The following is a 144179-nucleotide window of genomic DNA, read 5'->3' on the forward strand; positions in this document are numbered from 1 at the left end:
GCACCAAATGAAAATTGCAAAAGCACACAGATAAATCTAAACTGACTCAAATAGCTTTCAATTACATCGTCATGGGAAACGGGGTGGAGTGGGTGGAGACGTGTGTCCAGAGGGGATTTGTGACAGAAGGATAGCAGCAGGATTGAAAAGCAAGGTTTACAAGATGGTAGTGAGACCTGCTGTCATGTATGGTTTGGAGACGATTTGAAGATGGAGGTGGCAGAGCTGAAGATGCTGAGACCTTCAGTGGGAGTGACCAGGATGGATGGGATTATTAATGAATTCATCAGAGGGACAGCTCAGGTTTGACACGGTTTGGACATGTACAGAGGAGGGACAGCGAAGTGGGTTGAAAATAGAGCTGCCAGGCAGGAGTAAAAAAGGAAGATTCGTGGATATACGTAATGAAGGAGGACATGCAGAGAGCTGGTGTGACAGAGGAGGGTTACATTCAAGTTCATAATGTTTTGGACAATAATACAATTTTGTAATTTTGCCACTGTTTGTGTCTGTGCCCCTGGAAATTGTGCATATCACCAATTGTTTCCTCTTAGTTGAAGCTTGTTTATGGGTCTCTCTGCCTTCATATTAGAAATTAAGGCAACTTATAGCATTCTTTATAGTAACTGAGGAGCATGCGTCATTAGGTTCAAGATCACGTGACTAACTTGGCCATTCAAGATTGCCCAATTTCTTTATGTTGAGAAACTCTTGGTTTTCTTTTGCAGAGTGTTTTGGGTCGTTATTCATTTGTACTGTGAAGCACATTTTGACTACTTTTGCAGCATTTGGTTGATCTGAGCAGAGAATATAACCCTGTGCACCTCAGTCACATCAATAAATACTAGTGGCCCAGTTCCACCGGTAGCCACACATGCCTACATATAACATATTTCACAGACAGATCATGAGCTGTTCCTTTCTTTCACCATACTTTTATCTTGTCATCATTCTGATACAAGTTCATTTTAATCTTTGTTGTTCAAAACAATCTTTTTCACACCTGTATAAAAATGGCTGTACTTCCTAAAATACATCAGAAATTAAAGATTAAACTGTGCTCTTCAATCACATTTTGACGGTTTGATTTGAAATTTACTGTGCTGGTGTACTGTGACAAAATTACAAAAAAAAGTGCAACTGTCTAAAAATGTATGGACCTAACTGTATGTTTATTGGAATAACTGAGTGAGAGAAAGATATCAATTAATTATGACAAGGACAAGGATATTCACTTGCTTAAAAATTGAAATTTAACAGACAATCTAGAGCGTTGTTTACTTTCACTTCAACTGGGACATGATCAGGGTTCTTTTTGAGGCAATACGAAATATGAAAAGTGTTAGCTACAATTTTTAATTCAACATGAGAATTATGAATGCTGCAGGAACCTCGATGGAGTTCACAGAGATATCTGTTTATCTGTGTACTTTAAAGAGAATGTATATTTTAATAGGTCACAGCCACATCCTGTAGCGTTGACCAGACTTCCCACAACCCACAACTGCGTAAGCTCTATTTGTTTCTCAACAAGAGAATTAAAAACACAGCTCTGCTCTCAGGTCTGAGGCCTCTGACCTCTTCTGTGCCAACAGTCACACTCAACGGTCTTTTAACTGCAGTCATGCAGAAGTTTCCTGTTGGGCCGGTACCCACCACTAACTGAGTCAGTTCAGCAGCAAATTTTATAAGAAAGAATAACTCCTGAGCAAGTTAGTGCACAGCTGAACGAGACGATACGAGGCCACCCTATAACGGAGTGGGACCCTATAACCAGGATCCCACTCCGTCAGTCACAGGTAACAAAGCGCCTGGGAATAGCATACCTTATCATAGTATAGGATTAGGACTACATATATGTATTGATTTGTGTTATCTATTTAAATTGGGTCACTGCAGTGGGTAGGTCATCAGGCTCAACGCCCCTCAGCTTATGTTAGCTTTGCTGCACACAAGGTCTTGCATTGCATGAATGCAAGAGGTCATTTGTAATATGAAAATCTGAGTTCATAAAACTTGGATGAATCATTTGTAGTGTTGTGGAATTTTCTGTAAAAAAAAAAGTCTGCAACACTGTCAGCTGTGGTCAAGCTATTTTATTACTGCATGCATGCAGGAGAGCGAACACGCACATCAAAACATCACAGGTCTAAGTTACGAGCGCTCTGTCCTTGGGGTGTCTCAGCTCCTCTTTTATACCTTCACAAACAACTCTCTGTATCTTCCCAGTTACAACAGGTTTCTGTCCAATGGGCTGTTTCTGGGCAGAAAACAACTCCCACTATCTTTTCCCAGGAAGCTCTTGGCACTGGTCATCTTGGGAGTTTAGTCCTTCTACGCCCTAACAGTTAGCAGATAACATAGTGAAACATCGTTAAGCAAAGCTAAGCAGTTTTCACAAGGTCATGCTGACACATACACATACTCCATCTAAGCATATGCATAAGCACTTAAATACTTTAAATGAGAATAATAGATATGTTCTATTAAAATAGTGAATAAAAATGACACCTGCCACGCACATGCATGCAGATGCAGAAAATTCAAATTACTGGATGATAACCTGCACTTGGTGTCCCTTCCCCCAAAAAGTAAAATGAAACCCATACCCGTGATTGCAAGGAAGTCATTAATAATTCAGAAATCATGCACTGCTATTTCTGGTGTGGTGATGCCAGCATTAGTCGAAACAAATAAGGAGTTAAATGTATTTGTAATTTAAACAGCTTGTTAGATTCATAAAGCTGTAAAATAATACAAGTGAATTGAGCCTTTGCTCATGTAATGACGGAAACTGGGAAACCTGAGAAATGTTGTTGAAAACTGCCATTATTTCTCATCTGTTTTGTAAATCAGTGGTCTGTTAAAAGTCACATTTAAAAAATATATATATATTTGCTAAATGTACTACTAAAATAAAGGGAAAGATGTTGAGGCGTTGGGTTATTATAAAATGGCTTGAAAACTTGAAATCTTCAAACTTGGCGAGTCAAACAATCATGCGCTGTAGTCTGCAAAGAAAATAGTTCTGTCGACTACACGTCAACAATAACTTTTTCATCTGAAAAGGTATTTTTTCCTGTTTGGTTTCAGTGGTTCATTCCAAATATGCTCTGTGGGCATTTTTCACAGAAAACCATCTGCGGCTGGCACATCTTCAAAAAAAAAAAAAAAAGTGTTATGTGAGTGTACCAACTTCATCTGCGCACTGTGGTCCCGTAAAAAGTTAATAACTAAATAAATCTTAAATAACAGTAGCGATGAGAAGGACCACCAATTTAATGTGCCTGTTTTACCCAAACCCAATTCAATTCAATTCAATTCAATTTCTTTATTGTCCCACAAGGGGAAATTAGTTTAGCAGCAGGATAAAAATAAACAGAACAATACTATAAAATAATAATAACAATAATACTTATTGATCTATTTCACCATGGGTTTCATTTTAATATTTAAATTCTGTCAATTATGTGTTACTTTTATAGCATATTAAGTTTCTTTGTTAAGTAACTAATGTACAAAAATGGTACTTCCAGGAAAAAAAGGTTTAATTTGAATATGTTAACTGAGAGTACAGACTTTCTTTATATGTATTGAACTTATTGCTGAGCTGTGTGAAACTGCTTCTGTACTTTCCCCACTTCCCTTTGTGTGGGCATATGACAAACATTTTGCACCATTCAAGTTCATATTCATAACTTCAGTCACTTGTAGGCCAACAGGACACCGTAAATAATCAGGCCACTAGATAATCTGTAATTTTGTTCTTTTTCTCTGTGTGAGAAAAAAAGTTTCCATCCAACTTTCCAATTGTACACTATTACTACGTGTTGACACTGCTTGGCTTCTGCAGCCAGTCAAATATGGCGAGTAGTCCTTTCCACCCCCCATGTGTTTCTAGCGACCTACCCAGTCTCTGGGTGACCTACTTTCCGTACATAGCTGACTCTTGATTGGCACAGCCCCATTTCAGAGATTACTTTGCTTTGGGGAGTGTCCTGCCTTGCCATGGCCTTCAGCCTTCAGCAGCGTTGTGCAACTCTTTAAAAATCCAGGCGAGAAAAGAAGGGAAGGCCTCGATGACACAGAGCGATGACACTTAGCCCTGCCTGCGCTCATAAAACCTACTGGAAGACTTTGCCATGGAAGTCAAACCTCAAAGTCCTTTGAAAAGATTGGGAGGAAAAGTGAGACCAACATCAAAGGGACAAACTGAGGGTAATATATGTAATATAGCCCCCCAACCCTTATTAAGACCTCCACCCAATGAATTTAAATAAAACAAAACACTTTTGGGATGGACAACCGCTCATAGACATTGTTATTACAGCCTGTTGCTGCTGTGTCAAGTGGGCATAAAAGGGGTTAACCTGAAAAAGCAAGAAATGTGATACAACAAACCAAAACAGTTTCCTGTGGCAAGAAAATCTAAACACTGGACGTGTTTACAACCTAACCGAAGGGGTAGCGGACATGCTTGGTGTCTTGGTGTTACATAACACTTAACTGCCTCTATGCTCACTCTAAACCTTTATGTAATGTTTTACGTGTCATCTCGGGCATTTCCTATCTATTACGTTAACTTCCAGAGCCCGAAAGTGGTGTTTTTTCCTTCTTTATTTCACTTCTCTCGGGAAATACCCGAGCTCCAACAAAGGCAAGGAGAGGAGGGTCGGCAATTGACGTCACCAGTCTGGCAACAGGCAACTTGTCGACTGCCTCTTCGGTGATTGGTTGTTTATTTCGTAGTCGCTTTGTGATTGGTTAGATTTGCGTTGCAAGGGAGTACATACCGCTGCTGTAGAGTCCATTTTGTCGCAATTCTGAGTCGGGAGAGAGAGAAGTGAGATCTCTTCACCGACCTTTAACACCAAATAAGCTTCGAGAGTGACGGATTTGTAGGAGATATAGTTTGCTGTGCTTCCTACATAGTCCGTAGAGGGAGTTTAGAAGCTAACTGTAAATTCTTTTCTGACGAAAGGCTTTAACAACCAAGCCTGAAGAAGTCGGTAAGAAACAGTTTTGTACCTCGTCGCCATATTAAACCGAGTTTCTTTGTTTTGGTTCTGTGCCAAAGTAGAGCGTCCTAGATCATAAAAAACGTTAGAATTTGAACCACTGGATTTGCTAATTAATTCAATGATCCTATATGAAGGGTATACATACTATTTCGTTTTATTATTAATTTACTACACAAGAACAAGGGAAAAATTGGCCGCAGTTTAAGCCCAGCCTGAGCAAACAGAAGTGGGCTATGATGTCGCACTTTTCTTACATAACATTTTCGTGTGATAATCGCTATAGATTACAAGTTATATGCAGGGTTTTTATAAATGTAATGGCGAGGAAATGTCATTTTGTCGGTACTTCAATGTTATGTAACGGAATATTTGAAGAAAACGTCAATTCCCAGTCACACGTCACAACACTGTGAGCGCTATTGTTATGTTGAGTCCTATCTATTTAGCATATCTAATGGACGTTAAGTCCTGTCAAGTTAGCATATCTGATAAGCGTTTTTTGTTAATGCCCTGAAGGGTCGGCGACTTCTTGGAGTATCGTGCGCCGAGGTGAATTGATGTTCAGCTCGGCTTCACGAGAAAACAACGCTTATTGGCACATGAAAACCTCAGACCCTGCTGGACACAAATGTGCAGCGAGAGGTAGACAGAAGACTACTTCGAGGACCTGGGGCCCGATTGGAGGAGAAAGATTGAAGAGAGACGTCTACTCGGTTAACTTTCTGACAACAAAGAGGTGAGCTGGCGCTGTTTTCCTGGTGTCCGTGTGGGGGATGGGCGAGCCTCGCTGTCTGGTGTTTCCGCACGTAGTCTCTGTACTTGTTTTTATTGTGATGTGGTGCGCCTGTGCTCGCGGTTGGTAGTCAACAACTTGCGCTGTAATTGCATAGATTATTAGCGTGAATAGAAATGTATAACTAGAGTTAATTTTTAATAATACTATTCTCACAATTTAGGTGACACGTAGAGCAAAAGCAGTATGGGAGGTGGAGAGAGGTACAACATTCCAGTTACCCACCCTGAGCGCCCTTTGGCCAAGAAGAACCACCAGCTTGGCCGGGCAAAGCAGCGAAGCCGTGACCAGAACGGAGCAGCTGCATCCGTAGGGGGGCCAGGGGGCCTTCACCACCACGGCCACCGACGGAGTGAGAAAGGCGCTGCCTACCACAGGTCTCCAGAGACACGGCAGGCCGTGTCTGCAGAGAAGAATGCTTCTGTCCGTTTTTCCACCAACTATGATCAGAACTGGGAGGGTGCAGTGTCTCATCTCAACACACTCCTGGCAACCCAAGGCAGCCCAAGCTATGCAGGGCCGAAATTCAGTGAGCCACCTTCACCCAGTGTTTTGCCCAAACCCCCTAGTCACTGGGTGTCTTTCCCTATCGGCTCCTGTGACAACAGGGAAGTTATGACCTTCCAGCTCAAGAGCCTCCTGAAGGTGCAGGCCTGATGGGGGTGATACCAGTTCTTCATTTAAAGAAAAAAAACAAGCCAATGCATGGACCCACCCACCAGGAACGCCTCAGTTCTGTAGTATTTTTTAGCTCTTTTCTTTTTCTCTCCTTTTTTTGGCTGACCTTCAAAGTTGGTGGATGCTTGACAGGAGCAATGTTTTGCAATTCCTGTTTACCATCCATTTTAAAAAAACTGATCATTTAAAATTTACAGAATTGCAGCCTTGCTGGTCGGTGATGCCTTTAGTGGAGTTTCTGTGACTATGACAAACTGGATATTCTTTGTACTTATGTTTTGTTATTTTTAATCTTGGCTGCCAAGGCAGATTGAGTGTGCTTTTTTCCCCCAAACAAGGATGGTAACATTAGTCAGGTAAATTCCCATCACTTTTACGGTCCACTTCTTTGGACAGACATGGTGTTTCATTTATGTTTCTATGAAGAATGATCTTTGGAGTTATCTCCTTAAGCTTTAGGTGCTAAAGCAGGTTCATATTTGTAGCAATTTTATTTTTTTTAATCAAGGGCCCACTGTTGTTTATATATCACATTCATTGTTTGGCTAAAGAAGGCACTCAACTGCAGTTCTGCAGGGAAAAAAAGATATTTTACAGGAAATGAGCTGTAGTGTAACTACAGGTTAATGGTATAACCTCAAACGAAGGGTAGTAAGAGACCATGGCACACTGGCTTTGGACCACCAACTCACGTACCCTTTTTTACTGCGCTGTGCGCACATGCACTTGGAGTTGAGTGTGTCCAAGGTCTACAGCACTCTTATCATAGCATTATTTTGTATAAGTGCTTTCTGTTGTGGTTGTTGAAAGATGTATAATGTGCTGTGTATAACCAAAGCAATGTTTTGCTTTTCTTTTTTTGGACATTTGGGCAGATGGCAGTGTTGCCATTTCCACTTGCCAACTCGAGGTGAATGGTTTGACGTCTCCTTGATCACCTGTTCATCTGTTCTGATCAGTACCGTTACTGCTCCTCAGTCTCTGCCTCTTCAGGACAGTGCCTGCAGCTCCAACATGCGGAAGGGGGCCTTGCTTAAATGTGGGACTACTGAGTTTTGTTTTCTCAAAAAAACCCCACATTGCCTGGCCCTGTTGGCTGTATGCTTTTGTGCACAAGGCGAGACAGAGCTAAGGAATGTTTCTGAAGAGGCCCAAGCGCCTCAATGTGAGACAGGAGGCTGGTGTTTGCGTTTACAAATTAAGTCTCAATGGTTAACTACCCCATAATCAACAGACACTTGCTGCCCGTTGTCTCTTGCACTTCTGTCCCTTAACCTTCTGCACTGCAATCAGACTGTTTTCTTTTTTTCATAAGTTACAGGCCAGGATGCTGTTCAATTAACGGAGGCGTAATTGACTATCTTCTATGGATTCTCTTTCAGTTCTCTGTTGAGGCTCTTTGCTTTCCCTTTGCAGAATTGGAGCCATTCATGGCCAGCTTAAAGATGACAAAACAAAGTATGAAAGCTTGTGAGTTCAAGAGCCATGTAAATAATGAACTGTATAAAACACTTGTAGCATATGTACATTTGCAGGCCAAGTTTGTGGCCTGTTTGACAAAAGTATTTTTAGTAATAACACTGAATGTATGAGACATGCTAAGGTCATGTCTTGACTTCAATACTGAAGAATATTTTTGTTAAAAAAAAAAAGAAGCTGCCTATAGCATCTATCAGTACCCCTACACTCTGATCTTTCCAGAGTTATTGCACATTTTTTATTGTGTATTGTGCAGTGTAGGTTGAAAGATGCTGAATGGGAAAAACAAGTAAAATAGAAAAAAAAAACTCCCAATTGGACTCTAGGAGACTTGCATATGTATAGATTTGAGTTGTGAATGTGCTTACAATGGTGTGTAAGCATAGCACTTTTTTTTTTATTATTTTGTTTTATTTTTTTACAAAAAAGAAAAACTGTGTGCCTAAGTTAAAACTCATACTGAAACTGACCATAATCATTGGTGGAAACTCCCAAGTTGACCAAATATTTTCCAGACATTTTCGGTTCTTGGCTGTTCTTCCGCCTGCTGACAATTGAAAATGTCTATTATTTTAATTACTGCCTTTTCTTGGTTCATGTAAACTTTTTTTTTTCTTACCCAGACTAAATCATGCATGGCAGTCTCCATATTCAAAATTTAAATCAGTGAATTGGCTTTTTAATTTGTCCCTCGGATGAAATGTCACCAAGAACAATGAAATGTGCCCTGTTTACAATTGGTGTTAATTTGTTACAAAATGTAAAACAAGAAAGCACTCTTTGAATTGATGAAAAACTTGAACGAAAAAAAAACAAACAAAAAACCTAAAACAAAAAATTAAATCCCCTCCCCTACCCCCCTACTTTGTGTTTGAGTATTTTTGACTTGATATAGTAACACTTGTTTGACACTACCTTTACAACACAGCTTGTTCAACTAGAGCAGTGTAAGAATGTATTTATTGTCAAAAGATATCAGGTATAACAGTTTAAACAAGGGAGTTACTTAGGGACATGAAAGACAATTGATTCTTATCTTTAGTATATTATTACATAACAAAATGACTCTATTATTGGGTACCAGCTGTATCAGCATATCTTTCATTGTCACAGCAATTACAATAACTATAGTATACAAGTTGGCCTGCTGAAATTAAACCAGACATCTAAGACCAGGGCATGTTGTGAATACTGGCAAAGCAGGCCTTCAGTTTAATTTAACACATGTACCCCCCCCCCCAAAAAAAAAAAAAAAAGGCAGGAGCCAAATGTGCTTTTCTTACAAACATAACAAAATTGTTTATTTACCTTTGGCAAGAGATTCCTCCGTATTCAAATAAGAAATGAAAGCAGGAAGCACAAGACTCCTTTCACACATGCACACCTTTCTATAAATACAACCTTTTAACATGTCTACTTGCACCCTGGTCTCTTCATAAAGGTCACAACAGCAGTTCTTAACACAGTTGGACCTTGAAGCATTCAACTTTTGAGTGCATGCAGTTACATTGATAGATAGTGACGCACAAAATCATTGCTCTGCATGAGTTCCATAGCTCACTACAGTAGTAGCTTATATCCAATCATTTTTTTTAAAATTTACAATAACTTTAAGGTATTCTTCTGTTACGAACTTTCCCAATCCAGAAGGTAGCCTTCGCTCTCTGTGTGGGAGGGAATTGGTGCAGTTCTCAGCAGCAAGAGCAGGGAACCAAATGTTATACACGCTAGAGTCAATACTGATAATGCTTGTAGCTACAAAAGCAAAAATCTTGTGCACACATACTGTGGTTCTCCTGTCACTGCTGCTTGTACGTCTGGGGAAAAAAAAACAAACAAAAAAAAAAACCTGGGAGGAACGTAACAGAACATTATTAACCAGTTAATTAATCATTAACCAGATTAATGAAGCCAACAATGTGAAGTAATGCATGTCCAAAATGGCTAGAGGTGAACATTAAACAGAAACCTCTAGAGAAACATAAACAGGGCTTTGGAGAACAGTCTGTCAGTGGCCTCCAGACTTGCGTCCAGCCCAGGACCTGGAGCGAGAGCGCGACCGGGACATGGATCTAGAGTAGGAGCGTGATGGGGATCTCCTGACAGACTGTTTCTGGGATGGGTGGAAGTCTTCAGCAGGGCTGTGAGACCTGGACTGGCTCTTTTTACCTTTTGGTCTTGACCTGGACGCTGATGGGGAACGGGAGGTGGAGTGTGAGGCCGTTTCATGGTGCGTTCTGTGGTGGTCACTGGGAGGAGCTTTGTGCCTATTGGGATTATTATTACAGTTACTATCATTACAGAGTACAGTGCCATGTTTATATGATTACTGAAATACAAGAGGACAGAAATGAGCCCACTTGTTATTTTCATGGCTTCTGCTTCGTCTGTGTCGGCTGTAGGATCGAGAGCTGAAGAGGGAACAAGAAAACAAAATTGCTGAGTTACTGTACAGTTTGAGTGAATTACTTTATATCCTTACAGCATGGCTTGCCTACATACAAGCAGTATATGGCTTCCTCTTTATTACATAAATTGTTTCCTGCAGAAACTGCTACGATCGGACATCGACCAAAGTTTCTGTGTACAAACCTGCAAACATCATGCCCTCTCACAAGCTGCGCATGGCCCACACAATTACAGGAAACTACATTTATGGCACATGTCACAAGCAGATCATAACTAAAACATAGTCACAAATAAATATTTCACAAGAGGTGGTAGACTCACTCATGTCAGCACATAGAAATAAGTGCACAACAGCCACCAGGCACACAGCACATTCAACTCAGAACACTGCTGAGTGTACAAGCTCTCCTTTAAAGTTAAATGACAGAGGGGAGGAACCAAAGCAGGAACTGGTCTTATTGTGATTGGTCACTTTCAAAGCAATGACACTCCAAACTTGCTAAATGACGGCTTTAGTTAACTGTGTTGCACCAAGTTGCAACCAGCCAACAGCATGAGAGCCATTTCAGACTGTGTTCACTTACATTTTGGTAAATGAAGTTCACAGAATTGTTTTTTTAAATGTAATGACAACTGTCAATTAATTTAATATTTAAATGTAAAAAACAAACAAACATACAAAAAACAAAACAGAGAATTCCAAGGAATGTATGGCATATCAGTTTGTAATTATGAGGAAATTAATACTAAATATAGGCTCCACTTTAAAGTTCCACCAGAGAGACGAGTGATACACCCACCATGTTTCCTCAATCCATCATTCACCCATCAGTTTTCTTTACTGCTTATTCCACTCAGGGTTGCAGGGGCAGGATATGAAGCCTATCTCAGGGTTGAGAGGTGGGCTATAACCTGGATAGGTCCCCAGCTCATCATGAGAATAGCAAGTTGCTCATTTGCATAATCCAAAATTGTAAGATAGTCACCCGAGCAATTCTTTAAGGGGTGTTGAAAGGTTGGTTAAGCTCTCGTTTCAATACCCTTGACATATTAAACAGTTATAAACGTAAAAGACAGTGAACGACAGAAACCCAAACTCAAGTCAGTCACAAGCTAGTGCACTCCTAGACCAAAGTCTAGATAAAGAGCTCTGCTCTTCAGATCTAGTTCAACAAACCTCTGGATTCTCTGCTCGGTTCAGCTATTGTTCCCCTGACACTGCACAGCCAGTAACCTGTGTGGTTCTCCATTTGTCCATAATCCGGAGAATTAATGGAGAACCTGTGCGGTTCTCCATTTGTCCATAATGAGTTGTGACTCACTGTCCACAGGCTGCTACGTTACTGATGACAGGTGGCTAATGTTGCTATCATTTAGTTGCTAATAGTTAAATGGCAAATGTTAGCATGTTAACATTTATGATAACTCCAAATTCCTGAAGTGTTGTTCAATGCTCTCTTTGCAGCAAAGAAGGCAGCTCATTGGCCCTTCTATAGCTTGACCAGCCTGTGAAGAAAAACTTGTATTTTTATATTATTAAATATTTTAAATATTAATACAATTAATATAACACTGTGTATATTTTATGTTGTGGATTTGGATTGCATAACGTTGCTAAAGCTTTGATATAAATATGGGTTACTAAACCCTATGTCCCCGTTTCGTTGAGTCACCCCTGTTGCAGGTATTCCTCTGATATAAAGTAGGACAGCTGCTTGCAGCTTTTAGCTAGCTGCCTAATTTAAACATCTTATCAGACTAAGCTAACAGCCCATCTCCATATTTTAACTTCAATAGCTTTACTGTAGATTTTCCTTGTGGAAAAAACAAAGTAAACAAAAATGAGGATGGCTACAGAGTTTGCTTCTCTTCATGTTGAAGGTTTTTAAACAGGTGGTTTGATGGAGAACTCCCACCAGCTTTTTCCAAATAAAGGTTTTAATAATGCTTGCAGGAATAAGTGCTGCTGTTTTGCACACTAGAAAATGTTTGCTTTAACCCCAGCTGAGCTCAGCATCTCAGTAACTGCTCTGCCTCTGCACTGTCTACCCACACAGAGCAGAGGCAGAGTGCCAACTACCCACACGGCATCTCCCTGATAAACTATGACAGCATCTTCCCTGCTGCTGTTGTGTTATCTGTTGTTTTGTTGAAAAATTGGGGGATGCTTGGGTTTAATGTTGTAATATTTTTTTAATTTGCACATGTGCGCCAGATATATTTCTATTGCATATTTGTTTTTAATACAAAACGTGGGTGAAACGCTTGTACTTACATAATGACAACTGAGTACTACAGAGTTTAAACAAAGCACTGAAGCAAAAAATTTGCATTGAGAATTTTATTTATATTCATGTTACTCGAATTGTTGCAGCCCCAGTATGTACACACACGTTTTTTTTTCCCCTCCCACTCTATTGAGTCATAAATTGTCCCTCCATCTTTCCCCTTTCTTTTTTCCTCCTCCTTTGCAAGTGCCAGCTTTCAGAGCTGCAAACATCCATAGAGCACTCCTTCACACTCACTACATTTATATCATTATGTTTTAGGTGAACTTTAATGTCTTATATTCTTTAAAAGGTGTAAAAGTTGCCAAGAACTCACTCTCTAGGGCTCTCAGACCTCCGAGGGCGACGGTCAAAAGAAGGGCTCCGGGACCTGCGGCGATCATAACTGCGACTCCGTGATCGTCTTCTGCGGGTATCCCGATCATCCTCATAGCGAGAGAAACTGCGAGGGGAGTGGCGCTCCTTGGCCTTCATCTGATTAGGGGCTTTATTGACAAATCCACATCAAAAGGTTATGTAACAATACAATACATTTCCCAAACAGAGATGGTGCAGTTAAGCTCAAGTAGGAATGCCAATTGGTCATACTCTTGCGGTCTCCCTGTGCAAACTGGATCTCAATCTGGCGCCCGCAAACCCATTTACGATCCAAGTTGTGAAGAGCATCTTCTGCATCCCGGACATCTTCAAACATGCTGGATTGTTAAGGACTTTTAATTTGGAAAGGTGGAACTGAAAGCTGCACGCATGCAATACAAAAAACACAGCAAGCAGCTGCAACACAAGTAAAATAAAAAGCAAACAAAAAAAAAAAAAAAAAAAAACACCACACAGCTACTGGATCAGTGAGGCCAAAAATGTATAAGAGTAATTCATCATCTCAGCATATTTCTTTCATTTATAATTGACCGTCTTCCGTAATACCAACTCAAATTATGTAACATTAAAAATAGGCCCATTTGTGACTTCAAATTGTGAAGACAAGACAAATACTAATGGTGATCAGATTGGGTAGGATACAAAAAGTCTGGCTTGTTACCTTTAACATGCTTGACCTTCAGCTTGATCTTTATAGCCTTGGCAGAAGAACTTGAGGTTTCCTGCTTGTCTTTGCCCAATAAACACTTTTCTTTTCCTCCCTTTGGTAGACAAATGGAAGCCTGGAAGCTCTCTTTTTTGTCCTCTTTGTATCTTCATGCTTTTGCTCTGTCTTTATTTTCCAAATTCCACTACTGCTTGTCGCCTGGATGTCTTTGGCTTGAATCTACTCTACAACCGCCTTTCAACTTTCTTTGGTGTGGGGTCTCCATACCTGTATCTTTACCATTCTGAGGCAACAACAGAAGAAATATTGGTTAGGAGTATATTTAATGCTAGAAGCATTAAAAAACAAACAAAAAAAACAATTACATTACAAAAACCCCTCTTAAAAGGGAAATATTAAATCAGGTGTTACTCAATTCACTGCACCCAACAGATCAGAGTTGATGCTTTACAATCCATTAGTGAAAAAGTACGAACATAAACTGAAAGAATAAAGGATATTGAATGTAAGCAAATCCTCTTGGTCGTCGTGTATAGAAGTCAAGTGGAATGTAGACATCTACAATAGGCCCATAACGACCAAACTCACGCCGTAAATCCTCTGGCCTAAAGTGTCATGAAATAAGCACATTTATTCTGCTGGCTACCATATGAATTTGGCTCGAGTCCAGTGTGCAGCACATACACAAGAGTTGGCGCCAGCAAAGCATCGGACATTGCTTAACAGCAAATAAACCGAATTACTTTCTTACTCATAAGGAAGTTTCCTCATCAGGACATTTAAGGTGAATTAGTGCAATTTAACCAGAAACTGTCTTTTTCACATATTCATTGCGGCCATAAAACCCATATATGGCACTTTTCACAGAAGTGATTTTTTTTATTTTGTGAAATCAACCACACTTAAAAATCTACTTATTATCTTTAATAATAAGTACTTTAAGTCATACTATTCACATTTAGGCCTCTAGATTACCAAACAGAACTCATTACGCTAATTTTCAAATACATTTTTTATTTTAATCTTGGCAGCAGAAACAATGTAGCACAAAGGCAGTTACACCTTAGGGATACCAATGTCCCCAGTTAGGAAGCATAACCCATTGTGAATCCATTTGACCTGCTTTGGTGCCAATGTTGTAGCTGGCATCATGACATTCGTTATGGCATCTCCAGGCTCGCTCACACCTGGCACATGTACTCACTGTGGACTTGCATCCGTGAAGACAACGGGCTAGTTCTAAGTGTTGTCTGGTAATGCCAAACACAGTGTATGGCATGTGAGCACATGTCCTACTAAAGGATGCCCTACATAGTCTTTGGTCAGAAACACACACATGAGCAAGGCTCTGGCAGTGGTCCTCCTGTTCATCTTCACACAAAGGAGCAGATACTGGTCCTTTTACTGGGTCAATTCCCTTCTATGGCCCCGTGAAACTCCCCTCAAGGAATGGCCTGTCTTCTGGGATCACCTCAACAGTCTTGTGGAGTCAGTCAGCACTCCTGACTGTTATTCAGTCAGAATAATACCAATTCTATTTGAGGGACTCTTTGGAAAGGATACACATTGGCTAAAATTTCAAAACACTCAAAAGACATTCTGTTTAAAATAAAATTTAAAATGCCTTTACTCTCATAGCACAGTCAAGCAAGTGCCTGAACTTTTTGTTTAAGCTTAAACAGCCATGCCCTGAGGATAAAGGCATTTTGAACTTAATTTGAAAACAGAGCACCTTGAAGTGCATTGAGATCCCTTCCACCGTCTTAAGCCTGTGCTGGGAGACAAATCAAACCTCGTGACAGGGCTTAAAGATGTGCAATCCTGTAAGAGGTGGACTATCTCTGTAGCTCGAATGGACCACAGTCTTATGATGCCAGCAATGACATAGGCACCAGCAAAAAATAAAACAAGAAAATAAGTGAGAGGGGATATAGAGAGAGCAACGGTCTGTGGCCACCACCTTCAAAACCATTCTGTCGTATTGTTGCCTCTCCAGTCCACCTGTTATCACTTTCACGTGCACCAAAGCAGATAAAATGAATTCACTATTTATATGCCCGAAGTTTTAATTGGCTGTAATGTTCAAGTGTTGCCTTAATATTTTTAATTATGTTTTAATGATAGGAAGGACATAAAATTAAATTCTATAATTAAAAAGTGCATAGTGCAAAAGTGCGTAAACTACAGATACTGTAGTTTACTTGCAGGAACTGCTGCTGTCCAGCCTTTAGTTCAGTTTCAAAGACGTATTTCAGTCGTTTATTTTTGTCCCCCCAGACAGGTCAGGGTGTAGCGTTAACTTCAGTTACAACACGAATGTTTCAGCTTCTTATTTCTAAATATTACCAAATATTACACGGTTATGTTGTCCGTAGCCAGCTTCTCTGTTCGGAGTCGCTCTCTGACCGTTAACGTCAGTTTCCTAATTTTGATGATGACATCACGTTGACATGTTTGCTAACTAACTAGCGTCACATTTAGCCTGGCCATGCCTGCTTGCACGCCGGCGGGGTTGAAAGTAACAACGTACCTGGACTCGTCGGCGATGTTTCTGACAAAAAGAGATGTATTCGGAGGCCTCAGGTATCTCGCCATTTTTCAGCGGCCCGTTGCTACTGTAGAGAGGCCGTGAATTCGTGTATTGCAGCTATCTGTACCGCAGCTGAGACAGACTACGTGGTCAGTCAGAGCGCTCTCTCGGCACTGCGCATGCCTAGAAGTAAAGCACGACGGTCTCTCTCGCTCTCTCTCTCTCAGACCTCAGACAGGGATGTCAAACTGACAGTTTACATTGTGGACCACATATAGGCTACTTTGAGCATAATTGGATCAGTGAAACTCCCTCTTCCTGTGAATGTAAAGAGGTTTAATTGCATTACAATTAAGTAGCAAACGAAATAAGTTTGTCAGCACGACTGGAAGACTTAAATGTGCAAAATTAAAGAAAAATATTTAATAAATTACTGAGACTGTCATGTAGTTATAAAGTTTTTGTTAATTCAATGTCTTTTGAATCCACAGAAATTTCTATGGTATATAACTGCCATTTAATTGTTGATCTATTATTTCATTACGTTATTATTATGAATGGCCAAAAGTCTAAAATCTGACCTTATGTGTGACAAATCTGTTTCATACTGTCTGTGATTATAAGAGAAACATATGGCAATCACAGAGTCCTGAAATTAAATGTAATTCCCTAAAAGTTAATGTTTTAAAATATTTGCCAAAATTTCCCTAAAATAACCTTATAAGCTTAAAGCTTCCTTAAGTTTTCACTTTAACCTTTCCTGATTTAAAATTACTTTTTTCTTTCATCAAACAGAAGCCAAGTCCCCACCCTGACCATAGAAACTGATTTATGCCTGCTCCAGCCCCCAGAACTATCCAAACCAGTATCACGGCATAGCGTGCAATAGACCCGCTAGTCCACTAGAGGATGGTGTGGACGTCAAGCCACAAGCACATTTCTCAATATAGCCGACATGGCAAACACAACTTTTATCAAATGCTTCTTTGCATGGATATCTTTTGTTTACCTAGTTAATATTTTATAAAACACGTTAGACATAGAAAAAAGGCCTCACAAAGCAATGACCTCATGAAGACCATTGCAAATATAAGGGGACAGAAATCTGACACACGCTGCTCTTTTTAATCAACACTTTTATTTAAATAGACACTGGTTTCTTCGCTGCCAAGTTTATATCCGTTTGCTCTTTCTGATGAGAGTTGTCGAACCAATAGTCAAAGTCTGAAATTGGATAAAGAAAAGGAAACACTTTAAAATTACAGACAATATTAAGATTATAATCCAGCAAATAGTTTGTTTGGTTTTTCATACTGCTGCTTGTTTGAATTCTGGTAAGGTGGACTTTACCTCAACCATCTCTCCTCCTTTGAGCTCTTGGATGTGGCGGAGCCTGTCAGTTTTGCAGACCAGTTTGCCGCCCTCAATATTGACAGTGCACTGCAGATCAATGGAAGAGGCATTACACATAATGAATCCCTCAAAACAGACAAGAAAATGAATTTAAACCCTTCAGATCTTCAGGCCCATTAACATGTAATTTTCTTTTACTTTTCCAGTAGGGAGAGGAGTATTCTTAGACACAGATGACTGAACTTTAGTCAAACAGAAGCAGCAGATGCAGCAATCAGTGACCAATTTAACAGTGGTACTGTTGCCATAGCACACAATGGAGCAGTTTACTAAATATGAGTATCATTCATGAATAATGAGAATACAGTATTTTTGTAGTCTCTCAAAAGTTGCATCATCCTGAAGTAAATTAGTATTCAAGATAATATTTCTTATAAAAAAAAGAAGTTAAATAAAAATGAGTAACCTTGATCTTCTTGCCGTCCATGGTGGTGATATCAGCCTCCTTGCCGATGGTAAACGAGTTGGTCACGGACTTTCCAGGAGTCTTGGAGGTGATGACAAAGTCATTGCCACTCTGCTTGATCTCAGTGATTGGCTTGATGTCCTTGGCCACTTTGATGACATCTTCTGGGAGCTCTGTTAAGCAGAACACATGTATATTGTTAATTTATGCACAATAACCTACAACTTCAGCTACTGAAAATAATCAATTTTTTTCTTTACCGCCCAACTTTTTTCTCACCCAGGGCCCTGAGGAACTCCTCGTAGTTCTCCTGAGCATAGACCTGCCACGTTCCACTGAAGTCCATGTTGTTTAGAGGGTCTGGCTTCTCCTTCACTGAGGTGGCGGAAGGCTGAGGCAGCTGTGTGAAGCTCAACACAATGTGGAGATTGCTAGCGTATGCCCCACCTTCTTATACTTGATGGTATAAGGCTCCCAGTGCTATGTCTAATGAGTAACAACGTCCTCTGAAGTAATCACATGTTTGAATAACCTGGAGTTCATTTATACCTATGTGGCGACACAGCGTTCACCAAAGGTCAATTCATATTGGTAAATTTAGTAAATTCAGTAAATTTAGCGTTTAAGAGCTTCACTGGTGTGAAAGTTGTGCAGATCACACATGGACTTGGCAGTAAAAGGCATGCCAGCCTATTTCACAGCTTGACTATTTTGATCCTCATTAGTATTATAAGAGAACAGCTATTCTTCTTTGAGGCTCCACTTGCAATTTATGACAAAGGATCTGAATCAGCAAAAGAGCACACGAACAAAGAATCGAACCTTTTATCAGAAGGATATCAAATCGTAGAGGAGTTTAAGGATGAAAAGAAGAAAATGCTAAATGAAAGCATTTCACAAACATGACTAATATGCAGACCTTAACTGAACCTCATTCACGTCTCCAGCCTGCTAATGTAACTCTGAGGTAAAGTAGAAAGGTTAATGACACTGCGGACTGTTTGCTTCCAGAGTGGAAAAGAAATCATTCATTGCAAAATCTATTTTAGAAGTAATCCACTAGAGAAAAATTGCTGTAAATCCCTTTATTCACTACACACACACACACACACACACACAAAATACAAATCTGCTTCAACGGAAACTAAGATCAGAGTTTAGGGTTTTTCAAAAGCACTTAAAGTGAGACTTGTTGAAACTGGCAGCATGACCAAAAGCAGATAAATGATAAAATGCAGTGCAAATTCAGTGCTAGTGGAGCAAGTAAAAGCCAGCAAACTAGCTCCGTAATGTCAATTACATATCGTATCTATATGTATCTAATTGCTTACAGAAAATGCTACCATTGTTTACTGCAGAACACTGGCTACTATAGTGGTATTTTATAAGATAATCAGCCGAAAAGAGTTTCATTAAGCAAAATACTAGACACATCAAATAAAGTAGAAGCAAATCCTGGAGTAGAGGATACTGTGGTTTGTTTGCAGGAAATTCTCAAAAGTAACATGTGCGCAGATCTTGGTAAACCCTCACTCCCTGCAGAAATATCGATTTTTGACTCAGTTTGGAGTCCTAACTCAACTCCACTGCATTAGCTGGAGGTTTCTCCCCATGCTTGTAAACACTCACGGTCACGTCAACCGTTTCAGAGCCGTACTTGTTGCGTACAAAGATGCTGTACTTTCCAGAATCTTCCATGTTGACATTGTTTATAGTGATGCTGCTGCACTTGGGCGCCTTAGTGATTGTAAAGTGATCCTGGCTGAATATCTCCCTATCGTTACGAAGCCAGAAAATCTCTGGGGCTGGTTCGCCGTCAATGTAGCACGTCAGACACAGAGACTGAAGAGAAGGAGCAAACAAGACATGAAATGGCAGGTCACAGAGAGAAGCACATATGCAAGATTTAAACAGTTATTGTACCTTGCCCTCCATAATGGCTACCACATCAGGAAGGCCTTTTGTCACTTTAGCCCGATCTGAAACGAAAAGGCAAAAATAACTCTCTGCTGGCATATGATGTAGAATCTTTTAATCTTTGCCACGGAAAGAAATGTCCTGGGATTAACACATAACCTATCACTCACTTTTCTCTGCAATGGCCAGCTGCCTGAGGGAAGAAAACAAAGGGTTAGATCAAAATGACATTGCACAGTGTCAGGCAACGATAATCTGTTTTAAAGTAAAACCTCTGTCTTTTGGAAAACTGTTCTGTCAGTGTCAGTAAAAGCCTACATATCTCATCTAGTGCATTGGGTGTAGCACTTACTTTAACCTCTGGTGCTCCAACAGAGCGTCATCCAAAGCTGTTGGATGTTTGAAAAATAATCACATTAAAAAATCTGGGGAAAAAACGATCTCACAATCTAAAACCTTTAAACTAAAATGACATTTGCACTCACCTTTTCCCGACAGGTCAAGAAACCGTTTGTGTGTCTCTTTGCCATCAAACATCTCCAATGTGTATTTTCCTTTATCATTCTCTGTTGGGTTGAAGATTTCAATCCAAACCTTCTGCATGCTGCTGCCAGGCTTTGTTCTGGCTTCCTCGTCAATCCTCTTCTCTCTAAGCATGGAGAAGAGCATGTACACAGTTATGTACTGCCGTATATTAAAGTTACTATATAATACAGTTATGTTAGATCAGTGTGGCAGCCAGTGAGAAATGATTTCCTTTACATCACAGCTAAAGCATTTTTAGCACTGATTAGTGTAAAGAGACTAATGAAAAATGAAATGGCGTTAAGGAGCCTTTAAAATATTCTCATTTGCTGTTATCATTGAATGATCCAGCAGGGGGTGCTAGCAGTTTAAGAATTTGAAGGCTGTTTCCAGGCTATGTTCTTTGTAAAGCATATGAGGAGGATGAATAGGATATTTTAGTGTGCAGATTTGCATGTACACATCAAAGACATCAAGGCTCTTTTATTTTTAGGTCTTTAACATGTAGCTGTTGAACTTTATTAGACGTTTTACAGCCTGTTCATGTAAGGGAAGCAGCCTCAGACTTTCCCATAAAAACAAGTGTTGAGGTAAATTATCACGCAGTGGTAGATGAAGTAATCGGACAGTGGTACTAATATCACAATTCTCCATTACAGCTTACAACTATTACAATCCATTACATTGAAAATGTATTTATGGCATAAACAGAGGTTAATAGAGCAACTTGTTTCCTTTTACTGCTTTGCTATTAAATATCACAGCACTGCTATTTCGCATGCATTGATGTACAGGATAGATATATAGAGATGTATAGAGAAAGTATCAAATTCTGGGATTTAGGAAGAAGATTCAGCGTATTTTAGATTAAAAATTACTTCATTATAATATATATATATATATATATATATATATATATATATATATATATATATATATATATATATATATATATATACATATATACATATATATATATATGTATTTATTTAATTATTTATTTATTTTTATTTTTTAAAAGCTGGCTGCTCTGTTGCAGAGCTTGAATTAATTTAAAATAGTTATATGTCTGAAGCAGGTATTGGACGTTAGATCAGAGAAGTGTTCTCTTTGTGAACTCACTTGAAGTACCAGCTGGTCTTCAGGAAGCTTATGTAGTATTTAAGTGAGCAGTAGAGCTTGAAGCCTTCACCGGTGCTCTGAATCTTCAGTGAGCTGGCTGATAATGCTGTATGGGGGTGGGACTCTCGATTAATATAATAGCACATTTTGGATATATTTTAGCAATTCAAAACAAAGTGTTTGTTATCTGGGGTGCTCGGCACATTAATATTCTGGGCACGGAACAGCTAATCAACATGGCTTTCAGGTGTATTATCCCCATCCCGACACAGCTCACCTGATGTAGAAAACAAGCCATTGGCACATTTCACCAAGATTGTTCTTCTGAATACGTGTCACTTACCGCACTGTTTACTCAGGTGCTGGAGAAGCTTGTCATACTCTGCAAATTAAAAAAAACAATCATCCATATTCAAATAGATTTTTATATTTTATTTTAAATGACTAATTTCCATGATAAATCAAATAACACAAAAATTAGTAATATTTGTTTGGCTAGAAAATCAAGTATCACCTTCATCCAGCAAGTCCAAGGTGCTCACATCTTCTCCTCTCCCGTCTGACACCACAGCTCTGTATGAGCCTGCCTCTTTCTTTGTAACCTGAGGCGGAAAAAAATCATCTACTGTGTTAAAGTTAAACATATTCAGAACATTCACCATTTAGTATGTGATATCTGTGAGAACCAAATATTTGATTAAGAGGCATTTCCAGGGCAATGCTCACTTCAAGGTGAATCTTGATTCATCTCAAGGTTAAGACTCATGTAGACTAATCCTATAAATGTCAGCTGTCACTCTGTTTATCTCCTTTCGCTCTCTACATCAGCTACAGTGTGATGATTCATACTTGCCTTATCTGAAAATAGAACAGGACACAATCATTATGCATACCTGTGGGATAGTAAGCACGCTGACCCCTGATGATGGATCATACGCAACCTGAGTCACCTCCAAACCATCCTTAAACCACTTGAGAGATGTTTCTTTTTTTGCATTTGTCACCTGCGTCAGGAGAGATAAACAACACCTGTAAAAACAGCACAAAGCGTTCTCGAAAGCTGGTGCAAAATTGTGGGTCCTTTCATCTTGTTTGGGTTATGTTAGTATTTTAGCTTTGGGTTACAAGGAGGCTCATATGTTATTATACTGTCACATTTCTTTTCAGTCACTCTAGACTGCCAAAATCCATTCAAGTTAGAGTTATATGAAGATAATTATGTGCCTAAATAATTTCAGTTTTAATGTAAGAAATTGAATAAACTTTCAGGGACTGCAGAGGTTGAAATGTTCCTTCACTCTTTCTTCACAAGTGAATACAAAAGATGTAGACGATAACAAGTTTCACATTTGCATTGGGAAGCTGTGGCTATGAAGTCTGTAACATTTGGCTAAAATAGCTCTCAAGTAAAACAGGCTGTCCAAAAATGCAAAAATAAAACAAGTCTGCTACAGAGAAACAAGAACAACCAATGTGGCCAGACAAACAGTTCAGTTAGTTCTGATAAAAAAACAAAACAAAGAATGATCACCGGTGAATTCAGCCACATTAAAAGGCAGAGAGGTGGTTCATCACTGAATCCTTTAAATGATTAAAAATGACCTCATCCAAACAAACATCTATCCAAATGAAGAACACGATCCAGGAGGTAGGCACACAATTTATCAAGGTCTAGGCTACATCTGCACTAGAGCAAATACAGTGCTTAACAAATGTAGTAGAGTACTTATCATAAAAACAAGAAAACGCAAGTATTCAAAAAATCTGTCAAAAACTCATTTGAAACTAAAAATTGTTGTTTTTTTATTTGGCAAATAAACCATTTTTATGTTTAATTTTATGTTCATATCCACATTTGAAATTAGAAAGTAAAACATTCAACCACTAAAATGATTTTTTTCATTCAGAAATGCAAGTAAATAACTGTAATTTGGCATTTTAATAAAAAAATGTTTTTTTTTTTAGCTTTTTTTCTAAAACCAGTAATTCTGAAAATTCATGAATAACAACAAGAATTATATTATAGCATTAAAAATATCATTTTAGTTTGAGAGCTTCCACAGACTGGTAGATGGAGATCTACAGAAAAATGCTTTGGTGCAGCTGTGGCATAAAACTTATATTGGGTGATGATCTAATACATTTGCAATTTATGGACAAAAGTATTGAGCCACATCTTTGAAACACATGAATATAAAATTAAGCACCTAGCCATACATTTTGCCTTTGTGGAAGAAAAGACCTCACTTTTCTTCCATATAACACAATCAGCTGTAAGTGGTATTATTGTAACATGGAAGCTTAAAGGAACCAAAGAAACTAACTAATAAAGCACGTGGTGTCCTACTGACCCAACAACTGAGTTTCAAACCTCTTCTGGCATCAACATCAGCATAAAACTCTGTATTAGGAGCTTCATTGCATGTGTTTCCATGGCCTAGCAACTCCTGTGTATCCCAGTACTTTTGTCCACATTGTGCTTATTAATCACTACGAGGTGAAAACCATCAGCTAACTGATGAAACAGCCCTCTTTGGACAGATTAAAGTGGAATGACAGAAAGAAAAAGGCAAGAAGGCTTGGAACAGCTCAGACTTAAAATTGTTGATGTGACAAACATTAGTCAATAAGTGATAACAGAGTTAGCATAATACTACTAAAATGGTTATAGTAGCACTATTTTCTGGTGGTTAGTATAAATGAGATATGTCAGTATTCGGACATATAATATGTAAAAATAGAAAAGTACCTTGCACTTCAAAATTAATTCACAATCCTCATTTACACTCCAGGACAAGAATTCCTGGAAATAAGGACCTTGGAAAACAAAACAAATGATTATCCATCCATACTGATCATTTAATTTATTCAAAACACATCATTCATAACAGTATGTTCAGTACACGCACAGTGGTAGGTGTCTGAAATATGAATTATGGTATGATTTAATCAGGAAACATACTGCAGGAAAGATTTCCCCAGCTGGTTTTTCTTTTATAGCTTAGTATTCTGCTTGTAATAGACAGAATGAGTTCTGTGGACTTTGGGTCTAACGTGGACTTTGAATAGTGGATTTGATTTGAGATATTCTGTTTACACAAGCAGACACTGGGACATTGGCCTCTACACACAAAAGAGTTTTAGAGCAGAACCTCTCGTATCAGGTCTCAGAGCTCAGGTGATGAAAACAGAGAATTCAGCGGCACAGGAAGCTTCATGTCTCTCTCTATGCAACTCTCTAATTTTAATATGTTTCATCAATACAGCGATTATGAACGCCTGTTGCAACTATTAGCTTTCACCTTGGAATGAGATAAAAAAGTCTTTTAAAGCAACAAGGCATCACTGAATGAATAAGATCAGTTCACAAAGACATTTCTCAGCATTAAGTCAAACAGTCATCATAGAATATCTGCGCCACTGGCTGTCGTGATGGTCCTTGATTGTCGGCTCTGATTGCATTAGTTGTTTTTGATGTGTGGAGGATTTCTTACCAGTCTTCCTCTTGTTATCATGTCGGATTGCATCAGCCAAGGCCAGCGTCTCACGAAACTCTGACAGAGACACAGACAGCGTCAGACTGAGTGCAAGAATGAACCCAAACAAGATCGAAATGACATTTAATCAGATGAGAAGTGATTTCAACCTGTTGAAGTTGTATTTATACTGTAAGGCAGCGGTCCCCAACCCCCGGGCCTCGGACGTTTGTACTGGGCCGCAAGAGTTGAGGCTCAGGTGTGAAATGTATGGTTTTCAGGGTTTTTATCGGTTTTCAGCGTTATTTTGTTATTGTTTTTATCGTTAACTCGGTTTTCCTGGGTCTTTTCACGTGTGTTATGAATAAATCTTCTTTTTTCCGGTACCGGTACTAGTTTTATTTTGTTGTATTTATCCGCGACACCTTAAAGGCCGGTCCGTGAAAATATTGTCGGGCATAAACCGGTCCGTGGCGCAAAAAAGATTGGGGACCGCTGCTGTAAGGGATATAATATCTGTGTTTATATATCCTTTATCAATATAGACACACATGGCACACATCAGCAAATAAAATCCAATTTTTACATCTAAGCACTATTAAATAAATCACCTAAAGCTGCACGAAAAAATATCAGCAGACATGTTTTTGAATGCGCTTTTGCATCACCACCTTTTCAGATCATAGCACGTCAACTTCTCTCCACAACCAACATGTTCAACAAGTTTTCCATTTTCTGTTCCACTTCTCGATGACCTGCGCATGAGGGTAAAACTCACTGAGTGGGGGTGTGGTGTAAAAGTGAAGAGAAAATCTGGAATAAACAGTTCCCATTAGCTTTTTTGAGCTTTTTATTTTTGCATTGCAAATAATATAAGTTATCTGAGATGTTTGCATCATTATTTTTGTATTATTGTTGAATGGTTTTCACCCTTTTATGTGTGTTTCTGTGTTTCTAAATTATTAAGGGAGGGAGATGTATTTTAGTTAAGGCTGCATTTTGGTTTTTTTGCAGTAGCGTGTTTATTTATTCATTAAGTACCTTTTGTGACATGCCTGCTTTTCTGTGCAGCTCGTCCTTGTTTATCGGTCCTCAGATTTAGCACTACTCACTTAATATGAGAGAATGACTTACTTTTATCCACAAAGACCAAAGTGAACTGGTTCTTGGCGCGGCCGTCTCTCAGCTGTGCCGTGTACGAGCCCTCATCCTCCTGAGAGAGCTGATCAAACAGTATCTCCACCAAACCTTTGGCCTTGTCAAAGCTGATCTTGCGGTGCTGCAGAAAAGCAAACAAATGTTGCCACACATACAGCACACCCATCAGCTCAGATGATCCCAGATGGCAGGTGGACGTGCTGCTTGCAACTACCTTATAGATGGCTCCTCGTACAGAGAGAATACATCATGAAACAGTCACATAAAAGCATCTGAAATGCCATGTGCACACTGAAGATGAAATACTTCTTCTTTTTTTCTATAACACATGCAAACACGCAAACAAACAGTGACACAGAGAAAACAGCCTTTGAGCTCATTTTCATGGCTTTTATGCTCATCAAGATAAGTGTATGCCTTGCATGTTGATAGGCCTCAGTGGTGGATGTGATTTGTGATGTATGGCAACCCTAAGGGCCCTAATCAGCTAAATGGCTTTTGAATTCACAAACCTCAGCTGTGATCATTTAGAAATAACGCGTAATCAGTGCTGTTCAGATGGAACTCTGATATTGGGAAATAATGGAATAAATGAAAATGAAATACAAGCGATAAATGGAAGCTGCTGAATATAAAGCAGCGGCAAACAAACCAAGGCAAAGAAAATGTAGCCGACAGAGTTGTGAAAACGCAATAAATATGCTGCCTTGTATTTGTTTTTCTCCCTGTGCACACATCAATGCACGGTTCAATAACTACAATGGCAGCACTGATTATTCTGTGCTCAGTGTCACAACACATATAAGTTTGTTCACATTCAGTTTATGTTCCTTTATGATTATAATGTTTCTTTATTTTAGGCGATCTGACTTTGAATTGCACTTTTACATTTTCCATATTTGGTCTCTCATTACATTACATTAACATTACATCAGTTTATCAATAATAGGGTAAGGATCTTTTTGAAATAGCTTTTTTGCTTCCTTGTTTTTGTTGCAAATAGTTACTGAGACAGAAATTTTCTTTCTTTCTTTTTAAACCCTGACCCTTATGTGACATAAGGTCTAGGCCTCCATGACCCTGGATGGATAAATAGTTAAAAAATGGATGTGTGTGGATATACACTATCTGTGCACTTTATTAACTGGACCTTGCCAGTGTGTGGTTGGGCTCCTTTTCACCTTCAGAACTACCTTGATTCTTCATAGCATAGACTCAACAATATTTTGTAGACATTTCTCAGAGATTTTGGTCCATATTGCCATGATAGCATAACGCAGTTGCTGCAGATTTGTTGGCGACCCATCCATGATGTAAATGTCCCATTCCATCACATTCCAAAGGTGCTCTATTGGCTTGAGCTCTGGTGACTGGGGAGGTCATTTAAGTACAGAGAAGTCATGGTCATGTTTAAGAAACAGCTTGAGATAAAGAGAGAACTGCTGAAAAGAGCCATAAGAGGATACTGCTGTCATAAGGGAAGGACATGGCCAACAAGTGTTCTTAGGTAGGCTGTGGTGTACCAAGTGGTTGTTTTAGCTACTGTTGCCTTCCTATCAGCTCAAAGCAGTGTGGCCATTCTCCTCTGACCTCTGTTATCGACAAGTATTTAGTCCAGAGAATAGGCGCTCACTGATATTTCTCTTTTTTGGACTATTCTCTGTAAACCTTAGAGATGGTTGCAAAGAAAACTTCCAGTAAATCAGCAGTTTCTGAAATACTCAAATCAGCCTGCCTGGCACCAACAATCATGGCCACATTCTAAGTCACTTAATGTCCTCGGGATTCCCATACGCTTGTTTGCCATACACCTGGGGTCATTTTCGACCCGAGAACAACACAAGGGTTTTAAATCACCTTTCTTCATCAGTCTGATGCTCAGTTTGAACTTCTGCAGGTTTTCTTGACCATGTCTACAGGTCTAAAGCCAGTATGTTGCTGCCATGTGATTGGCTGATTAGATATTTGCATTAATGGACAGGTGAGTCTAATCAATTGTCGGGTGACTGTAATATATTTCAACTAGTTGTGTCATAGGAAGGAAAAAGGAACATTTTTCTTAATATACCAGATTTCAAAATTTCAAAGAGCTATTTCTTCTTGCACTAGAAGGTAACATTAGTTTATGTTAATGTTTTAACTATAGATTTACTACTCTAAATTATATTTTCCTGAAGAACATTGTCCAAATTTGTTTCATGTGCCTTGCCCAGATGTTGGCTCTTTACCCCACATTCACCTAAGCTGATCTTTCTCCTAGACTATGTAAAATAGTCTGTCTGTAGCCGCGCACACCTGCTCTTCATCTTTGCTGATAGCCTCACCATCCTGCATCTCAGGATGTTCGTTTAAACAGTAATTGCTGTTTTGAATTCACACTGACTTGTCATAAACACAGATGCTTGCGCCTACACCTGATTATTTTCACCCGGTAGGGTTTCATGACATCTGCAAATTTCCCACATCGTGAGCATGAAAGGGGGGAATTTTCAGCAAGCTTTGATGTCACTACCCGGGGATTCAAATGTATTCTATATTACATAGCAGAAACGGAAAGCTGTAAATCTGGTTTGTGGCCACTTGAAGAATTTGAAAGTGTGAACAAGCATGTCTGTACAGCATCACAGATCACCACAGATAACCCTTAATTTAAACCATGACCAAATTACTGTGTAATTAGTGACGTGTTGTAGCATTTCATATCTGGTAGTTTGTTTTACACGCCCAGAAATTTGGAACCAAATCATTCAAAAATCTCATGACAACACTGAGCTTTTAGTCAAAAATCCAAAAACCTCCTTCCTTTTCCCAATCACGTCTTGATCCTGATTGAAAATGTCATGAGGTGTGTCAACAAAGATGCAAAAAAAATTAAGGACTTCACAGAAGAGTCTTGAATGTGCAGAGATTCCAACTGCACTCATTTCTAATCTGGGTCTGCTGTGTTGAAATGACAACACCCAGAAGACGGACTACAAAAAAGCTCATCTTTGATACTTTGCCCCATATGTTCTTCTTACCATTTAATTTAAATGTTCACACACAGCAGCAACTTCATCACAAGCCCATTTTGATATAGAAGCTTAACCTTCATAGTTTGCCTGTAGTTTTAACAAATTGTAGAAAGTTCAGAACATATCAGCAGATTTGTTAGTTACATGTGTCTTCCTGCACTGCCAGACTGTGCATTCCTTTGGATTACGGGATACCGATATCTTTTCTTTCGTAAAGGATGAAGCACCTTATTTTAATGTGATGACCTCCTATTATGGCTTTCATGCAAATATTTCCAAGTCACTTCACTCAAATAAGATGTTTCCTAGACAAACAAGATCACAAGTGACCTCTACTCACTCATTTCGGCAGATTGTCAAACTGAATTCCTCAGATATTGATGTGGGCTGGCCCAAAACTAACCTGGCACAGGTGATATAAACTGCAGTTCAACACTAATAGAGTAACCTTCAGCAGCTTAAAAAGTGGCCCATTGGCAGATCATTACATTAACAATGCTTAACCATTTAAAGGTCAGCAATGGTAGTATTTCTCAGGGTTTGTGAACTCCTCAACTCTCAAATTGGCAAGGACACAGGATAACCAGATCAGTGGCTCTTACCGGCGTGCTGGAGATTTCCCGGTCATTGAAGATTAGACGGAGCTCAGCTGCATTACTCAGACTCTCAGTTTGAAGCCAAAGCCGTACACTGCCTTTCTCAGAAACCTCCACCTGCCAGGCCGACTTCAGTGCAATCACTGCCAAAGATAAATTAAAGGCAGATTAAGTGATCAATATGTCATGAATAAATACTAATAACACTAATTCCAGTGATTAAAATAAGCTGATAGCACAATGTGAGCTCTTCCTCATATATTATGTCTTAGCAGTACGTACACGGATTTCTGACTTGCCAACTGAGTTCTTTGAGCCGTTCAAGATCTGGAAAAAAAAAGTCCAACAGAAACTCAAGGTTAATTATAGTTTGATTTGAACACGGGTTACATAATGCGGTTGTATTGTCAAAGTACTAGTGAATAGTGCAATAGTTGAAGATCAAGATCGATTGAGAACATCTGCTTTGCAGGGCGAGTGACCTTGTGGAAGCGGCTGTGAGCAGAATAATTACTCGCTTGCGAGAAAAGCTTGATAAAGCTTAAAATTAAAGGCTCTGTATATTCCTGCTGCTGTCAGCTTCTTCAATAACGCAAGAGACAACTGAACATTTTATATTCTGATGAGTGTTACATTTAGAAAGGGGCAAGGGAAGCTAGCAAGTTTACCACTTTACCTTCAGCTGTGAAATCGTAGCTGGACGACTGCTGAGGGTTGTCGCTCATGTTCACCGTGTAGAGACCCAGATCCTCCTCAGAGGGGTCTGCGAAGGTGAGGACTGACCTGACAGACAATGAAAAACAAACAGATGCATGTACAGAGATGCTGAAGCTGTCTTATTCCACCACATCTCAAACATGCGCTATTGAACTGAGCTCTGGTGAATGAGATGATTTGAGCTTTGTGACATGGCGTGATGTCCTACTGAAAGCAGCTATCAGAAGATGGGTGGGCTTATGCTGTTCATGCCAAATTCTGACCCACCATCTGTATATCGCAGCAGTAATCCAGCCTCATCAGACCAACACTGTTTCATAATCTTCTGTCTTCCAATGTTGAGCCTGTGTGAGTCCTGACCTCAGTTTCCTATTCTCACGAGTGGCACCTGGTGTGGTCTTCTCCTACTTGAAGCCTATCTGGTTCAAGCCTCGTGGTGTTGTGTGTACAGCGATGCTCTTTTTTATACCTCGGTTGTATCAAGTGGTTATTTGAATATGAAACTGAAATGCACCGAGTCTTTTTTACCTTTTTTAACTTCAAACACACTTTCCCGTTCATAAATGCTGTTGAAAAAATAATGATTGCTCCACATTGCACATGAAAAACCTACCTATTTGTCTTGGTTTCTGCTCTCACTCTCCCAGCACCAATTGGGTCTGTGTAATTTTTGCTCCAGAGGAATTTGCTCTCATCATTCATCTCAGCAGCTTCGTATCCCAAAAATATGAAGCCATCATCATCCACACCAATCTCAATGTTTTTGGTGCCTGAGAAAAAGAAGCCTGCTTAGAAGGGGTCGTGTATTTCACTTTATTCTACAGTGCTTCTGGTGTTGTAGCAGCATACCACTATATAAGTAATAGTCCATTTAGTGGCACCAAATTGAACATAGTGCATATGCTGGATAGTGCATATTTTTCACTGCTTGGGTGTACAACACTATCCAAAAGTCTTGGTCCATTCCTCATTTATATTTTGCAAGGAAAATGAGAAATAAGGGCATGAATGTATTGAAATGTGTGAATATAAATGGAAACACATTAGATAAGGCAAAAGTTTGTGCTATTTCAAGAAGCCTGAAAAATCAATGTTTATTCTCTTTTAAGCAAGCTTTAGTGTGCTTTCTTTAAGTGGACTTCAGGAATACTTCTACAGTGACAAGCTCTTTTTTGGATGTTGGCTGCCTTTTGATGATCCCACACTGCTTCAATAATGTCCGGGTCGGGGCTGTGGGAGGGCTGATCCATGACTGATAGTGTTCCACTGTGTGTTTTGGCATTCTGTTCGGGATCATTGTCATGCTGAAAAAAATTAAGCTATTGCCAATCAGACACTCCATGCTGGCTCCAAAGTGCAGTGATTTACACATTAGCCTAACAAATGAAAAATCACAGTTGGAATTTGGGACGAGACATACATCCCTTGGGGGTTCCATAAGGAAGGATATCTGGCATAAAAATCTGTCAAACATAATATGTTTAGCTACTTGCTGTGGCAACCCCATGAGCATAAGAGAGCAGCTGAGAGTAGCTTACCACTAAAATCCATCAAAATCTATAATTTTAGTGGATCAAAATCTGGCGTGATGTGAATCAAATTTGACAAGCTCTTGGCACGTCTCAGTCTTTTCGCCCTGTTTTCTGTCTTTAAAAATGAGTTCTGACAGCCACTCTTTCATGGAGTAATTTCTGAAAGGATTTAAGGATCAAATGAAAGGGTGGATCCATCTCTCCGGCCGTGTCAGGTCTTTGCTGGACTTTTCAAATTTTTTAAGGACATAATTGTCATATACTGTCCTTCCACAAAGCCTTAGAGCTACAGCTCAAGTCTACTTAAACAAATTACAAGGAACTCTGACTCTGTGTAAAGTACTGCATGTTTTGCTGGATATAAAATGAAAATAAAATGTATTTTTATTGATTTATTTCTAGGAAATCCACTTGTTTGCTTTGTTGTATAGAGCTAAAGCTGTTCCTGTTCCCTGTGTTTATGCTAAGCTGGGTTAACCATCTCCTGACTCCTCCTTCATATCTGACAGACGAATTTGAGATCTTTGCTAAGATCTTCTTTAGTCTTCTCATTAAAATTTTTTTTTTTTTTTTGCCTGTATTTATATAGCGCTTTACAAGTCCCTAAGGACCCCAAAGCGCTTTACACATCCAGTCATCCACCCATTCACACACAGGTGATGGCAAGCTACATTGTAGCCACAGCCACCCTGGGGTGCACTGACAGAGGCGAGGCTGCCGGACACTGGCGCCACCGGGCTCTCTGACCACCACCAGTAGGCAACGGGTGAAGTGTCTTGCCCAAGGACACAACGCCCGAGACTGTCCAAGCCAGAGCTCGAACCGGCGACCTTGCGATTACAAGGCGAACTCCCAACTCTTGAGCCACGATCGCCGATTTAATGCATATAACCTTTTGTTCCTTTTTAAAAACTCAACAAAAACAACAAACAAGTGTGCAGTTTTCCTATTATTACATACACATAGGAATTTTAATTTGTATAGTTTGTGTAGAAGCTTACCTGGTTGTGTCTGAGCTATCACCGGCTCAGAGGGCAGAGAGGCATGACCCACGCCAGCCTCATTGATAGCCGACACACGGAAACGATAGGTCTCACCCACCTGAAGTCCCGACACCTGGATGCCATTAGAAACACATCAAATATTTAACAGGCACTGTCATAATTCATCACAATCATTTAAACATTTTTACCCCCAGACTCACAAAGTAATGAAATTCTGGTATGGAGGTCAGAGATCATTTTTACACTGATAACAATCCAGTCATAGGCTAAACCACACCGTCATCGCTTGCCCTGTCACCTGATTAAATTTTGAACATGCTTATACTTCGCTCACCTTGTAATGCGTGTCAGAAATAGTTTTTTCACTCAGAGCAGTCCAGTTCTCTGATTGGTCACCCTGGCTGATTTCGAGCAAATAGCCAGTGACGGGGCTTCGTCCTTCATACAGTGGAGCAGCCCATAAGAGCACCAGGGAGCCGTTTCTCACCTCCCTGATCTCCAGGTCGTAGGGGCAGCCTGAGAAAGAGGAGAACAGATCATGGACTTTGAACGCAGGGCAACAATGTGAGGCCAGAAAAGTTCGGTAAAAGTACATAGACACAAAAACAGCACGTCTTTGTCACAGTGGAAAGTCATTACAGAGCAAACTATAAATAACAATAAAGTCAAAATGAGTACAATGACTTTCCTTAATCTACCCCGACTGACTTCATTCCAGAATGTGGTAGTTAATTTGCTTAATGATTTTGGGTCACTTTTAAATCATTAATGGCACAGAGGAAAGCCCATTTGCCAAGATTAACGAGCTGCGCTTTAAAAGTGGCACATTTGAGAGAGCCTTTTTCCATTTTCAATATTAATGGCACACAAAGCTGATATGAGCAGAGTCAGAGTGGCTGGGGTATCTACTGAGCCTCGACTCTGGACTCTAGGTAACCTAAAGGGAATGCCTGGAGACACCGCACAGGGCTGAAAACGCATCTCTCCTGCATTAAGTGTAGCCAACAGGCTTCAGATTGCTCTAAAAATATTTTCTACTGTTGGAATTGTTTTATTGCATTGAGAATAATCATTTCAGGCCTGCACGCACCACAGCTGTTAAATGTCTAAGCATTTATTTGGAAGGGGCAGCCAATCACAAGACTGAAAGGAAGCTGAGTTGGCCTGTTTCAGATGGAGGATAAACTGAGAGGCGGCATCAAATACAAGATAAGTGTTATTTTGAATCATGCAAAGCTGATGGTAGAGTCTACCATCAGCTTTAAAGAGGCCTGTGGGTGACACATCAGTCTAACGTCAATCATAAGTAAGAAAACAACAAAATTATTATTTATTGTTACTCCATTAAGAATGAGTCAAAATATAAAGCTAAAACTTTAACTGGTTTCATTTAACAAAAATATAGATACTACATTATTTCCATCATTAGTCATTTATTGCTTCAGTGACTTTTTCATTTCAGAGTTATTTATTTCAGTAAGCTGGATCCTCTTTAAAATAAATAAAGAATATATTTTATTCATAACAAAGACAGGTCCAAAAAACAGTTTTCCAGCTTCTAATAGCTGCAGTTCCACTAATGGATTCAAAAGTGACTCAGTCCCCGTTGACTCCCATGTTGAGATGCCTGACTTCAGAGATAAAATCACCATGTTTACAGTTAGTGTTTTTACTGCTGAAAAAAACACGACATGGTTACAGTTAATTTCCACTTCAAATTAATTTATGGTCAACCTTTGCACTGTATCCCAATATAAATGGTATTATATGAAAAAGGGCCACTAACTATATGTGTTGTGATGGAAGAAGTGTTTAGGGTCTTTAATTAAGTTAGGGGTGTATTGTTCAATGTGCTAATTCATGCGTGAAAGGGTTGCTCACATAAGTAAACCAGCGATAAGCAAAACAAAATGCAGAATAGATGATTTAAACATTTAAGTACTTTAAAAGTAAAGCATGCATAACGGAAATTTAATTTCACCTGGCTCTGGCATCGTCCACTTCTCACATAGGAAAGCTTCACTGGGTTCAGACGGTTTCCCGATGCCCACCACGTTGGCAGCAAACACACGGAATTGGTAGAAATGTCCGCTTGTCAGGTTGCAAACCTGCAGAAACATTTACAGTACAGTTCACAATGCACCTGTGTCTTGGGGTAATAGAGTGATTAAATTCGTTTATGGCACCTTATTGTAATACTGAGTTGTAATATTACTCAGATCTTCCCAATTGTTAAAGCAAAGCTGTTCCCTGGTCATGAAACTGGTAAATACATAATTTATTATTGACATATTACTTGAGTATTGCCATTCTATAAGCTGTATTTGTTTTTGTTTTCCTTAAATTGATTTTCTAAATTATTTTAATACTGTTTCTAAGAACATCAGTGTAGTGTTATTTATCTGGCACAAACAGTGATTAAAGCTTTTATTCATATAAATCAAAACCAAGTACTTGAAAACATGGATACGATGTCCCATCAAGCAGGGACAAAAAGCTCCCTCATCGAACAGTTAAAGCCTCTTGACTCAGGAAGGCATTTTACGACATATTTTCTCTGGAGATGCTGCCACAGCATTTTTCTGCAGCCTGTCCCCAGACACTTCTGCTTTGGAAAGACAGGCGAACCAGCCTTATTGATTGCCTCATTGATCTTTCTATTCACAGCCACTTAGACTTTAAGGCCCTTATCGGCGCTGTGAACACTTGTGAACCTCTGCTTCTACTTTCAGCTCTCCACCAGCAACTAATTGACACAACCACGGAGAGCTTTCTTCACTGCATCTAAAATACGCCACCCGACACCTGCTGCCATGCTCGGATCATCAAGCTACAGAACCCTGGGCACGATGGTGCATGGGCCCTGTGCTCATTGCCAGAATGCTCTCTGGACAATCCAGCCTGCAACAGTCTGCAAGTCCCTTTATTAACTAACGATCCCCCTCTAACCACACTTAGGTGGAGCAACAATCATGGTATTAGACTGAGATAAAGCCCATCCCAAGTAATGACTGCAAATTTCATCCACTAGATGGCAAACAGGATGCATGTGATTATTAAAGAACTATTTTCCATCCTCCAGTGGGACACCTTTTTTTACAGAGAGTTTTATCAGCAAAGCATCTGCAAGGTTGGCTGATGAAAGGCTGAAAACATGACCTGTACTTCACCTAGATTTGAATTTATCCATATTTTTTCTTTTGCAGCTTCTCTACATTTTAGGAGTAAAATATCCTATTTTCTATTCCACTGTATTCATCTGAAGTTTTTTTTGTTGTTATTTTGCAGGTTAGGAAAGATTTTTCATTAAAAAAGGAAGAATAAAAAAAGAGCAGGTCATCTACTGATCAGAAGGTTGGTGGTTCGATTCCTGGCTTCCCCTAGTCCAGACTAGGGGAATATTAACCCCAAATTGCTCAATGCATCCATGTGTGTGAATGTTACTTAGATCAACGTGCTTGTGCGAATGGGTGAATGCACAAGTTGTGTAAAGCGCTTTGAGTGCTCAGAAGAGTAGAAAAGCGCTATATAAGAACCAGTCCATTTACCAGTAGTTGTACAGTATTTTATTGATACTTCTACTTAAGTGAGCAATCTGTGTACTTGTTTTAGTTAAGTGAGAGAAAAACAGGAGGTTAAAGTATGTTTTTGTCTTTTAAAATGGGCTCCTGATGGTCCTTTGTGACAGCTAAAGCAAATAAGCTTCCAAACCAAAATCATGAGTACAGCTCCAGACAGAAAAGCTCAAAATTGCAGCACAATCGATGTTCTAATGACTCTAATTTGCATCCAGGAAGCCAGCAACTTGATTCAAATGAAGGCTCATGCCGATTCTGTGCTTCTTGAAGATGTAATGTTGAAAAGGCTTGTTTAGTCCAAAAGGGGGCGCTGCATGTTCTCATCACAGGGTTTCTTCTTCAGCAAAAGGGGTCTCCAATCCTCAAAAGTCTGCACTTTGCAACACGCGGGGCTAATCTTGATTTATGGTGGCACAGTCATTTTCGTTCTAATTGGCTTTGTCTTTGTTTTTCCCAGGAGCCAAAACCAGCCACTCACACATAACACATTTGCACAATGTCTAATTACAGAGCACCTGTAATCTCTCTGAGACAGGTTAAAGATTTAACTTTCCTCTGGGTCTCCATGGACACTGCTTGTTGCCTAGTGACACAGCCAGTGCGAGGGAGCTTTGGCCGTTATTGCCATTATTTAGAGGCAACTGCAAAATCCAGAAATAACTTTTATTATTGTCATTATTATAAAAGTCCTTAATGCAAGGACTAGTAAGTGACTAGAAATCTCTCTGTGCACTTATTCTTTTTTTTTTTTATTATTTTCATCAAAAGTATAACAGCATGTTTTTTGTTTTTCTGCTGCTGTCAGTAAGTGGAAAACATGCAAACATGTTTTCTGCTGACATAAGGAAACACTGCATAACACTAGCACTTTTGTATTGTTTATACTGTCCATACTAACTGTACAATGTTTGATGACTGTATGAATATATCATAATAACAACAATGAAAACAATACCAGCCTGCTGTTGTTTTGCAGGTATAAGTTTTACCATGTTGGCATTCTACCTTAAAGCTCTAGGCTTACTGTCTTAGCTGCTAATTAGCACAGACAAGTCTGGAATCAGTGTTGAACCAATCTTGGTGCTAAATCGTGCCGCATGCTAAAGAGGACGCCGATGTCTTGACATTTTTAAAAGCAATCCATCCAAACAGTTTGACATTTTTCTAATTTAAAAAAATTACAGCTGTACACAGAAATTGACTATAAAAAGGGGATGAGCTCTATTTCCCAAGGAAGTTGAGATCCTTCAACATGTGCAGCAAAATATTGGAGATCAGTCAGCTGTGGAAAGTGCAGTCTGCTTAACTGTGATCTGCTGGAGAAGAAGCATCAAAGCTGGTGACAACAACAGACTGACTAAACTGATCAGGAAGACCGACTCTGTGACTGGCTGTAAACTGGACACTTTTAAGGCTGTGGTGGTGACGAGGTCACTGAACAAACTGCTCTCCATCATGGATAGTGCTGACCACCCTCCACAGCACTTGCTGGACAGGCAGCAGCCGCGCCCCTTACCTAACAGACTGATTCAGCTCAGCTGCCACGATGATAAGCAAATGCAATAACACTCTACAATCCAACATATCTGTCTGGCACGTAATCATGTTTCCTTTCATTTACAAAGAGTATTGACATTGCTGCTTTGTCAGGGTATCTGTAGCTCAACAGGTAGCGCAGGTCGTCTATGCATTGGAAGGTTGCTAGTTTGATCCCTGGCTGCTCCAGTCTGTATGCCAACTATCCTTGAGCAAGATACTAACACTAGAGTAGGAAAGCGCGATACAAGAACCAGTCCATATATTCTTTAAAAAAATATTTTACATTATTATCATTATTATTAATAATAATAATAATAATAATAATAATAATAATAATAATAATAATAATACTATATTCTCCTGTGACATAGGAATTTCCCAAAATGGGTTAAATAAAGAATTTCTAATGTTAACTTATCATTTTAAATGGAGAAAAATGGTCTCTTTAAAAACTGCATTGCAAAGTCTGCTCTGCTTTCTGTGCCAGTCTGGTTGACAGCAGACATTTCACTGAAATCCCAAAACTGTGCCTGTGTCTGTAACTGTAACCAGACCATCACCTAAGTCAGCACTTAAATTTCAGAGAAATGATCCAAAACTTTCAGTATTACCCACCTTGAACTGGCGCTCTTTGACAGGTTTGACGTTGACCTCTCTCCATATTTCCATGCCCTTTTCCTTCTGGTCCAGATAGTAGCCACATACAGGGCTTCCCCCGTCAGAGAACGGAGCCCTCCAGCCCAAAACCATCTCTGACCCAGTGCATAGCAGAAGGACGATGGCAGAGGGAGCAGAAGGAACATCTGGACAAGCAGAAGGAATTGGGGAAAAAAATACATATAGATGAGAAAGTCTCAGCAGGCACTCCTTCTTGCTAAATAGACCAAAAAATGCCAATAACTCTCTGGCCGACAACAGCTTCTGTCCAAATTTTCAATCTCACAACTCTAGGCCTACATTAGACTTTCTCCAATGATAACGAAATAAATATTCACCTCATATTCTATTTGACAAAAATGCATTCCTCACAAAGAATTGGATTCAAGCTATTATCCCACAGGTAATGGTAGAGTAGCAGAATAGATGTGAGATTATTCTGACAGTGAGTGCCAAGTGAAATGAGTCATAACTCTACTATACTGCAGGCTGCAGAAAGCATATTATCTGAGACTGCAAGAAGGGTCAGTGGCTTTTCATGTATAGTCAGTCTCTACCGGATTAGTCATTTGGTAGCGCTTACTTGACAAAACATATAGACTGTTATGTGACAGGATCACAATTTCCATTAGATATGATAACAAGAGCAGTGAACAGTGATGTGCTATATTAATGCAAGCTTTGATTTCTCTGCCTTCTTTGTTAAATATTTTCTAAAAATGATTTTGCGCTACCTAAAATGCTGCAACTATGTGGAGGACACCAAATAACAAATGTAGGGTGAATGTTGGAAGCTTTTCATTGTCCTGCTTTACAATGCATATGCATTAACGGGGAGGACTCGTGAGGCTGCAAATGAAAACTACCAGTGAAAAACAAAAACCCATTCTACCAAGACTGAGTGAAAGCTGAGAAAAAGCAAAAAAAATTATTAAACTGTGATGAGAAGTTTACAAACACACATTATGGACATGAATGTCATGATAATTTGGGGTTTTAATGATTGACCAGGTCAAAGAAATCCAGAGTGGAGTGTTTTCACAGCGTACATCTTTAATAACTGAGGGCAGAAGTTTGAATTTGTTTTGGGTTTTCTATAATCCACACATGGTCAAAATTATACATAGAGGCTGAAAAATATACATACATTCACTTAAATAATGTATAATAAGTGGTGCTGAAGGTTCTACAGTGTCTTTTTAAATGACAATACAAAGGCCGATTAACTTCTCGTTAGTGATCTTGATTGACTTCAGCTGGCAGTTTCTCTTTTCTAGCATTGAAAATGATTTATTAGACGGCACTTATTCGATTGACCGATCAGACCCATGGGAAAATCTGAGGATTTCAGTGAAGATCTAAGCAGAATTGCAGATTTAAACAAGTTGTGAAGGAGCCGTTTGTAAACAACTGCAACAGATTCTAAGATTATCAGTAAAAACAACTGTACATAAGTACAACTCATTTGGATGAATCATCACTTTGCTTGGAAGAAGACTCAAACGGTCACCTTCAGATGACAGGAAACTGATTGGGATGTTTAAGACAACCCAGGAACCACCGAGTCTCAAGCCACAGGAGCTGGCACTGCTGGAGGTCTACATCACCATGGAGAGGATGTTGACTAAGACAGAAACCCCTACTCTAAAATCAACACCTTGAAGATCAACTGAAATGTGTAGCTGCCCTTAGGCTAACTTTACACTTCACTAATGGGCTTCTCAAAGCCCTGGCCTCAACCTTATTAAAAATTTGTGAACTCCACTTAAAAGCCAAGAAGCCAACCAATTTAAACTCCACCAATTCTGCCAAGAAGAGTGGTCAAATATCCAGGTTGAAATATGTCAGATGTTAAAAGAAATCATTAAAATCTCAAATTATCATGACATTCATGCCTATGATTAGCATATGCATACCACAACTGTATACCAAAGAAACCCCTGAACATACTCAGCACTCACTGCCATTTAAAGATTATAATATAGTGTAAGTGCTCTGAGTTAGATGCTCAATAACAGAATTACAAAATATTTACAAAATATTTAGTATTTTATGTTTTTGTCTGACAGGCATGCTTACAAATGGCTGATTTGACCACGATGGGTTGAGACTCATCTGAATAGCTGCTGTTTCCTGCTCGGCTCACACACTTTACTCTAAACACGTAGTCCTTCTGAGTCTTGAGGCCATGGACTGTAAACCTGAGGAGAGATTATGTTCAAATCACATATATTGTAGTTCTGCCTTTTCTATGATATTCATTTCTATTTCTTTTTGACTTTATGTTTTTAATTCCGTTCATTTCCAGAGTTGATTTGCTGATTTCAGTTAGCTTTTGCAGTTTGAACATACTTAGTTGTAGTCTAATTTCAGTGTAGTTTTAGTCTTTTTAAGTATTAATGTCAGGTGGGCCAGAGGCAGGATTTAGAACAATTACTATAGATGTAAAATGAAAAGAAAGAACTTTTTGAAAGCAGTCTCTTAGGTGTCTAAAGCCTCAATAAATATTCCCATCAAAGGCTCACCAGACAAGCTGTCATAACAAATTATACCAATACTAAAAGCAAGACTAAAGAAATCTGAAAGTAATATTGATTTTATTTTCAGTTTTTCTGCTAAATTAAAGAAACATATCTGTTTACACTTAAAAAGTTTGTGTTTTATTTGAATTTAATTCAATTTCTTTTTATATCTACTGTGAGTTTTAATATTAGTTTTTGTTAACTATAGTAACCTTTATTTATCATGCATATCACTTACAATTATCTGTAAATGGCCTATGAAATTAGATCATTTTGACTGTCACTATAACTTAATTTTATTCATACTAACATTTTACCCACATACCTGTTTTTAGCAAAGGGCTTGTTGTTAACTGTCTTCCAGTTGTGTTTGCCAGCTTCACTGTAGTACAGATAATATCCCAGGATGCCGTTTTTGTCTTTGGGCTCTTGCCACTGCAGCAGCACAGAGGTGTCTGTGTCTCTAATTGCCATGACAGAGTGAGGTGGAGCTGGCACAGCTGGTGGGAATCAGATAATAAACAAAAAAAATATCAACTAAAACCACGAAACTTAAAATGGTAAAAGGAAAACTGAATACAAGATAGAAAACACCTATTTTTCTATCAATAATCTCCTCAGGAGTTGGCCCACAGTAGAGCTTGAAGATTGTAACTTTGTTGTTTTCTATACTGAAATAATCTAGAGTAGCATTATAATTCAAGGACTCTATCATTGCTTCCCTGTCTTGTTTGACTTGTGTATACACACATGCACTCACACACACCTACACTTGATCTACAGGTCCTAGAAATGCCTGTGTGGGCTCTCTCTGGGTGACTCTAACACTGGCCAAAGGCGTGATCATGAATGGTTGTCTCTCCTTATCTCTCTGATAACCAACCTGTCGAGAGCGTACCCTGCCTCTTGCCCCATGTCAGCTGGGATAAGCTACCACACAACCCTGAACTGGATAAGAGGTAGGAGATGGAAGGACTTATTATAATTTAACTACTGGTTTCATAATATAATACTGGCACCCCTGGTGTTTAGATTGGTTCTAAACCTTGCTTTCACCATGCAGCTTTCTGCCACTGGGTATGAAATCTTCTGGGAAAATGAAAAATCATTGTGCAACCAAAAAAGGAAGATGACTTTTGTTTTTCCCAGTAGCTACTGGCAGTTTTCTGCACATAAAACACTGGATTCTATAGGGTGCATAGCAATAACTGTAAAAAAATCTACCCTTAAAAGGAAAGAAAACACACTACCTGTATATAAGGCAGAGAAATATTATTTTACGTGGACTTACAATATCATTACTTTTTACTGCTACAGTTACATATCACATATTCTTGGATTTAACAAGTGATATCTGCCCAGCCAACCCTGGTTGGTGTTTCTGGGTCAAGTCTGCCAAAAAGTAAATGAATAGACTCATCATATATTCATATATAGGTACAATATAAAATTATACCTATTGTTGTGCATCGAGATATTCACATTCTGTTATTCAGACATGTGGAGGACCCCTTTTCTCTGTCACAGTCAATTTTGGGAGCGTACATTATTGAATCACATAAGTTCACGTGGAGCATCTCCTATTTCGCTTGGATATGTTTTGTACTTTTTTATTTATGGGTTGTTCCAAAACATCTGCCACTTTGCAATGAAATGTTTTTTTTATACAATAATCCATTTCATATGTGGGAAACCTTAGAGGTTATCAAAAACACCGCTTTGCTTTGTTCCACCTCCACTGGGGGTACCTCCAAATTTTGGGAACATTCAACTGAACTGTCTGTGAAGGTTCTCAGTCATCCAGGTCATCGTAGTCAAGGAGCCTTTTGTCCCTCTGTGGGGGGATACTCCCACTAGGTTTATATCTGGGACTCTCCACCATTTGACCTTAGAACCGAAGAAGCTTCTCGGATGAGAGGTGAAACGTCTTCAAGTAAACTTAAAGAAGTCCAGACGCTTTTCTTTGCAAGCTCCTTTGATTCCACTGAACTAAATATTTTAAGAGGAAGAAAATGCACTCAACACATTTGTTAGAGCACAAGGGTACATACAAAGTTGTTCAGAACCACTGAACAACTGAAAACTTTACTTTTATTTTGCAAGAAACTTTCACGAATTCTATGAATCAAGCACTGAAGGATTGTTTTTTGTTTTATAGAAAAGGAATGAAAATAAAAACCTTAGCACTAATTTTAGTTTTTTTCTGTTAAAATAAAAAAGTAGTGCATGGCTATGTTTCAGTATTGTTGTTTGGCTTGTTTGTGCTGTTTTGTTGAATTGATACATTTAATCACATTGAGAAAAGTAAAAATAAGGCGGGTAGGTATTGCTTATATGCTAAAAATAGGTCATTTTAGGTCATTGGTAGGCATGTATGTTTCAGATTTCGTGGCTATAAAGAAGGTATTATTGTCATAAAATTAAAACAATAGGTGCTATTGGTCCATAAACTGTAAAAACATGTGAATTTAGCCCATTGCTAAACCCCCCCCTTAATATAAATTAAATGTTATTGTGGTCAGATAAAAAAGGATCCAATGCTTTTATAATGAGTCTAAGTGCTAGAAACAGCCTCATTTTATCCTGATGCTAAGTGGTTGCTAGGCAACTTGACCACGCAACAACATCAGATACGGATAAGAACCAGCAGGGGCCCGAGAAGTATCTGTGTGCCAACATGCGAAGTCAGTGGCCAAAGAAACTAACAACAGACAAGGACTTGTGTATTATGGTAATGTTATTAGACCCATAACATACGTCTCATACTGTCATTTATTTAAAATGATAATTATATGGTTGATAAATTATTCCTATCGAGCCCTCAATATTGTACTGTGATCTGTTCTCAATATGAAATCCAGATAATCTATTAAACCACTGAAAACCGAGATAAATATAGCCACATCATTTCTCTTGTAAAATTACTGTATGAGTGAACATGTAGAGTAGGAGAAATACAGTTCAGTGTGGAAATGCTGAACAATGACGGCACTCTTTAAAATCTAAGTGACCTTTACAAGAGGCAGAGTAATAAATGGCTACCGGTACATAACATATTTAATCTCACCATGTGGCTTTCCGAGGGAGATCGGTGTGGTCGGCTCAGAGGGATCACTGACACCATACTTGTTGACTGAACGCACTCTGAAGTAGTACTGCTTGCCCTTCAACAGGTCAAATACTGGGAACCTGGGAGAGTTTACCACCATGTCCAGACTCACCATCTCCCAGCTGTTTTTTCCTGTCAGGGACTGAAACAGGTGGGGAATTAGATTAATTTCCAAAGTGCTGTCTATCTCAAGGACATCTTCATAATTCAGGACCCTTAAAATATGCAGGTGGATTCAATCTGCACAGTTTGGAGTGACAGACAGTGATACTTTGATTTAGAAAGGCAGAAATATGAAAAAAGGAACAATATGCCAGGATAAAGTAAAAAAAGAAGACAGATGGGTAGGTATGCAAATTGTAGACCGCCAGTTTGTCATCTTGAATTTTTTTCCTTTTCATCTTTGTCAATTAGCCATCATCATGCAGTGTCTACATTATAGGCTACGTTAACGTAGCTGTTGTCCTGCTCTGTATTGCCATCATTTCTTTCCCCAAGTCTCTGTTTAGAACCGGGTATGTTCCCAGAGATCAGTGAGTATAAAGTGCTTGCTCAAGGGCGAATATGATATTTGGATGTTCTCTTCATTATATAAGAGGAAGTGAAGCTGTAGACTTTTAGTAATTTCAGATGCCTTTGACAGATTTGACAGTTTTATTACCTCAGTAACTTATAAAGTTTCAATAAAGATCTATTTCCTGTAGCAGTTTTTTTGATTATTGGAGCTAGAAGCTGTTCAGTGCCTGGGCTGATATTAGAAAGCCTGTAGGCCTTCTATTATTGTAAAGGCCAGGGGCTGTCCACACACTCCAATATGTTGGAGAAAACTTTTTTGACATCACCGATAACGCCTCTGAAAAAAGATTTTTTTTAAAAGGTTGCTGAATTAGGTGCATGACTAATTTTAAACCAAACAAAGCCTTTTAAATAACACATTCAGCCAACAACCAATCACTAGAAAAAATCTCTGCATGCAAGCAAAAAAAAAAAAAAACAACTCCTGATGCCAGAATATGTGGCATGTAAGAGCAACATCAAGGTCTGCTTGTTTTTAATAAGATGGTAAAGTTTCAGTTAAACCGACAACACCGCCAGTATATGTGGGTGTGTATTTCTTCTCCTTCTGTCTGTTTAATTAGTGCTGTTGTCAGCAGCCTGCTGTTAATTTGACTCACGTTCCAGCTCCGGACTTCCCAAACAAAACAAGGGGGAAGTACTGATGCAAGAACACTGATTCTTGTGTTCACTGGATGTGAAGGTATTACTAATTACAACTGTGGTTAGTTGGATATGTGTAAATATTCATATATGAGAGAGAGCATTATATACACTTATAAGAAACTTGGATTGGAGCCCATTCGCCTTCAGAAGTGCCTCAGGTCTTTGTGACTCGTATTCAACCAGGTACTGGAAAGATTCCTCAGAGATTTTGTCACGTTCCTGGGTCTGTTGAACCAGCGCTTTAAGTTTTCGTTTATTTTGATGTTTATTTAGGTTAACTAAGTACACTTGTTTATTAGATTCTCTTTGTGTTTTTCAACCCCTGTGTTTAAGTTTCTCTCACCCTTTATGTGTTTCATGCTGTGTGTCTTATGTGTCAAGTTTGCATTGCTATGTCTGCGTCTCCTGTTTCCTGTTTTATTTTGAAGGTCTGTGTCCTATGTCAGTGTGCTTCCTTTGTCTCGTTATGTCAGATTAGTGTCAGCTGTTTCCCCGTGTGTTTCCACATCCCCTAATCGCCCTTGTGTGTATTTAGTCTGTGTGTTTCTGTTCATTGATTGTCAGGTCATGTGTTGTCTTTTGTGCCATGTTTCCATGTTCCACGGTCCAGGTATCTTTGTATCCAAGTCAGGTTTCATGTTTCGGTTGTTTTATGTTTATCTTTAGTTTCCCCAGTTTAGGTTATTGTTTAGTTTCACGTCTGCCTTTTGTTTTGTAATGTTTTACCAGCCTCAATAAACGGCTTGCTTTCTGTCAACATTAAAGGTTTGTTCCACGTTCCCTGGTGTCTGCATTTTGGGTCCTCTTTGTGAATTCATACAGTGTGCTGCTGCATACTGTAACAGATTTTGATCCATATTGACGTGATAGCATCACACAGATGCTGCAGTTTATCAGCAACACATCCATGATTCAAAGCACAGCCATTTAACTCACTGTAATATTAAAGAACCCAGTTTAGATGGCATGAGCATTGTGAAAATGTGTACACTGTGGTCATAGAGTGATAGACGTGCTGTTAAGAAGCACCACACCATGTGGTCTTCTGCTGATGTAGCCAATGTGCTTCAAGGTCTGACGTATTGATTGTTCAGAGAAGCTCTTCTGCATAACTTGGTTATAGGGAATGGTTATTTGAGTTTCTGTTGCCTTGCTGTGAGTTTCAGCCAATGTCTTCTGACCTCTGGCATCAACAGGATATTTCCACACAGAGAACTGCCACTTACTAGACATTTTCTTTTTTTTTAATTCAGACCATTCTGGTTTTGTGTGAAAATCCAAGTAGATTTGCACCTTCTATAGTAATTACACCAGCCCATCTTGTGACAACAACTATTCCATGTTTAAAGTCACTTAAATTCCCTTTCTTCCCAATTCTGTGATTGCGAGCATCTAAATGCATTTAGATGCTGCAATGTGATAAACGTAGATATATGAAGTTGAAAAGATTTACTTAACAGAGTAGCCAGGTGAGTTTATATCTAATTGTAATTTAAATGTAGATATTTTTTAATGTCTTTTACCGTAGTAGGTGCGTGTTTGTTCAGAAATCTTAAAAGTGTGGATGTTTTCTGGATCATCGCTTCCTTAAGATGGAACTATTAATCCAGCACCTACAGAGCAACATGAAACTTTTGTTGGAAACCTGAAGGTATAAAAATCACTGCTCTATCAGGTCTGTATTGCTCTCTGTCGTCTGCTGAGGTCTTAAGTTGCTGAATACTGTGGTTGCCAGCTAGATGCAATCATTGTATTCTGTTTGGTACAGAGAAGGTACAGTACATCAAGTCTATTGTTGCTAAAAACAGCTGTTTGCACGCTGCAGGCAGCAATGATGTGTGATGCTATGTGACTCGAGACTGAACCAAAACACTAAAGCTGCAGTAAAATGGAAGCAATTAGCTGAAACATGATATACCGCTTCGTAAAGTGCAGAAGCTGCAGACTCTGGTGAAAATTCTGCTGGGTTTTCAACTTACACAGGCCCATTACATTTTTTTTAATGTATAATTATGGAGTTAAGGAGCTTTGGCTCAAATGAATGTTTAACATTTTACTGCTGTCCATTTCCCACATATGCATATATTTTTAATTCAGAGGCAGGTCTTTTTTAAAATGAAATAAAAGCCAATTTGTAAAACTTCACAGAAGGTAATCAGTCTCATTTCTCAGATTTGTAAATTAAACTGTATAAGTTTATCTCAATTATCCAGCCATCTTAGAAATCTAAAATCTAATCATGATATCCTAATCTTTCAGTTTTTCTCCTCTTCTGGCATGAACAGTTATCATTGCGATTTTAGTTTGCAGTTCTTCAGACAACATATCACGTGACTTCAGATTAACCCTGACTCCCAGAGCAGGCCACTTTTTCAAATAGCGGATCAAAACAAATCAGCTTGATAATAAACCTCTGATATGTTATAGTGACCAGTTTCAAGTCGCTGTGAGGAGATTTTCTACTGGCTGCTACAAAGATTGGAGATTTTTCTCCAAGTTTAAATTATGCTCAGATGTGATTGATCTAAAAATGATTTTTAGTAGATGCACTAAAACTTCACTTATTAGCTCATAAGATGAAGGAAGTTTAACCAAGACCCTCGGGGAGGCCTGCAGCCAATCAGTCTTCTGAGTTGTTGTAATATGAATATTTATGTGCCGTGACTGACCCGCTCCACGTAGAAGGTGAGCGGCTCCCTGCCTCTGGGTTCAGGCTCGGTCCAGCTCAGCACCACGTAGGTGTCGCTCACCTCGCAGGCGTGGACATTTGTGGGAGGAAAAGGAGCTTTGATTCGACCTAGAGAGCAAAGACAGGAGGAGGAGGAGGAGGATGACGAATGCAAAAGTTAGAACAAGATCAATGAGAATGAAAATCCAAAAAAGTGTTGCTTGAGAAGCTGCGTTTGATTCTCTTTCTCTTAAAATGCTTTGCTGCTGAATGTGTGCACAGCACCTGGCTACCCCAGTTTCACCTCCTTTTCTAATACCTAAGTATAGCAGATAACATGTAGTCAATTAGCTTAAGTCAGCACAATTTCAGTGACACTCCAAATGATTCAAGGACAATAAAAGTGTTCAGGTTTAGCCAGAAGTGTCCCATCTGTGTCTGCACGTTTGTATTCCTTGTAGAGTTTGTAGAGCTGCAGTGTGGATCAGAGAAGAGCTCCACAGCTGAAAGAGTAGTGAAGAGAGAGGGATGGTAGAGGCAGCAAACCTTTGTTAGTACGCAGAGGAGTATCTGAGCAGCAGGACACACTGTGCTTTAAAAAAAAAATTCATGTAGTGCTGCAGCGGTTACGGAAAAAAACATAAAGCCATGTAGTAAAATCTGCTGATGACAAACAAAAGCAATGATAAGCTCCTTAAACCCATTTTCAGGGAGGGGACTATTTTTAATGAATGCTGTGAAACTGTGAAGACATACACATATTTGTGTGGTATATGTGAAGAGAAATGAAAGTTTACTGAGAACAGATATTATTAAGCAGGCTCATCGGCGGTTGTACAGGTTTTCTCAGCGGGGTAGACGAGAGAGTAATTATAACATATTTCACCTCCTCTATTTAATGCATGCTTGCATTTCTTTCATTTGTTGCTCCAGAAAGACAAGAACACGCTAAAAGAACAATTAACACCAGTTTTAAATTTATTATAAGAACCCAAAGATCCCTGATAGAGCTCTATAAAGAAAGAAAGAAACAAACAAGTACACAGTAAAAGCCAAGCCATCACTAATAACCCCACACATGTGCTTCATAATGAGCATAACAATGCCTCCAGGACTGAGTTTTAAAGCACAGGCTTGCACAACAAGCCAACAATACTTGGTAATCAAATGATCAAATATTGTCCATAAGAGGGATGTTAATCACAGTGAATATTTTTTGGTCTCTAAGTGGTTTATGTACTTTGCAGCTTTACTGTTTTTGCATTTACATTTCTTTTGAACATTTAACTGTTTATTCAATGCTGTATTGTTTGACTGTTGAATATGCTAATTTAAGGGAAAATGATTTGATTTTTGTGGCTCTTAAAGTGCTTAATCAAACTGTTTGAAGCCAAACAATATAGTCATTTTAATGCACTCTTTTTTTTTTTTAAACAACCAAGCAGAAGGAAAATTATGTTTAATGTGCAGCTAAAATGAGCATTTAGGGACAGTAAGTGGAATGCACCTGATTGGTGAAGTCAGTCACCTGACCTCAGTTCAAAAGAAGATGACTGCAGCACATCTTTAAATGTCAAACATAAAAGTGTTTAGCATTTTATTATTTACACATAATGATTCAACGTGGCAGACTGAAGTTTTCTCCCATACGGTGTGTATACTGTACACAAAAGGAAAGGAACAACAATACATGTCTGAAGATTTCTTCCTGTTAAAATGGAGTTTTTTCTTCCCACTGTCGCCAAGTGCATGCTCATTTGGGGGGGCGGGGGCGGTTCTCTGTAATATAAAGTTCTCTGAGGTAACCATTGTGACTTTGCGCTATTTAAATAAAACTGAAATGAATTTCATAAAACTTACAACCTGACATCTGTGTCTGCTAAGTGAAACCAATGCCAACTTTAACCTTGATTCTTTTTTCAGTGATCATCTGAGGTCATTAAAACCATGGGCTCCTATAGTCTTTGCCCAATGCTGATGAATATATGGCCTCAAACATAATGAATAAAACACCAAATCCACACTGTGGATTTGGTGTTTTATTCAAATGCAGCTGAGAATAGGTGAGTCTTCAACCTGGATTTAAATAAACTGAGTGTTTCAGCTGATCTGAGGCTTTCTGGGAGTTTGTTCCAGATATATGGAGCATAAAAGCTGAATGCAGCTTCTCCGTGTCTGGTTCTGACTCTGGGAACTGATAAAAAACCGGATCCCGCTGACCTGAGGGATCTGGAAGGTTCATACTGGGTCAGGAGGTCACTGATGTATTTTGGTCCTAAACCATTCAGAGCTTTATAGACCAGCATCAGAACTTTAAAGTCTATCCTCTGACGGACAGGCAGCCAATGTAAAGACCTCAGAGCTGGACTGATGCGGTCCACTTTTTTGGTCTTAGTGAGGACTCGAGCAGCAGAGTTCTGAATGAGCTGCAGTTGTCTGACTGATTTTTTTAGGTAGACCTGTAAAGATGCTGTTACAGTAGTCACGCCTACTAAAGATGAATGCATGGACTAGTTTTTCCAGGTCCTGTTGAGACATCAGATCTTTTATCCTTGAAATATTCTTGAGGTGATAGTAAGCTGATTTTGTTATTGTCTTAATGTGTTTTTCTAAGTTTAGGTCTGCATCCATCACTACAACCAAATTTCTCACCTGGTTGGTGGTTTTTAGGTGTATAGATTGAAGTTCTCTGGTGACCTGTAATCGTTTTTCTTTGGCACCAAAGACTATTACCTCAGTTTTGTTTTTGTTTAGCTGGAGAAAATTGTGGCACAACCAGTCATTAATTTCCTCAATGCATTTACCAAGAGCCTGTACAGGGCCTCGGTCTCCTGGTGACATTGTGATATATTTGTGTGTCATCTGCATAGCTATGATAGTTTGTTTTGTTGTTCTTTATAATCTGTGCCAGTGGGAGCATGTAAATGTTAAACAGAAGAGGTCCCAAGATGGAACTTTGGGGAACTCCACATGTGATACTTGTCTGCTCAGATGTGAAGTTACCTATTGATACAAAGTATTTCCTGTTTTCTAAGTATGTTGTGAACCAGTTTAGTACAGTTCCTGAAAGACCTGCCCAGTTCTCCAGTCATTTGAGTAATATGTTGTGGTCAACTAGAGCTTGAGACCATAAACTCAATAATAAGGAGGAGTTAGATGTCTTTTTTATTAACTACAAAAGTCACATCCTGTTTTGGTTGTGACTTTTTTTTTTAGGTCACTTTTCTAATCTGGAGGCTAGCCTCCCCTTTTCAGAAAGCCAAAATAAGGGAGAAAGTTTCCTCTTTCATTGAACTTAGAGACCATAATTTAGTGGCTCTCAAACTTTTCATGCCATGCACTCCACCTTCAAAAGTCAAACAAAGGTCAGACCTCCAAACGTCACAATTTTTTATAGATCATAAATAATAAAAAAGGGATCCAAGTTTAATTTTAGAGGAACAAAGGTCAGTGAGACAGCATTAGCAAACTACATACATCACATTCATTCGGCTTAGTTTCTCTCCAACCCTCCCACAGCTCTACAGCATATAACCTTTCAAATATTCTGATTCTTCATTCTACACACTAGTGATGGGATTTCCGGCTCTTTTTAGAGATCCGGCTCTTTCGGTTCGGCTCACTAAAAAGAGCCGGCTCTTTCGGCTCCGAACCGGCTCTTTGGGTTGTTTTGTTGCTTTAATTAATTTATTATTAACAATAATATAAAATTATGCACAAAAGGAATTACTAACGTAAAAAAAAGTGGTTTTATTTATATATGTTTATATATAAATATATGCGGTGGCCCCTAGAGACAAAACACGTACAAACTCCAAAACACATTTCTAGCATGAACTGAACTTCCAAAGCAGAGCTACTAGATCACTTAAATTGCACAATTGAAAGCATGTGTGTATTGTTTGTGTATTTATACACAGGCACTCATATATATTCAAATAATTTAAAAAAAAAAGTTCATTTACCTGTTGCTACCACACACCAAATCCAGTCGTTGGTACTTGCTGGCTTGTGTAGCCACTAGGTAACAAAAGCTCAACACTGTGCCTAGCATCCTGGAGCACTTCTGTTGTCTTTTGTACGTGTTTTGAGTTTTTATGTGCTCCTGAGTTTTTATGTGCTTCGGAGTTTGTACGTGTTTTTACGTGTTTTGGAGTTTGTACGTGTTTTTACGTGTTTTGGAGTTGGAACGTGCTTCAGGGTTTGTATGTGCTTCAGAGTTCGTACATGATTTGAAGTTTGTATGTGCTTTGTCTGTAGGGGCCACCGTAAATATACTTTTATTTATTCACTCCACATAAAATGTAATAAATAAATCATATAATACAAAAATCAACTATTCACATTTCAACTTTTAACTATTTAAATTTTCAGCATTTTCCTTTTACAAATTTAAAGTGAAACAACACAAAACACTGAAAACCACAACACAATTAAATATAAATTAAAATATGAAAACAAAAAGAAGATGCATATTCTCTGTCATATGGGACTTTCTGAATCCTTTATCATCTGCAACCGAAAATAGTTGTGGATAATTACTATACCTTTCTAATGTGACGTTGTTCTCTAAGAGCCATTTCGTTCGCGAACGACCCATCACTACTACACACAACATACAATCTGGACAAGGGAGGGTCTGAAGTTATGTGTACTGCAACAGAGTCAGTCTGGATGGAGACTGATCTTAGAAGTTCAGGATGTTGCAGTGCTATGTCATTTCACTTCTGTTAAAAGCTGCACACATGCACTTCTTTGTTATACATGTATACACTCCTTCTGCTCTAAACCTCCCCTGGAGAACAGAATAAAGAGAGTATAAATGGACTCCCTGTGCTACATGTTTTAGATGGCTCCAAAAACACAAATTCCACCTCCCGCTTTCCTTTTTATCTGTCCGTGGGTTACATTGCCAAGGTTATCAGCCCTCTTCACAGGCATTCACACTAGCTCGAACCATTATGTGCATTTACCAGGACACCGCCAGGGATTGTTCATTCTTTTCAGTTCTGTAAATGGAGCAAATGCTCATTGCTACAGTCATACAATTACTGCAGCTCATTGTTAAATATAATATGAAGATGCATTAAGCCACAAACCCCGAGGGATCCTGCAGGCATAAAGGAGGCACCATGCGTGCCGGTAAAACATGGATCCTGTTTTAAATCAAGGGGGAAAATGTTCAAGTGGCTTGTTTTTCTGACAAAATTATGCTCTGAAATAAGAATAAAGCTTCTCACCTTCCAGTTCATCTTTTGTGATAGTAATGGTCCTTCCCCTGTCCACTGTAACCACTGAGAAAGGAGAACAAAACAGACAGATACAGGTTGAAGATAGAGAGGATAGAAAGGAACGTGGTACCAGGGTAATGAAGTTATATATGAGCTTACAATAACAGTATTATTGTATTAATGTTAGAGGAGCAGCCACTGATAAGAAAGTCGGACTCAGAAAGACACAAAGAAGTGAGCCAGACCGACATGGGAGGATGGAGAGCAGGCTGGAGGTAAGTCAGCCTTCTGTCTGTCCTTCATCTGTGTTTAATGATCCACAGCATCTGACCAGAGTCCATCTGTCCTCCCAGTTACACACGCACACACTCCACAATCCACATCGCATCTTATTAATTGCTCCCATCATTCCAACATTACGCCGTTGACCAAACAGAAAAGCTTTAAAATACGTAATCTTTTAGGAAATAATGTGTTCTACCCCACAATGTAATTAAGAAGCTGTCAGAGAAACAACTGCAAAAGCCCGTGGCTCTACAAAGTGAGATCTAAATCTGCACACCTACATCTGTTCTCTCTGGTAGTGCTGATTTCCTTGCAGGTGTAACATGGCAACTGAGGCAGATGAGGTGAATAAACAGTAGGAACGAACTGATACCGCATTGTTGATGCTCTCTGTAGTCATTTGTAGATGCAGATGAATGACAAATTAAAGGAAAAGCCTGAATAAATAAGTGGGGATACATAATGCACGCAGATGCTTCCATGAAAAGGCGCAGGGGTCGCTCAATGGCTAGATGTGTTCGAAAATAATGTAAATCATATGCTGTGATCACAGTCAGCAACAACCCAACAGCTGCATAAGATTTTGAGCCCGATTTCAGACAGAATTGCCCAATGATTAAGCTGCATTTCTATCTTTTTTCTGCCATTAGGTCCACTCTAACTAACTACAAGCGAGAGGGAACATATTTTTTCTCTAATCATTCACTGGAGACCACCATATCCACCTGAATCCAAAGGCATTTTAAGTTGTTGTCCTTGGGGCAGGGTGCTAGCTATGTAAAGTACCCCTTGATAACAGTGGTAAACCCACCCATGGTGCTGATTTGGTAGGCATTTATCCTCCAATAGCACTTATGGAGCAACTGCATTTGCAAACCACAGTGCTTGATGATGTCTGCTATGTTTAGTGGAGGAATTCAAACTTTCTTTGACTCTGGCTCTCAAAAGACCATAAATTGAAATATGTAGAAAAGTGCTGAAACTTCAAGGATCTTTTCTAAGGAGCAGGAGTCTGTTCATGTGGAGCTATGGGTCAACAGCTCTTGTTTGAAATGTACTATATAAATAAAGGTGACCTAACATTAGTCTGAATGAAGGAAATAATGATACACTGGCACCATTTCACTCTGGCACACGCCATGTTTTCCTCTCATTACCCACAATGCAGCTTGAAAGCCAACAGTTTAGTCAGAGATTTAAGTCAGTAAAGTCCAGATGAGAATCTCAAGGTATGAGAAGAAATTCTTCTTCCTTCTGACTCTATAATCTTAAACTTTTGGTTTTCAAAGTAGACCAACTTTCTCTAGAGCCAGAAAAGCATCTTTATGCATCTTTTGTCAGACATCCAAAAGTTCTACCAAAGAAAAACACTTTGATGTGTCATGCAAGTTCCCCCATTTTTACAAACCACATGAAGTGCATGAACCTGACAGCTAACTGATAGGACAGTTTTGGTGCCTGTGATCTTACATCAACAAGGCTGCCCAAGAGAGTTTAAAACAATTAATTAATTATGATTAAGGAATAAATACAACTGCATCGCAAAGCCTGATTCAGTAATTTAAGGAATTTCAGGAGAGTGTTTTTTCCACTTGCTAATTGATCGGGGAAAGTTCCTCCACTAAAGCACTCATGCATATTTGTTGTGCATATTTTGGCATTGTTTATGATATCAGACGCCGACAAGACAAAGCTCTTGAGGTATTCTGCTGGTCAGGTTTAAATTTCACTCCACAAATAAATTAGACGATGCAGGAAAAATCAGCAACATTAACACATTTTACATCTTTTTAAATGTCAGTGTTGATGTTTAATGTGTTACCCATAGTCCTGGTGTGTTCCAGGGGGTCTGCAGTGAGGACGGGCTTCGTGGCTTTGGAGGGGCGCCCTGCACCGGCCTGGTTCACACTACGTACTCTGAACTGGTACAGAGTTCCTTCCTTCAGCCCGAACACTGGGTAATGGCAAATCTTTTGAATATCCACATTGCAGCGCACCCACTCACCCTGGCCGAGGTCACATCTGAAAAGGACACACGGTGCGAGGGAGAAGTCAGTCCTGAAAATACAGTAATAAAGAAAAAGAAATTGTACAAGAAAAACAAAGAACTAACCCATTGTGTTTGAACAACACTAGGTGCAGTCTGCGGGGTACAATATTATAACACCAATTCTGAAACACTTTATCCCACATAACAGCCAGTACGTACGCCACAAAAGAGTATAATTGTGACCAGAGAGCATCGCGAAAATAACAGGGCTCCAAAAACAGAACAAAAATGTTTTTTAAGTACAAGTCCAGGCTCAAATTGTACGACATCAATGACAAACTGTTGCCACTTTTCTAACCAGACGGGGGGGTTGCTAGGGAACTGGGAAGTATCCTACACTTTGTTTCGTTGTTCAGTAACCAGTAGCGTTTAGAGCTGTGTGTTGTGACTAAAGAAGAAAATCCATAAACGAACATGAAATGCAGAAATGCAAATATATGAGCACACATGTTCAGGTGATCCTGACTGATTGATTTTGGTGATAGCTCCAGTAGCTGTTCTCCTCAGAGAGCCTTTGAGTCTGCTGTTAACACACAGTTGAGGGTTGATAATTACCATGTATACCATCCATCTCATTAGGGCTCTGCCAACTAATATGTCCAATTCAAATTCCTCAGCAGCAGAAGCACACAGAAGGGTTAGCAGTGTAGGCTTACTGTTGGTCACATGTTGACTTGCAGTACAGGAAATCACTGTGAGTCCAATCTAAAATAAGCATTTTAATGAATGCCAAATCAACGTGAGCTCACTGTAGGAGATGCAATCTCTGTGCTGGATATTTCTGGCAATGAAAACCTGAAATCTTTTCGTCAATACTTTTCTTTCGTTGTTTTACTGAATTCAAACATGCACACAGTCTGAAAAGGTAGTGTAGTCAGACTAATTGTCTCACAGTTGATCTATTGATTGAGTGCCTGTTGAAATGACATAATCAGCTGTCATTTTAATTAATATTTAAATGACATGATAAATCACCAACCAAGCAATGACTTAATGAAGGAGCTTAATGTAAAAATCAATATGAACACAATGAAAAAAACAAAACAAAAACAGTTCTGACAATCGAAATTTCATCAGTCAATTTTCAAGGTTAAAAAAAGAAAGAAAAAGAAACCCTGACATTGCATTTGCAATATGTATAAAAACATGAAGGTGACTCGATGCCATGGTTTGCTGTGTGGCAGGCAAGATGTAGGACCCAAATGCAGGACTCACGGACAATGAAGGAGTGAACTAAAGAAGGCAGCTTTATTTTGGCTGTAAATGACTCTTCATACAAAAAACAAAGCCTTAAAGCGAGGAACTAGAAATACGAACTAAAATCAAAACACTAAGACACTGGGAAGCTAAGGAACTAAACTGGGAAACAGCTGAAAAAACTACAAGGAGCATGGAGGAAAAACACACAGAGTAGTGAAGGTACAATGTGACAGCACACTTGCTCAGTGTGTGTGAGGACTACAATACACAGGTTGAAAACCGAGAGGATGGAAACGGGTGGAAACACAGCTGGGACTAATCAGACGTAACGAGACAGGAGTAAAGCAAAACTCCAAACACTGAACACAGAACACAAGACTATCAAAATAAAACAGGAACCACACAACAGGCACAAGTGCACGGACTTGATACTGAACAGAGGGAACACGGAGCACAGGGACAGGAGTGACATGAGACACGACTGACTGGGGAACAAGAAAATAAACATGAAAACAGAACTAAACCTACACTGAACATAAAGGGCACAGGAACAAAACCCAAGAACTAGAAATCAAGAAATACTACAGAACTTAGAGCGCTAGAAATACAAAACAGAAACCAAAACACTAACAGTGAAAGTGAAAATCTAGAAATCCTAAAATACACAAAAAAGCACATTTCTATGTCAAGACCTGCTCAGTGGACTGTTGATTTGCCAACACTGTCAGCTAGTTTTCAAAGGTCTGAAATAAACTTTCAGTGTCAGCTTTCACTTTGTTTTACCTGATTCATTTGAACCCAACGGAATATTTGAAGTAAGCGGTACATCACGATTCTCACCGTTCCACATAATATCCCTGCACAGGTGAAGCTCCATCAGCGCTGGGCGGCTGCCAAGTCAGGAAAACGTAGTCCTTGTTCACGTCAGACACCTGCACTGCGAGAGGAGACGCGGGACCGCCCACCACTGCAGCTGATGCATCTATGGATGTCAGCAGAGAGTCAGTTAGCGAGAAGAAAAACAGCATAGAAATATTCAGCCCCCAGCTATGTACTAATAACTGAACTGAATTTGTGTAGCTCTAATGAAGGCTGAATGAACCAGTAAACAAGTCAAACAGGAGCAATTTGTCCCAGCTGACAGAGAAGTTTGTGATGTGCTGCTTTTTTCACATTATTTGGAATATATTTATTGGATTTCCAGTTTAGCACTCAACTAAATCTTTTACTGTGGAAACACAGGGTTTGTTTTTCCAACAAAGTAGGAGAAAGATAGTGAGCCAAAGGAGGAGGAGATGTGTAAAAACAAGGGAAAAAGGAACTGGAAAGTTTAATTATAGGAGCTATAGCAATCTAGTTCATGCAATTGATTCAAACATATAAGCCTGAAAGTAAAAAAAAAATGGCCACCAATCCTGGGTTTCTTAAGTTTTCATGTCTGCAAGATTTTCAGAAAACTTGACCTCTGACCTTGAGGTCAAGATCACTGAGATTTTTAGTAGATGCACCTATGGCATCAATTTGAAAATCCTACATTGTGTCAGTCTCAAATGATCATGTTCACAAAGTTGGGCATTCATGCCACCCGCCTGCCGGTGACGACAATTTCAAAAATGAGTTTTGCTTTGTTGACCTGCTATTGTGTGTTTCTCCTAATGACCAGGGATTATCAATGATTTTAAAGTAATCAATAGTTGCCACTCCACATGTTAAGTTACTCCAGGAGATATTCTATATAAAATAAATTCTGTGTGCTCAAATTGGAAAGATTTAAAAAAAAACAAACAAACAGCGTCTCAAGTACCTGATGTTCTTTGATCCAGTTTTTTATCCAAACCACTTAAAAGAACATGTGAACAAATGTAATTCTTCCATTTCAGAGCCATTAGTGACAGTTAAGTTATGGTTTATTAGAAAATTGTTTAGACAGAGATGGAATCATTGCTAAAAGACGGGGTGGTAGAGAACGTATAGGTACAAATAAGACCTTCCATGAGCTCTAACTTGTTTTGACCAGCCACCTATCCCACATGGTGATCTCCCTGGAAAGTTTACCTAAAATGCACCTTTTGAAGTCTTCTCCAGCAAATGATCAGAAAACAGATCAAAGTTCTCCGGTAGCAGTCGTTGTTTCTGATGATCTACATCACAGACCCTGCATTAGTGAAGTTTTGCTACTTTAAACTTGATATATCCCACGATACTGATGCTCAAAGCTGGTTATGGAAAAAGCTTTTCTGAACACAAACAAGACTTTGGCTTTAGATTTTGATATTATAACAGATCAAGTGTGTTTTAATCTCTGAAATTTCAAATCTCCTGCCGTCTCAAATTTGACACACACACACGCACACATACACACACACACACACACTCGTTTTCATATCTTAGTGAGGACATCTATCTGTCAGCATCTGACATAATGCTTTCCCTCGCCGCTTACCGCAACCCTAACCATGAAACCCTTACCCAGGGGTGTCGAACTCCAGGCCTTGAGGGCGGGTGTCCTGCAGGTTTTAGATCTCATCCTGGGTCAACACACCTGAATCAAATGATTAATTCATTGTCAGGCCTCTGAAGAACTTTAAGACATGTTGAGGAGGTCATTTAGCAATTTAAATCAGCTATATTGGATCAAGGACACATCTAAAAACTGCAGGACACCGGCCCTCGATGCCTGGAGTTTGACACCCGTAATTGTACGTAATTGTAACCTTGACACCAAAACCCTATTTTGACCCTCAAAAATGCCTTCAAACTCGTGGGGACGGGAATTTTGTCCCCATAAGTGACTGCTGGTCCCCGCAACTAATTTCTGTCCTCACAAAGATGCATAAACATGTACACACACACACACAGACATAGCGAAAAGGACAAAAAAGAAATGAAGAAATTATTCAAAGCAGACTTGAATAACATAGCGTGACATGTTTGCAAACCTTTTCTTGATGCTGAGAATAGATTGGTTTTTTTAACAAAAGGCTTAAGTCAACATTTAAATAGGAAACATATCTCGTTCCTTTTTAAATGTGCATCCACCAGCCACCCTCCCTCCCATCCTTCATTTCTTATTTGTTTTTTATTGCAAACCCCCCCATTTGTAATGCTAATATGACGGCTGAATGATGGAAAAAACACACATTCAGAGACCTTCCCTGATTCCAAAATTAGTACCTACAGCTCTGGTGAAAAAAACGAGCTCCCAAACAAAAGAGAGAGCGAGTGAGCCAAGTAGAGATTTTAAAAGACACTTACTTTGCATTAAGTGTCCGTATACGTGTGTTTATTTGGGCTCAGATGTGTTATCGATGTATGTGCACAGGAGCTCATGAATGATTCAGAGCACTTCATGCTGTCGGTGTGGGAGTTAAGGTTGAATACATACATGAACAAGCACTACAATTACTTTAAAACACATACTGCACATGTGTCAAACCTCCTCGTAGTGCTGCTTAGATTTCAAGTGTGAGCTACTCTCTGGTTTATTTGCATGTCGAAAGAAGAAAGCGGCATATGAAAAATATATACTTTCATCGAACAAAGTTAACAAGCCCTCGACGGAGAAATATTTTGATTGATGGTGCAATTTCCCCGTATGAATCAGTTTGCTGACAGGAAATGAAACTAGAACCAAAATCTGGTGAATACAAATAATGTTTGGAGGAATGTTTGCTCTGAACTCGAAAGTAAAAAAAGATGATTATATTTTCCAAAAGACAGATATTTTGTACACACAGGTGACAAGATCACACTTTGTCATTATTTGTCATTTTGCCGAGGACTGAAAACATCACATCAAACAAAGCGTATAATTTGAAAGACAGCTGGGCAAGTTCTTCAAAGAAGACACTAAGTATTTGAGGAGTTTCTGATGTGATCTGACACCCACTTACAAGCGTGGCACAATGCCTATGAGTGGCTTAAGGAAGTCATTGAAAACAAGCTACGTACTTCAAAAAAAGCAACGTGTCTGCAAAATGGATCATACATTTCATCATCTGCTTAGATAAGCATTAACTGTTACCACTATATATTTTATTATGTAAATAGAAGCAGGTAATGCCTAGGCAACCTAGGTACTCATGTTCCCAAGGCCTATTGTTGTGAGGTTTGACGATGATCCACAAAAAATTGTGGATAATATAAAGTTTTTACTGATTTTCAAATTTGGTGCAAATTTGACGTTTACACCCAATTTTCACCAAAATGAAATCAGTTGAATCTGTTATTAGCATCTACCACATAAAATTTGGAAATGATTTTTTTGAAAACTGTAGATGCTAGATGGCTAACAAACAGAGAGACAGACAAACAAATGCAACTGATTACATACTCCCTCCCTTTGGGGGGAGAATTACTCAATCACTTGGCAGAAACTCAATGCATCTAGGAAATCCAAAGTTCAAACCAAGCATTAGAACAGAGAAGAAAAGTGCTTTAGCTAACTTTGAATGTGCCATGGTTGTTTGTATCAGACGGGCTGGTCTGAGTATTTCAGAAAATGTTTTATCTACAGAGATTTGCCAACATCTATAGAATTTACAGAGAATGATTGAAAAAAAGAGAAAATATCCAGAGAGTTGCAGCTATCTAGGTGAAAAAGCCTCGCTGATTCCAGAGTTCAGAGGAGAACCACCAGATTGCTTCGAGCTGTCAGCTATGACAAGAAACTGAGGCAACAGTTCAAACAGGCTCCCCAAATCTGAACAACAGAAGACTGAGAAAAACGTTAGTTTAAATTTTCTGAAGCTTTTAGATGAGAGAGGTCAGAATTGGATGTAAACAACATGAGATCATGGATCTCTCCTGCATTATTGTTGCTGGCCATGTCCATCCCTTTATGACCACCCTGTATAATCTTATGATAGCTGCTTCCAGCAGGACATGATGGCCTCCACAGTGACCAGATTTCAATCCAATAGAGCACCATCAAGACTTATTGGAATGGGAGATTTACAGCACTTCCAGCACTTTGTTGAATCTATACCAATACAAATTGAAGCAGCTCTAAAAGTAAATTGGATCCAACCAAGCACAAGCAAGAGGTAATTAATACAATGACCATTGATGGTAAATATGCTTAAAATGAATTCACATACAGTTATTTTAAAAATGTTTGCAAAATTTGTAATATGACCAAGAGTGCTGGGCACTTAAAGGAACAAATTAAGAGCACTCTGTTTTCAGATGCATGTTCTGCTTAGGTGTGTTTGTAAAAACAGTGAACGGGTGAAAATGTGGGATATTACAAGGCTGTGACTGGTGGTTATAAAAGAGACGTCAGAAGGAAAGAAGCACATGGTCAAGAAATTTCTTATGTTATATTGAAATAATGTGAAGCTCTTGTGTTATTATTTAGTTAGAGTTTAGTTGGTTTTTATTCTAGTTTAGGTTCATCCATGTCTCTGAGTTTATGAGTCTTTTCCTGTCTTTGGTGTAAGTCTGTGTTGTCCTCTATATTGCACTTTTAGCTGTGCCAGTACTTTCGTCTCTCCTTGTGTTCTGCCTCTCCCCTGTCTGTCATGTGTTTCATGTATGCGTTTCCACGTTGTCAAGCTCGTGTTGTCATGTCTACATTCTATTATGTTTCCTGTTTTATTGTGAAGAGTCCGTTCCATGCTCAGTGTGTTTAGTTGTACTTCCCCTGTGGCATTCAGGTTCATTTGTGTCAGCTGTGTTTCCCCAGGTGTTTCCACTTCCCTCATTACCCTTCAGTGTATTTATGTCTTCTGTCTTCACCAGGTCAAGTCACATCTGGTCACAGAGTTTCCTTTCTCCTGTTCATGGTCCATTTATCTCTTGTCATAGTTTTTCATGAATCCTGTTCCGACCATGTTCAAGTCAGTTTTTATGTTTTAGTTTTTCGCCGTTTAGGTTTCAGGTTAGTTTTTCTCCAGTTTGCATTGCTTTGTTTTTGTTTCGACATCAGCCCAGATATAAATGGCTCGCTTTTTGTTATACCGCATTTTTCTTTTGTGTCTGCATTTTTGGTCCACACCTCAAACACACCGGCCCACCCCCCGTGACAGTTTTTAAGACTACATAAATGGTATGTTGTTTTTGTTTTTGTTTTTTATAATCATGATGATCCTTTTGAGAGCCAGCTGAGGGTTTCCTATTGTTTCTAAACTTTAAGCTAAACTAATGCATCTGGAGGTTTGCTATTTTTCATACTAAGCATTTGCACATGAAAAGTGGTCTTAATTTTCTCTCAGTGAGGCTGTGGAGGTATATTTTCACATTAGTGGATAATTTTGAAAGCACCAAAGCCAGCTTCAGTATTTATATTAGATCCATTAATCTTTGGACTCTAATGCATTGATAAATTGTGAGTGTAGGCTAACATTTTAGAGTATTTCACCTGTGAGATAGACAAAAGCGCTGTGCTCTTGGATTCCATCCGTGGTTCTCAGTCTTGCAGTATAAAGACCTTCATGCTCCTTGTGTGCAGCCCTTAAGGTGATGACGGCCTTGGTGTCAAATGTTTTAATCTCCACATTGCTGGATTGATGCAGTTGTACACCTGGAAAATAGAAAAAGCAAGATAAAAAGTCAAGAATAATGCTTTTATGACCTATTACTTTTATTTTACCAACTTCACTGTTGAAAAAGGTCTTTCACGCCACTAGACTCGAGGTAATTAATGCTTTAACTTTAACTTCTGGCTGTGTCCCTTCATATTTTAATGAGGCCATTATTCACCCTCTTTTAATTTTAGGAAAATTTCAAAACTGCCTTTATCTCCAAAACATTATAAAAAGTGTTGGCCAACCAACTACCAGAAGTTTGAACTGTTCACAATATTTTAGATAACTTTCAGCCAGATTCACTCTACTGAAATTCAAATGAAATTTTAGCACATAAAATGAGATGAAATGCAGGTAACTATTCAATCCTTATACTCTTGCGTCTGTCAGCTGCTTTGACACAGTTAATCGTAGTACCCTGATTAAGTGATTTAGAACGTGGGTGGGCATTTTGACTTATTTTCTTCCCATCCCTCTCACTGGAGTGTTACACTTGCTTTTGTTAATTTTGTGTCCTCTCCTGCTGCTTTATCCCGTGGTGTACCGCAAGGTATCCTGTTTGCTCCCACTTGGACACATCCTGAATAACTTTGAAGACATTTCATACTATTGTTATACGGCTGATATTTCATTGTACTTGTCTTTGAAACCCCAGAATGTGACCAAATTATCTGTTGTTCAAGACTGCATTCACATTATAAAGGACTAAATGGTATCCTATTATCTGTTTCTCAATACACAAAAACTGAAGTTATGATCTGTGGACCTGACATCTTTGTTCCCAAAGGTAATTAAAATCTTGGACCTTTGGGATGATTTGCTCTGAGTAAATCATCCCCAGATCGCTTGCAGATTATCCAAAATGCTGCTATGAGGTTTCTCACCAGGGCCTCTAAAAGGTCCTAAACTTTTGGTGATTAGAGCCCTCCATCGTCAGTTGCCTCCATACATCAGTGAGCTACTACAGCCATATATAACTTCTAGATCTCTGAGATCTGCTGATCCTTGCGTGATGGCTGTCCCTAGATCCATAGATCTGTGCTTTCTCTGGTCCTAAGATCTGTGTTAATACATTTTTAAAAGAAACTTAAGACCAGCTTGTGCAGGCTTGCCTTGATTTAGTTTTATACCATTTTAATTGTTGTGTATTATTCTCTTCTGCAAAGCACTTTGTGAACTTTGTTCTTTAAAAATGCAATATAAATAAATCTTACTTAATTACTTTGTATTTGCAACACTTACCATCTCTAAACCAGCTGACATCCTTCTGGAAGAGGAGCAGAGCTGAGGTGAATGTACACTCCAGGGTGAGGGTGTCACCCTCTTTCACCCAGGTCGGGGGAAAGGAGGTGCCAAACCGAGCTTCCTGTTGAAGCTGTAAGGCTAGAATAGATGGGAGGAATGGAGCAGGAGTAAGAACACACGGGTGATAGAGACAGAAATGCCTAAAAAGACCATCTAATACAGACTAGAAAAAGACCCACTGCTTTATCCAAGCACAGACACACACAGCAGCTATAAGAGAATTCCCCGGGGGAAACGTCACAGGACAGCAGAAAAGCTGCAGATGGCACTCTTTGTTTTTAAGTGAACAGTTCCTGACAAGTTATTCCTTTAGCTGCCTGTCATTCTCTGCCTTGTCAAAAACAGCAAAGCAATACAATAAGGACGTGTAAGATATCTGTGCCATGAGGTCTCGTCAAATCCCATTCTCAGGGATGAATCTGAAAGATTGTGACATGCTTCTCATAATGATCTTGTTCTGCTTAGAAGTCCGGGCTATCACAGCAGTGTGCGTAGAATTATTGAAACACACCGCAAAGATGTTTGCTTCCCATCATTCAAATCCTGCATTTCCCTCAGTGCACTGATGTTATGATAAATTTACCGCAGTCACGCTTTAGTTTGAGTGATTTGTTTTGGAAAATACAATCAGCTCCATATGAGATAATCAAGTATCAGTTTCAAAAAAATAGCAGCATGCAATTCTTTAGCACATTCTCCTAGCAAGCGGCCCCTGATGCCATTACAAGCTGATAAAGCTTCATTCAACATGATTGCCACTTAATATCTGTGTGTGTGTAGGGAAAATATTGGATTGTCTCGCACCTACATGGTCATTCCTCACAAGCAATAGTGTAATACATACATAAATTATATTGCTCCTGACTTTATTTTTCCAGTTTTGCCATGTCTTTAAAATCCCTTTAAGATAAAATAAAAATCAGCACACTTTCAATAGAAACCTTGCTTTCTTTAGAAACGCGCACATTTGCACAGTCAGTATATGAAATCTGTCAAACCTGACAAGAAACACGCAACATCTGTGCAAGATGATGACAATGGACAGAGTTGACTAGCAGTAAATTTTTAACAGTGCATACACAGGTCACAATATTAAAATAACTCTTATCAAAACAATCCAGCTTGTTGAGAAATGGTCACAGGCCTTTGCTGTCTGAGACTGGTATCCTTGGGTCCTGTGGGTTACAAGCAGGGTTTTCAAAGTGTGGCCTGCAGGCCAATGAGAGCCCTTGGTAACCGTTGGGAGGCCCGTGGGGGCAACAACAAAACACTCTAGGACACGATATTTCCCTCATTCACTTTATGTAACAGCTCAGAGCAAAACTAAGGGAGCTTTTGTCTTTATTTACAACACTTCAAACATTCTCACCACCCACCAACCACCAACCAACAACCACCACCACCACCACCGAAGCATATGTTTGAGCCTTCTTCTTTTGGGATTTTTCTTTTAGGCTTGGCAAGTGTATATATATTATATACATAACAAAATAAAATCCACATGAATACCAGGACCAAAATTTCCCAGCAGGGAACCAAGATGATCAATGTTATTCACATCTCTATTAAGCAATTTGAATGTTGTGGCACATCAGGGTAGCTAGACAGTAAAGCTTGATTGCTTGTGCCCTGCAGTCAAGCAATAAAACTGATGGGTAAAATAACCCACATTCACATCCCTAATATGAATCATAAAAGATATATACACAATACGACCCATTATGGTTGTTGCTTCATTAAAAATGTGTGAGACTACAAGTGGATATTATGTTTCTAAAATTTCTTTTGGCTGCTCTATCACCCTAGCCCCCTCATCATCCTTACACCAACCCCTCTGCAGGTCCTCCTCTACATCCATGAATCTTGTCTGTGGTCTTCCAAATTCAATGTCCATTGCCCAGCATGTTTCCAAACCACATCACCGTTGTCTCTTTATCCTGCTCACTCCCAATGAAAATTCTAACATGATAAACTCTGCTACCTCCAGCTCCACCTTCAGTCTCCAAACCATTATAGAAGTCTCATTCATGATGACCTGCTTGATTTGGCGAAAGTTCTGCCTATCCTGGTGCAACTGTCTCCATTTTTCTGGGCTTGGGACCAGCATTAGGGGTACACAGGGTTGTGGCCACCTGTGGCTGGGTTATGTTTGCAAAAGTCATTTATATAAGTGTTAAGTTAAATCTGGGCACTAAAGCTACTTGGAAAAGGTTGGATGAAGATGGTAATTTGTGAAAATACTAATAAAAAAAAATTAAAAAACAAGGGGAAGTTGAAGGGACATTAACTAGTTTAATATAAAACTCTAAAAGTGTATATATTTTTTCAGGATGTCATGTTTTATACAAAAACTAGAGGTCCTTCTAAGATAAACATGTCTATGTCAGGTAGCTGTTCCTGGCAAAACCGCTTCTTTGGCTTGATCAGATTGCGAGCATATATATGTATATAAATGATGTAGTTCTAGGTTAAAAAGTCCTGAACCCCACACATGGCAGAAGCTAATCTAGGCCACAGAGTGCCACAGCTAGTACGAGGTGCTCCGCAGCTTGAAGCGAAGTGGGATAAATCTCCCGCTGTCCCTGGAATGAAATATACATGACTGTCGTTTCTGCTCACTTGGAAGCAAGTCGTTTTATCCCTTCAGTAACTACCCCACAAATAGTCTTACATATGCCTGTACATCTATGAACACCCACACAGAAACATAAATTCCCGTGATATCCAAACAGCATCAGTGTGCAGCTCCCTTTCATTCCTCCCATGTCTTTCTTTAAGAGGTGCCACATGCACAGCAGAGCCAAACGTTGTGTCACAGTCTTCAAAGTCACTCAGCCTGCCCTCGTTTACCGGTGGAAGGAGGAACTTCAAAGGGTGGCAGAGAAAATGAAAGGGGACACTTTTCATTAGGCCCTGGTGTGAAACTTACCGGAGGTCTGCAAGCGCTCTGAACCAGCCACGGCTCCTTGATATGCTGAATCGCAGGGCGGCAGAACAGGACAGATTGGACAGTGGCAGGCAGGGTCAGAAACAGAGAGAAAAGCAGTGAATGATACTGTGAGACTGAAGAAGAAACATGTTTAAAAAAGAAAGAAAGAAAGAAAAGATAAAGCAGAAGGCAAATCAAACCTGGCAATGCCACATTTATGCAAGTCACATCTAATATTCCCTTTATCCTAAGGCTTTGTTAAAGCCTGAAGAATACCTGTGAAATGTAGAAGAAGCCTTGAAGTGTCTCATTAAAGTCATTAAAGTGAGCTCGAGCATTCAGGAAGTGAAGCCTTTTCATAAAAGGGCAGGTAGGTCAAGGTAATAAAAAATAAATAAAAAAATAAATAGTTTCTGTAACACTGCTGCGAGGCAGTATAGCTCACTGTAGATGTTATTAGTCACTGCTACACCCACTGTCTCATTTTAATTTATTATGCATGAGCACTGCAACGGGACCTGTTTTTCTGATCATTTCCGTTGATGCCGGTTCTCTTACAAACACCAAATTTACATAGAAACTCAGATAATGAGGATAGAAAACTGCACCGTGGAGACCCGAGGCATTAGGAGGCTGGAGATACAAACATTAGGTCAAATTTAGCCAGCATAGCATCTGCATCCTGGGGACCTTAATGATCATCTGTGCAACAACATAAAGCAAATAAATAAATGAAATGCTTTATTTGTCATAGCAGGATTTCAAAATATGCATTTACGTTAGCTGTAAATGGACTAATGAAGAAAAACATGCCTGTAAGGAAAAAGCGCTACATTCATGGTGCAATGTAAAAGGAGGTTTAAGTAAATATTCATGGAAGCTTGAGGTGCTGGTTAAATTTAACGTTTGAACTTTATTTTAGTTAAACACAATATCGTCTTCTTCTCTAGTTTCTCAGTGGCTAGCCAAACCACCTGGGATGTCAGGGGCGGAGCTTCTTTAATCTGAAAATAAAGTTAAAGTTAAACAAGGTAAAAAATTATTTAAAAAAATCAGTTTCACTTACTACTTTTATTCTACTTGTCAAACTAACAGGTGCATGGCTGACAGTTGGACAGGCTGCAGTTGAGACACTTGTTTCTACAGGCTGTTTGTGCAAACGATGGTTCACGGACTCCAACAGGCTGGGATACAACACCATCTTCAAGGCAGAAACCGCATCATATTTGTGCACAGGTGCTAAAAAGCCAGATGTCCTAACCTGCTGATTTTGTGAACTTGCCCATAAGAGCAAAAATGATTGAAGAATGACCTCCAACACTGACTGCAGATGATGGTGAGTAAATTTACTTAATATTGCTTACGATTAATTTACTTAAGATGTTCTTAAAGTGCTAGGATTTCCTTGCATGGCTGATGTCAGTGGTCTTGACTCGTGCATTGTGGTTTCATAATTAATCCTTTATAAGGATATTTCTTTCAGGTTATGGTTTTGTTTTTGTTTTTTTGCAGTAAATATTTTTTAAGATGTTTTAGGTGGTGTTCTTCTTTTGCTTTGACCACACTTCTCCAGTTTCCCCAATATTTTTAAGGGTATCCTGCATACCACGGTGAGACGTTTTCAGCTAATACCTCTTTCTGAATCACCTTGTAGGTGCCAAAATACTGTATCTAACTTGAGGAACTAGCTTAAAAATTGAATTTAAAATCGGTTCTTTGGTAACTTGTCTGTTATGTGTAGACAACATTCAGATGTTAGGGACAGAATTTGGCATAAAAGGTGAAGGCATGAATCCATCCTGCCTTACATCAGTGTTTCTAGCTGGGGATAGAGGTGTGATGCTGTGGGGGATATTTTCTTGGCACACTTAGTGTTGTTTAAACACCACAGCCTACCTGAGCATTGTGTCCAACTCAACATGACCACATGTATCCATCATCTGATGACTGCTTTCAGCAGATTAACACATAATGTCGCAAAACTCGGATCATCTCAAACTAGTTTCTTGAACATAACTGCGAGTTAACTGTTGGCCTCCACAGTCACTAAATCTCAATCCGGTAGAGATTGGGATGTGGTGGAAAGAGAGATTTGCATCGTTGATTTGCAGCTGACAAATCTGCAACAATTGCATATGCCATCAGGTCAATATGGACCATTTCTGGCATCTTGTTGAATCTGTGTTGAATAATTAAAGCAGAGAGGGTTAAACTTTTCCATTGAGTGTATGAAAAGTATGTTTATGGGGAAAATAAGGAAGTTTGAAAATGTTAGAAGTGTGAGATCTAAAGTTCATTTTCTCATGCTTCTGATGTATGATCTCGAAGGAATTGAACTCAGGAAGCCAGAACTCAGGTTTTATTTGAAAATGGGAAAAGATAAACTAACAACAAAAGAGGTAAAAGTTGTGTAAACCAGGTTTGAAAAATGTTCAAACTAAGTCAAATAATTTACTGTGTCAGTGTCTCATTGCCAGCCTGACTGAAACTAGACTCTTCAGTGTTTTGGGGGCAGTTGTACTGTATTCCATCTTTGCTACTGGTTTTTGAGCAAAGCTGACTCGAGATGAAACAACAAACCACTCACAGTTCACCACGAGCGTTCCAAAGGTCACAGCTTCACCCAGGAGATTCTTGGCTACCACTTTGTACTCGCCAGCATCATCAGGAGAGCACCTTTGTAGAAGATATAGAATGTCATCTGTTTGTGAGTGAGAGCTGAAAGTGGGTGAATTTCAAGCCACAAGAGATGTTGAAAAAGCTGTGACCTCTTTTCATGTGCTGGATTTGGGTAATAGAAAAAACCTGCAACGCAGCACGCACATGTACTTCTTAATTGAACAGGCACGTTTTATCTCATAACACCACCATTTAATTTCCTTATCTTACCTACAAGTAGCTTCAGTTTCTTATTCCATTCCTAATTTGTCAGTGGCAAGGTCAAGTAATCTGCTGCGTGCCCTATCTTGCACACTTCCATCACATTCATTCCAGTTTTCCAGACTTAATTAGAGATTTGAGCTAGTGACCCACCTTCTGATCTCCAGTGTGTTGAGACCAAATTTTTGTTGAAGATTGTAATTCCACGGTCGGTCAGATATGATCAGCAGCTCACCATCCTTGTACCTGCCAAAAAAGTACATAATTGTTGTTTTTTGAATATCAGAGTAAATGAACATCAGGCTGTACTTGGGTGGTTTATGCTCCTGCCTACTAATTACTCATGCACAGCTTTCATAATCAATTGTTAGTTTGGCTGAATGTCTGACGACTACAGGGGGTCTTTGATCTGTTATTCTGTCTTGTGCTGGGCATTGTTGAGGGCAGCTCATTGGGCTTGATGGGTCCCATATGGGGTAGTGAAACTCATGAGTCACAGGTTGTGTGGATCTCATAGCTCATGAATACTAAGCATACGCAGTCTTTTCATCAGCTAGTCTCACAGCAGCTCAGGTATCAAGGTCGACTGTTTGGCACATTGCCTGAATTAACACAGATTATTTCATATTAATACTGCGTGCAATATTCAGCTCAGGGTTCTGGACAGCAATGTCATGACTCTTGGTCTTTTTGGTTTTTTTGCAAGTAAGTTTTGGACTTTTAATGTAACCTTTTGTTTATTTTGGATCAATTACATATTAAATCATGATACAATGTAGTGCTGCCACTAAGGACTGTTTTATTCATAGAAGATTCATCTTTCTGTTTTTGCTCTGACTTCCCAATACCCAAGGATATTAAGTTAGCATGGATATAAAATATAGAAAGCAACAAATCATCAAACTCAAGAGACTAAAACCAGAATGCTTGCTAGCTTGATAAATGACTTAAGAAGTAATTTTCTAAACCTGGTTGTTTTTGTGTGTGTTGATAGACTGATTATGTCAACTCTGATTATATAACACGCAGTTTCTTCCCAAAAGGTACAACTCTGCAAACAGTTTATTCTGCTCTAACTCACTCTATCTGAGCGAGAAATGAAATTAAAGGGACACAATTATGCAGATGACCCCATGTCAGATTGAATAGAAACTTTTGGAGCTCATGTTTGGACAGTTAAAGAAGCAGTCACAGGGGGAATGGCATGGAGGAAAACAGCCATGGGTGGGCTGTAACAGGTGCCTGGTCTACAATATACAGTATTCTCAGTCTCATGTTTTCCTTTTTACATACCTATGATTCAATCAAACCCCAAAATACAAATGGTTTAACATACCAGAATAAAATTCCCCTTCCACTTAATGATGTTAGGTCAGCTGTGCATTAAACTTTCATTTTTATGAATTTTTTTTTTTTTTAAGTGCTCAAAAAAAGACAAACTGTCACTTAAATTATTATTATTTTTTTTAGTAGATTCCAAAGTCTGCTATGATGACAGTCTTTTTCCTGCTTTCCTGCAGAGCAAGATCTGAGGCAATCCAATTGTTCCTTAGGACACCAATCATCAATTTTGATGATTTCATTGAGAAAACTGCTATTACCTAAACAAAAAAATAAATGTATAAAAAGGATTCACAGCATGTGTCTGTGAAGGTTCTCAGTCATCCAGGTCATCGTAGTCTAAGGAGCTTGGAAAGAAAAGCGTCTGGACTTCTTTAAGTTGCTTGAAGATGTTTCACCTCTCATCCGAGAAGCTTCTTCAGTTCTGAGGGTCAAATGGTGGAGAGTCCCAGATTTAAACCCAGTGTACTTCAGACCCAGCAACACACTCAGACAAAAACTGGTTCACCCGAAAGACAAAACTCCTAAACACAAACTTAACAACATGGTGTATGCTGTACAGTGCAGCGAGGAATGCCCAGACTTCTACATTGGAGAGACCAAACAGCCACTTCACAAGCGCATGGCACAACATAGAAGAGCCACCTCCACGGGACAAGCCTCAGCAGTTCATCTACATCTAAAGGACAAAGGACACTCTTTCGAGGATGCCAATGTTCACATTCTGGACAGAGAAGACAGATGGTTTGAAAGAGGAGTGAAAGAAGCCATTTATGTCCACTGTGAGCGACCATCTTTGAACAGAGGCGGTGGTTTACGACACCAACTGTCTGCCATCTATAATACAGTCTTGAGATCCCTTCCCAGACGCCTTAACGCCCACTCACATCCTGGGCCATCTGACCTCAGGAAATCACATGATAGAGGTGGGGCCAGGTTTCACAATGAGCTCACCCGAAACCCTGGCTGATTGTGACCCACACCTGTTTTCACACCTTGGCTCATGTGATTAGGTAGAGAATCATCAGGGGGTCCTTTGTCCCTCTTTGGGGGGGAAACTCCCACTGGGTTTAAATCTGGGACTCTCCACCAGTTGACCTTAGAACTGAAGAAGCTTCTCGGATGAGAGGTGAAACGTCTTCAAGCAACTTAAAGAAGTCCAGACACTTCTTTCCAAGCTCCTTAGACTATGATTCACAGCATGAAAATTTGCTGTGAATAACATAAACACACGTGACACATAAACACCTAAAGCATAAACAGATTTCCTTATTCCTTATATTTATTATATGTAGTTATTTATGAGATAACATGACAATGCAGTTCAAAATATACACATTTTACAATAACAAATTGTGGATTCCTCTTTATGTCCACTAGCTGGTGTGCTGGAAGTTCCAGAGTGTTCAATGGTGAACCAGCTATGCTGACGAATGTTTCTCCTGTCTCTTCTTTACTTTTAAAATGTTCATTTATCAGCTGGAACAAATGCAGATATCGATATGTATGGCTAGACCAGAGGACAGGAACCCATTTCCCCAGGATATTGCACCTTGTGTTATAGACAGTGACCAGCTATGTATGTGATGTGTGTCTGTATATAAAAAGGGTGGATTTTCCAAGTTGAAGGATACTGCATGCTCACAGAGTAGTCAATTACAGGGTCGACCCACCGTAAAGCATACCCTGCTTTTTCCTCCTCAGTGACTGTAATGGGAACCGTAATTTATTAAATAAGCATCATGTTGCGTTCAGTGAAATTTGAAATCAGTGACAGTGTCTCTGAATTCAGCAGCAAAATGTCGAGTTCACACATCAAGAAAGCTAAAGGGCTGTTTTCCTTAGACTTTTAAACCATCTGGCTTCTTCTTCATTTAAACCCAAGTAGTCGCATCTTGCTGGCCATTAGAACAAATTTAGTTTTATGGCAATTAAACATCGACTTACTGTTCATTTATAATGTTGACAGTATAAAAAAAAGTAGTTTCTCAAGTAAAACACTTAGAACAGGTTTTGTGGTTTGTTATTTTTATATTGGTATTTATTTTGCTTAAGTTGGTCATGATTTTGTAGGAAGAGCGATGCTCCTGGATTTTTCAGTTGTAGTTTTTGGCCCTTACAGCTCCACAAGGCAAGGCACATCTGGTTGTATTATATTCAAGAGAGTGTAGACATTTCTACAGCATATCTACAAAACTAGACAAGTGACGTCATAGGTTAACACCACAGGATGCAACTTTGCCCATGGTCCTGTGATTTTTGTGGGGAAACTGCACATTTTTAGCATAAAGAATGCAGTAGTAGAAAGAGATGAGGGTACTCACCATGTCACCTTTGGGGTTGGACAGCCCTGGACAGTGCAGGAGAGTTTCACAGTCATGCCTTCCCAGACAGTGTGAGCCCTCAGAGGGATTGGAAAGTCTGGGGCCTTCTGACTCAGTTGCTCCAGGTACCTCATGTGGGCAGATGCCTTCATTTCTGCCTGAGGTACAGACAGAGTGGTGAATTTACCCATGGAAGGAAAACATGAATGTCTATAAATATTTATTGTAGATAAACACACTGTATTTTTTAAATATAGCAAGTCTCTGTGCTTTGGCTGTCATTAAAACAAGTGGGAGGACCAAGGAAGGATGGAAAATTACATATTAAAATTAGCAACAGTAATCAAGAGGGAACCTTTCTGAAAAATATTCTGGTTGTTATCTACCAATCAGAAAAGCTGTATTTATTTAAGGTGGTCAAACTGTGGCACTTTTTCTCCAGAAATGCTAATATCTAAACAGTTTTGTAGTCTTTTGATGAGTAAAGACAAATACTTGACTGTACCTGTTTGCGAAGAGCTATCTTGTTAACACGAGTGCGTAACAACTGCTGGTTCCTGATCACATCGATTTCCACCCTCTCCGCCTCATTCCCAAACATTGTCCACTGCTCTCTCTCATACTCTTCATCAGCAGCCATGGTTTCTTTTAGGATTTCCCTGTTGGTGTAAAGCATGAAGTAATTTAAATTTGTTTGGTGGTTATTTATTTGCTGTTTCATAATGTTGGATGATTTGTCCCGAGTATAGTATTGTGAATGTTGTTGAAAAGAAACAACACTACTACTACATTGCTCCATCCTGCAGTAGCTTCTTTGTAACCTCTGCAGCCTTTGGTGTGTTATATATGCCATGCCAGGTCCCAGATGTTTTTTTATTTTTATTTTTTATTTTTCTACTTTATTGCCTACATTAACTCTACTTGTGTCCTTATTTGGGCATTCAGTAGGACAGTAGTGAGCAATTAATTTTCTCAAAGGGTCACTGGGACTGGTTTGGAGTACCAGTTATGCTAAATGCTGTAGTTTCTGTAGGTGTTTCTCTCTCCAGGCTGGGGTAATTAATCCCAAGGCAAACTTTGACTGCAGTGGACAGAGTTTTCTGTCTGGGTTGTCCTTGCCAAGAATGATTTAGATCATTCTGCTTAAAAATGTGAATTTTCAAAAACAATTTTCTCTCATTACAGCTCCAAAGTTGTTAGCTACATACTTTTTTTACAGCTCTTTTGGATGCTGTTGAGGCTTGTGCACTGTGACTGATAGTTATGCTGACACAGGGAGATGTAGCTGGTGCCTGTCTGCTAAGCTTCACCTACATTAATTAGATTCACTGAACTGGACCTCCCAAAGGTGTTTGTGCTGTTGGTGTGAGTAGCATGTTAAAAAACACCTAGCATTCATCAGAGGTAACAGCAGAAACTTGAATTGCAGGTAAAATTTTAAACATGTTTTGCAACAGATGGCTTTACCTTTTGAGAGAATCCAAATAGCGTTTCTTTTTCACTTTAAGAGGGGCATAATACAATTTCAGTGTGTCCCACTTCATTTACAGTCAAATGCTAGTTTTATGATATTCGTCAGATTGTCTTCTCAAACGCTCCTTGATGAGGTCATTAGTTCGCTGCTCAATTTGTAGCTTTCTGTCATTTCATATAAGCACGGTTCTCGCACACGTTCAAAGGCTTTGAGGCGTCGGTATTTCTGAGTTGTACATCAAGCCCGGCTGCCACTGCTGATTCACATCACTGTAAAAACGATGCAACGCTTCTACCCTGACGAACACCTCTTCAGGAATCCTTCAGGTGTGGACAGTTCAAAGCGACACCGTGTCGTCGGCCGTGTCACATCCTTGACTTGCCTTTCATCAGGCTGGTTGTCATGGAGATGCAAGGCAGTTGTGATAGTATATTCAGTCAGAAGAAGCAAATTTAATGTTTTTTGTTTTTTGTTTTTTTTTTTTTCAGGGCAAAAAGGTGACACACTAAGTAGGAAAACTTGCGTTACTAGAGGAAGAGGATCAAGGCTTGCTTTTGATTAGTCTCTTCTTTTGTGTTAATCTAAGTGTTTGTGAAGTTACAAAGTTAATCCCCACCAGCTCTCAGCTCTTGAACCTGTGCTCTGATCTCCTTGTAAGCTGTTAAACAAACCAGACACCTCTTAAAAAATTAATGAAGCCTTACTGGTAGCCCATGCACGTTTGCATGACATATTGACGGTATGAATATGTATACATCTCCTCTGTACATCCAGTTAATCCATTTGAATAGATATATACATACTGAAACACGCCATCATGTAATTATAGTTATTATGAATACTCCTCTCTCATCATGGTAGAGTGCATGTGCATCTTGAAGCATTTTTTGACTGACAGACCCCAGGGCTTAATTATTTGCCACAGCAGAGAGAAAGAATCTTAAATATTCACACGAGCAGTTCTGAGTTTTTTTGCTAGAGCATGAATCGCTCGGTAAATGGCCGAGATCTTTCAGTTAAATGCGCAAACTTCTTGATTAAACGGGCAAATAAATATGTGCAAACACACACTAACAATCCCATGTGCCTAAAAACACAGTTTTTAGTATTTGTTGCCACCGGCTTGTTTAGAAAAGTGTGTTGGTGCTTTTAATCTCTGTGGGTTCAGATTTAAGCCTTGAGTGGAATGAACCACTGGATCACATCGAGTCAGTGGGCATGAAGAGGTTTATGGGTTTATTATTTCTCCAAAATCTTTCCTGTCTCTGCAAAGAAAAGGAAAAACCTTCTTGCCAAGACAAACCGGGCATGCATGAGTCAGCTGCATAATTTATTTCTTACCTCAGACTATGTGGGGAAGATACTGGAGAGACCATTACGTGAATCTGATAGGAACATGTAGTTGCCAGCACAGAATGATCTAGCACATTCGTTTCCACACAAATCAAATCGAATGTTATGCTCCCCCATCTTGCAAACGCTCAAGCAGAGGTCTAGAAATAGTGTGCCAGTTCTCAAGAGCTTTCAGCTTCATCCTTCCATCGTTTCGTTTTTGGCCCGTAGAGGTCAGTCATCTTCAGCTTTTTCCAGCCTCCATCCTAAACTATCCGTCTACACTGTGTTCATCTGAGCACATCTGAGGAGAAAGGAAGTTTGAAGATGCACTTCAGAGGGAGTCGACCTTGCAAATTTGCGCGGTAGGGTTTGGGTCTTAAAATCTGAAGGTGACACAAAACTGCGGCATTAGCTGAGCATGTTTGTGGATGGATAGTCACTGGTTGATGAGATAGGAGGGTTGTCGTGGTGATATGGAAGAGGGGACATAATGAGATGCTAAGTTGGCAGGACTACATCATTGCAGCTGAGGCTCATTACTTTCAGTTGTGTTTTGTCTTTCAAGAGGGTGTGATTTCACCCTCGATGACTTCCCCTCTTTTCACTCTTGCTACTTGGCAACTGTCTTCTACTATTTCTAATCTGCTACTTTAATACTCGTTGTGACCTCTGTTCATCTGTCTATTTACTTTTTTCGGCCACTTGCCAGCCAGAGCTTCCTTTCATGGCCTGAAGAAGGAAATATCTTTTATTTTTAGCACTTACGATGAAGTCTACACTAGCGATGTCAAATCCTTTTTGACACAAGAGTGTAATCAGGTTGTGGATAGACTGGAGAACAGGAAACTGGCTGCTGCTAAGCCTTTAAATTTGAAAGTGCTATTGACTTGCAACACAGACACTACGTGACCCAGACAGGACAAGGTGCCCCTAGAGCAGAAGAGGGATTTTGGTAAAGCAAATCAAGTCACTAGAGGCAACAATCCCTCAGTGTGTGTTCTCTGTGACCTAAACCTCTCTATTCTGGGATTATTTTTAGATATGACAGCCGAGCAGTAATCCTGTCCTGGCAACATGATCGTAAGACACTTAGAAAGAAAAAGAGTTCATACATGTCATCAGCAAAATCCTCTTATATTCTGATTCACTTACTAAGTTAAAGACCATGTGTGCTGGCAAAAAAAAAAAGTCCAGCTTGAGTACCAGAATATTTATTCTTTTGCTTCGTATATGAAGTCCAACACAATTAACCAACATGTCTTTCAAATCGACCCACAAACCAGTTTTGTAATTCCCTCTTGAGCACATGGAGGCCTTTTTTCTTTAAAATCTCATGCTCCTTTTGGCAGACTGCCTTCACTCTTCACTTGTTTGAAAACCAAACCGTCTGCTGCAAAGATGGGCTGTTATCAATGGACGTGACTGCACCAGACACGAGAGCACTGTGTAGGTGGTATATGTTCTATAAGTGGAAAAAAATACCTTTTTTATTTATTTATGTTTCTTTACTTTCACAGACTGTTTGCAAAGTCCTTATACTCAGAGTCATAAAGTGATAAAAAAAAAAAATTCAATATCTTTTAAATTAAACCAAACTAGTAGGTTTATTCTGCAGTAGTCTGTAGATGTTAACTACATAAGTAGTTAAGAGGTGAGTGAGTGAGTAACAGGGTAGGTCATCATTTTATTGGAGAGCTAGCGCGGAGAAACAGTCAGCCATTTGCCCTCACTTTCATACCTGTGGTCAACTTATAATCACTATTTAACTCAGCACCCATGTGTTTGGACTGTGAGAGGAAGTCAAGAGTCCCCAGTGAGGACTCGTGCAGGCACAGCAGAACATGTAAACTACACAGGCCATCACATTCAAGCCAAGGGCTTTCTTGCTATAAGGCTAACCACTGCCCCACTCTCTGTAAACGAACCAGAGTCAAAAATGAAGATGTTAGATAGCTTGAGTTTATCAGACAATCATTAGTATCGGCTGACTCCTATCTTAGATTAGCTGTCATTTGAGTGTGGCGGTAGTTGATGTTTATCAGTGGTGTCCCATCAGTCTCGATCCTGGTTACAGTTTAATGCATTTGTGTGATGAAGGGTTTCATGACCATTAAATAAATGGGGAAACAAATATTTATTATAATTAAATAACAAAAACAAAAGAGTTTTATGGACTAACAAATAAAACAGTGCTTTGTGCTCTACAACCTTCCACAGGATGTGAGACTCCCCTGCTTCTATCTATAACCACAAAAATACAAACATATCTAATATCCTTCTTCTGCATGACTGCAGTTGAATAGTTATTGCTTATTTGGTCCATGACATCAGCCAGCAAATGAAGGGACCCAGCTGGCCTTTTATAGACTGACGAGAACGAGGGAAAAAACCCTGATTTCCGTTGTTTACTGAGATTCTCTATTGACAGAAAAGCTCTTGTGCTGTATTAGCTCGCAGGGCAAAGCGTCAGTGGAAGTTGACCCACTCTTCTTCCTCAAATAAAGTGGAGAGAGAGCATGGATAGTGACGGAGAGGCAGGGGTTTTATGACATAAACAGATCATCCAGGAAGGAAGTCCTCAGGAAAAAAAAAAAGTGGAGCCTTGTTGACAGTGTGAAGAGACTCGTCCATGGTTGCTGCCCTTTTTTTCATACACTGAAGACTCATCCTGCGTTAGAAATCCCCGCATCAAGACTTGCAGATGCAGGCTTCTGGTTTTTGTGAGCCTCTGCTACTAGGACTATTTAAAGGATCATGTGGTTGCTCTCACTTTCTATGCTTTTGAGTCCCATTTTTGGACCTCAAGGATGTTATTGTTTTTTTTAAAGAGGATGATTTGACTGCATCGTCCTGCAAGGTGATATGCATTTGTTGATAGGTATCCATTGAAATTCCCAGGACACATTTCACTGAGCTTGACTCGGCTTATGGAAGTATTGAATATTTACGACACTAGAATTAACACGTTTCAATAAAGACATTCTTGTCTAGTAGTTCATCCACAATTAATAAAATGTAAATGCAAGGATTTCAAATTTAAATGAACATAATTTAAATGTAAAAGTATTTTTCAACAAATTACATCTGTATGAAGATGATCTGTGAGCTGTTTTGTGCCTCACCATGTCCTGTGCCGAGGGAAGTTGTCCATGTCGAGGACCTCTTTGACTGACATGACATCACCGGGTATGATAGGAAAGACACCTGAATAGGAGGCCTCCTCATCGCTGTGACATCCAAAGTGTTGTGGAGGACAAAAAAATAAAATAAAATAAAATAAAACAAAGCATGATTAACATGCATCTTGCAAATCATCAAACGACACACAAAGGTGACAGATTACAAAATAGATATCTTCCCTTGTCATCCTTCACAGTTATCTATTCTGCTGATAGAAGGATATTAGCACACCTATTAACTTTGTCACGGATTATGACACAATATCCAATCTGTTGTTCATCAGGTCATTATTCTCCTCTGCCACTAGAAAGCAGCACTGCCTCTAATATCCTCTATCTGAGAAGCACAGGAGGCCGTGCATCAGAGAGTGCTTCGGTTAATGTAGGCAAATACAAAGTACATGAGGGTTCATTTATTCAGGCGCTCCAGGGATTAACTTTAAAGCAGGCAACTCTTATCTCAGTTAAGAAAACAACTTTTATGCATCTTTTCTGGTTCCTGTTGTAAAGATGTAGCGAGGTAAACAATGGCAAACCAAAAATCAAACAAGACAAAGGAAACTGCAAAGAAAATAAATCCATCACAGGCAGAACTTCTTTGAAACACATCCTCTGTAATGGTTGTCACACTAATATACCCTCTGTCACTCTGCAGCTCTGGGGTAAACCCAAAGCGTGGTTCATAGGATGGTGTAGCATGTTTGTCACTATTCAGTTTATACTACTCCTGTGTTGTCAGTAGTATTACTGTGCAAGCTGCTAAATTGGATTCGCTACTATTTTAAATGGGAAATACAAAATACTGCTTTGTTAAAACATATTTTAATTGTAGCTATGATCCTGTGGCAACGGGATCAGAGCTAAAAACAGGATATTAAACACAGTGGTAGGGCTGAAACAGTCGTGTCTTCAGGTTCTTGTCTGTGGGCAGTAAAATGTGCAGTGTTTGCAGAATTGTAGCCTTGTGCTTTATGCGATTATTCAACTAGCTTCATCCCATGTGGGGTTTGAAAACCCTAATATAGCCATTCGAGCAGAGCAGCATACGACCTCTTTTCTCCTCGAGTGTGAGAAATGTCATAACTGCAATCAGCTGCTGCTTCTGCTCTGTCAGTGTTCCCCTTTTCCTCACTGGTGTACAAACACATGTTATTATTGTCTTTATGTCATCAAGAGGAACTGCGGTTGGTGTTAAGCTATTGGTGTCAAGAATGTCTTTATTGAAACGTGTTAATTCTAGTGTCGTAAATATTCAATACTTCCATAAGCCGAGTTAAGCTCATGCAAATGTATAGGCAAGTTTATTGGATTGTTTATGACACGGTCACAGCCATTTGAAAGTTTTACTGGCCACTATAGTGAACAGTAAAACTTCCAGGCTCTACAGTATGTTTGATTCAGGTGGTGGTTTGGCTGTTTGAGCTACATTTAGTGAGGTGGAATATACCAGATGAACTAAATATAAACTGCAGTCACTGGTCACATACAGGAGAGTGTAAATATTAATGCACTGCCAACACTTCTCCTAGTTACCGCCTAGTTATCGCTTCATCATATACTACTCCACCAACCCCCCCCCCCCCCCCCCCCATTTGTTTATATTTTGCTTCCAAGAATTATTTATATATATTTTTTTCTAACACGGTCTTTTACAATAAGTCCTTAGTCTTTCTTACATTTTTTCAAAAGCCTTCTTTAGACACTGGATGCTTTTTACTCATTTTTGTTTCACTCCTTTTAGCTGTCTCTATATAACAGACAACGTAGCAAATTTTAAGCCAATTTCAAATCGTGTCTATAGGCAAAACCGATCATCATTACCTAGTCTAACTTGTTTCCAAATTCTTTAGTTGACTCTATAAAATATCCCAAAGATAACCTAATTTTACAGATAAAATAGTATTTTTGTCTATTAGCTGATGACCTAACAGATCTCAGCAGCCTGTGCAGTATGTCTGTAAAAATTGAGGAACCTGAATATGTGGAGGACAAAAGAAAAAGCGGTAGGCCTGAAAAACCTATCTACGGTAGATGACCAGCATCTGAAGGTAGTGTCATTAAAAAATAAGAAAAATAAAAACCCCAATCAAAACAGGACCTGAGAAATTGGCCTTCCTGGACCTCAACATTATTGAAACAGGGTGGGGTCATCTTGCAAGAGACTGGAACAAAAGTTAGTCAAAATCCAAAATGTAGCGTTGAAACATCCACCAAGATCCATGGAAAACTACACCTACAGACTTGGAGAAAGAAGTTACAAGAAAGCATGGCTAGATTTCAGGCTGTGTTGAGGAAAGAAGGTGTTCATAACAAATAGTGATTTTCCTGCACATCACTGTAAAAACTCTGTTTTTGCCTTATATGTTTTGCATGTTTCAGTAAACCGCTGCACCTACTTCCCGTTTTTCTAGTAAAGAAAAGACTTTTGCCCAATTATGCAGATATGTACATTTCTGAGCCTACACTGCACCACAAACTCTACATCTGAATTTCCAACATAAAACTGAGTCGACGTTATCCACAGTATGTGCACCACCATGGAAGGAAAGAGGCTTTTGTTGTTGTTGCAGTTGTGAAACTGACTAGCACATTTGTAACACCAGAAGCACAAATTTGAGTTTTTTCCTTATCTGAAGATGAGGCTAACTCTTTTAGAATAATTGCAACATCAGTGAGAGGCTATTTTATAAGTGCGAAGGCTTCCCTTGTTTTTCTTATGTAATGAAAACCTTTTCTTTTTGTTTTTAGGAATATGGATTAGCTTTTTTGGATTCCTGTTAATTAAAAAGCTGCTGCTCTTATTCTTCCTGTGAAGTAGTGTACGTTACTTGACCACAGAGTCCCACTGTAATAAATGAAAATCTAAAAATCTCAAATGTGATGCCAGAACTGTATTTTTATCCACCTGCGTCACACAAACCCCGACCGTTGCTGTTAACATCTAGCCTCATTGCTTTCAACAAGTCATCTTACAAATGGCAATGCAAATTGACGTGACTTCTCTTTTTCTTTTGTTTGTAATCTGGGAAATTTCCCCATTTCACGGTGCTGAGAGAACAACTTCTGCTTTTGCTTTCCTATAATTGTATTTTCTTTCTATTGTTTGGGTTCCCGTTGAATGTGTGTACCACTGAATAATGTTGTGTGTGGTTGGGTAGTACATATATATATATATATATATGTGTGTGTGTGTGTGTATATAGATATATGTATACACGAGGGCACATATAAACAGGAACTTCCAAATGCATGCAGTAATCCGTGCAGGCCAAAAATGTCATGCCACTGCTGTTGGTTGAAAGAGAGTGGTTGTTCGTTTGTGTTTACAAACAGTTGGCTTCCTCAAAATATTAACTTGGTGTAACTGGAAGGAGGAAATAAAAAAGAGGGAAACTTGATGGAACTGGGCGTTCTGTTATCGCTGTTTCATGCATGTCAACATACTGTACAAAGACTGTTTTGTGCTATTCTACAAATACAAAAAAATGAAACCACTGTAGGGAAAACTGTTCCCTTCTCTGGTGTTGGCTAAACCTACCCAGAGGCCACTTTTCTCAATCTAACATGAAGATAAATTTGAGTGTGCTCCCACGAGCATGTTCTAAGTATAAATTTCACCAATGCACCTGCTCCCTCTCATGCTTCTTCTTTTAAACAAAAGGAGACATGACCTCTAAGTTCAGCTGAACTAAGCTAGATGGAATAATTGCTTATTTTCAACTTCCCCGAGGAGAAAAATTGGCCAGTTCCCTTTCTTCTGCAATGGAGATTGTAGACCCACAGGTTAGCCTAATTTAATAACTCACTACAGCAAGAGGGGTGCATGAAAATGAAGGCAAATTTGGCTTGAGAGTATGAGTATATGTTGACTTGTACCTGTGTGCCTGCTTTCATTTGTGTTCTGCCATAGTGTAAATGGATAGGCCTACTGCATGTGAGTGTGCGCAGCCAAATGAAAAGAACCAAAAAAAGTTATAAAAAAACCTTTTGAGAAAATTAAAATGAGGCAAATAACAATGAACCAGACTTGCAATCTAATCATTACACATGACATGTTTATAGTCGGTTAAAACTTTAACCTTTTAATTTAAATTTTTTGAAACTTTAGAGTTTAATAAACCACCTGACAATTTTATTTATAAAATGTTCATTTCCATATATAGCTTTCATTTGTATCATATTTGCTACGTCTTGAATTTGCTTTAAAATGTTTTTTAGGTTTTTCAGGAGAAAAAAATCACATAGTTGTAGACGTCTCAAAAATAAAACTATATTTATCAAATATGATGGACTAGGTGTTCATGGGTTAAACTGAAAGTCAGCCTTTGACCTTGAGATTGTTTTTGGATGTTTGTGTAGCAGGTTAACTGAGAGCTATTCATTTCCTGCTTCAGGTAATTTTCATGCTAACCACAAAGTAGCTTAACTGATGCATCTGTACACACAGGTGTCTTAATTTATCCGTTAGCTCACCCCGCTGTTGTCTGCTTATCATATGATCAAGAGTTTATGTTTAACTTTAGCCTTTAAAACCGGCTGTAGTACAATGTCAAAGGGACTTCTGGTGGAAAAGACTGAAATATAAAACTGTTTGCTTGTGTGCATGTGTTGAGGTCGTTTTTTGATTGAATGTGTCATTGAACCATGTAGTGAATCAGTACTAAAAATGAAATTTACATAAAGGATACATTTGTTTTATAACAAAGATGCATACAGATGTCCTCTGCTATCAGTAAAGCTGCAAGGAGTCCTCATCTTGACAAGTTGCTCAATCTGTTAATCCTATATCCTGCTTATTTCTTTTTAATACTATACAGAAAGCTGCTTATGGTGCGAGACAGTTCCACCTTTTTCAAATATTAATCAGTTTGCTTCATCAATTTTAAAGCCTCAAGCTGCACTTTCCTATTACAGTGCAGTGGATTTTCTATTGTAATTTTTGTTTAAATTGTCTCTTTCATTTAAAAATAAACGTGCAATAAACAATACTGCACATAAAGTAAAACAGAACTAGTTATTTCTGGAGTTTTGCTTATGAAATTTGAGTTTGAACAGAAGTCTTCATGATATGACAACACAAACATTATGCTTATCAGTTTTCTGTTTTTGTATTCCCTCGAGCTGTTACTGTGAGAGTGATTACGGAGCTTCTTTTAAGCCACAAGTCCCAGAGTTAAGAGGAATTTAACTTAGATCCTTAGAACAAGAAAAGTCCTGTATAGTAAACAAAAGTACTGTAAAGTAGCTAGTGCTGGCCTTCATTACTGCTTTCGGTCTTTGTGTCATAGAGTGAACAAGGTACTGGAAACATTCCTCTGAGATTTGGCTTGACATGATAGCGTCACACCAAAGCTGCTCTACTGGATTGAGATCTGGTGACTGCGGAGGCCATTTGAGCACAGTGAGCTCATTGTCATGATCAAGAAACTGGTTTGAGATGGTCTGGGCTTTGTGACGTGGCATCTTATCCTGCTCTAAGCAGCCATCCAAAAATGTACACTGTGGTTATAAAGACATGACTGTGGTAAACGCTAAGACATTGTTTAGTATTTAAACAATGTGTTCAAAAACACCTCTGCAAGGTATTTTCACCCAGAAACCCACCCCACCCTGAATATTTCCTCTTTTTTAAATCGTTCTCTGCAAACTGTAGAGATGGTTGTGTGGGAACATCCCAAGTAGATCAGCAGTTTCTAAAATCTAAAATGGGACGATCGTGGCTCAAGAGTTGGCAGTTCGTCTTGTAATCGGAAGGTTGCCGGTTCGAGCCCCGGCTCGGACAGTCCCAGTCATTATGTCCAAGACACTTCACTCGTTGCCTACTGGTGGTGGTCAGAGGGCCCGGTGGCGCCAGTGTCTGGCAGCCTCGCCTCTGTCAGTGCGCCCCAGGGCAGCTGTGGCTACAATGTAGCTTGCCATCACCAGTGTGATGTGTGAATGGGTGAATGACTGAATGTAGTGTAAAGCGCTTTGGGGTCCTTAGGGACTAAGTAAAGCGCTATACAATACTCAGATCAGCCTTTCTGGCATCAACAACCACGCCACATTCAGAGTTACTTACATCATCTTTCTTCCACACTATAATCTTTTGTTTGACTTTCACCAGGTCTTGACCATGTTTGCAGGCCTAAATGCAGCGAGTTGCTTCCATATGATATTTGCAATAATGATCAGTTGAACAGATGCATCTAATGAAGTGAATTTCATGTGTATGCAGTACTGCATACTTATTGATCACTGATGACAGTAAATCCATGTAAAGGCCACATGTTTGAGTGTGTTTAGTTCATTATATTGATAAGTAGTGGTTTTTAAATGAAAGGGTAAAGGATTATTCCTCCTTGTCTGTGCTGTTAGCAAACCCCATGAAAAGACAAAACCAACTCTTGATTATAATGTTTTGACCTCACTAAGCCTGTATTTTCTATTTAAGTAATAAAAATGGAAAATAAATCACATGAAATAATGCACAGAGCAATGCTAAAAGAAACAGTTACTGAACAGTCAAATAATCACCAGAAACAGACCTGTTTTGGTGAGAGCCATTGTTTTTGATTTTTTTTCCTTGGGGGGACGGTGTGTCGATGTTCCCTAAACACCTTAGGCAACTAGTTGTTTTAGAAGTGTAACAGAAAGCGATTTCTAGCAAAATTATCAGAAGTTCTGATCTGACAGACTTCAAGCTTAACACTGCATTTTTGTGAGCCCCCAGCAATACACCTGCCAAGTTTGAAGTAAATCGAAAGAATAGTTGCAGAGAAAAGCGGAGAACACATACCACACATAACACGATATAAAGAGGTTCCTGTGTTTATTAGTGAGATAAAGGAACACGCCACTTAGTGTAGCTTGTTGAGATTTTTTTAGGTTTTGGGCAACAAAGAAAGCCTTTGGCAGAAAAGAATAAATTGGATCTGATGTCAGAGATAATACCTTTAGGATTAGTTCCTCTTTGGTTGTGGCATTTCCCGAATTTTGTTAAAATGAAGACAAATATTATCAAATTAATTCATTATAAATGGCATGCAGTGATGTTGCTATCACTGTGTGTCTGTTTGCACCTTGACGTGAAGGTCTTCTTCTTGATCTGGGAGGACAGCTGCATGCTGTGAGACATCTGGGACGACTGCTCCTCCTGCTCTCGATGCATCACCATCCTGGTTTCCATGGTAACCCCCCCAACCGGCACCTGGGAGGGGAGGGGAAGCTACGAGTGAGCATGCAGAGGTGTGTAGGAGGCAATGTGATTGTCAATAGGAGTCAGTCGAGCACTAAAGGCACTGTAGCCTTAGCCATGAGGGTATCTGTATTAGTAATCAGCAACCTGAAGCTGGGTTTGAAATTGAGTTTAGATTATTTGCACGATTATGCATATCTTTACAGTGAACACCCTTTACCTGTGTGCTTTAAGCTTTTCAAAAGCAATAGATTTATAATGGGAATAATCAGCCCTAAGTTTTAATTGTATATAGAATATTTGTCGTAGTGCTTAAATCTCTTATGATATTATATTGAAGTGACTACAAACAACAAACAAGGTGATAATAATAATAATAATAATTAGATTTCTAAATCTACAGCAATCAAAAGAGGTTATCAAACACCCAATACTACTTCGATAAAGGGGTTTCAATCCAATATGTCAATGATACACTTCAGAGAGGAAAAGAAACTGTTCAGAATCCTTTTAATACATTAAAACTGATTAAGCATTTTAATATGTAGCTTTACAAAAACATTTGAAATACTGCTGAAACTACTTTTTTCCATTAAGCTGCTGATTATCATAGGCTCTTGTCGTACAGGTCTAGAGACTGAATGGCGACTGTCTAGCAACCTGTGGTTGCTACGGAGAAACATATATTCCCCAACCAGCTGGCAAGTGGTTGCTGGAGGTTTTTTTACTGTTGCTAGGCGACATTGCTTTCAAAGAGATAAACTGTGCTGGAGAAGTCGCTGACTTGTCTGCAGACATTCACCAGCTACTCACTCAGTGGTTGTTACCCTTTTAAGATTGTAATGCGAACTGGAAACGAAGACTGTTCGCCTTTTGAAATGTTTTGAAACTTTTACTTTGAAGGTGAACGTTCTCTATTTTCTTGTTTTTTGTCACACTTTTTTGTAATTTCACTACAGCTCTGAGGTTAGTTTGCAAGTTCTTGTGTCAGGGTTCCTGGGTCGATGACCCAGCGTTTTCAGTTTTGAATTTTGTCACTGTTTAGTTTTCACATCTTCTGTTTTCTGTTTGCCCCGGTCTGTGTCCATTATGTTCTGTTCCACTTCCTGTGTGTGATTAGTCAGATTCAGTTCAGCTGTGTTCTCACCTGTCTCTCATCATTATCACTCCTGTGCATTTAAGTCCTTACTTTCCTCCAGTTCATTGTCTTGTCATTGCTGCCAACAATTCTGCATGTGTGTTTTTCCAGTTCAGTTAGCCAGCCAGCCAGCCAGCCATTCAGTCAATCAGTCAGTTTCAGTCTGTTATATTCCGTTCATCCTGCCTTTGTAATAAACACTGTCCTTATCCTTCATAAATCCTACGTTTGGGTCCTCTCTTCCTTCTCTCCACACTGCGAAGCCCTGACATCTTGCAGACAAGTTAGTACCTTTTATGCAAACTGTAGTTGACCATGGAGATCTGCTAGCAACCAAATCAACTGCAAGAGGTTTTCTTGGTGCTCCACCCAATTTGGCAACGTCCAAAATCACTTGCAAACCGGCCAGGGAATGATCATTTTCCCCCAGCGACTGGGGTTTCTACTGGGCCTCTAACTGGAAATTGGAGCTTTAGTTATTGGGTTAACCTATAAATTGGTAAAATAGAAAAGAAAGCTAAAGAAAATTTTTTGTGCGTTGTTCACTGTCCAGCCTACTGTGTTGTGACATGTTGAAATGGTGTGTTATAGTGAATCACCCCCTTTTTTTCAGCAACTGAGCCTCTTACATTTTATCAGTTGAGCTTGGCCATGGTGTTGCACACACCCTGTCCATCATTAATCATGTGTTTGCTCTGGGGAGGTGAGTGCAGAACGCACCCAACAAACAGAATCAGGTCGTGCCTGAATGATAGCTTCATTCACCCATTCCCAATAGCATACACCTGTGTTAGCAATATAAACAAGCGCAATGTGTTATTTCTTCTCATCTCCTTCAATTGCATTGTGGAAGAGGTTTGGGAAACAGGCTAATACGCTTGCAGGTCAGCTGATTCCCTTGCTGCTTTACTTTATTTTATTTTATTTTAGTTTTTATGCGTCTCACTGCTGCCCAAGGGGAGAGGTTTGTTTGAACACAGAGGATAGTAGGTCAACCTCTGGCACATTGGAATTGATCAATCTCCATGGGGAAGCCTGGATCCCCAGGCCCCTGGAGGGAAAGCAGATAAAGCAAAGTGGTTCCATTTCTATGCACCGTGCAATTTTTTTTAAAGTCTCTGGAGTAATGTGAGAGCTCATTTTCTAGGTCTGATGTTAATAATAATAATAAAAATCTATCAACCTGAGACAAAACAAGGTAAATGATTCACTGTTTTAAACATTGAAGGGAAAGAAATTATACAAATACATCTGGAGCTTGACTTGTGGTCTCCCAGGAGAGTAATTAAAAAGCTACATCCACTAAGGCCATCAAAAGACAAGACAATTAAGAAGTTCAGCTAGCAGAAGAAGCAAGCAAACATTTGCAAGAGAAACAAGAAGAGAAGGGAAACCTTTTTGACAAAGCAAAAACACTAGCAATTAGCTGCATTATGCAAATATACTGTAGAGGTATAGTGCATGCATTTTACCCAGGCTTAGTGTTATTAGGTACTCTAATTCCTCAGCAACTGATGAACAGCAAAAGCTGTCTTGCTATTTGTGGTAGATCTAGCTAATGGCTGAGGAAATGGAAATCCCACTCACAGTTTCTCTTGTTGCCAAAGATCTGTAGGACGAATATATTCCACTTCCTTTTGTCTCCCTGTCTCACTCCTTGAAGATGCTTTTCAGTCTTAATGTCTCACCTCTCTTTATTGCCTTTGACTGTCTGTCTGTCTTCATCTACTGTACCTCACTCTCTCTATGTCTCTTGAGTAATCAGGGTGACCCTGAACTCGGTGTCCTTCACTGCCAAGTATGTCGACAACACAATGCTGTCTCATTCTTAAGTTGGTAAATATAGACCAATGACACCCCTGTGTATACTGAAACGTGTGTACACACACACACACACACACACTGCCAGATCGATTTAGAAAGATCTTTGTGTACAAGCAGCTAAAAGATGAGACAATAGCTCCCTGTACAATGAAACCCCAACAGCTGAAAGTAACAGCTGGAACGGCCTCAGGAGAACAACTGGCTGTGGTAGAACTACAAACTGCCACTAAAAGAAATATATATTTATTTCAGCACTGTTCCACCTGGGTACAAATGTTTTAAATCAGCTTTCCTCTGATTGGCTACCCAGTCAGTGTTCACAGAGATGACCATATTAGTGGTATCTTCTTGCAATGACATCAGACAGGGCCAAGAGTTGAAAAAAAAAAAGTTTGAAACTTAACCAAAGCAGTCCGAATCCTGAACTTTTGGCTCACAGGAATACTTGTACATATAGTCACCTTATCTGTGGGTGTATGTGTACTTTTAATCTCCTTTTAGTCTTTTGTTTTGCTACTTGGAGAATGATAACACATTCAAGGACGAAACTAATTTGAAACCTGTTACACCGGATTGTGTTTTTGTGGCTGGCTTTAGTAATTAGTTCAGTAAACACTGGATATCATAGTTTCAAACTTTCCAGAAGTTTCCTTTCATGATTTGACTTTGAGTTGATCCTCTGCAGCACGACTTTTTTTTCACATTCTTTCCTGCCTTTCGTTTGTTGTCTTGGCCATTGTTTCGTCTCATTAAATATGGCACTGTATTCCCAAGAGTTTATTGGAACTGTGTCTATTCATGTTGCTCTCAAAACTTTTTATCTCTGGAAACATAAACTTGACTGAAATCCACTTTTTGGACATTAAATCTGCAAACAATTTAAAGGAAATTTACATTTTACTATAAGTGGTACAAGATTTTCTTGTGTCTAGTGGTCATTTGACTCACAGAGACTCAAAGCATTCATCGTTTAAGGCCATAGCAGTGTATAAAAGGTTGAGGAGTTATTTATAAGCTTTTAGTTGCCACACCTGCCTCTGGAATATCAGTGCACAATACAAGCTCAGGTTGCCAGGCTTTCTTTTCTCATACATACACGAGCAGTGACCGTCTGACTAAGAATAACTGCTGAGACAAAGCAGCTGAGGGCCATCTTTATTAGTTCCTCTTTCTCTGAAAGAGTCCTCAGCTTTAAGGTTCACCAGGACCATCTAATGTCAGTGCTGTCTTATATTTTTACCATAACTGCAGAACAAAGAAGAGGCCTTTAACGTGTTTTCTTGGATCCTCAGAGAGGCATGAATGATTTAGCACATTTGTTACAAAATTGCTGAAGTGCTGTCATGCTCAAAAGCTCGATGGGAGCAGCTTCTGTCTGTTTAGTGCCTAATTTATTTAGGCCACTTATGCAGATCAGTTTGTTTGCATGTTCCCAGAGTAATAGCTCTGGGAACATACAGTACAGTCAATTACATTCAATTACTACACGTGCCAGGTTAAACATGTACGGGAAGCCAAGAGGAAATAAATATTTGCAGCACTTTCAGAATGACTTATGTGTTATTAATCATTAATGCTTATTCACAATTCATGCTTGGACTATACTTTTACTTCTTTGAAGTACGAATAAAAGCCCAAATTTGGGGGGGGGGGGCTCATGGAAATCATATCATTTCATCTGAAGCTCACAAAGCGAGAGGTTGCATTGACGAGAACTGGTATATCCAAGCTGTTTCTTCTGACTGGTCCAGAATATTTTATATGGATCAGTGGTGGCAAAAGGAAAATTAGGAGAAGCTGTATTAACTGATTTAAAGACAATAATTGATCAGAACCTACAATAAGAGCGAAAACTCAAACAACTTCTCAACAACTGACAACCTGAACACAACAATAGATTAAAATAACCCAAATTTCTTGACTTATCTGATCACAGTAGAAGACTTGGAAGAATAAGATACTAGGCACGACACTTGTGAAATGCCTTGAAACTGCAGACTCCTTGCTCTCTGCTGCTGCTAAAAAAGTTACTGCAAGCACCAACTAACAGAGAATACAACTAAGATCAGCTTCTTGTCACAGATACATGATCCGTCTTGAGTCCTCTAAGAAGGATGTGATACTCGGCTTGGTGGTGAGTCATTGGCCTTTGTCAACAGGTACCTCATCACAAGCAGACACTTTACAGGTGTGCAGTTGACATTAAAATAAAAGGTGGATGTGGTTTGTGTGACTGAACCACAATGTTGTCTCTAGTTATTATTAGGCAGTGTTTTCAGTTGGACTTGGGAACTTTTTTGAGTAAGACTCTAAAACCTCATATCAGAGAAAGTTCTAGCATACCCCAATCCTGGAGGCCAGGTATTTCTTTCCTTATTTTGCAGTTCATGCTTACAGTAAATCTGGCGTGACCTGAGCCAGAGGCGAGAATATGAAAGGATACGAGACATTTCCTGCATGGCATTACATTTTTTCATGTGGGGTTGTTCATGTTTTGATAAGCAACAATGTCATGTTATTATTTTCTGATAACATATGATGAATTACTCGGTTTTTAATGCATTTAATCTCATTTAACTGAATATCTCTCATCGTCATGTGATACCATCACTTTATGTGTCATCATATTTACCTTTTGCGCCCTTGAGCAAATAGCACAGTATGCCGGGCTTAGTAATGAGAAGTTTAGACACATTACACGCCATGCTGACAAGAGGCAATGTGCAAAAATGCACAACACTGTTAGGTTCAGACTGAATGTTCTTCCCAGTGCTCAAAATTAATTTGGTATCAGTTTCAAGACTTTAGTGAGTGTTGTTCCACTCACACTGGGAAACTAAATATTACTAAACTTTCTTTGCTATCTTCTCCCCCAGTGGTGATCGGGCCCAGAATAGAACTTAATGGACACCAAAGTCTGCAGGATGATCCATCATTTCCTGGCCTGCCTTGACAGCTGTTTCCATGCCTTTTTCTAATCAAGGGCCCATTAAGAGATCATTAGAATGCAAGAGAGGAAAGGAAGGGGGCGAAGTGATTGGTTCCAATTACATGCAGACTTCTATTTATTAAATGACATGGTCTTGACGAGACGTAGGTGCCCTCTACAAGGGGATGGCAGGAAAAAGGACGCCAGTTGTTGTCAGTCATGTTGTTGTTGGATGTGTCTTTACTTTTAAAAAGGCTTGTCACCACAGAGCCAAAAGATGATCGTCTCTCCTTTATATTTACTAGTTGGCATTAAGTAGGTAGTTTATTAATGCTAAATAAAGCTTGTTTAGCTTTTAGCTCTTCTGAATTGCCACCCAGATCTAATAAAGAGGTCTGCAGGTCTTGCTTTAGCTGATTGGTGAAGCAGTTTAGTGTATGAAAAGCTGAGAGAGAGATTAATGACGGGGTATCACCTTCCTTTACTGCCTCTCAACAGACTGACAACTTACAAGAGCTGACTGATGATCGGTGCTTTCAAGTTGGTGTTAAATGGTAAGTGGACTTTTGAAATTTTCAGGTATCTGTACTTTGCTCGAGTATTTCTTTGTTGTTGTTTTTTTTTCAACTTTTTACTTTTACTTCCTACATAAAAAAACCCAGTACTTTTTACTCCTTACATTTTCATACTTTAGGTTCGTCTATAGTGTTTATGTTCGGGAGTTAAAGTGGGCAGGAAGCTCCTGGTGACTGTAGGACGTGCTTGAAGTACTTTAGCATCTAGCTAGCTCCACAGAAGAGGAGTGAGCATGAAGCTAGTAACAATTTTAAGTAGCAGGTAATTTCAATTTCAACGTTTCTATCAGCTTAACAAACATCAGCAAACACACAAACTGTTTGTGTGCAGTTTGTCGCTGAGTGTGCTGCTAGCTGAAGGTCCAGCTGCTGTGAGACAGCTGTAGGAAGACAGACACACAGGGGAGGAAGTAGAGAGGTTATATTTAAAGGTAAGAGCTGCTTTATAAAATGCAAATGGTCAGAGTTGGGTTTACATCAAATGCAGAGATGAATTTGCATTGAAGCGGATGAGCCTTAGATTAATTTACTGAATTGCAGCTTCATACGGTCTAGTGTAAAGACAGTATAAACAGTATAGTGTCAGTATAGGGGATGGACATCAGACATCATAGCTTTTAAAACTGCTGACATCGTTTTGAATTCAGTTGTGTAAATCTAATATTAGTATAGCACAAGGTTCATTTACCTTTGTACAAAAATTATTAGTAGGATTCTCCTTCAAGGAGCTACTCTTACTTTCTTACTTTGATTACATTTCAGAGCCTGTACTTTTTCACTTTTACTTGAGTAAAAACATACGTCAACTTTTAATGGAGTATTTTTAACTCAGGTGTCTGTACTTTTGCTACCTCTGTTCTTTTCTACTCTACCTGAGCACTCAAAGCACTTTTTAAGCCTAATCTACGTATTAATATTCTTATGACTCACAAGAACTCATATTTTACAAGAATTAAGGTAGCAATTTACTCTGACACAGGGAAATGAATCAGTGTTGTATTCTTCTTGTATAATCTTTTCTTAAACATCAGATTTTGTCTTTGATGTTTAAGGAACATATCTGATTTAGCTAATAAACAAATGAGCTTTGTGTGAGTAGAGTTTAAAGTTATATTAATCAAAAATATTAATAGAAAAGTGTCTTTATCCTGTAACACAATCCTATCTATCTATCTATCTATCTATCTAGAAATAACAAATGGTATACAGTGTACATTATAAAAGTACAGGTCATCGAGAATCAATACATAATCGGCAACTGATCAATTCAGGCAAAAACAAAACATCCGGTCACTAGGGAACAAACTGTATTCCCTCACCAGTTGGTAAGTGCCTGCTTGAGTTCGATGGCGTTCCTTAGATGGTTCTACACCAGAAACCACCTTGTGATTACTTTGGTCACTAGCAAACTGATGTGGTTGTTCATAGTGTGCCTTTAAGATACCATACTGTCTGTAAACAGTTGCCCAATGGTTGGCAAGCTGTGGTGAAACTTGAAAAAGTGCAGCGCAAAAAGGTAAACGGGGAATGTTTGCCTTCAGAGTAAATGTTGTGCCTTACTGCTGCAACCGAGAAATGTTACCAAAAAAAAAGTACATCTTTTAGTTTGAGGGCAAAACTTTTCCATTTATGGTTTAAGTTGGCTTCTTCCATGCTAACTATTGGCGAGTGCAGCAATCTACTTGCATGCAAAGTTTTTTGGTGCAGCACAGTATACCTCTCTCACCTTCGCCACCAATTTCACCTAATAACTGCCACAACTCATAGTCATTTTCCCCTAACAATCTGTGGTTGCTTGGTACATCTGACAACCACTCGCTGGTATGCTTACTGGTCTCTAGGCCTGTGTAACTTAGGCCCAATGCAAAATGGCAAAGATCAATTTAATTCAGCTAAATGGACTTTTATTTGGGTTCAAAGAGCTTCACAGGCATAAAAAAAATCACTTATTAAAGTAGAAATTTATACAAACATAAAAACCATCAGAAATACATACCTACAGAAGCGCACACATAGACATGTAAATAATACATAGTCAAACATAAAATCATGTCAAGCACAGAAAAATATGAAAACAATCTTGGAAGTGACAAAAGCAGAAGGTCAATATGATATTGATGAAAAATATATCGATAAGCCCTGCATCTACCAGACTTTTGGCTGGCTGTGGCTGAACCCAGTTGCTATAGCTGTTGTTATTAATTGTATGGACTGTTTAAATGCCAGATTAAAAGTTTCTTGTTTCAGAGTTTGGGGCCATACTTTAGGAAGGCTGCATCCCCAATCCCCAAGAATATCAAGCTATTTATAGCATTATCTTTGTTAAACATCTTGTTTCCCCTCATTCATTTTCATACTATTAACACACATTGCTTTACGTCTTATATCTGTAAGTAACTGGCAAGTCATACACACTCTCGTGTAAAAAGACAAACTATTTTGCAGTCTTTTATTAGCTGAAAGTTTACTTTCTCTCTCTATTATCTCACGAGGATAATGAGAACCTTTAATGAAGGACCTTGAAGATCAGAGTGCAGAGTTATTAGCTATGAGGCATGGATGCATTTCAATAGACCCAGTTAACTCTCTGCACCTTATCAGAAAAGACATAATTAGAAAACAGATGGCTGCATCTGAGATTGGAGGGATGTTGTTGATAGCTGTTATGTTCTCTGAGCATCTTCAAATATCTTTTCTTCAAATAAGTTTTTCCTCTTTTTGTTGTATCTCTCCAAACTAGAATTTTGTATTGCTTGGTTATACAAAAGATAAATTAGCTGAACATGACCCAAAACAACACTCATAAAGACTGCTTTGCAAACAAAATATCACAGGAGCTATTAAATATTGAGATCTCTATTAAATACTTTAACAAGGAAGTTTAAGGTCATAAATTGAGTTTCAGCATTTTTTTTTAAAAAGTTTTAACGCTAAGCTGTAAAGGCTTGATGGGGCATTATCGTCACTGTGAAGGCGGGTGGGGCAGCATGAACACCAAGTTTGTGAATGCAATAACTAAGAGACAACACAGGATTTTGAAACAAATACCATAGATGAAACTACTAAAAATTTTGGGTGAGTTTGAATCCCAGTGACCTTGAGGTCAAGTTTTTTTTTAAATGTTATGAACATGATAGCTCAAGAACGAGGGGAAGTAGGACTTTCAAATTCATGCTATAGGTGCATTTACTACAAATCTCAGTCAAGTTGCAATCCCAGTAACCAGGACATCAAGGTCAGAGGTCAACGTTTCAGAAAATCCCTAGGATTTTCAAATATATACCATACAGTAGGTGCTTTTATTAGGAGGCTGAGGGGGCGCACTGGCATTTGTTAGAATTTTTAATATTGTAATTTATATGAAAAACCATAAGAAAAGAATTGTAATCAAGGTGTTTGTTTCTGTAAATACAATCAGCCTTTGAGTTTTCTGGCAATAATTGAAATGGGCAGTTATTTATGCAACTGTCTAACATGGTTGCCTGCGTGTTGTCTTAACTTAAGTGGCCCAGGTAGTCAGTCTGTCAGTATATTCATTGATCCAGGGGAGGCACACTCCCTCAACACTGTCTGACACTCAGTGGGTGCAGAAGCATTGGGTTCATCCAAACTGCTATTCCCCATTGTAGGTTCTTTTATAGCTGTAAGACTCGAGGGTTTGCCCTGAGATCAATCTTGTCAAGGCTTGAAAGTGGAGAAAGACTGCTTTCTGACAGACAAACTACTGCTTGTTACTGCTCCTAGTTTCTTTTGTACATCTGTCCAAGGAGGAGCCAGATGGGGAGATGCGGGGCACGAGCTTGAAAGCTTGACAATATGCTCTGACATGACTTTCTAAACACAACAGATAGAAAAACCCTAATTTCTCAAAGACTTTTGGAAACACCGCGGCTACAGTTTAAAATCCTCTTGTTTGCGTTCCTCACTTCCTCACTTCTCCACAACATGGTTTGTTCTCATGTAGGTTGTTGTCCTACTTTCCTTCCTTTTTCTTTTCTGGGTGTTACCCAGTTTCTTTGTCTCTCGACTACCCACTTACTCTTACACACAAGATCCTTTCACATACATTTCATTGTTGTCGGTCTACTTTAGTTTCTTTCTTTCTTTTTTTTTTTTTATTCTGTTACTCCACTTATTAATCAACCAAAGAACCAGATAGTTTTGAAATATTTGCAAGCCTTGCTCACCTTTGTACGCCCTAACTGGAAAACTGCAATTGTTTTTAATTATTTGTTCCCTATGTAACAACATCCCTAAGGAAATTATGTAAATTTGTAAACCTGAACCTTACTTAGAGAATTTAGATTGAAACTCTGACTTTTGATCTAATTTAGTGCTCAGTTCAGATAACATACTCATAGTACGTGATTTTAAGATCCATGTAAATGCTGAAAACACTCAACACTGCATTTAATCTATTATTAGACTCAGTTGGCTTCTCTCAAAATGTAAATGAGCCCACCCACCACTTTAAATAAGCCCTGGATTTTTTTCTGAAACTGAACATTTAGCAGTATTACCTGAAAACCCTCTTTTGTCTGATCATTTCTTAATAACACAGCAGTGGGGAATAAATCTCATTGCAGTAGACGTCTTACTGAAAGTGCTGTAACTAATGTATGTAATTCCTTCACTTTTATCTTCAATGCCGTGTGCCAGTAGAGTGCAGAGCAGCTACCTAAACTCTACTCGCACAGAGGTCAATTATCTTGTTAACAGTGTTAAATCATCACTTCATACAACTCTGGATACTGTGGTTTCTCTGAAAAAGAAAGCCTTAAATCAGAAGACCCTTAAAGCAGAGAACCTTTAGTCTGGAGAGGAAATGGCATCGCACTAATGTAAAAGATCTTTGTTTAGCCTGGAAAAAGAATGTGTTGGCCTATAAAAAGCCCTCTGTAAAGCTAGGACTTACTGTTCATTACTGTTTGGAAGGAAATTGGAACAACCTCAGGTTTTCAGCACTGTAGCCAGTCAGCAAGGCTGACAAAGAGTCAAAACTCTGTTGACCCAAGCATTCCTTTAAAAAGAACTAGTAATGACTTCATGAATCTCTTTTCCAAATAAAAATTAATCCAGAACATAAAATATTCATAATGATCTTACAGATGGATCATTATGTACAGCAACTTTGAATACTACAGATATTTATTAAGGCTCTCCGATTGATCTTTCTGAGTTAACTTTAGTAATTACTTTCAGCAGCTAGATTCTATTCTGAAAAGACTGCGCAGCGTAGCCCTACCATTAATTAACACTTTGATCTTGAATATCATCAATCTATCTCTAAACGCCATAAGTCTTTAAGGTTGTGGTAATGAAATCATTACTTAACAAGGCATTGCTTAACCTAGATTTCTTAGCTAATTCTTAGCTAATTTCAAAAGTTCTTGAAAGCATAGTTGTAAAATATTTATAGTAGTATAGTAGTCATATTTACGCCTCTGCAGATTTGAATAATATCTATCTAGTAGATTACAGTTTGTTCATGCAAATGGGGAGAATTCCTTACACATTAAGGTTAATTATGGATGCTTCCCTTAAGCTTCTCTTGCTTGGGTCTCTGTTAAATCCAGAATCAAATTAAAAATCCTTTCCCTCACATACTAGGTTTTGAAATCTAATCATCCATCTAATTTTAAAGACCTCGTGGTACCATATCACCCCAGTAGAGCACTTTGCTCTCAGACTGCTGGCTTGCTTGTGATTCCCAGGACGATTAATAGTAGAGGGGGGTATAGCGTTCAGCTTTCAGGTCTCTCTTCTGAGGAACCAGCTTCCAGTTTAGCTTCAGGAGAAAGACACTCTCTTTACTTTTAAGATTAGGCTATACCTTACATTTTTGATAAATCTTATAGTAAGGGCTTGATAAAGTGAGCCTGAACTCTCCCTTAGTTTTGCCTGGGTCAAAACTAAGGGGGCTGCTATGATGCATTGAGCATTTCTTTGTCGCTACCTCTTTTAACTCTTTGTGTTTATACACCACACTGCATTTAATCATTAGTAGTTATTAAACTCTGTTTCTCTTCCATAGCATGTTTTTGTCCTGTCTCCCTTCCCTAAACACCAACCAATCATGGCAGATGGCCGCCCCTGCTTGATGCTGTTTCTGCACTACACTGTCGCGAAGTGCTTGCACATAGAGGGTCATCTGATTGTTGGGGTTTTCTTTGTATTATTGTAGTGTCTTTATCTTACAATATAAATCACTTTGAGGGACTATTATTGTGATTGGTGCTATATAAACAAAACTGAATAAAATTGAATTGCTTTTTCAGCTCCAGCACTCCACTAATGTTAAACAATATCTACTTTTCCCTTTATGTATCAGACCTATTCTCTCTTCAAGAACTGATGAACCCATTCATTTATATGTAAAGGGCAGAGCAGGAGCCCCATGTTCATTCAGACGCTTGTATTTGGATGAAGAGAGTTGCAGAACACCCAAGGGCTGTGAACTCTATTGCAGAAAAACTTTGTGTCTACTTGTTTGCACAGAACAGCGAAGCAAAATTTAACCTTGGCTATCAGCATCATCCACTAATGCAGGAGTTATATTGTTCCTTTAAAAATAAAGTAAAACACAGTACTAGTTTTATAAAAGATACAAGATAAACAAAAAAGCCCTCATGGGGAAGCTGTCTGGACAACCTGGCATTATCTTTGACTTTTAAAACCAATAATCTGCTGCACAATCTGTCACATTAGACAGTATCACTTCTTTGTTTCCATGTAGCTGTCTAGGTGCTTTACTTCTGTGTCACACATTTCCAGGAGCTTTGGATTTCAAGTAATTTCTACCAGGCAGCATGGTCATAAATCTAAGCTTCTGACATGTTCATAATGTAAGTTCGTGTCGATATCGTGTCTCAGGATGTATTGATTTAATTGTGTGGTTATTTTTCATACTGTGTGTGTGTGTGTGTGTGTGTTTGTAAAAAATTTTGTCACTGTCCTACAAAGTGCACTCTGCAAATTGTGTTTCCGTGATATATGAAGCTGCTCCTTTTGTTATATTGAGGGCATTGTTTTTTTGTTACTGATGCAACTTTGAAATTAGATTTGCCACTCCTAATTTGGCTTTGAAACCTGTATATTACATTGAATGATTTATCATATCTTGACATTACCTGCAAAATATAATTAATTTTATTTTGTTTATTTTGTCCACTTAAGCTGCACCCCCCCCCCCCCCCCCCCCCCCCCGCTGCCCAAAAAAAAAAGAAAAAAAAAGGAAAAAGTCATAGTACAGCGGCATATAGTAGTTACAATGAATCTGTTATTCTGATTAGATATTTAAGACTTGTTTTGAGTGAAGCATTGCATATCACTTACTTTTTTCTTTGTTTCTTGTTTATAGGTCAGCCTTTCATTGGAAAATATCTTATTAGCATATCTGGTAACAGTTGTATAGCTAAACTAACAATGGGCATTAAATCTGAGATGTGCACAAAAGCTTATACTGTATCATGTCTTGAAGTTAGCTACACTTTTCCCCTTTTCAGTTTGAACAGTGAATGGAAGGATCATTTTCTCTCCTAGCTACTCAGAAAAAACCCCCAAAACAAAACAATGGGCTCTCATTTTAGGCTACAGATACAGTTGCCAACAATGCTGTGTATTTTTTGTATATAAACTCAAATCACAATCAATTGGGTCAGCCTTTCTTAGATTCTTTAGGCTCTGATTTAAACTATCCCCTCTGAGCGTGCCTTCTAACCATTTAACCATTTAATGACATTTCTATTCTCAGTGTGCAGTCTGTTGCTAAATCAGTGCCACTTGTGATTTTCAACATGAAGCTGTTTTTTTAAACGGTTAAGCACGAGACTTTTACAGCATGTTCACCCAGGCAGAAGTAGAAAAACAAAGCTACTTTATCATCATTAGTTGACTGAAAACATCCACTTAGCAACAAGCGGTTGAGTTGAACTTTGGATTCTTTGAACCGTCCACATCACCTCTTTATTACCTGACGAGGTCAATGTGTACGGCACATTGCAAGAACTTTCAGTATGTTACAAAACAGATGCAAATTTATTTCGTTGGCATGGTTTTCTCACATAAGCACTGTCTAACCAGAGTTTTGGTTAGTGAATGCCAATTAATCAAAACATTTCTTAGAAGTCGGAATTCAGAATATGTTCAGAGTTTTCCCAATCAAGCTTGCATACAGTACTGTGTCTCTGCTACACTCACACTGCAACGGTTTCTAAGGAAGTTCTCCAGTATATAGACATTTTAATAATTTCCAGTAATAACTCAAAACTGAAAATGACACTTTCACAAATTTGACTGTAGAACATGTTACTCAATGGTTGTTATTAAACTCGTATCTCTTAATGCTACTCAGACTTGCAAAGATGAACTTCCAACATAAACAGTAAGTGGAAATTTACAAAGTGTAAATAAAGAACACAGACAGGTTATAAAACAGACGTCTAAAATGTGCTGTACAAAGTTCACATGTGACTCACATCACATGGTTTCAACACACCTGACATTATTACTTTATAGGTGTATTTAAAAGTCTGCACTGACGCTATTAAAAGCCTCAGTGCTATCTACATGCCGTGGGTGGAAACCAACGCCACCTTCTAATATATGTGACACCGTCTGTTTCCTTCTGCTGGAAGAACAGCAAACATTGAGTTCGTAAACATTGCGATGAAAAAAACATTTCTTTTTATATACATAAATGTAGCCATTTCATGAATTGTACATCTGTTAACACTGAAACATGCTGATGAGAAAAGAAATTGAATATATTGTTGCCCTGCAGACATTCAGTCATTTTACTCCCATTTTAAACACCTCAATATGTGACAATAAGTGTCGGGCTCAGTCTGCTGCTGTGTTCAGCCACTATGCAATCGCATTTGTTTTCCCATCTAATCTTTAAGGCTGATCGCTCACATTGTAATTTAAAAATGACCAGACTGGATTTGTGTATTTAGGGTTTGTAATAAGTTGCAACATGTTGTCAAAGAGATAACACACAAACACGTATGCTTGTGATGTGTCATTAGAGTTTTGGGAGTTATTAATAGTGTGCAACTTTTTCTTTTTGTTGCCCATTACATAGAATGTGAAATATGCTATGAATTCCCTAAGAAATGCGATGTTTGTTGACACCTATTCACTTCACTTTAGACATTACACAATGACATATTCAGAACAGATGCTATTAGTTTGGAAGGAGGTAAACTTTGGCTGTTTAACCTCATATAAAATGCAAATTATGTTGTTGTTTTTTGTTTTTTGTTTTTTTTTAAGTGGGTTTTTTGGCTAAAAAGTGACAGTGACGAAGAATTTGCAGAATTTATAAACAGCAAATGCACCTAGGCTTTTAAATGTAAACCCAGTTAGTTTCTACCAATATTTTGCAATTGTCAGATAATAAATAAAAATATACAAAAATATACGATACAAACAGGAAAATATGCCACACATAGGAGTGAAATGTACTTAACAATTCAGAGGCAGTTCTTCATCTTGAACAACACAGTGTGTTGCTAACCCATCCATCTACTAGAGTTCTGCCTCCAAAGCACTGTCAGTCCTCCCGTCAAAAAACCAGAGAAATGTTCTCTATAGTTATTCAAAGACCGCGATGGGTGGGTGGGGGTTAGGGGTCAATCAAAGTCTATTATTCTTGAATTCTTATTGTCCAACTTCCCAGGAAAATTGGTCTTGATTTCTCTACTTCTCCCTGGTCTTCAACTTCCTCATTGTCGTTGTCTTCCATTTTGGAGCCATTGCAGGTCCACATGTAGTTTGTCCTTCTGCAACTGTCTATAATAGAAGGTCCGCTACATAATTCAGGTATCCAGTTTTGCTTGTATCCTGATGCAAATGAGACATCACTCGATAGTGTAGTCTCACATTCCTGGTCAGAATCTGGAATAAGTGGTTGAGATGGAGAAAAACGGGTGTTGCAGTATGAGTGGGTCGGTGTCGTTAAAGAGCTATCATCACATCCAGAATCGGACCACTCTGAGCTATTTAAGCTGAGCAAGGAAGCTAACGATAACTCATCCATAGAGGGTATGAGGTCTGATAGGAGAGGTTTTCTCTCTTTGTTTGACAGGCATGTTGCATCACTATTGCTGCTCTGTGACTGAAAATTGAGGAAGGGCAACATGAGTTTTCCATTGATATCCCGCACTGTGTGCAGCAGCAGCTTCCCATCTGGGTTGGTGTCACAAGAATCAGCATCAGGTAATGATCTTGCATCGCGTGCGATCACGTGGTGCATGACTTCACGTTCAGTGACAGCCTGCAGAATGTCATCATTCTCTTTAGGTAGAACAGCCACAGAACTGTAGATGTCAGAGGACTGGGCACTTGTGTCCTCAGAATTTGGAGTTCTGCGTGTTCCTGTGTCCACAGAGGAGCCAGTGTGGTCTTGCCAGGGAGGGAAAGGGATGTCCTGGGGGGAATAGCCTCCATTCCAAACTGAAGGCCCATTTTTATTCATCTGGATTTTGGCATAAACTATTTCATCCATGTGAGGGCATACCTCGACTTGAGAAATTACGAGATTTCTATCTGGATCCTGCAGTATCTTGGGGGTTTCAGAAGTGGTTGCCTCCTGTTTCCAAAACAATGAAGCGATATGGATCAGTCAAACACACAGGATTTGAACAATTGATAAAAATATTTTTAGGTCTACCAAGCTGTTTAGAAATCTGTAGTTAATGCTACTTTTTTTTTTAATTTTTATTGAGCGTCAAGATTATAGTACAGAGATATAGATGTAACAAAATCACAATGCTCCTTTTTATATATACCCCCACCCCACCAAAAAATGAATGAAGTACATCAAATTTCACCATATTTAAAGAAGTGCACCTAAAGGGCAATCGCTCGCACAAAATTAATCGCCATCTCAACAATAAGGGTATACGGTGACTGCCAGGCGAATGTCAGATGGGTATGGTTTTCATTTTCTCTAAATGTTTTAGCAATATATCCCAGTTAATGCTACGTTGATACAAAAAGCAAAGAGAGCATACACAGACTACAAAAAACACCAGTTACCAAACCACCATGACTCACTGCACATGCTCCTTTGACTTTACTAAAACAACACCCACAGTGTTTCATTGTTTGTATCTTAAGTTGATGCTACACTTTATCAAACTGAACCTGTGTTGAGTTAGTGATGTGCAATTGATATTGATTTTCCGGTAAGACAACATTTCCTTGTGTGACAGTAAGAAAGGACACAAGGACACAAAACAATGGCCTTACCAGTGCTTGCGTCATGCTCTTTGACTTTCCACCTTTCACATATTTGCACGTACACACAGCTGATACTATGACTAAGGCAACCACACCAGCCGCAATCAAGAGAAGCCATCGCAGAAGCATCCACGGATTTTCTGAAATAGAGGAAAGGTTGTTTGATAGACATGTTACAGGAAAATGCTTGAGCACTTAAAAGCAGGGAGCTATAAAACTTCCCAGGGTGACGTGCATGCTTAGGAATGTTCTCAGGGAGTATCCTGACTACACCTGTCACACAGAGCACATGAATACAGACATTCCTGAATTTCAGGTATGTAGAAGTATTTTCGAGATGAACTTGAATGATAGCTAACTGTAACTCCTCTAAAATAATACAGAAATGGATTTCCTGTGGAAACTCCTGTGCACTTGTGGCTTTTACTGTCATATATGGCACTAAGGAATGTACACTGGCAAGCACAGGTGAGAACATTATCTTTGCAAGTCCAATGTGTAATCTTATCTCTTGCCTAATCGAGTTCACAATAATAGGGGAGATTTTTTTGAGATTTAAAAAGATTACGTTTTTAATCCAGATTTACAGAATGAACAACGTGTTTATTGTGTAGCCTCATTTTCTGCTTCATTGCAGTGTCAGTGAGTGCCTCATCTGTGTGGTGCAGATGCAAAGACTTTAAGAAGCGCTGATTTATAACAAACTGTCTTGATTTATTATCAAACACTGCAGTCACTCGAAGAAATTTGTGCAGTCTGATTAAAGTCAAATGTAAAAAAAAAAGCAGCATTTTCAAGTATCTACATTTTTGCATTTTCTCTACAGCAGGTGGGCCCTTGAAAGCTTCCTATGGGGTTGTCAAGCAGCACACAATTTTCTCAAGTGAAACCTGATTTTTGTAAATATTATCAGGGTACAGGAGTTTTAAAAAAGGTACACAAGTATTAACATTCAAAACTGACATCAAGTTTTGTTGTTCAAAAACAGCCCATCATAGTTTGAATACCAACAAACAAACAACCAACATATTCATGTTTGAATAAAATGATATTTTTATATGCTGTTGCCATTATTGTGCTAACCTGGCAGTGTTACACAGAAGGAGGCGCTCTCACTGCTCGGGCGACCCCAGTCAGAAGATGGTTTGTAGATAACTGTGCCGCAGTATTTAGACTTCTTCTTTAAGTCGATGATGAACTGGCCAGTGTGACTCTCAACGTGCTAGAGGAAAAATACGTTCATATTAATGATAGTTGTGTAGTCACAGGTTAGAGCAATCAAACACATTTTGCTGTGTTCTGTTATAATGTACAGGAGAACTAAACATGAACTAATGGTAAATGCTTTTTTAAAATAATTTAGAATATGTTTCTCAGCTTGTTACGAAGTTTAAAATACATGTCAGGGGCCCACTTACAATATAGAGATCAGATTTTATCCAGATCAAGCTTCAGTTCAGTTTAAAATTCAGTTATTCAAAGCCAGTGTGGATTGGTTGTCGTAGCAAGATAACCAAAGCCACAAAGTCAAACACAATTCGAAAGCAGGTTTATTTAATGTAAACATATTGGAACAATAATGGATGTCATGGCATCACCCGACCGTGACTGTCTTGACATTAGCAAAGGCGTTCACATGGAAGAGAGCACTGCATAATTTGTCTCGATCCTTTTGTCAAGATCCATAGTAGAAAAATAACACTTAGGCAAGGAGAGAATAATTCAGTTATGTCATTTTCTAGCAGTCCATATTTGGAAAAAAGATGGGATTTCCTGCCACTGCAGGTAATCAGTTACAGAAGAAAATGGAATCAGCACTCCTTATTCACAACCCTTTAAAATGGCCTTTTAATGTAGCTCTTAGTTTTTTCCCTGATCCTTTGCTTTGGACTCTAATCAGATTTTTCCTATTTTGTGTTTGCATTGTCTCCTTGTTTGAAAATACTTAAAAGTCAACCCTATTCTTATGCATTTGTACGCTTCAAGCTAAAAAAAAGTTTGTAGTCAACAACATTAATTTCTCTATGCTCTTTAGTAGTAAAATAACATGCAACAACCCCCCCCCCCCCCCCCCCCCCAATAATCAGAGCCCACTTGACAAAAGGATATAGAAGATAAAAATACAGATATGGGGTTAAGCTCAATACTCATGTTGTATTTTTTTCTCCCTAACGTCTGCTAGTGTTTGTTAGTGCGTACTTATGAGTCATTAGTCCTTAGCAAAATATTGCAGTGCAGTGAAACATTATGTCATTGATCACTCATTTACACTATGCTTAACTTTCCTATGCTTAAGTTGTTGTGTTTGTAGCTTTCCAAAAACGTGTTACCAACAGGGAAGTTGAAGATGTGTCCTCTGGTGGTCATACTATTAAAAACATCCATAATGCACTTGAAGGCTGTTAATTTACTCTTATCAGGTGTTATAAATGCTATAAATACTATCAGTGAATGGCTAATATTAGCCAATATATATTGGTTGGGCTCAAATAATAAGAATTACCAGAGTTGAGCTTTTTTTAATGTGTGTAGACTGGTCCACTGTTCTTACTGATACATACAGTTGTTGTCATCAGCAAACAGTAGTAGATTAAATGTCTATATTTTTTAAATGTATTGTAATTTTGGTTTCACTTGTGCCGTATTTTACACAATACATAGATAATACATAGATATGCACAGCATGTTTTATATTGTAAATTCCCACTCACCGCTGTAGCCCAATCTGGGTAGTATAAATTCAAGGTATAGATAAATTTAGTCTCGAATGGCACTTTTCTGCCGTTAATGATGATGTCTGCAATGGAGACTCCATTTGGTCCCACAGGCAAGGTGGCATTAACAAACAGAAACGACTCTGTTGTGGATGTAGACAAGATGGGTGGACCAAAAATAGCTATGGAGAAAAGATGAAGATGGGGAAAAAAAAGATGAATCGATGAATATTGCGATATAATAGTTCTTACTATAAGATGCAAGGAAATGTATGATTGAGTATGGGTATTCTTACTGTGTTCTGAAGGTTTAAACCTTGTCTCAGTGGAACCGTGAGCTCTGCCATTAACCAACACCTTAGCGTGGTAAGAAACATCATAAACAAAGGGCGTTTCTGCCGTCAGGTCACAGTACAGGACGGTGATATTCTGACACTCGTCTTTTATCTTGTATGACTGATCACTATCATCACTGTAAAGAGAGTAGTACAATATAATCAGATTTTGATAGCAAAGTATATTAATAACGATTCATTATAATCCTTGTGTATTATAAAAAGTTGTGGAAACCAGCATTCAAGCACTGAAAATATTATGTGCCTCAAATGGCTGCACTGAATTCACAGAATTCTCCATAATCATTTTACCACACATAAGTTTTTTTTATTTGAGAGAGACAAATGAGCATTTTGTGTTAATAAGAAACCATTATCCTGCAGGCATGCTAGTCGTTCTCTGCAGCTAAAATGAAGCTGAAAATCACTCCAGAAATTCCAAGTGACAGTAGCTGGGAGAAAAGTCAACTGGATAGGAGGAGCACTTGACATTTGTCTAAGAAACTACATCATGATTAATTGGACAAGATGACATTTCCACTTTGTGGAGGCCGTTTGTAGAGACTGATTGAAAAGAGTAAAAAAGAAATCAGCTTGGAAGCTTCATATGAGTATTGCAGCTCTCTTTAGTGACGAAAGCAGCATAGAAACAAACACGTAGGCTGCTAATCACTTGTAACAGGCCTTATTTTTTGGAGATATTTCGATGTTCTTTAGAAGTTTTCTAAGCCACACAACAGCATGATAAACTTGACTAACTGTGGGATTTTTGAGGCACGTTGTGAGTCACTGTGTTTTTATAAACACACATGTAGGGGAGGAGAGAAAGGGGGAAAAGAGGTGGTGAGGGAAAGCAACAGAGGGGCCTCTACTCTTTGCAAAATAGATTTCTAGATCCTGACGGATAAGAATGGCAATTTTCTATATTTTTGTATGAAGAGATCCAATCTCAAATCTCCAAAAACCGTCATCAAAAATGTATGAATCTTTAGAAAAGGCCTGAAATCAGCTTAGATTTTATCAGGATTTACTCAAAGAGTAATTGAATATTTGTTTTTGTCTCTGCAGTAGCCTGTATGTGAGGTCAGAAACAGAACAGTATTTTTCCACTGCAGTGGGGTAGTTCATGGAAGGACCATTAACAGTGTGTGTCTGTGGCAATTTTAGTCTTTTTTAAATGTCTTTAGTAATCATACAGAAATGATAAAACAGACATTAAGATTATTTTACACAAGTCACGTGAGCAGAGGACATTTGTAAAAATAAGCAAGGTTTTGTTCAGCATGCCATACCTGCCATCGCAACACTACATCTATATACAACCCTAAATCATGTGGCGCCCAGCCCTGTGTTCTTAATTTGTTGTCAAGTTGCATTATAAATTTTCCACGACAGTTTGTAATGAGACACCAGCAACACTTGGCAAAAAAGTGTGTTTGCATTAGCCCCTTATTATCAGAGCAACAGTGCAGGGAAAGTACAGCTGTCACATAATCTTTCATCAATCATGCTGGACTTACTTCTTGTACTTGACACTATAGAGTAACCTTTGCCCTGGAAAATCACTCTTTGCAGGATCCCAGTGGAGTATGTTATTGAAATTCCTGGAGTTAAATTGCACTGTGACATTGCCAGTTGAGGATTCTGTAAAGACAAAGGGAAAAGTCTGTCAGTCTTTTGCTACAAATAATAATCCTGTGTTTGAATAAGTGATTTCTTTTGATAGTATTTTTAAAACCAATAAATTCAAAATGAGTAATTTCTGTTGCTTTTTCTTAATACAGTTGGTCTAAAAGCATTCGTGCCCTCAGCTAATACAGCTGCCTGAATTTTGAACTAAAGAGGATAGCAGTTACCCAGTACAACTGAACTGAGCACACACTGGATTGGGACTGCGGGGAGATCATTTAAGATGGGCTTTGGTTCGACAGGTGGCTGAAACTCAAGAAGCTCTTGGTTCTTTTTCCAGTCATATCTTTGATACATGGATATAAAACTCGGCCATTTCCCAGGCTGTGACTCAGGATGGGAAACCATATCCTTTACAAGCTACATTTTGGAGTCAAACCATACGCACAGATTTAGTGGTTCAACAGCACAGATTGTATTATTATATTTCAATTTTAAAGTGCATGAAGTTTATCGAAAGCTTGAAATTTGGACACAGTAAATTCAGAATTAGCTTTTTTTAAAATTAGCGGTTCAATGTCATCTATTAAAGACTCCATTTATTTATTTATTTTTTTTGTGGTCATTTACAATGGCCAAGGAGTTCTCGGTCACCGAAACTCTTTCATTTCAAATAAGAGGGAATAACTCTGCAATTCTGCAAGTGTTTCTTTTTTATTTCTGCTGTTGGAAAATAATGATCCATTTAGTGTAAGCCTGCCTCTAGTTGACACCTGTAAATAAGAGAAAAAGATCCAAATTAACTTGCTGTACTCACCAAAGCAGAAAAAGAGAAGCATCATAATGTTCATGAACCACATCTTCATCACTTATGTGGGCTCCAAAAGTTCCAGGCAGTTCTCTTTTAAGTAAAACCAAAAAAAGACAAAAAAAGGGGGGAAAGAAACACACATACACAAACACACCTGCATAAAAAAAGCTACCTGATGTCAGAAATCTTCCCAAACAAAACCTGAATGAATGTGAAAAACGCTGTTAAGTCTTGGAGCTGAATAAGGTTTCAAAGCATTTCCCTGCCTCTGCTTCTCAACCATCTCTGATGCGATCTAGGAAAGGAGTGGCTTTACTCAGGTGTGCAGGTGTACTGGACTTTGACTTGCCATAACTTTGTTCCTGTTTTTCTTCTTGGTATATGTCCCGCCCATTTTCTGTTTCCAGAATTACAACTTCCTTCTTTCTTCCCTCCCTCCTCACCTTGAGTCAGTCACTCTCTCTCTCTGGACTTGTCTTTCAGGTTTTCATGGTTTACTGGAAATGATCGAGATTTGAAACTGGAAAAAACAGAAAGTGAAAGAAAAAAAACTTTGCGTATATATGGGTCACAGACCACTGTTATATATGCTGAAACAGCCCAGTGTTGACACTTATAACACACAGTCCAGGCAATAAATACATAGATGTGTAAGTTATGTCACAGTTTCTGTAAGTGTAGTACTGTCTGATTCAGAAAGCTGTGGGATATGTTCTGTGGAATTCTACCTGTTTTGGAGTTTACAATGAAAAGATTAAGGAACAATGCCCAGTGCTTACGAGATACTGGCTCATTCACACAGATCATCTGCCAGTAGGCTTGGCTGGTACTAGAAACTCATTTTCTTTTGTTCTTTGCATGATTCACAGTTCCATATAAACCTTACTTATAGGCGTTGGACCCTCTTAGTTAATTCGATGTGATTTTAACGACTCTACCTTTGAGGCAGGCTTTGCTTGCTTTAAACCAGCTTTCTTGTGATTGGCTGCTCCTTCCATACAGAAGTCTGCCCTCACAGACATACATCACATACATATATAGACGCTTATGCCCCATCCATCCATCCAAAAATCTTTTTAATTAGATATTAGCTTCATATAGATTGGTTATAGTTATTATTTTTCATTTGTTTTTATTTGAAACATTGCATAAGATTATCTGAAATGATTTGCATCCTGAAAAATAAAATGGCATGTCATCTATAGCAAAAGTTTGCTGATGGTTGAAAATCTGTTAAGTTCTTTTCTTGATTTTCTGACAACAACAATTATAAACAGACTGTTAATTGTAAAAGTGTACTTGATATTAAACTCTTTATGCTGTACTGTTGACATAAAATGGTTGCGCACGAAAGTCAATGGCTCAAACACAGAAAAGAAAATAGAACGGGTGACTGATCACGTGAAAAAATGAATGCAACCCAAGTTCGTTGACACAGCTATCGCTTTCAAACAGTGGCCTAGTAGATTGCCTGGTTAATGTTTCTCATGGCAGAGAGTTTGATTTGTTTGAACAGGAAATACATGGTTATATGGCTTGAATATCCTTGTCTTACACTCATCAAAAAACAGTGTCAGTTTGTGCTTCCTCCGGGGCTGGCTCCTGAAAAGAAGTGCGTAAGCTAAGTTGAAAGTTTAATGGGCAATCCATGGGTTTCAGAGTTCAAATTTCTCAGCGTAATTTTAGATTTTCATCTAAATTTTTAAATACATATTAAAAAAAGTAACCAAGGTTACCAAAAGATTTTATGATTTTTCGCTCACTTAAATTAATGTGTAATCTCTTGGCGACAAGCAGCATACTAAACAATTAGGCACTTTATGACAATATATAATGAGGCAATTAAAATTTTGGACCAAAAAACTATAGGGGCACAACTTAAGAAATTAAACATGTTAAATTTTGATAATTTTTATCACATTCACTAATCCAAAGTTAACATATAAATATTTACATAATCAGGCTACCCTGGTACTCAGTGACCTTGTGGTTCCTGAGTTTAGAAACACTCAGAGCACTTACTGAAAATTATGAGATGTGTGTATTTTTTGTATATATAAATTGCTTATGTTATTGATTTTAAAGTCAGCTTAGGTTCTTAACGTTGTGGTGTTGTGATGTTCATGCGACATATTTATCCCCATTCATTATCTTTTTTTAAATACGTAGGCAGACATCCCAAAGCTGGGAGTGCCTATTGTATATAATAGGAATGCAGTTATTATGCAATAATGGATAAACGTGTTAGGCATCAGTAGCTCTCACAGTTGAAACAGACGCCCTGTTTGAAGAGAAATGTAGTTTTACGTGTTGATGCAGTCATGCTTAAGTGAACTTTGGACTTGTAAGTCTTCAAAAACATATTTATTTATATAAATGTTAGATACTCATACTTTTTTTTTTTTTATCCGACAGACACACTTCCGGCTCACAGGATACTTACTGTTAAGGTTGTTAAAAGTACAGCTAATCTTTAATTCAGAAACACTGCAGGTCTCACGGGGAAGCAAAGTGATCACATTAAAATATTGTATGCCACTCTGAGCTTTAGAGTCATAAGTTTCATCGTTAATTGCTCGCTTATGTGGCAAAGGGCAAATCATAATCAAATTTAACAAAACAACAACCTGACAAAGACTGACTTTGAGAGTTGGGAGTCTGAGCCTTGAGTTATGACCGTAAGTCACAATTTAAAATGCTCCCGCGATTTGAAAAGCAAAACTTATTTCTACTTGGCCTCTAACCCTCATTCTTTCCCTGTTTTAATGTGATTAGATTTTGTGATGGCGGCCTAGTTTTCTGATAAATTATGCATGCTCTTATAATCTGTGGGCTTGTTCAATTAAAACTAAGAAGTAAATGTCATTGTTTTGCTTTGCCTTCCCACTGTTTTTGGACAAAATTCATACATTAAAGCATTGAAACCTGCTCTTAGGAGAAAGTATATACATGAGGTGTATATGAGAATGATTTTGAAATCCAAAAATGCTCTTTTCTACTACATATTGACATATAGGTGATAGAATCATAAACACAGAAGCAATATCTGTAGGTCAGGCTGAAGTGTTTTATGGTGATTTAATGTTTGCCCCTGAAACTAATATAGACTATTTTGCTAGACTTCTTTACTTTGACAATAAGGTTTAAAGAAAAATACTAAAAGCGAGCAGTTTGCTGCTGAAATACAAGCCTGAGGTTCCCCCTCAACAGAAAAGTCTTAAGTCTTACGTAAACATCTTATAAAGATGTATTTTTTAAAAATCCTTTACAGAATGAAACAAAGCATATCAGGAGTTAACACAGATCGCATGCAGTCTAACAACCTCTCTTACTAATTTAGGTCTCTTTCTTCCTAATAACTGTATGTACACAATCTGCTTATCATTGCGTTGTTTTCAGTGGGTTATGGTCTATGACACCTTATTGTTGACAACAACATTTTGGCTTTAGTGCTTCAATGCTTGCCATGACAAGCATTGAAGAAGGTGTAATACACAATATACTAGCCTTGAAGTGGCTAAACAACAAAAACAGACTCTACTGGCCTGTCAAAGCTGATGTATGACTCTGCTTTCTGCATCTAGACACTATGCTAAAGACTAAGTAAAGGCAAAAAAAAGAAGAAAAAAACACTACTTTACAAATCAAAACTACTTTGAACAAACAAAACCACGATATAAAAGAAATCTGTGCTTGTACAGAGTTTCCAATGACTTTTTATTATAAAAAGCATTTGTTTTTATTTATTTTTTTTTTTTGGAGAACATTTTGTTTGCGAAAGAATCTTCGCTTTTCCTATTGTGGTCAAATTAAATTGCAACAGGAGAAACAAAAGCTGTGATTTTCTTAGACACAACCTGTGGAAGAGATGTGATGCACTTCTGTAGCCTCTTGCACTTCAAGAACATCATCAATGAACCATCCTGTGCACTGTCACAGCAAATCAGATGCATCTCGTGTGTCTTATCTCACCAGCCTGTTTGAGCCAGATCTTTGATCTGGTTCAATAAACGTGGGTTGAAAAGAACAGGTCCTGGTTCTGGATCAAGTCTCATGTTGAAGAGAAGCCATGTGATTATTATTCAATGCCATAGAAATATTGCAGAAGCAAAGGTAATCATTACAAATAAGGGTTTATTTAAGAACAGAATTTCTTTAAAATGACTAATATGTTTCATTCGTTTTCTTTGTTGTTGATGATCATGATCTATCTTTAATTTTCACTGAAAGTGAAAAAGAAGATTAAAAACCAGTGGAGTAAAAAATATATTGAGTTCAGGATCAGAAGCATCTTTGATCAGTCAGCAGTGTCATTCATTATTTGACAAAACTGAATACACAGAGAATTTTTTTCCCGCTTTCTACAACAATGCAGGTGTAAGGAAGCATTGCTTGTGCAAAAAAGCCTGATTATCCCAAAAAAGCATACCGTAACGAAATATAAGTAAGGGGAAGACAGCCCTATTCATACTCACACATTAACACAGTCGCAGGGAATGAAGGAAAATTAAAACACGGTGGGAAGAATAGGAACTGGAAACAGGACAGAACAGGAAATGAATAAACTAATATAAACAGTAACTGGATTTAAGAACTGAAAATTGCAAATCACAGGAAAATGACAGCCTTCCCCTGATTTGCAGCTCCACCCTGTATTCTATAGTAAGAATAGCTAATTATATATCAGAATCAGAATACTTTATTGATCCCCAGGGGAAATTATTTTGGTTACAGTGCTCCAGTACAAACAGTAACACAGACAGACAATACACTAAGTAAGGAATGGCACAATATATACATGTATGTATGTATGTATGTCTCAATAAGTGATGTGTGTGTGTGTGTGTGTGTATACGTGTCTGTGTGTATGTATATATATGTATATATATGTATGTATATATGTCACTTATTGATAAATAGCTGAATAGGAAAGAAGAGCATGTGCAAAAAATATAGGTTTTCTTTATATATAGTTTTAGAAAATGCTTGTTTTGTCTATAGTAAAATGTCTTAGTACTATTATTATTATTATTATTATTATTATTATATCCTAGTAAGTTTGAATACTACCAATATTTCTGGCCACAGTAAATGTAGCATGAAAGTTACGTGGCACATTGCTGCCCATCCACCTCCTTTATTTATCCAGGAAGTGTCTTGAGTTACACTGTTTTATGAGAGACTTGGCCAAAGTGGCAACTTAAGATGGGCGTTGCATAGTTACACAAAAACACATTGTGCATTTTCCACTAAAACTGCACACAGTACTGAAAACAGGGCCCGAGAGACATGACGGATACAATATTCAAACACTTTTATATAATGGGTGCTACTTCCTGCTTCACTAATTCTGCTAATTATATTTACCCCCTTTTTGCCACCTTCACCCTTTTATATTGTTCTCCCAACAGTCCCTTTTGAAAGACCTCAAGTGAAACTGATCAGCTCAAAAAGAAAGCTCACGCACTTGACAGATGAGCTGCACTTCTTCAATACAAAGAAAATATGTGTCTCACGCATGTTTAAGCGAATGAATTTGTGAGAGGCAGGTCAAAAAGTAACCTACACACAGTAACCTTATCCAGCACAAATTGGGTTAAAAAATACATTCTTTGACTTCTGCATTAATGCCATTTTAAATATATATAAAGCTCCTTTAGGCTCATCAAGAACATAGACAGAAGCTGAACAATTTAATTAACCACAACAAGGAGGAGAGGAGGTTATTATAATGAGGCTTGAATGTATACTCTCTGAAAAACTATAGCAGAAAATAGATTCTTCTAAACAACAAACTCGCTAATGGGCAAATAATGGTTTTGTGATGTGTGCCCTTTTCGTAAATTAATGAGAATTTTTTTTGTTGTTTTAAATGTAAAACTCATCTACCATGTGTCTTGAGGCGAAGACCCTTGGCTTGATTGGTAATGTGATTTGCATGGTGCATGCCTGGCCTATTGCCATGACATTATCCAAACCCATCAATTAACACTATATCATTATAACTTTAGCAGGAGGTGGAGGTGTTTGAGTGCAGCGAGTCAAAGGGGGAAAAAAACTGGAACAGCATTAATACTTAGATGAGATGGGAATCTATTGGTGAAATGCATGTAGGCCATGGCTGCTTTATATTGCAAGCACACAATGCATTCTGCCCTTCACAGAGTCTTATTCCAACACAGGATTGTTGATGTGGACCGGATTTCTTGATGCAGATATTATGTTGCTTGAATAATGCATTACAACCACAGATCCCTGATCATCAGCTGTCAGAAGAGTGAGGTTGTATCCTTTAAGAGATGAGTCTTTTTAAAGTGCCCATGTTATGCTCATTTGCAGATTCATATGCTTTTCCAAGAGGTTTTCTTTGTTTTGCTCCCACTGTTTTAAGATATGTAGATTTGTCTCTTAAACTAGTAAAAGCACACAAAACACAATGGAAGGAAAATGAAAAAAAAAAAAAACACAGCAGAGGTTTTTCTGGGGAAATAGTAATGAGACAGAACAGCTGAGCAGCTGCAGAAGTGACAGAGACAGGATTAAGACGTGGAAGATCTGTCAGCTTTGTGGGGGAGAGATGCAGGTATGTGTGTTTTAATCGCATCATTCATAAAAGACTGAGATACTAAGATACATATTTACTATTAGTTTGCTACGGCTGTCGAATTATGTTATTCTCCCCAAAATGGCTGTGTTTTTTGTTTATTTATTTATTTTTTTGAGCTTTTGCAATGTTTTATTCTACTTTCATTGTGTTTTGTGCTTTCGCAGCATTTTTCTGTTTGCTGGTGTTTTCTGAACTTGTAGTGGGTCACTGTAGACACCACCCCAGGTAAAGAAAATCAACAAATGAGTTGATGAATTATCAGAGTTTTAAATAATGTTAATGTTTATATCTTACTATACCACACCAATTTTTTTTATTGTCTGTAAACTCCTCTTGACACACAGGTACATCCCCCTTATCTACTGTATATCCGATACCTTCATGTCATTGCCTTATCTAGCAGCCACCTGAGCTAAAATGACCCCATCTGTGGCACCTTATAAAACCATTTTATCGTTTTATTTCATGATAATTGAATGTAATTCATATCCACAAAGCTTTGATCTATGATTGATATATTATGATGCCATCATGTTGCCTAGAAACAACCTCGGTGACTAAAATCATAGACCAAACATGAAATATTGCCATCCTAGTCCTGGTTCATTCACCCAGTAGTTTAAGTTTGGTTCTGGACTTGTTGTTTATTTCTTTGATAGAAGTTGTCTTGGTCTTTGTGTTTAGTATTCTCTTGTGCTTCTGAGTTTTTTGTAGTCCTTGGTTTTTGTCTTGTTATGTTTGTTGCCCTCTCCATCCCTCGGTCCTGTTTGTTCCTCTTCCTGGGTCTAGTCTGGGTGTCTTGAGTCCATGTATGAGTTTCGGTTTTGTAGAAGTTTCTAAAGTCCCTTTTGCTTTTTGTGTTGTTGCCGTAGTTTCATATATACAAAGCTAGTAAAGAGTATCAAAACCTTGTACAGTAACTAATACTAAAACTTACTTTAAACCAAGTTAAAAATAAAAAAATAGACTTAAAAAAACCAAGGGTATTTTTGTATTGACAAAGCTGAAACAACAGGAAGACACGTAGGAAATGTTTTTAGTTGCTGTCAAATTTTTCAGGGCAACCAGCACGAGGCAGGTTTAGTATTATGATTATTGAGGCTGGAATGTCACACAAACATCTCAGTGTTTGTATTAAAGTACTCATTCAAAACTTGCTCTTGCCCCTGGTAAATAACCTGTATAATTAAATTGCACTGAAAATGGAAAGAAAAACAACAAAAACTCAAAACTTTATTGAAAACATAAATAAATAAAATAGAAAACTAATGCAAAATACCAAACTAATAACCTTTTGGGGGGCAGCAGTAAAGTTTCAACACAATAACCGAATTCACTCAAAATTCAAAACACACAAAATGTTTGCAATAAATTGGATCAAATGTAAGAAATAAGTTCAGGTTCTGTCTTTATGTGTTTTGTGTGCTCACAGAGGTGGTGAGCACATGTGAAGTGGGAGCTTTGAGTTTCCTTATTTCAAACAGTAATGCCAACAGTGTCAGTGAAACAGCAATAATAAAACAATATTTAGATGCAACTGAAACTTTGTAGCTATGTGAAGCATAACTTACATAAAATTCATGATGTGATAGTCTAACCATAAAAAGTGATCACAACAACAGAACATCATGAACATCATGTTATGCAGTCCTGTGTTTAATCTGGATCTTCGTTGTGTGTTGTTATTTCCAGTTATGTGTGCGGTCTCTGAAGTCTTTCATAGTCTATCGTGCTCTGTTGACTGTTGGTTCCATTGGTTTGGTCTTTACTGAGCCGGGATGGAAATGTGTAGGAATGTTTTGATGTTTAATGCAGTCTATGCTTTTGTGCTTTGAGTTACCATAGCACAAGCAACTCAAGTGATAAAAAATGGTCTGCTAAGCAGCTTCCTATTTGTTTGGGGGGGGGGGTGTGGGACCAGCCTGTAGGGTTATGCAAATGTGTTACATGGTAAAGTAGATGAGTTACAGAAGAAAAGCCCGGACTACAAATGAGCTGTTACAAGGAGTTTGGAAGGCAGTGCTTTCTCAGGGAAGCAATAACTGCCTTCGGCAAGAACTTTGTAACTTTCAGACCTTTTTCTCACACTTAAAAGTTATATAACACAACGAAGAAAAGGGTGGTAGTGGTTTAATCTGCAGTTCAACATTGCACACAGATCTTTTTGAATGTGTGCAGATGCATGCTTCCATATAGACTCTGTCCATCTAGTCTAGTTCTCAACCCATGTCATAAAAAATTACTGTGCTGTTTGAGATTTTATACAAGCTAGTTGTTTCCAAACGTGTGTCTTTATCCTGCGGAAATCCTGGTGCCTTTCAGACACCAAATATTGCTTTAGCTTTAGTATCCCTACTTTAAACCATGTAGACTTAGGTTAGCACCAATTCATCAGTTCTGTTTTATCTTTTTTGAGCTATTCTAATTCTACTCAGTGAAAATTGTTGCTGTGTGGATCTCCCTGGTCTCTATCCTGAATGAGCTGGGCAACTCAAAGGGAAAAAATGTGAAAAGGAGCCAAGCAAAGGTTTTCCCCTAACATATTTTACAGCTTTGAGTTGATATCTGTCTAGTTATAATCTAAATTCTAATTATGGTGAGCTGAAGTCATAAATAAAACTCTCTCTCTTGCTAGCAGCAGAAGTGCTTTTTATTGGCCACATTTTTATGTACCATGAAAAATTGACACTTTAATTAGAGCATAGCATCAAGTCAGTTAAACTTTTGGGATATTGATCTGGTCAGTTAAGTAGTAGAGGGAGTTGTTAGTCAGTTTCAGCTGCCTTGTTGTAAATATAATTAACAACAAGTGCAGTAAAGGGGCAACAATTAGGGTCAGTGTCACTAATGGTAGAATCAGGCAGTGCCTGGATCCATACAGAGGTTGGACAGGTAGTCCAGGTCCTCCAGGATATCACATCAACATCACAAGAATGTTTCTGTGTCTCCCTCCCACAGTCTTGAGCACATGGATGAGAATCCAGGAGATGGGGCAGCTCTCCTGACATCCTTAACTCATCAGCAAGACCGGTATCTGCTCCTTTGTGCAAAGAGGAACAGGATGAACACTGCCAGAAATCTCTAACAGGTCTTTAACCAAACAGTCAGAGGGTGAGGGTGGCCCGAGGCCCCAACATCCTCTAGTGGGCCCTGTGCTCGCTGCCTGGCCCTGTAGAGCCCAACTGGCATGGACAATAGAATACCAGAACTGGCACCATTGGTCCACCACTGGGGCCCTGTGCTTTTCACAGAGGAGGTTCACCCTGAGTACATGTGGCAGATGTTATAATGGTCAGGAGAAGCCATGAAGAACATGCTGCCTGTAAAATCATTCAGCAAGACCACTCTGGTGGTGGGTCAGTAAAAAGGAAAGCAAAAAGAAAGATACTGTTGAACTTAATGGTAGATAAACCATTAAGTCATTTAATGTGTACTACTGTATGCTGTATGTATGTTACATGCTAATTTACTCTCTGCTTAATAACACTGTCTGTCCCATTCTGAGTAGGGAGAAAACAGGTCTGGGTCACTGAGCCAAAGCTTGTTTTCTCATTTAAATTGCTCCGGCTCAGCTAAATGGAAATGTGCTGCAGATCTGTGCCTCAGTCCATGTAGGAGCAAACATTAATCCATTAAGTAAATCAATGATTATTAGAGTAAAGACAGCCAATATGCAGCAAACCTGGCTGTGAGAGTTTTCAATGGCGGCCTTGTCATTTTTAACTCAACATTAGTGAGAGTTGTGAATCTGAAGCAGGCACCTTTGAGAACCGGGAAGATACAGGCCTAGTGGCAGAATTTACTTCAGGCCCCATGCGTCATCCTGGGTCGACAACTACTATCAATCTTTCTTCCCAGGAAAGCAAGTATATTGGACGTGGATAAAAGACAAAATGCATCACAACAGAATAATTCGTAAACGAATGCAAGCCCTTGCTGGGCTTCTCTGAGGATACACAAATCAAAATGTGACAATTCTAAGGCCCAAACCACCTCCTAGCCTGTAGCCAGTGCAATATTTTACTGATCTTCACTTCACCTTGGGTATTGAATTATTAGGGAGTCATAAATGCGTCCTCCGAAAGGAATAAGGTGTCCTCCATGTTACGAGTGCATTTGTCCTCATTATTGCATTTTCAGGGAGGAATTTAAGGGCTGCATTTTTTTCATTTCTCAAAAGTCAGGTGTCTCTTCTTATATCTCTGGCTGTTTGTCTGGATTTGCACTATAAAGAGATCTATTTCTCAAAACATCTGGCAAGGCTATAACTAATATCGTCACTGTCTTTTTATAAACCCTGACCCCAAAGAGCAAGTTTTTATTTAGTCCTTTTGGGTAAAGAAACTGGGAAATAATGCAGCCCTTTAGCTTGTACAGATGATGTATTGTCTTCAGAATCGTCATAATACAATCAGAACATCATTATGCTCTCTTTTAACAGTAATTTACTTTTTATTTTTTTTCTTATTAAACAAAAACAAAGTTAAATTCTACATTTCTATAAGCTCAACTGACATTTTATAAGGTACACCTTGCTAGCATTGGGTTTGACCCTTTTATCATTTATCATGAACTAGATTCAACAAGGTGCTGGAAATATTCTTCAGTGATTCTGGTTCATATTGACATGATAGCATCACACAGTTGCTGCAAATTTTCCATGATGCAAATCTTCTGTTTCACCACAACCCAAAGGTACTCTGTTAGATGGAGATCTGGTATACTGTGGACCCTTTGAGTACAGTGAACTTATGACCATGCTCAAAAAACCTATTTGATGTCAGCTACGGCTGTGTGGCAGGTAAGGCAGGACTCCGAAACAAAACTAAACTCTGTAAGGCACAAAACTAGGAGACATGGAAACTCGAGGCAGAACACACAGACCAAACGGACAACACAATGAGCAGAGGGAGACTGAGGACATGAATACACACACACAGATAACGAGAGGATGGGCTACAGGTGGGAACACAGCTGGAGCTAATTACTCACTAAAGAGACAAAGGAAGCAAAACAGCACATAGGACGAGAGACTATCAAAATAAAACAGGAAATAACAAACTCACAGGCTTGATACCAAGACTGGTGAGAAACAGACGAGAGATTGACAACAAGTGACTAATCACTAAACACGTGATGTTGAACACAAGCGAGGCATGATAACAGAAGCCTAAAGACTAAATAACAACACCAAGGATCATGACATTTGAGATTATTTGAGCTAATGACATTCAGTGTTATCTGACTCCTAGCAGTCTGTGGTCATAAAGGGATGGGTAGGTTGTGATGTTTAAATGATGCTCACTTTGTATCAAGTGGTTTAGAGGGTCGCAAGAAAATATCACCTACACACTATTACACTATTGGGTGGTGGAGGAGGTGATGGCAAGATGGACATACTTTCATGCTGTTTACACAAAAATCCAACCCTGCATCTGTTTTTTGCAGCAGAAATCGAGACTCATTTGACCACGAAAAAAGCAACTCGATGACTAGCTATGTAACACATGTAAAGTCTTAAATCCTTCATCCCATCAGCCATATGTATACATGTCTGTATATAGTTGTCTCCTTAAAGGGTGAGAGACTGAACAAAACTTTGCACAAACATTGTTTTTTGAAAAATATTAAAATCCCAAATCATCTGGATTATCATATTATATTAATTTCATCTCCAACAGCTGTTCTGACGTAGAACACAATCTGAAAAACGTGTCACATTGATTTATTGAATCAAGTATCAGCTCTGAAACAAAACTGAGACCTTTACACAGACTTATAGATGCTTGGAAGTGAAAAGATTCACCACTGTCAATGGTTGTTTTTTTTTTATAAACTTAATCTTGCATGGATCTTCTATGAGCAGCCACACCATAAATCTGAGAAAGCAAAACAAAAAACAAAGACAAAAGATGAAACTTGCTGACTCACTGCATCAAATATATTAGTGACATGCCTAACAAGTAACAACACCAACCGTGGCCTGGAGTAAATCTTTGATTGTCAGAGGATTTTGTGCAGCGTTCTCTCACTGCATTTCTTTATTTTTTTTAAACCAAGTCACTACAAAGCTAAGGTCCCTGCACAAAGAAAATTAACTGGTAGCACCTCCTTTTTCCATTTTCCACCTTAAAGCTAGGTTTACCACTGTGACCAAAACAAATTGTACAACAGTAAGGTTAGTCATCCTTTTTTCTCAATGTCAGCTTTACGGTAGCGGCTAGTTTTGTTAGAGTCGACAAAGCAACTTGCAAATCTACCGAGTTTTCACATCACGAGACAGACTTGGCAGGCTCTGGATTGTTTCCTTCCCTCAACAACAACCCGAGTCCACAACTTTTTTTGTAGTTTAGAAGAGAGTTTGCATGTCCTTGTTTGCAGAGCAACGTATATGCAATTAAACCACACTGACTAAGCCGTTCAGATCCAGGATTATTTTGCATGGTTGTGACGTTTTATGTGTGGCTAGACTCCCTTGGGTTTTTCTCACATTTAGAAAACTGATTACCCATTCTGACAGCACGGGCAATGTTAAGCCAAAGCACACAACGCCACTCTTCAAAATCAGTCAACGTTGAAATTAAATTAAACCGAAGATACAGAAGAGAACAAAAGGTTCCAACTGGCTGGTGAGAGAAGATGGTTAAATGAAACCATTCTATTTCTCAACCAGCAAGAAGTGTCTCTTCTAAACTTGGATTATTGAAGAGAGCCTGAGCTGTTTAGAGATACTGATAGAGAAGGATTCAGGATTCCCATGGACAGACATGATAACAAGTAGAGTTAATAAGCCACTAAATCAAATGCACATCTATACAGTGCCATGAAAAAATCCTGTCCCCTTCTTGATTGGTGTTTTTTGTGTGAGTTCCTTTCATATTTGTCACAATAAATATTTCTAATCATCAAAATGTATTTATTAAGGAAACAAGCCATTTAAGCCTACCTGTCCCTGTGTGAAAAAGCTTTTCCTCTTAAACCTAATAACTGGCTGAGCCACCCTTGGCAGCAACACCTGCAATCAAGCATTTGCGATAATTGGCAATAAGTCTTTGACATGGCTATGAAGGAGGAGTGGAGGCCAATGCTTCTTTGCAGAATTGTTTTAATTCAGCCACACTGGAACATTTTCAAGCATGAATGAACTCTGCAAAATGCTGTCAATTTAAAAAAAAGACAGCTTTAATAACAGACTTTTTCTGCTTTCCTGCAGAGCGTAATCTGCAGCACATTGTCCTCTTTTTCCCACATCTGTAAACATCTGGACAGGGAAAGAGGAAACTGATCATTTACAGAGATCATCAGCAGACCTTTGAGTCTGTGAGTCAATAAAAACATACCTCGATTGTAACTTGTGAGTGATGCAGTAAATAACGGTCAGATTAGGGCTGACCTTTCTACACAGGTGTGTCTACTCATCTCTGCCAGCCTCCCCTCTGTGGATTAACTTTATCTAGTCAGTCTATGATGGTTTTTTTGTTGCTAGTGTGCCAGAATTTGTGAAATCAAATAAAATTTAGATTTCAACAAGCTTAATAACATCTCAAAATTACCTGAAACGCAGCATAACCATTGCCCAAACTGCATACATATAAATACCTCACAGATTTATGATTTTGTTTTTCCCAACAGTGTTTCCCAACTGCTAAAATGTAACAAAACAAGTGCATACACCACAAACTATACATACTGCAATGGTACATGTAACACAATTTTTAAAAAAAAGTGTGTGTGTGGGGGGGGGATAACTGTGTCTCTCACCATACATTACCCACACTCGCAGGTATACGCTACATGTAAATTAGGAAGTAGTCGTTCAATGCCAAGCAATCAGGGGTAGGCAACTCCAGGCCTCGAGTGCCGGTGTCCTGCAGGTTTTAGATCGCACCCTGGGTTAACACACCTGTATCAAATGATTAGTTCATTACCAGGCCTCTGGAGAACTTCAAGAAATACTGAGGAGTCATTTAGCCCTTTAAATCAGCTGTGATGGATCATGGACACATCTAAAACCTCCAGGACACTGGCACTCGAGGCCTGGAGTTGCCTACCCCTGCAAGCAATAAACATATTCCCAAATGGACTGCCCTCCCCAAAAGTCTTTATTTGCACGAACGTTTTTGAAGGGGCCCCAGATGCTATCAAAGCTTTGTTGCCTACCCCATCAACTCTGCTCTTTTCTAAGGGCAGAGTTGATGTTAATTCTGAAATCCATTTACCTGTCCTTGGTCTATCCACCTCTTTTCAAGCAATCGCTGTCACTCTCTTAACCACCAGCAGCCTTATTTCTAAGGCCTCTCCCACTCGTCAATGGAGAGGCAGCCACCAGTTCATTATACATTTTAGAAATTAAGCCCCTTCCCTGACAATCTTTCACCATCATTTCTTCGAGTGTTGATTTTTTTTTTTATTTAACCTTTATTTAACCAGGAATGTTAAATATCAAAGACCTCTTTTTCAAGGGAGTCCTGGCCAAGAGGCAGCACATTTCCAAACAAATACATACGAACAAACAAAGTTAAAAAATTACACAAAACAATTACACATTATTGAGGCAGTCTGTAGGCCTTTGAGTTTAGTTTTAAAAACATTTAAAGACAACAGTTCAGTCAGTTTCCAGTCTTTCTGTAACAGGTTCCACGAAAAAGGCGCAGAGTGGACAAAGGCTTTCTTACCCAACTCTGTGCGGACAAGGGGAACAGACAGCAGCAGCTGATCATTTGAACGCAAGGAGTAAGAACCACTATTTGTCCTTGTGACCAAAGTACAAATATAAGGAGGCAGCAATCCAAGCATAGCTTTGTAAATAAAAGTGTACCAATGTCCCTGTCTTCTAATGGCCAAAGAAGGCCATTTTACTCTTAAGTACAAGTCACAGTGATGGGTCAGATATCTACAGTTGGTAATAAACCTCAAGGAAGCATGATACATCGTGTCCAACATTAGAAGACATGAAGAAGAAGCGTTCATATACAGAATGTCGCCATAATCTAACACAGATAAAAAGGTTGCAGTGACAAGACGTTTTTTTACTGCAAAAGAAAAGCACTGTTTATTACGGAAGAAAAAACGAAGTTTAAGTCTCAGTTTCTTTACAAGTCTCTCTATATGTGGTTTAAAGGTGAAGGAGTCATCAATCCAGACACCAAGGTATTTATATTCATGAACTATCTCTATGACATTTCCTTCAAGGGTAGACACCACTGGAATAGGCTCCGGGACCTTCTTTGACTTAGAAAACAACATTAGCTTAGTCTTGTCAGCATTGAGAACTAATTTTAGCTGGATAAGTGAATGCTGGAAAGCAACAAAGGCTTTCTGTAGGGTTTCAATGGCCTGAGCAAGAGATGATCCATAACAGTAAATAACTGTGTCGTCAGCATAAAAATGCAAATTTGTGTCTGAGACATTTTGACCCAAGTCATTGATATATAAAAGGAACAGAAGGGGACCCAAAACTGAGCCCTGTGGCACCCCCTTGTGGACAGCAACAAATTTAGAACAAAGACCTTCAAGTTTAATGCACTGGGTTCTATTATTCAGATAATTTGAGAACCACACTATTGCATGTTCTGACAATCCAAGGCTGAGCAGTCTGTTTTTTAGGACAGCATGATCAACAGTGTCAAAAGCTTTTGAGAGGTCAATAAAGAGTGACGCACAGTACAATTTCTTATCAAGTGCCACAATAATATCATTTATCACTTTCATAGTGGCAGTGTTAGTACTGTGTTTTTTCCTGAAGCCTGACTGAAATTTGGAGACAATATCATTAGAGTACAAAAACTCTTTCAGCTGGTCACAAACTAGAGATTCCAGGATTTTGGATAAAACACACAAATTTGATATTGGCCTATAATTAGTCAACACCGATGGATCACCTCCTTTCAATAAAGGCAAAACAAAAGCTGATTTCCAAACTGATGGAATTTCTTTGGTTTTAATTGAAAAATTAAATAGAATTGAGAGTGGTTCTGCAATAAAATCCGCTGCCAGCTTCAAAAAATAAGGTTCCATCAAGTCTGGACCAGGAGGTTTTCTGTGATCCAAAGCCTTTAAAGCTTTATGCACTTCATAAACACTAAAAGGTACAAAGTTAAAACGGTCTCCAGAAAACATAGAGAATTCTGGGCAAGAATTTGTTAAAAAAGTTTCTGCAGAATCAAACAGGGAACCCACTGATAAAAAGTGCTCATTAAAGCAATTCAAAATTTCAGTTTTATCATTAATTGAGACTGAGTCTTTTACAACAAATTAGGAAAGGTTTGAGTCATTTTATTGGCAGAAAAAGACTTGATTACTTTCCAAAATTTCTGTGGATCGTTAAGGTTCTCAGTGGTGACAGACAAAAAGTATTCAGATTTGGCCTTTTTAATAAGAGAAGTGCATTTATTTCTAAGCTGTTTGAAAACAGACCAATCAGTGGAAGTATCTGTTTGTCTCGCCTTGTCCCATGCTCTGTTACGCTTGTGTATGCTATCTGCGAGTGTCTGCGAAAACCAGGAATTTTCTCGACCTTTAATTCTAACTTTCCGTAAGGGGGCATGTTTATTAACAATTTCCATAAAACTTTCCTTAAAATATGTCCAAGCTAGCTCTACATCTGGTAATAGTCCGATTTTTTCCCAATCAACTACTGACAAATCATGATGAAAAGCCTGTTCATTAAATTGTTTAAGATTCCTTTTACACACTATGCGTGGCTTACATTTTGGAATTTTAGCATTTCTACAAACAGCAACAACACAGTGATCACTTAGGTCATTACAGAAGACACCAAGCGAAGAGAATTTATGAGGTACATTTGTTAAAACCAAATCAATTAATGTGGACTTTTCAGGGCATTTAAGATTTGGCCTGGTAGGAAGATAGACTAGCTGGGTAAGATTAATTGAATCGCAAAATTCTTTAAATTCACCAGAAGTTGATAAGCCAGGAATGGACAAGAACTGGTTTTGCTCTGTTCTAATAAAATCTCTGTTGTTAATATCTACAATAGAACTGGCTGCAGGCTATGTCATGCTTGGCAACAATTTCATCAACAAGTGTTTATTATCCGGATTGTAAAGATCTCCTATTTTTGTAGCCCCTGTTCAGCACATATTTTAAATCCCCCTTCACCCCCTCCTGGGGGAAAGTGATCATTTCCCCATATCGGACTGAATACTGAGAGTGAGTCAACTTCGTTGAGGCGGGTCTTAAGTTAATGCCACACCCCAATCATAAATATTTTTGACCATGGGATTCTTGGTGTTTCTTAAAATTAGCTGAGTACAGGTAAATAGGAAGAGGCAACTTCAGAGTATACCCTTCCATCTCTCTTCACAATGGCACATTCTCTTATAAATAGTAAAACATTAGTGTTCTCAGCCATGCCGCCCGGTAGTACCATAGTGGTTTTGGGCATTTAAGCCCTTCTCTGTCTTAAGGCAAATACAATGGTGATAGGTGCAGCCTGGAGTGTCTATTCTTCCATAAAAACTCAATGAAAAGTGTCGTCAGTTGAGAAAATAAATTGTTTGATGGTGGCAGAGGCAAATTTTGGAATAAGTGTATTTATATGATTTGATATAAATACTGAATAGGATGATCATATCTCAACCTGAATCTTATTTTAAGATGGCATTATTGAGACCTTGTAAACACTGTTTATTGAAACTTTCATGTAAATAAAATCTTTTTTGTGCCTGAAAAAGGCCCAAAATCACGTGTGATTTGAATCTACATTAACATGTACGACATGCAGTCAACTGTAAAATCTTTGTTTGTCCCCAAGACAGGAAAATGCGTGTCGCTGTGTATTTTGAATTCACGGCCATCTTGGTGCGAGGGGACTACATTATCGTTTTAACTATAGCTGTGAACAATATGACACTTATTAAATTATGTAAATAACTCACAACAAAGAAAAAATAAACTGCTCATTAATTACACCATTTTTTAAAAAAGATCTTTGTTGTTATGAATCATTAAGACAACATCTCTTGAGTCCTTAGAAACTCCTCAGATACTGATGCCTCAGCCATAAACATGCAGTAAATGTCAAAGTCTGTACCGCTGTATAATATGTTCCCAGTGTTTTCTCGTTGTTGTCAGCGTGACTAATGTGTTTTTGTACCTGCTGCTGTAGTCAAAATTACAGCTCACATCAGATTTTAGATGCGGTGTAGTACAGTGTATTAGGTTGTACTTTCTATAACAGGTTCTAAACACTTACTATTTTTAATCATTATTTTTAGTATCTGATTTGTTTTCAGACACATTTGTAAAATTTGTGTTTTAGGAAAAAGAACCTCTTCCTTTAATAGTGAAAGTTAATTCCCTCCAAATTGTAATCACAGGTCATTATTGAGTAACTGTCACATGATAAGGTCACTCCAGCAATCTCTGTGCAAACTCTGGTAATATGTTTTTTGCCAAATGGCAGATGTCACACTTGGTACCAAATATATCATGTGAGACTAGGGATGGGTACCGGTATCCGGTGCCATGATGGCACCGGTTCTGACATAAACGGTAGTAACCAGACCGAAAAGCAGCGCACATTTCGGTGCTTTATTTCGGTGCTTTTTTTTCCTGAGCTGTGATACACTTTAGATTCTAGCCAATCATTTTACGTTTCCGAGGATAGTAGGCGGGCCCAGGTACGTACGTTCTTTTAGAGCAGAGCTACAAATTAAAAATGCCCAAGGCGAAGGCGGTCAGAAGTCTGGCTGTACTTCACAGCAAAAGATGCAAACTCAGCAGCCTGCAACAAGTGCTTTAAGCTGATACTGTGATACTGTGCAAAGGAGGTAACACCTCAAATCTGATGAAACACCTGGCGACATATAGCGTTTTTAAAAAAAAAAAAAAAAAAAAAAAGCCGAGAAATGCGCCGTATTTGATAGCTTGCTGCGAGACCTCACACCGAGCACATCTACTGCGGGTGGGTTGCCAGTTATCGGACCCGGAGCAACATCCCCCAAAAACCCGAAGAATAGAGTCCTGGCCCCTAGCCCTGCCAGTGTAGCAGAAATGATGACTGATGATGATGGCAGCAGCAGCCGTTCTTCTCTGGGTGAGTAGCTTAATGTTGTTCGTGTGTAATTTACGTTGAGTAAGCTAACCACGTTATTACATTAATGCATGTAAGGTGAACTAGCAAACATCATCATAGTTACATGCGGCTATCTTCTTGTTTGATGGCAGATACTCCCTTCACCCTGGCCAAAAAGGCTAAAATGACCAAAGAAAAAGTGGAAAACAGTTAAACATGAGAGGTTTTTTGACAAAGTTTGTGTTTTTTCCATTGTTTAAGCACTGCTTCCAGCCAAGAGTGATACCATATATGCCCCATAGCTGCAGAAAAGGCTAACATTGTTATCTTTTTACAAAAAAACAGCTGAACATGAGAGGTTTTTGGACAAAGTTGGTGTTCTCCATTCTTTAAGCACCGGTTTGAGCACCGGCACCGTTTCAAAAGTACCGGTTTGGCACCGGTATCGGATAAAACCTAAACGATACCCATCCCTATGTGAGACCATTGTTATAAATATGTATAAATAAACTGTGACCTGCTCGTAAATTATTGGCTTCTGACCAACTTCAGTTCAATTACTTTTACTGAATTTTCCATTCCCCCCCACCGCCGATCAATAAAGTAAGTTTTATGTTATTGCTCTTTGGCTTGTAATTTGGATTAGATATTTTAAGAAATGGAAATTCTGACAAAGAGTTCCCAGAACACTGACTCAGTCCTGGAAGTACCGCAAATTAAATTAATGTTTCTGAAATAAAGGATTTAATGTTGTTAATCTCTGGAGTTATTTCACTAATTATGATTAAAGCAAGTGACTCAGTAGAAAATACGGATGCAGCTTGTACTCCTTTTTTATCATTGTTTACCCTAGCTCAAGTCCTATAATTGTCATCTCTCACGCACGCACAGGTCTATGAACACTCATCAGCAGTATTCCTTTTTTCAGTCACCCTTGACTTGCGCCCCTGTCCTTTTGCCTCCCACCCTTTGCTCTGTTTTACCCTCATTGAAGTATTGATTACTTCATAGGTGAGCAGAGAGACTCTCCATCACCACTCAGACAAAGAAGAAAGATATATATCTGACATCGAGTGATGAGCTGAGGCTTCGTTAGCTTGGCCCAGCCTGTAAAGTGGCCCATATATACAGTATATATCAAAGAAATGGAGGGCTCAAATTGAACTCTAGTACGTGAATGCAAATAAAGTCACATTGGGAGTTTTGCCTCCTACAGAATATTTCATTAAGTAAACAAATTTTATTTTATTGTGTTTTAAAGCTGTAGAACAAGTTCTGTACAAGCAGAAAATATATAAATGAAAAACAGAATGTAAACAACGTCACTAACTGAGCCAAAGATATTTGTTTTTCTTTTGGAGAACCTTTTTCTCTTTAACTTTTATAAACCCTTTACACATAAATGGTTTTATGTGTCTTTTGGTACCAGACACAAGTATAATCCTCAGGTAAATGCTATTTGAGTGCTACAGTTTCCAGAACCCTTTGTTAATTAGTGTAGGTTAATCTTTAATCAGTTAATCTTTAGCCTGTAAATATTTAATCAGTCTTCATTTGATTTTGCCTCAGCGTTTTGTAGAGACCACAGTGAGGCAATATACTTTGAATTTTGTCTCCAGCTGTCGTCAGATCAGTTTTCTTGTAAATTAAGCTTATGCTGTTAAATGATTTAGTGGCGTTTTCATAAATCACTGCCTGATTAATGCTCAAAGGTACGTTTTTTATTTCTATGCATGAGTGAGGATTTACAACAACCATTCCTTAGTCAAATAAGGTTTGGGGATGATTATAGTTTAAATTAAGTTGTGATGAACACATCATCTCTTGTGCATCACATTACTGCGGACGTTATCTGACTTTAATGATACCAGTGTCTAGACAAAAGTCTTGAGCCACCCATCATCATTTTTTTTTTTTTTTTTAAATAATTTGCTTCCAAGCAGCCAGATGTTCTTTTAAATTGGTCTTTGAGCAATGGTTTTCCAGGCTTTCTGAAGGTCTTTATTATGCACAGAGGAAGTCAGAAGAGAGGTACTGTAGTCAGTGTTTACAGCCACGTGTAAAAAATGGTGGTCTGTCAGGTTTCAGGGCTGCATTTCAGCCAGTGGCGTTCTGTCAGATTTTAATTCACAATGCAATACCATCTGGAAAAAGCATCTGATTGGCAACAGGCTCATTTTTCAGCATGACAAGGATCCCAAACACACTGCTAGTGCAGTAAAAGCATACCTGGATATAAAAACACACAATGGACCGCTATAAGTGGCGGACTGGCCACCCCACAGCCCAGACCACCAGACCAAAGAAAGGTTCTGACCTATAAGAAGCCTGGACAACCAATCCTGAAGACTACTTAAAGCAATTACAAGAAAGTTTGCCCTAAGAGCTCAGGCTGTGTTGGAGAATAAAGGTCATAACAAGCTTGTTAGAAATGTAAAACCTCAGTTTTTGCCTTTTATACTGTTTTTATACCATGTTTTATATCACTGTACTGTTTTTCCAAGACTTATGCACAGTAATGTCTATAAACTTATATAGTTGGTATTAAAATTAACATTTAATTATATTTCCTCATTACAGAAGCCCATGCAGTGTGATTTAAATGGTTATAAACATAATTCATAGTTTATCAGAATAGTTGCAAAGTGCATCTAGTTCTTCTAGTTTCCCATCAAATGAAAGCAAAAAATAAAAAAATAAATCTTTGTGGTTTAGAATGAACCAGCCATCATGAGCAATTAATAGAGGCCTTTATTTTCTGAAGTAATGACTAATTTTATGTCAACACCTTCAGTTTGTGCAGCTGTAATAGAATATGATTCGTTTGTACAACTGAAATGACCAGTACAAGTTTTTTCATATCCTCTGTTTTTATCAGTTAATTAAGAGGGAAAGCAGAGAACTGAGAGAGAGCTGAGGAAATAAATGAGACTTACTGATGTCAGAGATTTACAGTATCTCTCTCCATTTGCCCCGCTTCCCTGTTCTGATTAGAAGGCTCTAAATAAGTCGCTATTCCATTAACCTTCTGGATAAAGAACAGGGCAGAATTTTTCTACATGTCTTTTGATTATAGAATAAAGTTTACTTTGTTGAGTTAGTTTACTGCCAAGGTTTCCCATGTCCTTTTTAAATTTTTTTTAAATAATTGAATTCATTATGCAAAGGCTCTTTAGAAATAATAAGCGAATATCAACCACTTCTCTCTGGGGTCTTTGACCTTGGCGCAAATGGGTCTTAGAAATGTTGTTGTACTGAGGATGTAAAGCTTTCTTTGTTGTTGAACTTATTATGAGTTAAACAGCAGAGACTTTCCGGCCTGGGGCTCTCATTATTCATGAGTCTCTTCAAGCCGCACAAATATGAAACGACTTTCTAAAGGTTATCTGCCACTTTTCACACAGTTGTTCCAACCCCTTCTTTGTTCTTCAGTATCCATTAAGTTTTAGAAGTTGGTACGGACAGACAGAAGGGTAACCAATCCAAGAAAGCTGAAAAACTAAAATAAAAAAAGCAAGCATGAGGACTGCTCTGCAAAGGTTTCAAATCTCTGTGTTTGATAATAAAATATACTACATGACTGACTGTATCGGTTCTTTCACCAAACTCTTAAGGCCTTGGTCACATGGCTCTAGAGACAGAGCAACCCCCTGGAAACCTTTGGAAAAACCTAGCAAAAAATGTATTTCACCAAACTGTTGGTGAGTGGTTGCTGGAGGTTGTTGGCTGACAGAAGGTGAAATCAGTCGCAAAGAAGGTGCTACACCAAAAACCTAGTTGTTATTGCTTTGGTCAATAGCAGAGTCTCTCTCAGCTTGCATGGTTAAAATGGACTTGCGTGCAAGCAGTCACCAACTGACCACTGAGCTGTGTTTCAACAGGAACAACTTTTACTTTGAAGGTGAAATCCCTCTGTTTCTGTTTTGCATCTAACTTTTCACACTTTTAACTACGGCTCAGCAACTGCAAGCAACCACTTGCCGTCCACACACATCTTACCCTATAGTGACGCGTCATTGCCAACTGGTCTCTAGGCCTGTGTAGCTGAGGCCTAACTTAAAGGTTTGACAGAATTTTCTAACAAAACATTTAGAGCATAACTGTAGGAATCAGTGGTTTCTACACATTTGAGAACATGTGATGTAGGTAAAAGGAAAAACAGAATTTTTTTCAGTTTTCTAAAATATAAAAATTTGTAGCAGCCTTTCAGTGCAGCCGATTTCTGCACAAAGAAAATTTATTATTCTTTAAAATAATAAATATGAGTAATCTGGAAAAGTACTGAATTTTGAAATGGAAACTATCAGGATTCTACAACCAATAGAAAATGTTTGTTCAGTTATTTGCAGATTTCTCACTATATCATAAAGCAATGCTCTCTTAAGCTGTAGGAAAGAGAATGCTCTTGTTTAAAACTATGAAAGTTTGCAGTGGCTCGAGAACACGTTCATTTACTTTCCAGTCAGTTAGGGTAAATGAACCGCAGTGAACTGCAGGCTGCTCATCCAACACCGGCATCTGGATATAACACCTTGGCTCTGGTGTCTCTGCATTCCCATAGCTGCAGCTCCTTCCTGACACCTTATACATTAAATTATATCATTAATAAGGCATCAAAGTACAATATTTTTTAGTAGAATACATTGCCAGTCATTTCAAAGTTAAATATAATGGTGTTCAATACCTTTAACATGTAAGAAAGCACCAAATATGCATTTTAGCTTAAATATGTTTATTTATTTTTGGTAGAATGTAATCTAACAAAATTCAAAGAAAGCTGACAGCATGTCGGCTGCCATTAAAGGAAATCTGTGTTTTCTGCAGCTGAACTCGGCCCTCTCTCCGGTGACAAATTTGCACACTCCAGTGACCAAAAAGCTCCCCAAACTACGGAAACAGGTCCACATTATTGTTACTATTTAATGGTTAGGAATCTACCGAGCCATGATTCCAGTGTCTCCGCTCCCTGGAAAGAAGGCATAAACTCTGATAAGATGTGACAGGCTGATAGCTACTTGGTGTGGCTGCTTTGGAAAGCAAGATGGGCTCTGTTTGTCTGATGAGAAATGCTCTGGAGGAAGACAGACAGGAATAGGAGATAGTGGTGGCAGGAGGGGGTGTGAGAAAGAGAAACGCACGCAAGAGGACGGCAGTACAAAATGAAAATGAAATTGCAAACTGTTGGACTGTCATGCGTGACCTTTTACAAACAGATTCTTGTAAACTTGCAGCTTTTTTTTCTGGAAAAATGAGGGGTAATGACCATGGCATTCTGATTACTTTTTTTATTATTATTTTTGGAGATTGAGTATGTGTTTCAGTATATTCACACACACACACTGAAGCCCATGCGTGCTTGCACACCTAACAATATGTGTTGTACATGTTGGGCAATTTTTAAAGGAAAGGTCAGGCTTGACACTGATTTGAAACCTTCCTACCACATGAAATATGACATAACAGAGGAATGAAGGAATAAAGGAAGGCAGTTTTATGAAACAGGCCAGTGTATAAATTAATGAACTGGGAGTTAAATTAGTTGTGTGCTCACTTCTGTCACAATTTCAGGGAGAAATCATAAAATTATCCTGGGTTTCACAGGAGGAAGTAAGCGAGTGAAGGCAGACAGAGATTGAGAATTGGAGTAAAACATCAAAGATAGAAAAGTTAGAGTCAGAGCTCTTGGGAGTGAAACTGTAAAACAAAGGAAAAGAGGTATTGCAGTTGAGAGACTCTGGGATTTAACTGACACGAGACAGACAGACATTAGCTAACGGCTGCACTCACACTGTATAGAGATGCAAATAGACCTGACACTGCTCAGGAGACAGCTGCCAATCCATCCAAACGTCCTCCAGCCTCCGCCTACAAGACAGGCAATCCATAATTACCACTTTATGCATCCAAAGGAGCTTTTAAAAATTAGTCCATGAGGCACTACCACAAGTGAGTACCCTGAGGAATGCACTTGTCAAATGCCACTTTTTTTGTCAGCCGTACTACTGACATCATGTCACATACAGGGTGTAACAGCATAGGGCTGAATGAGACAATGTGCAGTTCGGTTTGCAGATATATTATTTAAAACCGAGCTTCCATTCAGTATTCACATGTTAACAGACAACATTAATGAGTTTTTTTGTTCTTAAATTGGCTGTTTCCTTTTGACATTTTTCAATTATTGATTCTGATTTTAAACGGATTCATCGGTAATTATGAAATCAGTGTGTCGAGTAGTATAGATGTGCCGCAAGGGTTACAGACTCAGCTGCTGTATTAAATTCAGTAACGTTAACAGTATATTAGAGCTGGCTCAATTCAAAGTGATAAAGCAGCAACTTTGCATCTTCACCAGAGCAGCTTTGCAGGTAACCAGTGATATGCGTGTCCCAGCTGAAATACTTCCCACTGTATTTCATCTGTATTTCAATTCTAATTTATCTAAATATCTGTCACTGTGTTTCACAGATCTAAATACTAATACAGTTTAAGACTGAATTAAAAACAGTGTTAATTAATCTACAGAATAGCAAAAAATCCTCTACTTGAAAAAGCTGGAAGAAGCCGGTCTTATTAACGTGAGCCAAAAACCATCAGTTCAGAAACCATCTCAGCAAGATGTGACACAGATGTGCTGACACTTCAATACTCAACATTAATGTTTCATTATTTGATTGACATAAATATTATTCACACTGGGGCCTATGTTGATGTCATGTACTGAGTAAGAGGGTTTTCATGCTCTTCCCACTATGATATCAAAGGCAGTGTTACAGTAGGGAGGGACCCACTACTGCTGCATACTGAGAGGCAGTGCGTCATCCTGACACGGTCAAATGTGTCATTTGTTTCATTTTTGTTCATGGCAGGCACCAAAGCATCCAAATCTCCCAACTTTAGGAAAATGCAAAAAAAAAAAAGGACTCATGGAGTTTTGATGTAAGCTTATCCATGTGTGTTTTGTGCCTGGCTCATTAAGAATAAACTGGGAGCCAGATGACAGAGCTCGATCTGCTTACAAGTCACTGTCATCACTAGGTCGCACTTAAAGTCTCTTTCTCATACTTCATGCTCCAGTTTTGCCCAAAGAATGGGGATTAGGGAGAATTCTGTAATATACTTACATATCTTACATATCTATATTATTGCTAATATATATTGTAATATATCTATATCACTAAAGCACTTCTGGATGGATGCAAACTGCATTTCGTTGCCCTGTACCTGTGCATGTGCAATGACAATAAAGTTGAATTCTATTCTATTCTATTCTATAATTCATGTAAGGGCGGTTTGGAGTGTGTCCTAGTTAGCATTTGCTTTGCTGACACCTGCTGGTGCATCTATTACAAAAGCAATTAGACACACGGTCCTCTAAGGATACTCTTGTGCTCTTTCATCCCCCAAATACATGTGCTGTTCACTCGCTCCATCTCTTTGTGCCTCTCCTAGGGTTTCAAGGCCGCAACTTCCCGCTGACAGATTCCTCACCCCATGCTCTGGTGCCTTTTGTTGTTATCTGATTAACTGGAGCGAGAGCCCAACCAGGATCCATTTCACTGCTGTCTCTCCTAATTTCATTCCAGGCTGTTTCCCAAACAATGCCTAGAATCTTAAACTTCTCCTTGTATGTCTCCTTCTAACAACTCACAATTGCATTGCATGTATGGGAATAGCTGAAGACACAGTGTCTGTTCTTTTAACTTATGTTCTGTGTAATTTCTGTTTAAACCATAACATGACTTCATCTTTTGAAACAGAGAAAGTGTCTGAAAAGCAAAAACGATTGGACCAGCAGTCCAGTAGATGTAAATTGTTCCATACAGTAATTGATAATGCTCACATTGCAAAACCTAGAAACGTTTGGCTATTTCACTTGAAAAATGACAAAGACACAACAGATTACCAAAATACAGAAAAAATATGGTTTTTCGGTGGAGCAGTCGACTTGACTGATCGTCTATACGTTGCAGCTCTTTCTCACTATTAATCCTTAAAAACTCTTCAGACTGAAATGCTTGCAGCAATAGTCATTTGTTTAAATTTACATCAGCAAATGGGAGTTATCTAAGCAGCGTTCGCTGTTGTTGCAGGAAGATTAAGAGCCTTGCTGTTTGAAGGGGAAAAGACAAATTGCTGGTGTTTACTGTATCTTCTTACATTCCTCATGCTTTGTTGGATGGCAGTATTAAAGTGGTATACTTAGTTTTATGAAAATTGCTTTTTCACACGTGAGACCGACTGCCCAACTTTAGTTTATTAGCCAAACTTTTTGCCACAAGCTTCTTGTATTTTTATGTATTTTTAACCACAACACCTGTTCACTTTTAAGGCTCTTAAGACTGTTAAGCTGCCACTATCTGCTGTGCAATTTTTCCTTTAAGGTTTGTGGGATTTTTGCTTTGTTTTGTTTTTGTCTGTTTGTTTTTAAAAGGAAAGAAAATGTAGGGGTGGACAGGTTTTTATGGTATCCTTGCTATGGGCATCTGCAGATGCAGAGAAACAATCTGATACCAGTGTTAAATTCTTATTCTGTATCACTCACCTTCATGTGTCAGGAAACATGAAGCCCAACATTAAGATCTTTGCTAACTTTGTCAAATAAAATGTAAAAAATAAACGAATCCCAGAATAAAAAATATCAACGTGAGAGTCATTTACAGACGCAGTGCCTAGAATCTTAAATTCAGTGGTTTCTCCTTCTTCCTCCTCACACACAGGTGTGGAGCCAACAGGAGACAGCTGAAGTGAAATAATATTTAATCATGCTGTCAGCACGTTGTCACAATAAGTACTATTGTAAAAGCTCACCAACAAGCGTTACACTGAGCCAACATCCTTGTAGCCTCGTAAGCCTGGATTATTCTCAGTTGCAGACATGGACAGGTGGAGACCTGTTGACCAGGTAGTCGTTCCTGTTATGCTTAATTTATGCAACTGTCATTGTGTCCATTAGCAGAGGTATTTAAGTCTAGAGAGGCTATAGAGAGGACTGCATGGCACCAAAGGTGCTCCCATGAGGGCGTAAGCTACAATGTTACGAGTATCACAACAGTGATTATCAGGTTTTTCTTCAACCTCAAGGGGTGTTTTATTCATCATATGATTATTCTTCCACACAAAAAGACCCTGCAAGTGATGCCTACTCCAAACATATTATCAGATGATGACAAAATGGTTTAAAAATCTGTAAAGAACAAGCAAATGAAACGCTGTTGCAAACAGGACAAGAGATTAACACTGCAGAGAATCATTAACCTTTGGATTTAACACACAGAGCGGTAAAATAAACATTTTAATTTGAGTTCAATGTTTAAACTCTCTCAGTTCTGATGTTTATTTCTAACATGACGGCTGCACATTAAAGCTCTGAAACCTTAAACTGGATACATGGCGAGTGTTCTGTGTTCTACTATCTGCAATTCAAGCAGCATCAGCAGGTTAGAAGAATAATTTCTTAATAGAATTTCTTATTACCAGCTGAATGCATGCAATTTCCTATGACAATTCGATACGTGGTTTGTGCTGTTCCAACTTTACAGCTGGGGTTCAATCACGATATTAGTGTGGCATATTTTATCAGTTTGCACATTTAAAATGTATTCCCCTAGCATAGAATCTTTATTACACCTAAAATATGCTGGAAATATGAGGATACATAACCTGCTCCTGACTAGGTGGAGTGTTAGGCATAAGTTAGCACAATGGTTTAGCAGGGTAAAAACAGAGCCTCTTTGTGACAGAGAAAATTCTGCCTTCTGTGTATCATATTTGATACACCAGTTTTTGAAACTCTACATAATCAGCGTGCTTCTTTTTCCTACATGCATTTAAAAAGATGCTGGATGTAGCATACCTCTGCTCTGAAGCCAAGGTGATGTTCCAGTCAACAACATAACAGCAAAAAGCTGGCTAAAAAATAGCTAGCTGGGAAAAAATGAAAAGCAACCAACTAAACTCTGAAAACAAGGCTGATGGGAGTGTTCATCACAGACTGTGTTGTTCTCACAGACAGATAAAGGAATTAAACAGGTCAGTAAATATACTTAGAAAGCCTGTCGTTGTAAAGTTCATGCGTGGGCAGCACTGCTAGAATTGTTTCTGCAATGAAGCTGTTTCACATATAGTCAGCATGATCGCTCTGTAAATTGCGAATAAGAAGTTTAGAAGTTAAACGTTGTTTGTATCATGTTTGCATTGCCTAGTTTTAACTCAGACAGACTTCAGGCCAGTGTGGTGCATCAAGTATGACTAAGACCTTCTTGAGTTCACAGAATCACTATAAGTAAAATCTGCTGATGGTAATAAATACATTCTTTATGATTTCATTTGCCATCTCGGATATCAAAATGACTGAAAGATGGCATCTCCGAAAGTCCTGAAAATCACTTGTTACAAAGCAACGCCCTTCTGAGTGAGTTAAGCCAGTCTGCCCGAGCTAATAAACCTGTCAAGATAAGAAATATCCAAGAAAACGCATCAAGTGTATCTAAACTTCCTAAATCAAATTGGGAAGATCAGTGAGCTGTAGTTTAGTCCCAGCTGGCCAATAAACATGGCTTATTTTCTCTGCATAATTGGACCTGAAACAATTTTAACAATCCCCACCTGACCCCAGACAAACCCCACGGCTGGAAATTAGTGCTTGAGGATTGGAGGAGTAAGTCACAAAGGCCTTTGAAGAGTCTTTTTTGAGCTCTAATAATTTGGCACTATAGGGAGGTCTCTGTGTGGTTCGAGTGCTGCCTCACACTGAGCCTGAGCCTATGAGGCTTTACAGAGATAACTCAGAGAATTATTGCTAATAAAGCTCTCTGGATTAAAGCATGGGTTGTATCTGTGTGTGGGTGTGTTTGTGCGACAGAGCTCTCATTCACGTGTTGATGTATTCTTGTCTAGACAGATTCCCAAACGTTTGAAATAGAAACAAAATATAAGTTGAGAGAAGGAAGAAAACAATGCAACCGTCATCAAGCTAACAGCAGCGCGTCTGGTGTTTCGTGTTGTTTCTTCTATGGGATTCAAATGAGCAGGAACACACGTTGAGTGGGCTTGATGGCTCAATCAGTGCAAGTTAATTACAGTCTCAGTTGGGAAGAGGTGCAGACAGAGAAGATCACCTCCGTACAGATTGTGGAGCGCAGTTTTAGGGTCTCCTGAAGGGCACATTACGTGAGCTGGGAGGAGGAGAGGGGAATGGGGCTATGAGGCAGTGACAGAGTGCTTGGGGGGGGGGGGGGGGGAAAGCAGCAGGCATAAACACAGCTCCTCATTAGCTATATGCAACTGTGGGGCATAACGAGCAAGTCTCTCGAAGAGAAAAACAGAATCAAAGGCAAATAAAATTGGGAACATCAATAAACAAGCCCTGTGTGTAACCAATGAAGTCATTGAATTGTCTTGACAAAGTCTGCTTGGTCAAAGGGACAACTGAGAAGCCAGCAAAGTCACTTTTATCTGTTAGGTGTCAGTTAAAAGAAGCAGAGGAAAAAGTGGTTAATTAGTTCCTCCATGGCTGTGCTGTTGTGCTGCACATTTCTGGGGAAAAAAGTTCTTTGACTTCCCTGTCATAAATGTGCTGTTGGTTTCTCTGCGGCTTAAACAAGCAGGATTGTTCTCACGAGAAATAATAGGTTGGGTTAAATCAACTGTATGATGATGCTCTCTGAATTCAGAAAAGGCAGATGCCATTTCGATTATTCTCTTGTGCCTAAACTTAACAAATATGAGTGCTTACTTCTTAAATTTGTTGTACCGAGCACCCCAGTATAGTATGTTTCTCCTGTCACTTCCAACAATGAGGATAAGCCCGTTTGTGACATTTGGGATGGGCTGTTAAAAATCTGGTATTAATGAGTTTTATGATATCCAATAAAACCAATGTTGGCCTAAATGAAAGCTAGTATATCAGCATATAGAAATTAATAAGAGAGCTCCAGATGGTCTCATAATTTAAGATCCTGTCAGAGCTCCCCTCTGTTTATAATTTAATGGGGATTTAGTTCAGCCGCACTGGCACCAACATGCTCTTTTATGTATTTCTTTTTCAGCACTGGAAAGCAGGGGAAACAGTTTTATCTCCTTGAATTTTCTCCAAGTACAATTGTAAATGCAAACATTACTAAAATTCAGTTGGTACTGGATCCAAATGTCTATAATTTTTAATCAAGTTCAAGCTCAATCAGCTCATTGTTTTCATTAACAACCCATTAATTAATTTGTTAATAAAATGGCAGCAAAAAGTGAAAAGTGTGGGTCTAACAAAAGGTTTGAATTCCCCAATTATTTTATTTACTGTCATGCATGAGAAAGAAAACGTTCAAAACAGATCCTTTTTTTCCCCATTTGTTCCTCGATACATAAAAAATAGATCAGCTGTTTAACCAACCAGTCACTGCAGGTCTACAGTGAGTGTATACACACAGGTTTTGTTTTTTGTTTACGTCTTGCCAAAGGTTTAGTCTTTGTGCCAAATATCACAAACATATTTAACACCGTGATCAGGGCTTGTGATTCCAAGTCATGTAAAAGAACAGCTGTACTATATTGTGCTTTACTATAACTAAATGCATGCAGCTTACAGTCCCTGCTCACTCTCCGAGCACGAAGAACAGCATCAGAAGGCTTTGACTGAGCCCCACTCAGGCCTTCTGGGAGAGCTCTGTCACTTTAAAGTTCTCGATCACAGGGAGGATTTCACCATCACCAATGCACTCTGAATCAGCAGCTGCCGCCGCTGCTATGTCAAGACACCACTCAAAGACCTGCAGGGCTCAACATGAGCAACACAGACTATTGATCTTTTCGACTCACACTGTGAGAAAAAAGAATTTCGGCCAGACTTATAGTTGTAAACCGCCTTCACCTTCCCTGCTTCAGCACTCGCGGTCTTATCTGATGTCCTTGTGAGGAAAGAGGAATTTCGAGAGAAGCACACTCATGGAGAGTTTGAAATTAGATAGAGGAGAATTTCTAGGGCTTAATCAAAAGTCAAACAGTGTGACCTGCAAATTATAGATGTTTAGCAAAGATACTGCACCACCTCACTGAATTTCCTAAATCATTGTTGAAGCAATTATGATTCTTATGATGAAGAGTATACTGATACATGAAGAAAGCGTTATACGCAGGTGTGTATCTGGGCCCCCAAAACTATGCTTATCATGCAGCGCCTCACTTGAACTCGCTGTATGGGACACTTCACGTATCTCTGCTTCCATGAAGCTCCAGACTCATGCTGGAGTTTGACTAACCAGGGGGACTGAGTGCAAGCTCTGCAATTGGTTGGCATCAACAAGACCGTTCTGGGCTCATTAAATCCCCAGATGGTGAGGGCACAGGAGCAGCCGAGTGAATCGTATTATTACCCAGCAGGGTGAGCCATGGACCAAATGCTGTCCTGGTTTGGCTCAGGACCACCAAACCCCATCGAATCATTTCTAGCTGTGAGCTCATCTGCTAAATGGTTTATCTCACTGGATGAGCTTTTTAAATATCATCTCTGGCACATCATGTGCAATTTTTTCATTTCCACAAACAGGCAAAGCCATTGTTTTACAATATTTATTTATGCAAAATACAGCGAGGGGGGAACAAGGCTTGGTTTTTGCAGTTTTTCAGACAGGTGTCGCCAAAGTGGCTCTTACTATGAAAAATGTGTGACAAGTTGTAAAGCTC

General features: G+C 38.8%; 5 protein-coding genes across 5 annotated transcripts; 1 reads left to right on the top strand and 4 right to left on the bottom strand.

Moving 5' to 3' along the window:
- Window positions 1–4802: 4802 nt before the first annotated feature.
- pnrc2 (proline-rich nuclear receptor coactivator 2) lies at window positions 4803–9204 on the top strand. The gene is made up of 3 exons (XM_084943799.1): window positions 4803–5009; window positions 5538–5757; window positions 5978–9204. Exon 3 carries the CDS (start codon window positions 6001–6003, stop codon window positions 6469–6471), a length of 471 nt encoding a protein of 156 aa, XP_084799925.1. The 5' UTR covers window positions 4803–5009; window positions 5538–5757; window positions 5978–6000; the 3' UTR covers window positions 6472–9204.
- Window positions 8913–16436, bottom strand: srsf10a (serine and arginine rich splicing factor 10a). The gene is made up of 6 exons (XM_084943800.1): window positions 16244–16436; window positions 14196–14318; window positions 13257–13363; window positions 12985–13153; window positions 10332–10382; window positions 8913–10238 (listed from the first exon to the last, which is right to left on the bottom strand). Exons 1-6 carry the CDS (start codon window positions 16306–16308, stop codon window positions 9980–9982), a joined length of 774 nt encoding a protein of 257 aa, XP_084799926.1. The 5' UTR covers window positions 16309–16436; the 3' UTR covers window positions 8913–9979.
- A 926-nt stretch (window positions 16437–17362) lies between these two features.
- fabp10a (fatty acid binding protein 10a, liver basic) lies at window positions 17363–18500 on the bottom strand. Its single transcript, XM_084943921.1, has 4 exons — window positions 18342–18500; window positions 18063–18235; window positions 17594–17683; window positions 17363–17467 (listed from the first exon to the last, which is right to left on the bottom strand). The coding sequence occupies exons 1-4, from the start codon at window positions 18406–18408 to the stop codon at window positions 17417–17419; spliced, it is 381 nt and encodes a 126-aa protein (XP_084800047.1). The 5' UTR covers window positions 18409–18500; the 3' UTR covers window positions 17363–17416.
- A 632-nt stretch (window positions 18501–19132) lies between these two features.
- On the bottom strand, window positions 19133–90494 carry myom3 (myomesin 3). The gene is made up of 37 exons (XM_084943920.1): window positions 90380–90494; window positions 87539–87666; window positions 80421–80525; window positions 74995–75148; window positions 74490–74647; window positions 70978–71070; window positions 70532–70620; window positions 67945–67989; window positions 64953–65093; window positions 63545–63706; window positions 58024–58165; window positions 55756–55955; window positions 53658–53711; window positions 48419–48546; window positions 44487–44670; window positions 41745–41919; window positions 40977–41098; window positions 38856–39043; window positions 35105–35231; window positions 33458–33639; window positions 33121–33235; window positions 31201–31357; window positions 30547–30653; window positions 30153–30197; window positions 29877–30013; window positions 26237–26381; window positions 25121–25180; window positions 24376–24443; window positions 22520–22630; window positions 22141–22228; window positions 21970–22008; window positions 21627–21732; window positions 20465–20628; window positions 20332–20368; window positions 20150–20172; window positions 19986–20041; window positions 19133–19904 (listed from the first exon to the last, which is right to left on the bottom strand). Exons 2-37 carry the CDS (start codon window positions 87643–87645, stop codon window positions 19635–19637), a joined length of 4284 nt encoding a protein of 1427 aa, XP_084800046.1. The 5' UTR covers window positions 87646–87666; window positions 90380–90494; the 3' UTR covers window positions 19133–19634.
- Window positions 90495–101396: 10902 nt separating this feature from the next.
- On the bottom strand, window positions 101397–111179 carry LOC146378084 (uncharacterized). The gene is made up of 7 exons (XM_084944908.1): window positions 110863–111179; window positions 109937–110060; window positions 108378–108553; window positions 108079–108263; window positions 106451–106589; window positions 105377–105507; window positions 101397–104714 (listed from the first exon to the last, which is right to left on the bottom strand). Exons 1-7 carry the CDS (start codon window positions 110909–110911, stop codon window positions 103770–103772), a joined length of 1749 nt encoding a protein of 582 aa, XP_084801034.1. The 5' UTR covers window positions 110912–111179; the 3' UTR covers window positions 101397–103769.
- Between the last annotated feature and the right edge of the window lie 33000 nt (window positions 111180–144179).

Source organism: Perissodus microlepis, chromosome 11 (assembly GCF_051167445.1).
Source record: "Perissodus microlepis isolate ML-2025 ecotype Zambia chromosome 11, ASM5116744v1, whole genome shotgun sequence".
Taxonomy (NCBI): Eukaryota; Metazoa; Chordata; class Actinopteri; order Cichliformes; family Cichlidae; genus Perissodus; species Perissodus microlepis.

Coding starts and splice junctions, on each gene's coding strand:
- pnrc2 (XM_084943799.1), top strand. CDS start 6,001: ATGGGAGGTGGAGAGAGGTACAACATTCCAGTTACCCACCCTGAGCGC.
- srsf10a (XM_084943800.1), bottom strand. CDS start 16,308: ATGGCGAGATACCTGAGGCCTCCGAATACATCTCTTTTTGTCAGAAAC. Junction 13,364..14,195: donor CAATATCCTTTATTCTTTCA/GTTTATGTTCGT, acceptor TTAACAATCCAG/CATGTTTGAAGATGTCCGGG. Junction 10,239..10,331: donor AGAAGCCATGAAAATAACAA/GTGGGCTCATTT, acceptor TAATCCCAATAG/GCACAAAGCTCCTCCCAGTG.
- fabp10a (XM_084943921.1), bottom strand. CDS start 18,408: ATGGACTTCAGTGGAACGTGGCAGGTCTATGCTCAGGAGAACTACGAG. Junction 18,236..18,341: donor GGAGTTCCTCAGGGCCCTGG/GTGAGAAAAAAG, acceptor TCTGCTTAACAG/AGCTCCCAGAAGATGTCATC. Junction 17,684..18,062: donor TGGACGGCAAGAAGATCAAG/GTTACTCATTTT, acceptor ATTGATCTGCAG/TGCACTGTCAATATTGAGGG.
- myom3 (XM_084943920.1), bottom strand. CDS start 87,645: ATGGAAACCAGGATGGTGATGCATCGAGAGCAGGAGGAGCAGTCGTCC. Junction 74,648..74,994: donor AGATAGCTCTTCGCAAACAG/GTACAGTCAAGT, acceptor TCTGTACCTCAG/GCAGAAATGAAGGCATCTGC. Junction 24,444..25,120: donor TGATAACAAGAGGAAGACTG/GTAAGAAATCCT, acceptor TTGTTTTCCAAG/GTCCTTATTTCCAGGAATTC.
- LOC146378084 (XM_084944908.1), bottom strand. CDS start 110,911: ATGAAGATGTGGTTCATGAACATTATGATGCTTCTCTTTTTCTGCTTT. Junction 108,554..109,936: donor TATAGTGTCAAGTACAAGAA/GTAAGTCCAGCA, acceptor CTCTCTTTACAG/TGATGATAGTGATCAGTCAT. Junction 108,264..108,377: donor GTTTAAACCTTCAGAACACA/GTAAGAATACCC, acceptor TTTTCTCCATAG/CTATTTTTGGTCCACCCATC.